Genomic DNA, 144179 nt, shown 5'->3' with positions numbered 1-144179 from the left:
GGTGGTGAAGGCTGTCTTCTCCCGGTCTTCCTCAGCAACAGAGACTTGCCAGTACCCGCTAGTGAGATCCAATGTAGAGAAGTAATTGGCAGATTTTAGTGCAGCCAGGGATTCCTATATATGGGGCAAAGGGTATGCATCTTTATGTGTTATTCGATTCATTTGTCTATAATCTACACAAATCCTCATGCTACCGTCCTTTTTCCTGACCAGGTCCACGGGAGCTGCCCAGGGGCTACAGCTATCCCTTATTACTCCTGCCTTTTTCATGTCATGCAACATTTCCTTGGCTTTTTGGTAATGTGCTGGTGGTATGGGTCTGTAACGTTCTTTAATGGGTGGATGGTTACCGGTGGGTATGTGGTGTTGTACCCCTTTAACTCTTCCAAAATCAAGTGGGTGTTTACTAAACACTTGTTCATATTCCTGAACCACTCTGTAGACACCGTGTTTTTGATGGACAGGAGTGGCGTCAGTTCCAACATGGAGCTGTTGACACCAATCCTCCAGCTGAGCTTCGGAGTCATTGTCCTCCACTGTATCTGGTGGGGTCAAGGATTCCACTGTGTGTATGGCATCATTATTCACAGTATACAATCTGGCAACAGTGGCGTATCTTGGCAATTTGACTTCCTCCTCCCCACAATTTAGAAGATGTACAGGTACTCTCCCATTGCGTACATCAACTACCCCTCTAGCAGTTAGGAGTGTAGGTCTGTGCTCTGAGCTAATGGGCTCCACTACCGTCTGGTAGTTCTGTCCCTTGAGACCTATTGCTGCCCTACACCAAGTCAGCATTTCACTCATTGGGGGAATCACAATGGGAATCGGGTCTGTCACCCGTACATTACCAATCTCACCACCTGTTAGCTTTACCTATTGATGGTACAGGAGGGCTTGAATTTCTTTCTGGAGCACCTTTCTCTGCCCTGGTTTGGCAGTGTCAGCAATCTGTTGGAGTAAACACAACACTTCTCCCAGTTACCAACAATATTTGTACCAAGCATCATATACGGATTGGTATCACCAGGGTTAGATTCCATGACAATTAGTCCTTGGTCCTTTAGTTCCACTCTCCCCACCTCACTGTCACATCCTTGACCTCTACTAGGTTAAGAGGAAGGCGTTAGAGGCATACACAGAGAGGTTCGGGGCTGGCGGATGGAGTTCATCTATGGACCAGTACCTTTTGTAGAGGACATCAGGTATGATGGTTACCTGTGAGCCGGTGTCCAGTAATGCAGTTGTTGCTATGCTGTCCAGCACGATGGACAGGAAAGGCCTTCCTCCTACAAACCGGTCGTACCAGCTTGATGGGCCTGGTTGATCTACTCCTGGGTGTCGGCCCTTGGCCCCAGGGTTTGCCTGTTTAAAGGACAGTTCCGCGCGGTGTGGCCTGCCTTGTGGCAACGGTAGCAGATGAATTCTCCTGGAGGGCGACGTTGGTCGTTGGTCCTCCCACGGGGTGGCATTGTCCTCCTTCTTCTCCTCATCCAGGGGGCATCCTCAGGACTGTCGGCGAGTAGGATCCTTCCCTCCAACTCGGGCTCCGCCTGTAGCTGCAGGGCGCTCAGGACAGTGGTCAGGGTTTTACTTAGCTGACGCACTTCAGAGCGCAGGCTGTCCAGCTCGCTAGGGGGCACTGTTTGCATTTTTGTTTCAGCCGTTAATGAAGGAGCAGTGGGTGCTGCGGGCACTGGGGTGGCCCCACCCTGGTAACGCTGGATAGCAGTATCTGATGGTTCCAGGGGCTGCAGACCCTTAATAGCCATGTCCTTCAGGGCGTCAAAGGTGGCATTTGGATGATCTAAGGCCCACCACCGGTCGGTTCTGCTCTCCTCCTGGGACCTCAACTCCTGGATGAACTGTTGTTTCAGCATTTTGTCCTCACCATGTATGCTGGCTGGATTAACCTGTTTCAGGGCCCGCGGGGCTTCCTGTAAGCGCCAGGCATAGTCCTGGATACTGTCCTCAGGTTTCTGGGTACAGTGGTAGAACCTCATCCGGAGATCTGTCTCAGTGCGGTTTTCAAACACAGTTTGCAGTCTCTTAAAGATAATGGATACTGATTCCTGGTCTGCGGCTGGCCAGGTTTCAACTTCCCGCTCTGCGGCACCAGTCAATTGTCCCAGCACAACAGCGGCTCTCTGCTTACCAGTCATTGAGTACATATCCAGTACACCGCATATTTTCCTTTTGAATTCAGACAGGGTGTCTGGTTTGCCGTCATACTGGGGAAGCCATTTCGCTCCAGGGATATATGGCAGGGCCATGGGTATCAACGGAGTCACGACCCCTGCTGGTGGGGCGGCCGCTCTGGCCTGAGCAGCACTGGGCGCAAGTTGAGCATCGAGAGCGTTAACTGGTGCTCCAGCGTCTTGCTAGTCGTAGGCCACGGTTGCGCCCCCCTAGTAAACCGTAGCCTGACTCCTGTTTCTTTAATCTGGTAGGCCGCAGCTCAGCAGACGACGGTCTCCTTCTAGTACCTGACGCTTCCTGGTGCTGCGTCAGAGCGCGAGACGGGGCTTGAGCTTCGCGCCCTTCCAGCAGTCACGCCTCTCTGGTTTCCGCGGTTACGCCCCTCTTCTTCCCGCACGGCGATCTTCACCACAGTTAAAACACAGTTCAAATACGGCACACAGTACCTGGTGGCAGCAGGCACGAAATCCTGTTCGTGACACCAGGAAAGAGAGATGTGTCACCCAGGGGGAATATACGGGACTCGGTACCTGGGCCTTTTACCTTGTTTAGGAGGTCACGGCAGTCGGCTCCGGGGCCAGTACTCTGGGTCTCTCTTTAAAAAGGGATTTTAGTGTAGTTTGTCTCGTGACGCCACCTGTGGTTTCCGGTAATGGTTATCGGCGCTGCTGCAGACCTCCGGGGGTGATGGGATGGCAGCTGGGATGTTCCTGCTCCCCACAGGCGGAGCGGGCCCCCGGGGCAGTGTAGGTGCAGATGGTGGTGATGCTGGGGCTTGTAGTGCAGGAGAGATGGCGCAGCAGGAGTAACTGACAGAGACAGGGGATTCACTTTAGTACCTTTACTGGTGCGGATGTCAGGTACAGTCCAGGGTACTCGGTAGGAAGGGTGCACTTCAGGACTTCTCCCCAGTGAGCCGGGTATAAGGCCTCCTGGTCCGTGTCTCCCTCTCTCTAAGCTACTGGCCAGCCTGCAACTGGGCCTAGCTTCTGTGTCGTGCTGTTCCTTCACCTGTCGCTTGGTAGTAGGACCTTTTTCTGGCAACCACTATTCCTGGACGCCGGGGCCTTCGTGGTTCCTAGTCATGTCAAGGGTTTAGCTTCAGGTCGACCAGGGACTTGTAGTCCTCCTGGTATGCCGGTGATCCCTACTGGGTATAAAGGACCCTGTAGGCACGGACCCGGTGTCCGGTTTGTGTCTTGGGGTGAGCCTATGATGCTCCTCTGCCCCCTCAACTCCTCTCTCCTCTCCTCTTTGCCTCCGGCCACACTCGGGGCCCTCAATCCAGCAGCAGACGTGCCTCGTCTTCACTGCTCTCAGTGGCAGCACACTCTCTGAACAACTAACTGTACTACCTGGCTCCACCCTCCATATATATATATATCCCTAACGGGCTCCCTCTGGTGGTATGAGGTGGAAGGGTGGATGTGTTTGTTTGTAATGAAGGCCTCTTGTGGAGAAGTCCATCCATGCACCCTTTTGGGTCCTGTGGTACCTGTGAACAGCAGGGTGCAACATATGAACTCCTCAGTGTGGTAATGTCATGTGATCTGGTGGCAGCACATAGAAACCTATGAACTCCTCAGGCAGTGAGGTAATGTCATGTGATCTGGTGGCAGCACATAGAAACCTATGAACTCCTCAGGCAGTGCTGTAATGTCATGTGATCTGGTGGCAGCACATAGAAGCCTATGAACTCCTCAGGCAGTGTGGTAATGTCATGTGATCTGGTGGCAGCACATAGAAACCTATGAACCCCTCAGGCAGTGTGGTAATGTCATGAGATCTGGTGGCAGCACATAGAAAGCTATGAACTCCTCAGGCAGTGTGGCAATGTCATGTGATCTGGCGGCAGCACATAGAAACCTATGAACTCCTCAGGCAGTGTGGCAATGTCATGTGAGCTGGTGGCAGCACATAGAAACCTATGAACTCCTCAGGCCGTGTGGCAATGTCATGTGAGCTGGTGGCAGCACATAGAAACCTATGAACTCCTCAGGCAGTGTGGCAATGTCATGTGAGCTGGTGGCAGCACATAGAAACCTATGAACTCCTCAGGCAGTGTGGTAATGTCATGTGAGCTGGTGGCAGCACATAGAAACCTATGAACTCCTCAGGCAGTGTGGCAATGTCATGTGAGCTGGTGGCAGCACACAGAAACCTATGAACTCCTCAGGCAGTGTGGTAATGTCATGTGATCTGGTGGCAGCACATAGAAACCTATGAACTCCTCAAGCCGTGTGGCAATGTCATGTGATCTGGTGGCAGCACATAGTGACGCGCCCCCTGGGCCGTGGGAATACCCGGAGCCAGGCATTGTAGATGCTGGGGGTTGTAGTCACTGTGGCGGCGACCCGGTCCGTGACCAAGGGCGGTCAAACCAGGGTAGTCTATGTGCACTAATATCAATGTCCGACTACGCCACCTGTGGATTGCGGTTCTTGGTAACCGCCGCTGTGGCGCAGTCCGCTGAAGCTGGTGGTATGTGCAGCCAGGTGATGTAACTCCCCACAGGTAGAGTGTAGCTTCAGGGCAGCATGAATGGAGAATGGTGGTGATGGTGCAAGGTGTCACGGTGCAAGAATAATCACAAAGTCCACATGATGCAGTCCCAGATCCTTTACTCACGGTTTAAGCAGTTCCAGTTACAGGGCCAGTGTAAGAGCCCACAGCGTCCTGTGCTCACGCAGTAAGGGGCTCGGTCGACCCTCAGGTATCTCTGGAGCATTTAGCAGGACCCCCTTCTGTGTGTCCTCTCTGGCCTCTCTCCTTGTACCTCACACCTAGCGGCACCTCTGTCCAGTGTCCTCGGGCCTTGGCGGGCGACGTGTGTTCCGTCCCCTGGCCCTATGTGGCTACTTTCCTAGTGGCTGGTGTGGACGGCCTGCTGTACTTGAAGTGCTGCAGCCTCCGGTTCCCAGTTGAGCCCTGTAGTCTCTGCTGGTTGAGGGACCCGGTTCCCTTCTTCTGGCCTGACCCTCCTACCTCCCGGTAGCGGCGGGCGTACGGGTGGCTTGCTGCACGGCCCATACCCCTAGGGTCCCTTCTCTCCTCATCCTGGAGCCATCCTGCTCCCTTTGCCTCTCCTTCAGGCTCAGGCCTCCTGACTAGGCCCGCCTGTGGAGCAGAGCTCTGCAGAGCCTCTGCTCCTGCCACTTTCACTCTCCACCACTAACTACTCACTCTCTCACTGAACCAAGATAGTTCCTTACTTTTATATCTCCTACTCAGTGCTCCCAGGATATACGTTCTCCACCATCCACTACATAGTTCCCCCTCTCTAAGTGGTTCCTCCCCACTCCAGCCAGGGATCAGGGACACTTGTGCTCTCCTGTGGGAGCATTATCGCCATGTCCCCCGGAAATGTGGTGCAGTGGATGCAGGTGTTAGGATCCTGAGCCATACTCCTTCCTTACCTGAGAGTGAGATACCACACCTCTGGATGAGATGCAATACCTCTGTGGCGACCGAACCCTCAGGGGTGCCACAATAGAAACCTATGAACTCCTCAGGCAGTGTGGCAATGTCATGTGAGCTGGAGGCAGCACATAGAAACCTATGAACTCCTCAGGCAGTGTGGTAATGTCATGTGAGCTGGTGGCAGCACATAGAGACCTATGAACTCCTCAGGCAGTGTGGCAATGTCATGTGAGCTGGTGGCAGCACATAGAAACCTATGAACTCCTCAGGCAGTGTGGCAATATCATGTGAGCTGGTGGCAGCACATAGAAACCTATGAACTCCTCAGGCAGTGTGGTAATGTCATGTGAGCTGGTGGCAGCACATAGAGACCTATGAACTCCTCAGGCAGTGTGGCAATGTCATGTGATCTGGTGGCAGCACATAGAAACCTATAAACTCCTCAGGCAGTGTGGCAATGTCATGTGAGCAAACCTATGAACTCCTCAGGCAGTGTGGTAATGGCATGTGAGCTGGTGGCAGCACATAGAGACCTATGAACTCCTCAGGCAGTGTGGTAATGTCATGTGAGTTGGTGGCAGCACATAGAAACTTATGAACTCCTGGTGGCAGCACATAGAAACCTATGAACTCCTCAGGCAGTGTGGCAATGTCATGTGAGCAAACCTATGAACTCCTCAGGCAGTGTGGTAATGGCATGTGAGCTGGTGGCAGCACATAGAGACCTATGAACTCCTCAGGCAGTGTGGTAATGTCATGTGAGCTGGTGGCAGCACATAGAAACCTATGAACTCCTGGTGGCAGCACATAGAAACCTATGAACTCCTCAGGCAGTGTGGCAATGTCATGTGATCTGGTGGCAGTGTGGCACCCCAGGGGTCTGGTTTCCACAGTAATAGCAATATTACGTCTGAGAGCAGGTGGGAGGTCTCCTGGCCAGGAATCCTATGCACGCCACACCTCCTGCCCAGTCCTGGGAGGGGAAGAACTTCCCCTATATAAGACTGGGGCTGAGGCAGGGTTAGAAAAAAAAAAGGAGAGAAAGAGGAGAAGAGGAGTCCCAGACAGAGACATAGTCTGGTCTGGAGAGGAGCAGCTATAGGAAAGAAAGATCAGGAGCTCAGTGGGAGCAGTGCTAAAAGGAGTCAGGGGCTGGAAGCTGTAGAGCTCGCCCTGATTGAAGAGTTCTCACCGGACCCGGAGTCCGAGGCTGTGGGGACTAATCCTTACCCAGCAGCAGAAACCGACCGGCAGGGGATTTCAGGTCCTCTGGCCAAGAAATCCGAAGGCACGGTCACACGCAAGGGACCAGCACCGCCGTCGTGGAGCGGAAGCTACCAGAAGGCCCCGAGTCACCGGCCATACGGGTGAGCACCACACGGTACACTCAGGGACGTGGGCTACTTTTACCCGCCTCTAGCAAGGTAGCCAGAAGAGTACAATTAGTTGGGGAGGCCTACAACTCCGCCTGGCCAGGGGAGATCCCATCTGCTCACGGACTGACCAGGCCCCGATCGCTAGCCAGTACTCCGGGAGGGTCTACCTTTGTCATCAGTAAAGACCCTGAACTACACCGCACCGTCTCTGAGTGGTTCCTGCTACCTGCATGCTATTCTGCTACCCCCTTCAAACACGTCGGCTGCCCTGAGGCCATACCCCTCCCGTTGGGGGTTATACCATCTACGCTGCACAATCGTACCACCGGCCTCAGCGGTCTGCCCTGCAGCGGCGGCCTCATAGCCGCATTCAACGGGTGGCGTAGTCGAACACCGTACCACCTTCTGCTAAACTCTGCCACTCAGCTTGACTCCCTGGGCACGGACCGGGTCACCGCCACGAGACTACTACCCCTATCAGATCCGGCTCCAGGTAGGCTCCCGCGTGGGCAACGCTGCGCGACTCAGGCCCAGGGGCACGTCAACTTTGGCGTAGTCGGCAGGATTCCGTGCCCGCAACCACCGGGTACTGCGTGCCTGAAAGAAGACTGTTAAACTTACCTGTGGTGAAGATTCCCGCCATCCGGCGCCATCTTCTGCCTTCTTCCCGCCATCCGTGGAGTTTTCCCGCCGTTGGACGCCATCTTGAAGACGCCGCGCGGGAAGAAGAGGGGCGTGGACTCTGAAAGCGCGCGAGAACTGAAGCCCCGCCTCACGTCCGGACGTTGCGTAAGGTCCTGGAAGGAGCCCAGCAGACGCCGACGTCACAGGAGCGCGACGGAAGGTCCTCAACCCTGACGATCCACTGCGGTCCACTAGGGGGGAGGAGGATGTCGGATACGGAGGAGAGCTTCACTGCCACCGCCAGCGCCACCGCTGCAGCGGTCATGCCTTTCACCATGCCCTATATCCCGGGGGCAGCCTGGCTACCCCAGTACTCAGGGGAGTCACATACCCTAAATGACTTCAGAGAAAAGCTGGATAGCCTCTTCCAGGTGTACCCCCTCACAGAGGAGCAAAAAGTGAGCATCCTGGTGGCTCAATTAACAGGGGCAGCCCAAAGGGAGGTAAAGTCCTGGCCACTTGGGAGGAGGAGGACTGTCGCAGAGATACTAGCCCGGCTGAAGGACACCTTTGATACCCGTACCTCAGCCGAGATCAAGCTTAGATTCTACGGGTGCAAGCAGCGAGCACATGAGAATATAAGGGACTATGCACTAAACCTACAAGAGGCCCTGAGAGCCATTAAGCAGGCTGACCCTGACGGCGTGGGAAACGAAGACAAGTTGTTGACTGAACAATTTATAGAGGGTCTACATTGCAATGCCCACCGAACCCAGTTGCGGGCAATGGCCTTACAGGACCCTCATCTGGACTTTGCACAGTTCAAGGACAGAGCCATCCGGGTGCTCCGAGAACCGGCACCAGGTGGCGCTGTGACCCACAGACGCCCTACTACCACTTACCACCAGGAGATGGCGCCCTTGTCGACAGGGCCTGTGGGGGCTGATGCGCAGGCTTTAAACAATGACTCGGCTACAGACCTGCACCATCAGGTCCAAGAGCTAACTAAAAGCGTTGCTGCGCTAACCCGAACTGTGCAGTCTTTACAGGTTTCTACTCCAGGGAAGATCCAGCTGGCATCCGGACCGGAGGATATCCCGTGGCGACGACCAAGGAGGACCCCACCGGCCAGAGGAAGACCCAGCGACCGATACAACGAGGACGGACAACCCATCTGCCGCCGCTGCAATCAACCCGGACATATGGCAAGGTACTGTCCTTTAAACTCACACAACCTGGGGTAGAGGGCCAACCCCTAGGAATAAGATCACCAGGCCCATCGAACTGGCGTGACAAATATGTGGGAGGACGTCCAGTCTTGCCTGTGGTACTGGATGGCATTCCTATGAGTGCCCTGCTGGACACCGGGTCACAGGTCACCACCATCCCGTACGTGCTCTTCAAGCAGTACTGGAATGACTCGGATATAACTCGCTACCCTGACGACGACTTGAGTATCATCGCCAGCAATGGTCAGCCCGTGCCACAGATCGGATTTAAAGAGGTGACCATTAAAATCGGTAAAGTCGAACTGGCAGCACAGGGACTGATCATTGTAGACATTGACAAGCGCGAGAGTCACCCAAAGATAACTCTAGGAACTAATGTGATTGAAAATTGTCTTGCAGAGGTGATTTTCATTTTACAGCAGGTTGCCAAGAACGCCAGCTCCGGCCAGCAGCGAGTGCTCCAAAAAGAGATCCGGGCACTGATGCGGCGGCAACAGGTGGAACTCTCCGGTGGTGAGATAGGAAGCGTGAGAATGTGTGACCCTTTCCCTATTGCCATGCCCCCGAAAAGTGAAATGATGATTTGGTGCCGGGCAGCTATTGGTCTGAGAGGTAGAGATTACCAGGCAATGGTAGAACCAGTCTACTCAGACAGTAGGCCCACCATTTTGACGGCACGGGGGGTGGTTGATGTACGCCATGGGAGGGTGCCCGTTCGCATAATAAATATCGGGAAGAGGGAAGTATACCTGCCCCGGTATGCCACGCTAGCCAAATTGTATACCATCGACCAAAATTCTGTACAGTCAGTGGAACCCTTGCCTCCATCTCACCCAGAGGAAGGTAACGGCTCTAAGAAACCAATGGAGGACTGGTGTCAGCAACTACATTTGGGAACTGACTCCACTCCCTCACACCAGAAACAGGGAGTCTATCGGGTGGTTCAAGAGTACGAGAGAGTGTTTAGTAAACACCCGTTAGACTTCGGGCGAGTAAAGGGGGTAGAACACCACATCCCCACGGGAGACCATCCTCCCATAAAGGAGAGATACCGACCCGTACCCCCTGCACACTACCAACACGCCAAGGGGATGCTTAGAGACATGAAGGAGGCTGGAGTAATCAGGGATAGCTGTAGCCCCTGGGCAGCTCCACTAGTCTTGGTTAAAAAGAAGGACAACACCATGAGAATGTGTGTAGATTACCGGAAAATCAACCGTATCACACACAAAGATGCGTACCCCTTACCAAGGATAGAGGAGTCTTTGGCTGCTTTAAAATCTGCTAACTTCTTCTCCACTTTGGATCTCACTAGCGGGTACTGGCAGGTTCCTGTAGCAGAGGCGGACCAGGAGAAGACCGCATTCACCACCCCGATGGGACTTAGCGAGTTTACCTGCATGCCGTTCGGACTCTGCAACGCACCAGGAACCTTCCAACGATTGATGGAATGCTGTCTGGGACACCGAAACTTCGAGACGGTCCTGTTATACCTGGACGATGTCATCGTCTACTCCAAGACCTACAAGGACCACCTGAAACACCTGGCAGAAGTGTTCGAAGTCCTGGCAAACTACGGCCTAAAGGTGAAACCCTCCAAGTGTCACCTCCTGAAACCAAAGGTGCAGTACCTGGGACACGTGGTGAGTGCTGACGGAGTGGCTCCCGACCCTGATAAGATCACCGCAATTAAGGAATGGCCAAGCCCCTCCAGCGTAAAGGAAGTGCGGCAGTTCCTCGGGTTGGTAGGCTACTACCGAAGATTCATTCCCGGTTTCACCAAAAAGGCAGCTCCTATGCAGGACCTCCTGATAGGCCAGTCCAGGAAGGCCAAGAACCAGAAGCCACCCTTCAGATGGGAGAAGCTGGAAGAAGAGTCCTTCCGCCAGCTGAAGATGGCCCTCACGGGGAATGAAATCCTGGCGTACCCTGATTACAGCCAGCCCTTTATCCTCTACACCGACGCAAGTAACGTCGGGCTAGGAGCCGTACTGTCCCAGATCCAGCAGGGGAAAGAACGGGTAATTGCTTACGCCAGCCGAAAACTGCGACCCACCGAAAGAAACCCTGAGAATTACAGCTCATTCAAGCTAGAGTTCCTGGCAGTGGTGTGGGCAGTCACCGAACGCTTTAGGCACTACCTTGCCTCTTCCCGGTTCACCGTGTACACGGATAACAACCCGTTGACACACCTGGATACGGCAAGACTCGGTGCCCTGGAGCAGAGATGGATGGCCCGCCTGTCCAACTATGAGTTCACGATCAAATACCGGGCAGGACGCTCCAATACCAACGCGGATGCCTTGTCCAGAATGCCAAACCTACCGGACGTAGGGGAAGATCCAGAGGAACTGGAAGAAGTTGAACTCCCCGCGTTCCACCGTCATGGGACTATCCAGTATTCCCACCGTGTAAGGGGTAAGCAATCTGCTACGTTCAACCCCTTACCTCATTACAACTGGGCGGAAACGCAAGACAGTGACCCCGCCGTCCGACTGGTGAAGGAGATGCTGACTCAGCCAGATGCCCGCCTTGACCCAGACGCTCCGGAGGAGGCCAAGCAACTGTGGGTTGAGAAGAGTCGACTGTTCCTTTACAAGGGGAAGTTGTGCCGCAGAATGGTTAACTCCCGGACGCATGAACTGATCTGGCAAGTAGTGGTGCCAAGAAGAGACGCGGCTATGGTACTGGAGGCATACCACAACGGAGCTGGGCACTTCGGATGGAAGAAGCTGGAGTTCCTGCTGCGCGGGCGGTTCCATTGGGTAGGCATGAGAGGAACCATCGAGAGGTGGTGCAGAGACTGTGGCCCATGCAACCTAAGAAGGAAGGACCGTGCTAGCCAGAAGACTCCCCTGCAGTCCATCGTCACCAAGCAGCCGTTGGAACTGGTAGCCTTGGATCATGTAAAACTGACCCCCAGCAGAAGTGGCTACGTCTATGCGTTAACCATCGTGGATCACTACTCCCGGTTCTTGGTTGTCGTCCCCGTCAAGGACTTAACGGCTCAAACAGCAGCTAGAGCCTTCCAGCAGCACTTCTGCTGTCCACACGGATACCCAGAGCAGGTGCTGACGGACCAGGGACCTGCCTTTGAAGCGGAGGTCTTCCAGTAGTTCTGCACTCTGTATGGCTGCCGGAAGATAAGAACAACACCCTATCATCCACAAACCAATGGACTCTGCGAGAAAATGAACCAGGTGGTGATAGACCTTTTGAAAACATTGCCCCTGGAAGAACGCAGTCTGTGGCCTGAGAAACTGCCTGATCTGGTGGACCTATACAACCACATCCCTGTAGGTTCTACCAACTGTACCCCGGCTTACCTAATGAGAGCAAGACCTGGTAAGCTGCCTGTTGACCTGGATATGGGAGTCCTGACACCCGAGGACACTTCACCAGAAGCAGACTGGGACACAGAGAGGCAGCAGCAGTACCGGAAAGTACAGGAGAGCGTGGAGCGAAGTCTCTGTCAAGCTAGAGAAAGACAGGAGAAGACTTACAACCAGTATGCTCCCGCTGTTCCCCTGGTACCTGGAGAGCAGGTCTTGAAGAGGAAGAGACGGCTCCACAAGTTGGACGACCAGTGGGAGAAGGACCCGTACACCGTACTGCCCTCAAGCCATGAGAACCCGAAAGTCTGCACAATCAGTAAGGATGGAGGAGAAACCACAGCCATTGTATCCCGAGATCACCTGAAGAAGTGTCCCGAACAGCTACGGAACCCTGAAGAAGAACAGGAAGACCCTCGACCCGCAGAGGAAAGGGAAGATATGGTCAGTACTGTGCTCGGAGACTTCCCTCGGTCTTGGACTCAAGTCAATGGCGCTGTTGTGGTAACCGTCCTCACCTTCCTCCAACCAGCATCTCAAGTACCTACGGAGAAACAGGTAGAGCTGGAAGAGCAGCCGGTCCAGGAGGCAGAAGACCCCACACAAGCAGACCAGGAGAATCGACCCTCTGCTTATAGTGAGCCTGCCGTGCCCCTAGTGAGCCAAAGAACCCGTAGACAGCTGCCCAGCTTACCTTTGACAGCTCCTACACCCTGTAGCTTAGGACCGGTCAGTAAGCTCCGTAGGTCTACTAGGGCCACTAGAGGCCAGTTGCCAGTACGTTGGAGGATCTAAAGTGTTCAGACTGTTTTATTGGTATTTACCTGTTTATTGTTGCTTGTGAATAATTGTGTATTTCTAGTTATTTTATAGGTGTCGGTTATGGATTATCCGGAATCCTTTGTACATATGTTTGGAGCGTAACCCAGGAACGGACTAAAGACTGTTAAAGACTCGGGGCAGGACAGACCCCTACCTGGTTACGGCTCCCTGTTCTTTGGTGGAATGGACACCCTTGTTTTCTTCAAAAACTGCACCTGGTTGCGGACACGCCGTGACCATCCTAATGTGTTTTTCTTTATTGTACTGTTTCTGTTTATAACTTGTTATGTTTACAAAAGTATGTTTAGTCCCGGAGTACTAAATTTCACTAGGGGGGAATGTGGCACCCCAGGGGTCTGGTTTCCACAGTAATAGCAATATTACGTCTGAGAGCAGGTGGGAGGTCTCCTGGCCAGGAATCCTATGCATGCCACACCTCCTGCCCAGTCCTGGGAGGGGAAGAACTTCCCCTATATAAGACTGGGGCTGAGGCAGGGTTAGAAAAAAAAAAGGAGAGAAAGAGGAGAAGAGGAGTCCCAGACAGAGACATAGTCTGGTCTGGAGAGGAGCAGCTATAGGAAAGAAAGATCAGGAGCTCAGTGGGAGCAGTGCTAAAAGGAGTCAGGGGCTGGAAGCTGTAGAGCTCGCCCTGATTGAAGAGTTCTCACCGGACCCGGAGTCCGAGGCTGTGGGGACTAATCCTTACCCAGCAGCAGAAACCGACCGGCAGGGGATTTCAGGTCCTCTGGCCAAGAAACCCGAAGGCACGGTCACACGCAAGGGACCAGCACCGCCGTCGTGGAGCGGAAGCTACCAGAAGGCCCCGAGTCACCGGCCATACGGGTGAGCACCACACGGTACACTCAGGGACGTGGGCTACTTTTACCCGCCTCTAGCAAGGTAGCCAGAAGAGTACAATTAGTTGGGGAGGCCTACAACTCCGCCTGGCCAGGGGAGATCCCATCTGCTCACGGACTGACCAGGCCCCGATCGCTAGCCAGTACTCCGGGAGGGTCTACCTTTGTCATCAGTAAAGACCCTGAACTACACCGCACCGTCTCTGAGTGGTTCCTGCTACCTGCATGCTATTCTGCTACCCCCTTCAAACACGTCGGCTGCCCTGAGGCCATACCCCTCCCGTTGGGGGTTATACCATCTACGCTGCACAATCGTACCACCGGCCTCAGCGGTCTGCCCTGCAGCGGCGGCCTCATAGCCGCATTCAACGGGTGGCGTAGTCGAACACCGTACCATCTTCTGCTAAACTCTGCCACTCAGCTTGACTCCCTGGGCACGGACCGGGTCACCGCCACGAGACTACTACCCCTATCAGATCCGGCTCCGGGTAGGCTCCCGCTGGCGCAACGCTGCGCGACTCAGGCCCAGGGGCGCGTCAGCAGCACATAGAGACCTATGAACTCCTCTGGCAGTGTGGCAATGTCATGTGAGCTGGTGGCAGCACATAGAGACCTATGAACTCCTTAGGCAGTGTTGCAATGTCATGTGAGCAGGTGGCAACACATAGAAACCTATGAACTCCTCAGGCAGTATGGCAATGTCATGTGAGCAGGTGGCAGCACATAGAAACCTATGAACTTCTCAGGCAGTGTGGCAATGTCATGTGAGCAGGTGGCAGCACATAGAAACCTATGAACTCCTCACGCAGTGTGGCAATGTCATGTGATCTGGTGGCAGCACATAGAAACCTATGAACTCCTCAGGCAGTGTGGCAATGTTATGTGAGCTGGTGGCAGCACATAGAACCCTATGAACTCCTCAGGCAGTGTGGCAATGTCATGTGAGCTGGTGGCAGCACATAGAAACCTATGAACTCCTCAGGCAGTATGGCAATGTCATGTGATCTGGTGGCAGCACATAGAAACCTTTGAACTCCTCAGACAGTGTAACAATGTCATGTGATCTGGTGGCAGCACATAGAAACCTTTTAACGTCTCAGGCCGTGTGGTAATGTCATGAGATCTGGTGGCAGCACATAGAAACCTATGAACTCCTCAGGCAGTGTGGCAATGTCATGTGATCTGGTGGCAGCACATAGAGACCTATGAACTCCTATGGCAGTGTGGCAATGTCATGTGAGCTGGTGGCAACACATAGAGACCTATGAACTCCTATGGCAGTGTGGCAATGTCATGTGAGCTGGTGGCAACACATAGAGACCTATGAACTCCTCAGGCAGTGTGGCAATGTCATGTGAGGTGGTGGCAGCACATAGAAACCTATGAACTCCTCAGGCAGTGTGGCAATATCATGTGAGCAGGTGGCAGCACATAGAGACCTATGAACTCCTATGGCAGTGTGGCAATGTCATGTGAGCTGGTGGCAACACATAGAGACCTATGAACTCCTATGGCAGTGTGGCAATGTCATGTGAGCTGGTGGCAACACATAGAGACCTATGAACTCCTCAGGCAGTGTGGCAATGTCATGTGAGGTGGTGGCAGCACATAGAAACCTATGAACTCCTCAGGCAGTGTGGCAATATCATGTGAGCAGGTGGCAGCACGTAGAAACCTATGAACTCCTCAGGCAGTGTGGCAATGTCATGTGATCTGGTGGCAGCACATAGAAACCTATGAACTCCTCAGGCAGTGTGGCAATGTCATGTGATCTGGTGGCAGCACATAGAAACCTATGAACTTCTCAGGCAGTGTGGCAATGTCATGTGATCTGGTGGCAGCACATAGAGACCTATGAACTCCTATGGCAGTGTGGCAATATCATGTGAGCTGGTGGCAACACATAGAGACCTATGAACTTCTTAGGCAGTGTGGCAATGTCATGTGAGCTGGTGGCAGCACATAGAGACCTATGAACTCCTCAGGCAGTGTGGCAATGTCATGTGAGGTGGTGGCAGCACATAGAAACCTATGAACTCCTCAGGCAGTGTGGCAATGTCATGTGAGCAGGTGGCAGCACATAGAAACCTATGAACTCCTCAGGCAGTGTGGCAATGTCATGTGATCTGGTGGCAGCACATAGAAACCTATGAACTCCTCAGGCAGTGTGGTAATGTCATGTGATCTGGTGGCAGCACATAGAAACCTATGAACTCCTCAGGCAGTGTGGCAATGTCATGTGATCTGGTGGCAGCACATAGAAACCTATGAACTCCTCAGGCAGTGTGGCAATATCATGTGAGCTGGTGGCAGCACATAGAAACCTATGAACTCCACAGGCAGTGTGGCAATGTCATGTGAGCTGGTGGCAGCACATAGAAACCTATGAACTCCTCAGGCAATGTGGCAATGTCATGTGAGCTGGTGGCAGCACATAGAAACCTATGAACTCCTCAGGCAGTGTGGCAATGTCATGTGATCTGGTGGCAGCACATAGAGACCTATGAACTCCTCAGGCAGTGTGGTAATGTCATGTGATCTGGTGGCAGCACATAGAAACCTATGAACTCCTCAGGCAGTGTGGCAATGTTATGTGAGCTGGTGGCAGCACATAGAAACCTATGAACTCCTCAGGCAGTGTGGCAATGTTATGTGAGCTGGTGGCAGCACATAGAAACCTATGAACTCCTCAGGCAGTGTGGCAATGTCATGTGATCTGGTGGCAGCACATAGAAACCTGTGAACTCCTCAGGCAGTGTGGCAATGTCATGTGATCTGGTGGCAGCACATAGAGACCTATGAACTCCGCTGGCAGTGTGGCAATGTCATGTGATCTGGTGGCAGCACATAGAGACCTATGAACTCCTATGGCAGTGTGGCAATGTCATGTGAGCTGGTGGCAACACATAGAGACCTATGAACTCCTTAGGCAGTGTGGCAATGTCATGTGAGCTAGTGGCAGCACATAGAGACCTATGAACTCCTCAGGCAGTGTGGTAATGTCATATGAGGTGGTGGCAGCACATAGAGACCTATGAACTCCTATGGCAGTGTGGCAATGTCATGTGAGCTAGTGGCAGCACATAGAGACCTATGAACTCCTATGGCAGTGTGGCAATGTCATGTGAGCTGGTGGCAACACATACTGACCTATGAACTCCTTAGGCAGTGTGGCAATGTCATGTGAGCTAGTGGCAGCACATAGAGACCTATGAACTCCTCAGGCAGTGTGGCAATGTCATGTGAGGTGGTGGCAGCACATGGAAACCTATGAACTCCTCAGGCAGTGTGGCAATGTCATGTGAGCAGGTGGCAGCACATAGAAACCTATGAACTCCTCAGGCAGTGTGGCAATGTCATGTGATCTGGTGGCAGCACATAGAAAACTTTGAACTTCTCAGGCAGTGTGGCAATATCATGTGATCTGGTGGCAGCACATAGAGACCTATGAACTCCGCTGGCAGTGTGGCAATGTCATGTGATCTGGTGGCAGCACATAGAGACCTATGAACTCCTATGGCAGTGTGGCAATGTCATGTGAGCTGGTGGCAACACATAGACACCTATGAACTCCTTAGGCAGTGTGGCAATGTCATGTGAGCTGGTGGCAGCACATAGAGACCTATGAACTCCTCAGGCAGTGTGGCAATGTCATGTGAGGTGGTGGCAGCACATAGAAACCTATGAACTCCTCAGGCAGTGTGGCAATGTCATGTGAGCAGGTGGCAGCACACAGAAACCCATGAACTCCTCAGGCAGTGTGGCAATGTCATGTGATCTGGTGGCAGCACATAGAAACCTATGAACTCCTCAGGCAGTGTGGCAATGTTATGTGAGCTGGTGGCAGCACATAGAAACCTATGAACTCCTCAGGCAGTGTGGCAATGTTATGTGAGCTGGTGGCAGCACATAGAAACCTATGAACTCCTCAGGCAGTGTGGCAATGTCATGTGATCTGGTGGCAGCACATGGAAACCTGTGAACTCCTCAGGCAGTGTGGCAATGTCATGTGAGCTGGTGGCAGCACATAGAAACCTGTGAACTCCTCAGGCAGTGTGGCAATGTCATGTGAGCTGGTGGCAGCACATAGAGACCTATGAACTCCTCAGACAGTGTGGTAATGTCATGTGAGCTGGTGGCAGCACATAGAAACCTATGAACTCCTCAGGCAGTGTGGCAATGGCATGTGAGCTGGTGGCAGCACATAGAAACCTATGAACTCCTCAGGCCGTGTGGTAATGTCATGTAATCTGGTGGCAGCACATAGAAACCTATGAAGTCCTCAGGCAGTGTGGCAATGTCATGTGATGTGGTGGCAGCACATACAAACCTATGAACTCCTCAGGCCGTGTGGTAATGTCATGTGATCTGGTGGCAGCACATAGAAACCTATGAAGTCCTCAGGCAGTGTGGCAATGTCATGTGAGCTGGTGGCAGCACATAGAAACCTATGAACTCCTCAGGCAGTGTGGCAATGTCATGTGATCTGGTGGCAGCACATAGAAACCTATGAACTCCTCAGGCAGTGTGGCAATGTCATGTGAGCTGGTGGCAGCACATAGAAACCTATGAACTACTCAGGCAGTGTGGCCATGTCATGTGAGCTGGTGGCAGCACATAGAAACCTATGAACTCCTCAGGCAGTGTGGTAATATCATGTGAGCTGGTGGCAGCACATAGAGACCTATGAACTCCGCTGGCAGTGTGGCAATGTCATGTGATCTGGTGGCAGCACATAGAGACCTATGAACTCCTATGGCAGTGTGGCAATGTCATGTGAGCTGGTGGCAACACATAGAGACCTATGAACTCCTTAGGCAGTGTGGCAATGTCATGTGAGCTGGTGGCAGCACATAGAGACCTATGAACTCCTCAGGCAATGTGGCAATGTCATGTGAGGTGGTGGCAGCACATAGAAACCTATGAACTCCTCAGGCAGTGTGGCAATGTCATGTGAGCAGGTGGCAGCACACAGAAACCTATGAACTCCTCAGGCAGTGTGGCAATGTCATGTGATCTGGTGGCAGCACATAGAAACCTATGAACTCCTCAGGCAGTGTGGCAATGTTATGTGAGCTGGTGGCAGCACATAGAAACCTATGAACTCCTCAGGCAGTGTGGCAATGTTATGTGAGCTGGTGGCAGCACATAGAGACCTATGAACTCCTCAGGCAGTGTGGCAATGTCATGTGATCTGGTGGCAGCACATAGAAACCTATGAACTCCTCAGGCAGTGTGGCAATGTCATGCGAGCTGGTGGCAGCACATAGAAACCTGTGAACTCCTCAGGCAGTGTGGCAATGTCATCTGAGCTGGTGGCAGCACATAGAAACCTGTGAACTCCTCAGGCAGTGTGGCAATGTCATGTGAGCTGGTGGCAGCACATAGAAACCTATGAACTCCTCAGGCAGTGTGGCAATGTCATGTGAGCTGGTGGCAGCACATAGAAACCTATGAACTCCTCAGGCCGTGTGGTAATGTCATGTGATCTGGTGGCAGCACATAGAAACCTATGAAGTCCTCAGGCAGTGTGGCAATGTCATGTGATGTGGTGGCAGCACATAGAAACCTATGAACTCCTCAGGCCGTGTGGTAATGTCATGTGATCTGGTGGCAGCACATAGAAACCTATGAAGTCCTCAGGCAGTGTGGCAATGTCATGTGAGCTGGTGGCAGCACATAGAAACCTATGAACTCCTCAGGCAGTGTGGCAATGTCATGTGATCTGGTGGCAGCACATAGAAACCTATGAACTCCTCAGGCAGTGTGGCAATGTCATGTGAGCTGGTGGCAGCACATAGAAACCTATGAACTACTCAGGCAGTGTGGCCATGTCATGTGAGCTGGTGGCAGCACATAGAAACCTATGAACTCCTCAGGCAGTGTGGCAATGTCATGTGATCTGGTGGTAGCACATAGAAACATATGAACTCCTCAGGCAGTGTGGTAATGTCATGTGAGCTGATGGCAGCACATAGAAACCTATGAACTCCTCAGGCAGTGTGGCAATGTCATGTGATGTGGTGGCAGCACATAGAAACCTATGAACTCCTCAGGCAGTGTGGCAATGTCATGTGAGTTGGTGGCAGCACATAGAAACCTATGAACTCCTCAGGCAGTGTGGCAATGTCATGTGAGCTGGTGGCAGCACATAGAAACCTATGAACTCGTCAGGCGGGGTGGCAATGTCATGTGAGCTGGTGGCAGCACGTAGAAACCTATGAATTCCTCAGGCAGTGTGGCAATGTAATGTGAGCTTGTGGCAGCACATAGAAACCTATGAACTCCTCAGGCAGTGTGGCAATGTCATGTGAGCTGGTGGCAGCACATAGAAACCTATGAACTCCTCAGGCAGTGTGGCAATGTCATGCTATCTGGTGGCAGCACATAGAAACCTATGAACTCCTCAGGCAGTGTGGCAATGTCATGTGATGTGGTGGCAGCACATAGAAACATATGAACTCCTCAGGCAGTGTGATAATGTCATGTGAGCTGATGGCAGCACATAGAAACCTATGAACTCCTGAGGCAGTGTGGCAATGTCATGTGATGTGGTGGCAGCACATAGAAACCTATGAACTCCTCAGGCAGTGTGGCAATGTCATGTGAGCTGGTGGCAGCACATAGAAACCTATGAACTCCTCAGGTAGTGTGGCAATGTCATGTGATGTGGTGGCAGCACATAGAAACCTTTTAACTTCTCAGGCCGTGTGGTAATGTCATGTGATCTGGTGGCAGCACATAGAAACCTATGAACTCCTCAGGCAGTGTGGCAATGTCATGTGATCTGGTGGCAGCACATAGAGACCTATGAACTCCTATGGCAGTGTGGCAATGTCATGTGAGCTGGTGGCAACACATAGAGACCTATGAACTCCTTAGGCAGTATGGCAATGTCATGTGAGCTGGTGGCAGCACATAGAGACCTATGAACTCCTCAAGCAGTGTGGCAATGTCATGTGAGGTGGTGGCAGCACATAGAAACCTATGAACTCCTCAGGCAGTGTGGCAATGTCATGTGAGCAGGTGGCAGCACATAGAAACCTATGAACTCCTCAGGCAGTGTGGCAATGTCATGTGATCTGGTGGCAGCACATAGAAACCTATGAACTCCTAAGGCAGTGTGGCAATGTCATGTGATCTGGTGGCAGCACATAGAAACCTATGAACTTCTCAGGCAGTGTGGCAATGTCATGTGATCTGGTGGCAGCACATAGAGACCTATGAACTCCTATGGCAGTGTGGCAATATCATGTGAGCTGGTGGCAACACATAGAGACCTATGAACTCCTTAGGCAGTGTGGCAATGTCATGTGAGCTGGTGGCAGCACATAGAGACCTATGAACTCCTCAGGCAGTGTGGCAATGTCATGTGAGGTGGTGGCAGCACATAGAAACCTATGAACTCCTCAGGCAGTGTGGCAATGTCATGTGAGCAGGTGGCAGCACATAGAAACCTATGAACTCCTCAGGCAGTGTGGCAATGTCATGTGATCTGGTGGCAGCACATAGAAACCTATGAACTCCTCAGGCAGTGTGGTAATGTCATGTGATCTGGTGGCAGCACATAGAAACCTATGAACTCCTCAGGCAGTGTGGCAATGTCATGTGATCTGGTGGCAGCACATAGAAACCTATGAACTCCTCAGGCAGTGTGGCAATATTATGTGAGCTGGTGGCAGCACATAGAAACCTATGAACTCCACAGGCAGTGTGGCAATGTCATGTGAGCTGGTGGCAGCACATAGAAACCTATGAACACCTCAGGCAATGTGGCAATGTCATGTGAGCTGGTGGCAGAACATAGAAACCTATGAACTCCTCAGGCAGTGTGGCAATGTCATGTGATCTGGTGGCAGCACATAGAGACCTATGAACTCCTCAGGCAGTGTGGTAATGTCATGTAATCTGGTGGCAGCACATAGAAACCTATGAACTCCTCAGGCAGTGTGGCAATGTTATGTGAGCTGGTGGCAGCACATAGAAACCTATGAACTCCTCAGGCAGTGTGGCAATGTTATGTGAGCTGGTGGCAGCACATAGAAACCTATGAACTCCTCAGGCAGTGTGGCAATGTCATGTGATCTGGTGGCAGCACATAGAAACCTGTGAACTCCTCAGGCAGTGTGGCAATGTCATGTGATCTGGTGGCAGCACATAGAGACCTATGAACTCCGCTGGCAGTGTGGCAATGTCATGTGATCTGGTGGCAGCACATAGAGACCTATGAACTCCTATGGCAGTGTGGCAATGTCATGTGAGCTGGTGGCAACACATAGAGACCTATGAACTCCTTAGGCAGTGTGGCAATGTCATGTGAGCTAGAGGCAGCACATAGAAACCTATGAACTCCTCAGGTCGTGTGGCAATGTCATGTGATCTGGTGGCAGCACATAGAAACCTATGAACTCCTCAGGCAGTGTGGTAATGTCATGTGATCTGGTGGCAGCACATAGAAACCTATGAACTCCTCAGGTCGTGTGGCAATGTCATGTGATGTGGTGGCAGCACATAGAAACCTATGAACTCCTCAGGCAGTGTGGCAATGTCATGTGAGCTGGTGGCAGCACATAGAAACCTATGAACTCCTCAGGCAGTGTGGAAATGTCATGTGATCTGGTGGCAGCACATAGAAACCTATGAACTCCTCAGGCAGTGTGGCAATGTCATGTGATGTGGTGGCAGCACATAGAAATCTATGAACTCCTCAGGCAGTGCGGCAATGTCATGTGAGCTGGTGGCAGCACATAGAAACCTATGAACTCCTCAGGCAGTGTGGCAATGTCATGTGATCTGGTGGCAGCACATAGAAACCTATGAACTCCTCAGGCAGTGTGGCAATGTCATGCGAGCTGGTGGCAGCACATAGAAATCTATGAACTCCTCAGGCAGTGGGGCAATGTCATGTGAGCTGGTGGCAGCACATAGAAACCTATGAATTCCTCAGGCAGTGTGGCAATGTCATGTGAGCTGATGGCAGCACATAGAAACCTATGAACTCCTCTGGCAGTGTGGCAATGTCATGTGAGCTGGTGGCAGCACATAGAGACCTATGAACTCCTCAGGCAGTGTGGCAATGTCATGTGAGCTGGTGGCAGCACATAGAAACCTATGAACTCCTCAGGCAGTGTGGTAATGTCATGTGAGCTGGTGGCAGCACATAGAAACTTATGAACTCCTCAGGCAGTGTGGCAACGTCATGTGAGCAGGCGGCAACACATAGAAACCTATGAACTCCTCAGGCAGTGTGGCAATGTCATGTGATGTGGTGGCAGCACATAGAAACCTATGAACTCCTCAGGCAGTGTGGCACTGTCATGTGATGTGGTGGCAGCACATAGAAACCTATGAACTCCTCAGGCAGTGTGGCAATGTCATGTGATGTGGTGGCAGCACATAGAAACTTATGAACTCCTCAGGCAGTGTGGTAATGTCATGTGATGTGGTGGCAGCACATAGAAACCTATGAACTCCTCAGGCAGTGTGGCAATGTCATGTGAGCTGGTGGCAGCACATAGAAACCTATGAACTCCTCAGGCAGTGTGGTAATGTCATGTGATGTGGTGGCAGCACATAGAAACCTATGAACTCCTCAGGCAGTGTGGCAATGTCATGTGATCTGGTGGCAGCACATAGAAACCTATGAACTCCTCAGGCAGTGTGGCAATGTCATGTGATCTGGTGGCAGCAGATAGAAACATATGAACTCCTCAGGCAGTGTGGTAATGTCATGTGAGCTGATGGCAGCACATAGAAACCTATGAACTCCTCAGGCAGTGTGGCAATGTCATGTGATGTGGTGGCAGCACATAGAAACCTATGAACTCCTCAGGCAGTGTGGCAATGTCATGTGAGCTGGTGGCAGCACATAGAAACCTATGAACTCCTCAGGCAGTGTGGTAATGTCATGTGATCTGGTGGCAGAACATAGAAACCTATGAACTCCTCAGGCAGTGTGGCAATGTCATGTGATGTGGTGGCAGCACATAGAAACCTACGAACTCCTCAGGCAGTGTGGCAATGTCATGTGAGCTGGTGGCAGCACATAGAAACCTATGAACTCCTCAGGCAGTGTGGCAATGTCATGTGATCTGGTGGCAGCACATAGAAACCTATGAACTCCTTAGGCAGTGTGGTAATGTCATGTGATGTGGTGGCAGCACATAGAAACCTATGAACTCCTCAGGCAGTGTGGCAATGTCATTTGATCTGGTGGCAGCACATAGAAACCTATTAACTCCTCAGGCAGTGTGGCAATGTCATGTGATCTGGTGGCAGCACATAGAAACATATGAACTCCTCAGGCAGTGTGGTAATGTCATGTGAGCTGATGGCAGCACATAGAAACCTATGAACTCCTCAGTCAGTGTGGCAATGTCATATGATGTGTTGGCAGCACATAGAAACCTATGAACTCCTCAGGCAGTGTGGCAATGTCATGTGAGCTGGTGGCAGCACATAGAAACCTATGAACTCCTCAGGCAGTGTGGCAATGTCATGTGAGCTGGTGGCAGCACATAGAAACCTATGAACTCCTCAGGCAGGGTGGCAATGTAATGTGAGCTGGTGGCAGCACATAGAAACCTATGAACTCCTCAGGCAGTGTGGCAATGTCATGTGAGCTGGTGGCAGCACATAGAAACCTATGAACTCCTCAGGCAGTGTGGCAATGTCATGTGAGCTGGTGGCAGCACATAGAAACCTATGAACTCCTCAGGCAGGGTGGCAATGTAATGTGAGATGGTGGCAGCACATAGAAACCTATGAACTCCTCAGGCAGTGTGGCAATGTCATGTGAGCTGGTGGCAGCACATAGAAACCTATGAACTCCTCTGGCAGTGTGGCAATGTCGTGTGAGCTGGTGGCAGCACATAGAAACCTATGAACTACTCAGGCAGTGTGGCCATGTCATGTGAGCTGGTGGCAGCACATAGAAACCTATGAACTCCTCAGGCAGTGTGGTAATATCATGTGAGCTGGTGGCAGCACATAGAGACCTATGAACTCCTCAGGCAGTGTGGCAATGTCATGTGAGCTGGTGGCAGCACATAGAGACCTATGAACTCCTCTGGCAGTGTGGCAATGTCATGTGAGCTGGTGGCAGCACATAGAAATCTATGAACTCCTCAGGCAGTGTGGCAATGTCATGTGATCTGGTGGCAGCACATAGAAACCTATGAATTCCTCAGGCAGTGTGGCAATGTTATGTGAGCTGGTGGCAGCACATAGAAACCTATGAACTCCTCAGGCAGTGTGGCAATGTCATGTGATCAGGTGGCAGCACATAGAAACCTATGAATTCCTCAGGCAGTGTGGCAATGTCATGTGATTTGGTGGCAGCACATAGAAACCTATGAACTCCTCAGGCAGTGTGGCAATGTCATGTGATGTGGTGGCAGCACATAGAAACCTATGAACTCCTCAGGCAGTGTGGCAATGTCATGTGAGCTGGTGGCAGCACATAGAAACCTATGAACTCCTCAGGCAGTGTGGCAATGTCATGTGAGTTGGTGGCAGCACATAGAAACCTATGAACTCCTCAGGCAGTGTGGCAATGTCATGTGAGCTGGTGGCAGCACATAGAAACCTATGAATTCCTCAGGCAGTGTGGCAATGTCATGTGAGCTGGTGGCAGCACATAGAAACCTATGAACTCCTCAGGCAGTGTGGCAATGTCATGTGAGCAGGTGTCAGCACATAGAAACCTATGAACTCCTCTGGCAGTGTGGCAATGTCATGTGAGCTGGTGGCAACACATAGAGACCTATGAACTCCTTAGGCAGTGTGGCAATGTCGTGTGAGCTGGTGGCAGCACATAGAGACCTATGAACTCCTCAGGCAGTGTGGCAATGTCATGTGAGCTGGTGGCAGCACATAGAAACCTATGAACTCCTCAGGCAGTGTGGCAATGTCATGTGAGCAGGCGGCAGCACATAGAAACCTATGAACTCCTCAGGCAGTGTGGCAATGTCATGTGATCTGGTGGCAGCACATAGAAACCTATGAACTCCTCAGGCAGTGTGGCAATGTTATGTGAGCTGGTGGCAGCACATAGAAACCTATGAACTCCTCAGGCAGTGTGGCAATGTTATGTGAACTGGTGGCAGCACATAGAGACCTAAGAACTCCTCAGGCAGTGTGGCAATGTCATGTGAGCTGGTGGCAGCACATAGAAACCTATGAACTCCTCAGGCAGTGTGGTAATGTTATGTGAGCTGGTGGCAGCACATAGAGACCTAAGAACTCCTCAGGCAGTGTGGCAATGTCATGTGACCTGGTGGCAGCACATAGAAACCTATGAACTCCTCAGGCAGTGTGGTAATGTTATGTGAGCTGGTGGCAGCACATAGAAACCTATGAACTCCTCAGGCAGTGTGGCAATGTCATGTGATGTGGTGGCAGCACATAGAAACCTATGAACTCCTCAGGCAGTGTGGCAATGTCATCTGAGCTGGTGGCAGCACATAGAGACCTATGAACTCCTCAGGCAGTGTGGCAATGTCATGTGATCTGGTGGCAGCACATAGAAACCTATGAACTCCTCAGGCAGTGTGGTAATGTCATGTGAGCTGGTGGCAGCACATAGAGACCTAAGAACTCCTCAGGCAGTGTAGCAATGTCATGTGAGCTGGTAGCAGCACATAGAAACCTATGAACTCCTCAGGCAGTGTGGTAATGTCATGTGAGCTGGTGGCAGCACATAGAGACCTATGAACTCCTCAGGCAGTGTGGCAATGTCATGTGATCTGGTGGCAGCACATAGAAACCTATGAACTCCTCAGGCAGTGTGGCAATGTCATGTGATGTGGTGGCAGCACATAGAAACCTATGAACTCCTCAGGCAGTGTGGCAATGTCATCTGAGCTGGTGGCAGCACATAGAGACCTATGAACTCCTCAGGCAGTGTGGCAATGTCATGTGATCTGGTGGCAGCACATAGAAACCTATGAACTCCTCAGGCAGTGTGGTAATGCCATGTGAGCTGGTGGCAGCACATAGAAACCTATGAACTCCTCCGGCAGTGTGGCAATGTCATGTGATCTGGTGGCAGCACATAGAAACCTATGAACTCCTCAGGCAGTGTGGCAATGTCATGTGATCTGGTGGCAGCACACAGAAACCTATGAACTCCTCAGGCAGTGTGGCAATGTCATGTGATCTGGTGGCAGCACATAGAAGCCTATGAACTCCTCAGGCCGTGTGGCAATGTCATGTGATCTGGTGGCAGCACATAGAAACCTATGAACTCCTCAGGTAGTGTGGCAATGTCATCTGATCTGGTGGTAGCACATAGAAACATATGAACTCCTCAGGCAGTGTGGTAATGTCATGTGAGCTGATGGCAGCACATAGAAACCTATGAACTCCTCAGGCAGTGTGGCAATGTCATGTGATGTGGTGGCAGCACATAGAAACCTATGAACTCCTCAGGCAGTGTGGCAATGTCATGTGAGTTGGTGGCAGCACATAGAAACCTATGAACTCCTCAGGCAGTGTGGCAATGTCATGTGAGCTGGTGGCAGCACATAGAAACCTATGAACTCGTCAGGCAGGGTGGCAATGTCATGTGAGCTGGTGGCAGCACGTAGAAACCTATGAATTCCTCAGGCAGTGTGGCAATGTCATGCTATCTGGTGGCAGCACATAGAAACCTATGAACTCCTCAGGCAGTGTGGCAATGTCATGTGATGTGGTGGCAGCACATAGAAACATATGAACTCCTCAGGCATTGTGGTAATGTCATGTGAGCTGATGGCAGCACATAGAAACCTATGAACTCCTGAGGCAGTGTGGCAATGTCATGTGATGTGGTGGCAGCACATAGAAACCTATGAACTCCTCAGGCAGTGTGGCAATGTCATGTGAGCTGGTGGCAGCACATAGAAACCTATGAACTCCTCAGGTAGTGTGGCAATGTCATGTGATGTGGTGGCAGCACATAGAAACCTTTTAACTTCTCAGGCCGTGTGGTAATATCATGTGATCTGGTGGCAGCACATAGAAACCTATGAACTCCTCAGGCAGTGTGGCAATGTCATGTGATCTCGTGGCAGCACATAGAGACCTATGAACTCCTATGGCACTGTGGCAATGTCATGTGAGCTGGTGGCAACACATAGAGACCTATGAACTCCTTAGGCAGTATGGCAATGTCATGTGAGCTGGTGGCAGCACATAGAGACCTATGAACTCCTCAAGCAGTGTGGCAATGTCATGTGAGGTGGTGGCAGCACATAGAAACCTATGAACTCCTCAGGCAGTGTGGCAATGTCATGTGAGCAGGTGGCAGCACATAGAAACCTATGAACTCCCCAGGCAGTGTGGCAATGTCATGTGATCTGGTGGCAGCACATAGAAACCTATGAACTCCTCAGGCAGTGTGCAATGTCATGTGATCTGGTGGCAGCACATAGAAACCTATGAACTTCTCAGGCAGTGTGGCAATGTCATGTGATCTGGTGGCAGCACATAGAGACCTATGAACTCCTATGGCAGTGTGGCAATATCATGTGAGCTGGTGGCAACACATAGAGACCTATGAACTCCTTAGGCAGTGTGGCAATGTCATGTGAGCTGGTGGCAGCACATAGAGACCTATGAACTCCTCAGGCAGTGTGGCAATGTCATGTGAGGTGGTGGCAGCACATAGAAACCTATGAACTCCTCAGGCAGTGTGGCAATGTCATGTGAGCAGGTGGCAGCACATAGAAACCTATGAACTCCTCAGGCAGTGTGGCAATGTCATGTGATCTGGTGGCAGCACATAGAAACCTATGAACTCCTCAGGCAGTGTGGTAATGTCATGTGATCTGGTGGCAGCACATAGAAACCTATGAACTCCTCAGGCAGTGTGGCAATGTCATGTGATCTGGTGGCAGCACATAGAAACCTATGAACTCCTCAGGCAGTGTGGCAATATCATGTGAGCTGGTGGCAGCACATAGAAACCTATGAACTCCACAGGCAGTGTGGCAATGTCATGTGAGCTGGTGGCAGCACATAGAAACCTATGAACTCCTCAGGCAATGTGGCAATGTCATGTGAGCTGGTGGCAGCACATAGAAACCTATGAACTCCTCAGGCAGTGTGGCAATGTCATGTGATCTGGTGGCAGCACATAGAGACCTATGAACTCCTCAGGCAGTGTGGTAATGTCATGTGATCTGGTGGCAGCACATAGAAACCTATGAACTCCTCAGGCAGTGTGGCAATGTTATGTGAGCTGGTGGCAGCACATAGAAACCTATGAACTCCTCAGGCAGTGTGGCAATGTTATGTGAACTGGTGGCAGCACATAGAAACCTATGAACTCCTCAGGCAGTGTGGCAATGTCATGTGATCTGGTGGCAGCACATAGAAACCTGTGAACTCCTCAGGCAGTGTGGCAATGTCATGTGATCTGGTGGCAGCACATAGAGACCTATGAACTCCGCTGGCAGTGTGGCAATGTCATGTGATCTGGTGGCAGCACATAGAGACCTATGAACTCCTATGGCAGTGTGGCAATGTCATGTGAGCTGGTGGCAACAAATAGAGACCTATGAACTCCTGAGGCAGTGTGGCAATGTCATGTGAGATAGAGGCAGCACATAGAGACCTATGAACTCCTCAGGCAGTGTGGTAATGTCATGTGAGATAGAGGCAGCACATAGAGACCTATGAACTCCTCAGGCAGTGTGGCAATGTCATGTGAGCTGGTGGCAGCACATAGAGACCTATGAACTCCTATGGCAGTGTGGCAATGTCATGTGAGCTGGTGGCAGCACATAGAGACCTATGAACTCCTATGGCAGTGTGGCAATGTCATGTGAGCTGGTGGCAACACATAGAGACCTATGAACTCCTTAGGCAGTGTGGCAATGTCATGTGAGCTAGTGGCAGCACATAGAGACCTATGAACTACTCAGGCAGTGTGGCAATGTCATGTGAGGTGGTGGCAGCACATGGAAACCTATGAACTCCTCAGGCAGTGTGGCAATGTCATGTGAGCAGGTGGCAGCACATAGAAACCTATGAACTCCTCAGGCACTGTGGCAATGTCATGTGATCTGGTGGCAGCACATAGAAAACTTTGAACTTCTCAGGCAGTGTGGCAATATCATGTGATCTGGTGGCAGCACATAGAGACCTATGAACTCCGCTGGCAGTGTGGCAATGTCATGTGATCTGGTGGCAGCACATAGAGACCTATGAACTCCTATGGCAGTGTGGCAATGTCATGTGAGCTGGTGGCAACACATAGAGACCTATGAACTCCTTAGGCAGTGTGGCAATGTCATGTGAGCTGGTGGCAGCACATAGAGACCTTTGAACTCCTCAGGCAGTGTGGCAATGTCATGTGAGGTGGTGGCAGCACATAGAAACCTATGAACTCCTCAGGCAGTGTGGCAATGTCAAGTGAGCAGGTGGCAGCACACAGAAACCTATGAACTCCTCAGGCAGTGTGGCAATGTCATGTTATCTGGTGGCAGCACATAGAAACCTATGAACTCCTCAGGCAGTGTGGCAATGTTATGTGAGCTGGTGGCAGCACATAGAAACCTATGAACTCCTCAGGCAGTGTGGCAATGTTATGTGAGCTCGTGGCAGCACATAGAAACCTATGAACTCCTCAGGCAGTGTGGCAATGTCATGTGATCTGGTGGCAGCACATAGAAACCTGTGAACTCCTCAGGCAGTGTGGCAATGTCATGTGAGCTGGTGGAAGCACATAGAAACCTGTGAACTCCTCAGGCAGTGTGGCAATGTCATGTGAGCTGGTGGCAGCACATAGAAACCTATGAACTCCTCAGGCAGTGTGGCAATGTCATGTGAGCTGGTGGCAGCACATAGAAACCTATGAACTCCTCAGGCAGTGTGGCAATGTCATGTGATCTGGTGGCAGCACATAGAAACCTATGAACTCCTCAGGCAGTGTGGCAATGTTATGTGAGCTGGTGGCAGCACATAGAAACCTATGAACTCCTCAGGCAGTGTGGCAATGTCATGTGATGTGGTGGCAGCACATAGAAACCTATGAACTCCTCAGGCAGTGTGGTAATGTTATGTGAGCTGGTGGCAGCACATAGAGACCTAAGAACTCCTCAGGCAGTGTGGCAATGTCATGTGACCTGGTGGCAGCACATAGAAACCTATGAACTCCTCAGGCAGTGTGGTAATGTTATGTGAGCTGGTGGCAGCACATAGAAACCTATGAACTCCTCAGGCAGTGTGGCAATGTCATGTGATGTGGTGGCAGCACATAGAAACCTATGAACTCCTCAGGCAGTGTGGCAATGTCATCTGAGCTGGTGGCAGCACATAGAGACCTATGAACTCCTCAGGCAGTGTGGCAATGTCATGTGATCTGGTGGCAGCACATAGAAACCTATGAACTCCTCAGGCAGTGTGGTAATGTCATGTGAGCTGGTGGCAGCACATAGAGACCTAAGAACTCCTCAGGCAGTGTGGCAATGTCATGTGAGCTGGTAGCAGCACATAGAAACCTATGAACTCCTCAGGCAGTGTGGTAATGTCATGTGAGCTGGTGGCAGCACATAGAGACCTATGAACTCCTCAGGCAGTGTGGCAATGTCATGTGATCTGGTGGCAGCACATAGAAACCTATGAACTCCTCAGGCAGTGTGGCAATGTCATGTGATGTGGTGGCAGCACATAGAAACCTATGAACTCCTCAGGCAGTGTGGCAATGTCATCTGAGCTGGTGGCAGCACATAGAGACCTATGAACTCCTCAGGCAGTGTGGCAATGTCATGTGATCTGGTGGCAGCACATAGAAACCTATGAACTCCTCAGGCAGTGTGGTAATGCCATGTGAGCTGGTGGCAGCACATAGAAACCTATGAACTCCTCAGGCAGTGTGGCAATGTCATGTGATCTGGTGGCAGCACATAGAAACCTATGAACTCCTCAGGCAGTGTGGCAATGTCATGTGATCTGGTGGCAGCACATAGAAACCTATGAACTCCTCAGGCAGTGTGGCAATGTCATGTGATCTGGTGGCAGAACATAGAAACCTATGAACTCCTCAGGCCGTGTGGCAATGTCATGTGATCTGGTGGCAGCACATAGAAACCTATGAACTCCTCAGGCAGTGTGGTAATGTCATGTGAGCTGATGGCAGCACATAGAAACCTATGAACTCCTCAGGCAGTGTGGCAATGTCATGTGATCTGGTGGCAGAACATAGAAACCTATGAGCTCCTCAGGCAGTGTGGCAATGTCATGTGATCTGGTGGTAGCACATAGAAACATATGAACTCCTCAGGCAGTGTGGTAATGTCATGTGAGCTGATGACAGCACATAGAAACCTATGAAATCCTCAGGCAGTGTGGCAATGTCATGTGATGTGGTGGCAGCACATAGAAACCTATGAACTCCTCAGGCAGTGTGGCAATGTCATGTGAGTTGGTGGCAGCACATAGAAACCTATGAACTCCTCAGGCAGTGTGGCAATGTCATGTGAGCTGGTGGCAGCACATAGAAACCTATGAACTCGTCAGGCAGGGTGGCAATGTCATGTGAGCTGGTGGCAGCACGTAGAAATCTATGAATTCCTCAGGCAGTGTGACAATGTAATGTGAGCTTGTGGCAGCACATAGAAACCTATGAACTCCTCAGGCAGTGTGGCAATGTCATGTGAGCTGGTGGCAGCACATAGAAACCTATGAACTCCTCAGGCAGTGTGGCAATGTCATGTTATCTGGTGGCAGCACATAGAAACCTATGAACTCCTCAGGCAGTGTGGCAATGTCATGTGATGTGGTGGCAGCACATAGAAACATATGAACTCCTCAGGCAGTGTGGTAATGTCATGTGAGCTGATGGCAGCACATAGAAACCTATGAACTCCTCAGGCAGTGTGGCAATGTCATGTGATGTGGTGGCAGCACATAGAAACCTATGAACTCCTCAGGCAGTGTGGCAATGTCATGTGAGCTGGTGGCAGCACATAGAAACCTATGAACTCCTCAGGTAGTGTGGCAATGTCATGTGATGTGGTGGCAGCACATAGAAACCTATGAACTCCTCAGGCAGTGTGGCAATGTTATGTGAGCTGGTGGCAGCACATAGAAACCTATGAACTCCTCAGGCAGTGTGGCAATGTTATGTGAACTGGTGGCAGCACATAGAGACCTAAGAACTCCTCAGGCAGTGTGGCAATGTCATGTGAGCTGGTGGCAGCACATAGAAACCTATGAACTCCTCAGGCAGTGTGGTAATGTTATGTGAGCTGGTGGCAGCACATAGAGACCTAAGAACTCCTCAGGCAGTGTGGCAATGTCATGTGACCTGGTGGCAGCACATAGAAACCTATGAACTCCTCAGGCAGTGTGGTAATGTTATGTGAGCTGGTGGCAGCACATAGAAACCTATGAACTCCTCAGGCAGTGTGGCAATGTCATGTGATGTGGTGGCAGCACATAGAAACCTATGAACTCCTCAGGCAGTGTGGCAATGTCATCTGAGCTGGTGGCAGCACATAGAGACCTATGAACTCCTCAGGCAGTGTGGCAATGTCATGTGATCTGGTGGCAGCACATAGAAACCTATGAACTCCTCAGGCAGTGTGGTAATGTCATGTGAGCTGGTGGCAGCACATAGAGACCTAAGAACTCCTCAGGCAGTGTGGCAATGTCATGTGAGCTGGTAGCAGCACATAGAAACCTATGAACTCCTCAGGCAGTGTGGTAATGTCATGTGAGCTGGTGGCAGCACATAGAGACCTATGAACTCCTCAGGCAGTGTGGCAATGTCATGTGATCTGGTGGCAGCACATAGAAACCTATGAACTCCTCAGGCAGTGTGGCAATGTCATGTGATGTGGTGGCAGCACATAGAAACCTATGAACTCCTCAGGCAGTGTGGCAATGTCATCTGAGCTGGTGGCAGCACATAGAGACCTATGAACTCCTCAGGCAGTGTGGCAATGTCATGTGATCTGGTGGCAGCACATAGAAACCTATGAACTCCTCAGGCAGTGTGGTAATGCCATGTGAGCTGGTGGCAGCACATAGAAACCTATGAACTCCTCCGGCAGTGTGGCAATGTCATGTGATCTGGTGGCAGCACATAGAAACCTATGAACTCCTCAGGCAGTGTGGCAATGTCATGTGATCTGGTGGCAGCACACAGAAACCTATGAACTCCTCAGGCAGTGTGGCAATGTCATGTGATCTGGTGGCAGCACATAGAAGCCTATGAACTCCTCAGGCCGTGTGGCAATGTCATGTGATCTGGTGGCAGCACATAGAAACCTATGAACTCCTCAGGTAGTGTGGCAATGTCATCTGATCTGGTGGTAGCACATAGAAACATATGAACTTCTCAGGCAGTGTGGTAATGTCATGTGAGCTGATGGCAGCACATAGAAACCTATGAACTCCTCAGGCAGTGTGGCAATGTCATGTGATGTGGTGGCAGCACATAGAAACCTATGAACTCCTCAGGCAGTGTGGCAATGTCATGTGAGTTGGTGGCAGCACATAGAAACCTATGAACTCCTCAGGCAGTGTGGCAATGTCATGTGAGCTGGTGGCAGCACATAGAAACCTATGAACTCGTCAGGCAGGGTGGCAATGTCATGTGAGCTGGTGGCAGCACGTAGAAACCTATGAATTCCTCAGGCAGTGTGGCAATGTCATGCTATCTGGTGGCAGCACATAGAAACCTATGAACTCCTCAGGCAGTGTGGCAATGTCATGTGATGTGGTGGCAGCACATAGAAACATATGAACTCCTCAGGCATTGTGGTAATGTCATGTGAGCTGATGGCAGCACATAGAAACCTATGAACTCCTGAGGCAGTGTGGCAATGTCATGTGATGTGGTGGCAGCACATAGAAACCTATGAACTCCTCAGGCAGTGTGGCAATGTCATGTGAGCTGGTGGCAGCACATAGAAACCTATGAACTCCTCAGGTAGTGTGGCAATGTCATGTGATGTGGTGGCAGCACATAGAAACCTTTTAACTTCTCAGGCCGTGTGGTAATATCATGTGATCTGGTGGCAGCACATAGAAACCTATGAACTCCTCAGGCAGTGTGGCAATGTCATGTGATCTCGTGGCAGCACATAGAGACCTATGAACTCCTATGGCACTGTGGCAATGTCATGTGAGCTGGTGGCAACACATAGAGACCTATGAACTCCTTAGGCAGTATGGCAATGTCATGTGAGCTGGTGGCAGCACATAGAGACCTATGAACTCCTCAAGCAGTGTGGCAATGTCATGTGAGGTGGTGGCAGCACATAGAAACCTATGAACTCCTCAGGCAGTGTGGCAATGTCATGTGAGCAGGTGGCAGCACATAGAAACCTATGAACTCCCCAGGCAGTGTGGCAATGTCATGTGATCTGGTGGCAGCACATAGAAACCTATGAACTCCTCAGGCAGTGTGGCAATGTCATGTGATCTGGTGGCAGCACATAGAAACCTATGAACTTCTCAGGCAGTGTGGCAATGTCATGTGATCTGGTGGCAGCACATAGAGACCTATGAACTCCTATGGCAGTGTGGCAATATCATGTGAGCTGGTGGCAACACATAGAGACCTATGAACTCCTTAGGCAGTGTGGCAATGTCATGTGAGCTGGTGGCAGCACATAGAGACCTATGAACTCCTCAGGCAGTGTGGCAATGTCATGTGAGGTGGTGGCAGCACATAGAAACCTATGAACTCCTCAGGCAGTGTGGCAATGTCATGTGAGCAGGTGGCAGCACATAGAAACCTATGAACTCCTCAGGCAGTGTGGCAATGTCATGTGATCTGGTGGCAGCACATAGAAACCTATGAACTCCTCAGGCAGTGTGGTAATGTCATGTGATCTGGTGGCAGCACATAGAAACCTATGAACTCCTCAGGCAGTGTGGCAATGTCATGTGATCTGGTGGCAGCACATAGAAACCTATGAACTCCTCAGGCAGTGTGGCAATATCATGTGAGCTGGTGGCAGCACATAGAAACCTATGAACTCCACAGGCAGTGTGGCAATGTCATGTGAGCTGGTGGCAGCACATAGAAACCTATGAACTCCTCAGGCAATGTGGCAATGTCATGTGAGCTGGTGGCAGCACATAGAAACCTATGAACTCCTCAGGCAGTGTGGCAATGTCATGTGATCTGGTGGCAGCACATAGAGACCTATGAACTCCTCAGGCAGTGTGGTAATGTCATGTGATCTGGTGGCAGCACATAGAAACCTATGAACTCCTCAGGCAGTGTGGCAATGTTATGTGAGCTGGTGGCAGCACATAGAAACCTATGAACTCCTCAGGCAGTGTGGCAATGTTATGTGAACTGGTGGCAGCACATAGAAACCTATGAACTCCTCAGGCAGTGTGGCAATGTCATGTGATCTGGTGGCAGCACATAGAAACCTGTGAACTCCTCAGGCAGTGTGGCAATGTCATGTGATCTGGTGGCAGCACATAGAGACCTATGAACTCCGCTGGCAGTGTGGCAATGTCATGTGATCTGGTGGCAGCACATAGAGACCTATGAACTCCTATGGCAGTGTGGCAATGTCATGTGAGCTGGTGGCAACAAATAGAGACCTATGAACTCCTGAGGCAGTGTGGCAATGTCATGTGAGATAGAGGCAGCACATAGAGACCTATGAACTCCTCAGGCAGTGTGGTAATGTCATGTGAGATAGAGGCAGCACATAGAGACCTATGAACTCCTCAGGCAGTGTGGCAATGTCATGTGAGCTGGTGGCAGCACATAGAGACCTATGAACTCCTATGGCAGTGTGGCAATGTCATGTGAGCTGGTGGCAGCACATAGAGACCTATGAACTCCTATGGCAGTGTGGCAATGTCATGTGAGCTGGTGGCAACACATAGAGACCTATGAACTCCTTAGGCAGTGTGGCAATGTCATGTGAGCTAGTGGCAGCACATAGAGACCTATGAACTCCTCAGGCAGTGTGGCAATGTCATGTGAGGTGGTGGCAGCACATGGAAACCTATGAACTCCTCAGGCAGTGTGGCAATGTCATGTGAGCAGGTGGCAGCACATAGAAATCTATGAACTCCTCAGGCACTGTGGCAATGTCATGTGATCTGGTGGCAGCACATAGAAAACTTTGAACTTCTCAGGCAGTGTGGCAATATCATGTGATCTGGTGGCAGCACATAGAGACCTATGAACTCCGCTGGCAGTGTGGCAATGTCATGTGATCTGGTGGCAGCACATAGAGACCTATGAACTCCTATGGCAGTGTGGCAATGTCATGTGAGCTGGTGGCAACACATAGAGACCTATGAACTCCTTAGGCAGTGTGGCAATGTCATGTGAGCTGGTGGCAGCACATAGAGACCTTTGAACTCCTCAGGCAGTGTGGCAATGTCATGTGAGGTGGTGGCAGCACATAGAAACCTATGAACTCCTCAGGCAGTGTGGCAATGTCAAGTGAGCAGGTGGCAGCACACAGAAACCTATGAACTCCTCAGGCAGTGTGGCAATGTCATGTTATCTGGTGGCAGCACATAGAAACCTATGAACTCCTCAGGCAGTGTGGCAATGTTATGTGAGCTGGTGGCAGCACATAGAAACCTATGAACTCCTCAGGCAGTGTGGCAATGTTATGTGAGCTCGTGGCAGCACATAGAAACCTATGAACTCCTCAGGCAGTGTGGCAATGTCATGTGATCTGGTGGCAGCACATAGAAACCTGTGAACTCCTCAGGCAGTGTGGCAATGTCATGTGAGCTGGTGGCAGCACATAGAAACCTATGAACTCCTCAGGCAGTGTGGCAATGTTATGTGAGCTCGTGGCAGCACATAGAAACCTATGAACTCCTCAGGCAGTGTGGCAATGTCATGTGATCTGGTGGCAGCACATAGAAACCTGTGAACTCCTCAGGCAGTGTGGCAATGTCATGTGACCTGGTGGCAGCACATAGAAACCTATGAACTCCTCAGGCAGTGTGGTAATGTTATGTGAGCTGGTGGCAGCACATAGAAACCTATGAACTCCTCAGGCAGTGTGGCAATGTCATGTGATGTGGTGGCAGCACATAGAAACCTATGAACTCCTCAGGCAGTGTGGCAATGTCATCTGAGCTGGTGGCAGCACATAGAGACCTATGAACTCCTCAGGCAGTGTGGCAATGTCATGTGATCTGGTGGCAGCACATAGAAACCTATGAACTCCTCAGGCAGTGTGGCAATGTCATGTGATCTGGTGGCAGAACATAGAAACCTATGAACTCCTCAGGCCGTGTGGCAATGTCATGTGATCTGGTGGCAGCACATAGAAACCTATGAACTCCTCAGGCAGTGTGGTAATGTCATGTGAGCTGATGGCAGCACATAGAAACCTATGAACTCCTCAGGCAGTGTGGCAATGTCATGTGATCTGGTGGCAGAACATAGAAACCTATGAGCTCCTCAGGCAGTGTGGCAATGTCATGTGATCTGGTGGTAGCACATAGAAACATATGAACTCCTCAGGCAGTGTGGTAATGTCATGTGAGCTGATGACAGCACATAGAAACCTATGAAATCCTCAGGCAGTGTGGCAATGTCATGTGATGTGGTGGCAGCACATAGAAACCTATGAACTCCTCAGGCAGTGTGGCAATGTCATGTGAGTTGGTGGCAGCACATAGAAACCTATGAACTCCTCAGGCAGTGTGGCAATGTCATGTGAGCTGGTGGCAGCACATAGAAACCTATGAACTCGTCAGGCAGGGTGGCAATGTCATGTGAGCTGGTGGCAGCACGTAGAAATCTATGAATTCCTCAGGCAGTGTGGCAATGTCATGTGAGCTGGTGGCAGCACGTAGAAATCTATGAATTCCTCAGGCAGTGTGGCAATGTCATGTGAGCTGGTGGCAGCACGTAGAAATCTATGAATTCCTCAGGCAGTGTGACAATGTAATGTGAGCTTGTGGCAGCACATAGAAACCTATGAACTCCTCAGGCAGTGTGGCAATGTCATGTGAGCTGGTGGCAGCACATAGAAACCTATGAACTCCTCAGGCAGTGTGGCAATGTCATGTTATCTGGTGGCAGCACATAGAAACCTATGAACTCCTCAGGCAGTGTGGCAATGTCATGTGATGTGGTGGCAGCACATAGAAACATATGAACTCCTCAGGCAGTGTGGTAATGTCATGTGAGCTGATGGCAGCACATAGAAACCTATGAACTCCTCAGGCAGTGTGGCAATGTCATGTGATGTGGTGGCAGCACATAGAAACCTATGAACTCCTCAGGCAGTGTGGCAATGTCATGTGAGCTGGTGGCAGCACATAGAAACCTATGAACTCCTCAGGTAGTGTGGCAATGTCATGTGATGTGGTGGCAGCACATAGAAACCTATGAACTCCTCAGGCAGTGTGGCAATGTTATGTGAGCTGGTGGCAGCACATAGAAACCTATGAACTCCTCAGGCAGTGTGGCAATGTTATGTGAACTGGTGGCAGCACATAGAGACCTAAGAACTCCTCAGGCAGTGTGGCAATGTCATGTGAGCTGGTGGCAGCACATAGAAACCTATGAACTCCTCAGGCAGTGTGGTAATGTTATGTGAGCTGGTGGCAGCACATAGAGACCTAAGAACTCCTCAGGCAGTGTGGCAATGTCATGTGACCTGGTGGCAGCACATAGAAACCTATGAACTCCTCAGGCAGTGTGGTAATGTTATGTGAGCTGGTGGCAGCACATAGAAACCTATGAACTCCTCAGGTAGTGTGGCAATGTCATGTGATGTGGTGGCAGCACATAGAAACCTATGAACTCCTCAGGCAGTGTGGCAATGTCATCTGAGCTGGTGGCAGCACATAGAGACCTATGAACTCCTCAGGCAGTGTGGCAATGTCATGTGATCTGGTGGCAGCACATAGAAACCTATGAACTCCTCAGGCAGTGTGGTAATGTCATGTGAGCTGGTGGCAGCACATAGAGACCTAAGAACTCCTCAGGCAGTGTGGCAATGTCATGTGAGCTGGTAGCAGCACATAGAAACCTATGAACTCCTCAGGCAGTGTGGTAATGTCATGTGAGCTGGTGGCAGCACATAGAGACCTATGAACTCCTCAGGCAGTGTGGCAATGTCATGTGATCTGGTGGCAGCACATAGAAACCTATGAACTCCTCAGGCAGTGTGGCAATGTCATGTGATGTGGTGGCAGCACATAGAAACCTATGAACTCCTCAGGCAGTGTGGCAATGTCATCTGAGCTGGTGGCAGCACATAGAGACCTATGAACTCCTCAGGCAGTGTGGCAATGTCATGTGATCTGGTGGCAGCACATAGAAACCTATGAACTCCTCAGGCAGTGTGGTAATGCCATGTGAGCTGGTGGCAGCACATAGAAACCTATGAACTCCTCCGGCAGTGTGGCAATGTCATGTGATCTGGTGGCAGCACATAGAAACCTATGAACTCCTCAGGCAGTGTGGCAATGTCATGTGATCTGGTGGCAGCACACAGAAACCTATGAACTCCTCAGGCAGTGTGGCAATGTCATGTGATCTGGTGGCAGCACATAGAAGCCTATGAACTCCTCAGGCCGTGTGGCAATGTCATGTGATCTGGTGGCAGCACATAGAAACCTATGAACTCCTCAGGTAGTGTGGCAATGTCATCTGATCTGGTGGTAGCACATAGAAACATATGAACTCCTCAGGCAGTGTGGTAATGTCATGTGAGCTGATGGCAGCACATAGAAACCTATGAACTCCTCAGGCAGTGTGGCAATGTCATGTGATGTGGTGGCAGCACATAGAAACCTATGAACTCCTCAGGCAGTGTGGCAATGTCATGTGAGTTGGTGGCAGCACATAGAAACCTATGAACTCCTCAGGCAGTGTGGCAATGTCATGTGAGCTGGTGGCAGCACATAGAAACCTATGAACTCGTCAGGCAGGGTGGCAATGTCATGTGAGCTGGTGGCAGCACGTAGAAACCTATGAATTCCTCAGGCAGTGTGGCAATGTCATGCTATCTGGTGGCAGCACATAGAAACCTATGAACTCCTCAGGCAGTGTGGCAATGTCATGTGATGTGGTGGCAGCACATAGAAACATATGAACTCCTCAGGCATTGTGGTAATGTCATGTGAGCTGATGGCAGCACATAGAAACCTATGAACTCCTGAGGCAGTGTGGCAATGTCATGTGATGTGGTGGCAGCACATAGAAACCTATGAACTCCTCAGGCAGTGTGGCAATGTCATGTGAGCTGGTGGCAGCACATAGAAACCTATGAACTCCTCAGGTAGTGTGGCAATGTCATGTGATGTGGTGGCAGCACATAGAAACCTTTTAACTTCTCAGGCCGTGTGGTAATATCATGTGATCTGGTGGCAGCACATAGAAACCTATGAACTCCTCAGGCAGTGTGGCAATGTCATGTGATCTCGTGGCAGCACATAGAGACCTATGAACTCCTATGGCACTGTGGCAATGTCATGTGAGCTGGTGGCAACACATAGAGACCTATGAACTCCTTAGGCAGTATGGCAATGTCATGTGAGCTGGTGGCAGCACATAGAGACCTATGAACTCCTCAAGCAGTGTGGCAATGTCATGTGAGGTGGTGGCAGCACATAGAAACCTATGAACTCCTCAGGCAGTGTGGCAATGTCATGTGAGCAGGTGGCAGCACATAGAAACCTATGAACTCCCCAGGCAGTGTGGCAATGTCATGTGATCTGGTGGCAGCACATAGAAACCTATGAACTCCTCAGGCAGTGTGGCAATGTCATGTGATCTGGTGGCAGCACATAGAAACCTATGAACTTCTCAGGCAGTGTGGCAATGTCATGTGATCTGGTGGCAGCACATAGAGACCTATGAACTCCTATGGCAGTGTGGCAATATCATGTGAGCTGGTGGCAACACATAGAGACCTATGAACTCCTTAGGCAGTGTGGCAATGTCATGTGAGCTGGTGGCAGCACATAGAGACCTATGAACTCCTCAGGCAGTGTGGCAATGTCATGTGAGGTGGTGGCAGCACATAGAAACCTATGAACTCCTCAGGCAGTGTGGCAATGTCATGTGAGCAGGTGGCAGCACATAGAAACCTATGAACTCCTCAGGCAGTGTGGCAATGTCATGTGATCTGGTGGCAGCACATAGAAACCTATGAACTCCTCAGGCAGTGTGGTAATGTCATGTGATCTGGTGGCAGCACATAGAAACCTATGAACTCCTCAGGCAGTGTGGCAATGTCATGTGATCTGGTGGCAGCACATAGAAACCTATGAACTCCTCAGGCAGTGTGGCAATATCATGTGAGCTGGTGGCAGCACATAGAAACCTATGAACTCCACAGGCAGTGTGGCAATGTCATGTGAGCTGGTGGCAGCACATAGAAACCTATGAACTCCTCAGGCAATGTGGCAATGTCATGTGAGCTGGTGGCAGCACATAGAAACCTATGAACTCCTCAGGCAGTGTGGCAATGTCATGTGATCTGGTGGCAGCACATAGAGACCTATGAACTCCTCAGGCAGTGTGGTAATGTCATGTGATCTGGTGGCAGCACATAGAAACCTATGAACTCCTCAGGCAGTGTGGCAATGTTATGTGAGCTGGTGGCAGCACATAGAAACCTATGAACTCCTCAGGCAGTGTGGCAATGTTATGTGAACTGGTGGCAGCACATAGAAACCTATGAACTCCTCAGGCAGTGTGGCAATGTCATGTGATCTGGTGGCAGCACATAGAAACCTGTGAACTCCTCAGGCAGTGTGGCAATGTCATGTGATCTGGTGGCAGCACATAGAGACCTATGAACTCCGCTGGCAGTGTGGCAATGTCATGTGATCTGGTGGCAGCACATAGAGACCTATGAACTCCTATGGCAGTGTGGCAATGTCATGTGAGCTGGTGGCAACAAATAGAGACCTATGAACTCCTGAGGCAGTGTGGCAATGTCATGTGAGATAGAGGCAGCACATAGAGACCTATGAACTCCTCAGGCAGTGTGGTAATGTCATGTGAGATAGAGGCAGCACATAGAGACCTATGAACTCCTCAGGCAGTGTGGCAATGTCATGTGAGCTGGTGGCAGCACATAGAGACCTATGAACTCCTAAGGCAGTGTGGCAATGTCATGTGAGCTGGTGGCAGCACATAGAGACCTATGAACTCCTATGGCAGTGTGGCAATGTCATGTGAGCTGGTGGCAACACATAGAGACCTATGAACTCCTTAGGCAGTGTGGCAATGTCATGTGAGCTAGTGGCAGCACATAGAGACCTATGAACTCCTCAGGCAGTGTGGCAATGTCATGTGAGGTGGTGGCAGCACATGGAAACCTATGAACTCCTCAGGCAGTGTGGCAATGTCATGTGAGCAGGTGGCAGCACATAGAAACCTATGAACTCCTCAGGCACTGTGGCAATGTCATGTGATCTGGTGGCAGCACATAGAAAACTTTGAACTTCTCAGGCAGTGTGGCAATATCATGTGATCTGGTGGCAGCACATAGAGACCTATGAACTCCGCTGGCAGTGTGGCAATGTCATGTGATCTGGTGGCAGCACATAGAGACCTATGAACTCCTATGGCAGTGTGGCAATGTCATGTGAGCTGGTGGCAACACATAGAGACCTATGAACTCCTTAGGCAGTGTGGCAATGTCATGTGAGCTGGTGGCAGCACATAGAGACCTTTGAACTCCTCAGGCAGTGTGGCAATGTCATGTGAGGTGGTGGCAGCACATAGAAACCTATGAACTCCTCAGGCAGTGTGGCAATGTCAAGTGAGCAGGTGGCAGCACACAGAAACCTATGAACTCCTCAGGCAGTGTGGCAATGTCATGTTATCTGGTGGCAGCACATAGAAACCTATGAACTCCTCAGGCAGTGTGGCAATGTTATGTGAGCTGGTGGCAGCACATAGAAACCTATGAACTCCTCAGGCAGTGTGGCAATGTTATGTGAGCTCGTGGCAGCACATAGAAACCTATGAACTCCTCAGGCAGTGTGGCAATGTCATGTGATCTGGTGGCAGCACATAGAAACCTGTGAACTCCTCAGGCAGTGTGGCAATGTCATGTGAGCTGGTGGAAGCACATAGAAACCTGTGAACTCCTCAGGCAGTGTGGCAATGTCATGTGAGCTGGTGGCAGCACATAGAAACCTATGAACTCCTCAGGCAGTGTGGCAATGTCATGTGAGCTGGTGGCAGCACATAGAAACCTATGAACTCCTCAGGCAGTGTGGCAATGTCATGTGATCTGGTGGCAGCACATAGAAACCTATGAACTCCTCAGGCAGTGTGGCAATGTTATGTGAGCTGGTGGCAGCACATAGAAACCTATGAACTCCTCAGGCAGTGTGGCAATGTCATGTGATCTGGTGGCAGCACATAGAAACCTATGAACTCCTCAGGCAGTGTGGTAATGTCATGTGAGCTGGTGGCAGCACATAGAGACCTAAGAACTCCTCAGGCAGTGTGGCAATGTCATGTGAGCTGGTAGCAGCACATAGAAACCTATGAACTCCTCAGGCAGTGTGGTAATGTCATGTGAGCTGGTGGCAGCACATAGAGACCTATGAACTCCTCAGGCAGTGTGGCAATGTCATGTGATCTGGTGGCAGCACATAGAAACCTATGAACTCCTCAGGCAGTGTGGCAATGTCATGTGATGTGGTGGCAGCACATAGAAACCTATGAACTCCTCAGGCAGTGTGGCAATGTCATCTGAGCTGGTGGCAGCACATAGAGACCTATGAACTCCTCAGGCAGTGTGGCAATGTCATGTGATCTGGTGGCAGCACATAGAAACCTATGAACTCCTCAGGCAGTGTGGTAATGCCATGTGAGCTGGTGGCAGCACATAGAAACCTATGAACTCCTCAGGCAGTGTGGCAATGTCATGTGATCTGGTGGCAGCACATAGAAACCTATGAACTCCTCAGGCAGTGTGGCAATGTCATGTGATCTGGTGGCAGCACATAGAAACCTATGAACTCCTCAGGCAGTGTGGCAATGTCATGTGATCTGGTGGCAGAACATAGAAACCTATGAACTCCTCAGGCCGTGTGGCAATGTCATGTGATCTGGTGGCAGCACATAGAAACCTATGAACTCCTCAGGCAGTGTGGTAATGTCATGTGAGCTGATGGCAGCACATAGAAACCTATGAACTCCTCAGGCAGTGTGGCAATGTCATGTGATCTGGTGGCAGAACATAGAAACCTATGAGCTCCTCAGGCAGTGTGGCAATGTCATGTGATCTGGTGGTAGCACATAGAAACATATGAACTCCTCAGGCAGTGTGGTAATGTCATGTGAGCTGATGACAGCACATAGAAACCTATGAAATCCTCAGGCAGTGTGGCAATGTCATGTGATGTGGTGGCAGCACATAGAAACCTATGAACTCCTCAGGCAGTGTGGCAATGTCATGTGAGTTGGTGGCAGCACATAGAAACCTATGAACTCCTCAGGCAGTGTGGCAATGTCATGTGAGCTGGTGGCAGCACATAGAAACCTATGAACTCGTCAGGCAGGGTGGCAATGTCATGTGAGCTGGTGGCAGCACGTAGAAATCTATGAATTCCTCAGGCAGTGTGACAATGTAATGTGAGCTTGTGGCAGCACATAGAAACCTATGAACTCCTCAGGCAGTGTGGCAATGTCATGTGAGCTGGTGGCAGCACATAGAAACCTATGAACTCCTCAGGCAGTGTGGCAATGTCATGTTATCTGGTGGCAGCACATAGAAACCTATGAACTCCTCAGGCAGTGTGGCAATGTCATGTGATGTGGTGGCAGCACATAGAAACATATGAACTCCTCAGGCAGTGTGGTAATGTCATGTGAGCTGATGGCAGCACATAGAAACCTATGAACTCCTCAGGCAGTGTGGCAATGTCATGTGATGTGGTGGCAGCACATAGAAACCTATGAACTCCTCAGGCAGTGTGGCAATGTCATGTGAGCTGGTGGCAGCACATAGAAACCTATGAACTCCTCAGGTAGTGTGGCAATGTCATGTGATGTGGTGGCAGCACATAGAAACCTATGAACTCCTCAGGCAGGGTGGCAATGTCATGTGAGCTGGTGGCAGCACATAGAAACCTATGAATTCCTCAGGCAGTGTGGCAATGTAATGTGAGCTGGTGGCAGCACATAGAAACCTATGAACTCCTCAGGCAGTGTGGCAATGTCATGTGAGCTGGTGGCAGCACATAGAAACCTATGAACTCCTCAGGCAGTGTGGTAATGTCATGTGAGCGGGTGGCAGCACATAGAAACCTATGAACTCCTCAGGCAGTGTGGCAATGTCATGTGAGCTGGTGGCAGCACATAGAAACCTATGAACTCCTCAGGCAGTGTGGCAATGTCATGTGATCTGGTGGCAGCACATAAAAACCTATGAACTCCTCAGGCCGTGTGGCAATGTCATGTGATCTGGTGGCAGCACATAGAAACCTATGAACTCCTCAGGCAGTGTGGCAATGTCATGTGATCTGGTGGCAGCACATAGAAACATATGAACTCCTCAGGCAGTGTGGTAATGTCATGTGAGCTGATGGCAGCACATAGAAACCTATGAACTCCTCAGGCAGTGTGGCAATGTCATGTGAGCTGGTGGCAGCACATAGAAACCTATGAACTCCTCAGGCAGTGTGGCAATGTCATGTGAGCTGGTGGCAGCACATAGAAACCTATGAACTCCTCAGGCAGTGTGGCAATGTCATGTGATCTGGTGGCAGCACATAGAAACCTATGAACTCCTGAGGCAGTGTGGCAATGTAATGTGAGCTGGTGGCAGCACATAGAAACCTATGAACTCCTCAGGCAGTGTGGCAATGTCATGTGAGCTGATGGCAGCACATAGAAACCTATGAACTCGTCAGGCAGGGTGGCAATGTCATGTGAGCTGGTGGCAGCACATAGAAACCTATGAATTCCTCAGGCAGTGTGGCAATGTAATGTGAGCTGGTGGCAGCACATAGAAACCTATGAACTCCTCAAGCAGTGTGGCAATGTCATGTGAGCTGGTGGCAGCACATAGAAACCTATGAACTCCTCAGGCAGTGTGTCAATGTCATGTGATCTGGGGGCAGCACATAGAAACCTATGAACTCCTCAGGCAGTGTGGCAATGTTATGTGATCTGGTGGCAGCACATAGAAACATATGAACTCCTCAGGCAGTGTGGCAATGTCATGTGAGCTGATGGCAGCACATAGAAACCTATGAACTCCTCAGGCAGTGTGGCAATGTCATGTGAGCTGGTGGCAGCACATAGAAACCTATGAACTCCTCAGGCAGTGTGGCAATGTCATGTGAGCTGATGGCAGCACATAGAAACCTATGAATTCCTTAGGCAGTGTGGCAATGTCGTGTGAGCTGGTGGCAGCACATAGAGACCTATGAACTCCTCAGGCAGTGTGGCAATGTCATGTGAGCTGGTGGCAGCACATAGAAACATATGAACTCCTCAGGCAGTGTGGTAATGTCATGTGATCTGGTGGCAGCACATAGAGACCTATGAACTCCTCAGGCAGTGTGGCAATGTCATGTGAGCAGGCGGCAGCACATAGAAACCTATGAACTCCTCAGGCAGTGTGGCAATGTCATGTGATCTGGTGGCAGCACATAGAAACCTATGAACTCCTCAGGCAGTGTGGCAATGTCATGTGAGCTGGTGGCTGCACATAGAGACCTAAGAACTCCTCAGGCAGTGTGGCAATGTCATGTGATCTGGTGGCAGCACATAGAGACCTATGAACTCCTCAGGCAGTGTGGCAATGTCATGTGAGCTCGTGGCAGCACATAGAAACCTATGAGCTCCTCAGGCAGTGTTGCAATGTCATGTGAGCTGGTGGTAGCACATAGAGACCTAAGAACTCCTCAGGCAGTGTGGCAATGTCATGTGAACTGGTGGCAGCAAATAGACACCTATGAACTCCTCAGGCAGTGTGGTAATGTTATGTGAGCTGGTGGCAGCACATAGAAACCTATGAACTCCTCAGGCAGTGTGGTAATGTCATGTGATCTGGTGGCAGCACATAGAGACCTATGAACTCCTCAGGCAGTGTGGTAATGTCATGTGATCTGGTGGCAGAACATAGAAACCTATGAACTCCTCAGGCAGTGTGGCAATGTCATGTGATGTGGTGGCAGCACATGGAAACCTATGAACTCCTCAGGCAGTGTGGCAATGTCATGTGATCTGGTGGCAGCACATAGAAACCTATGAACTCCTCAGGCAGTGTGATAATGTCATGTGAGCTGGTGGCAGCACATAGAAACCTATGAACTCCTCAAGCAGTGTGGCAATGTCATGTGATCTGGTGGCAGCACATAGAAACCTATGAACTCCTCAGGCAGTGTGGCAATGTCATGTGAGCTGGTGGCAGCACATAGAAACCTATTGACTCATCAGGCAGTTTGGTAATGTCATGTGATCTGGTGGCAGCACATAGAAACCTATGAACTCCTCAGGTCGTGTGGCAATGTCATGTGATGTGGTGGCAGCACATAGAAGCCTATGAACTCCTCAGGCAGTGTGGCAATGTCATGTGAGCTGGTGGCAGCACATAGAAACCTATGAACTCCTCAGGCAGTGTGGCAATGTCATGTGATCTGGTGGCAGCACATAGAAATCTATGAACTCCTCAGGCAGTGTGGCAATGTCATGTGAGCTGGTGGCAGCACTTAGAAACCTATGAACTCCTCAGGCAGTGTGGCAATGTCATGTGATCTGGTGGCAGCACATAGAAACCTATGAACTCCTCAGGCAGTGTGGCAATGTCATGCGAGCTGGTGGCAGCACATAGAAACCTATGAACTCCTCAGGTCGTGTGGCAATGTCATGTGATCTGGTGGCAGCACATAGAAACCTATGAACTCCTCAGGCAGTGTGGTAATGTCATGTGATCTGGTGGCAGCACATAGAAACCTATGAACTCCTCAGGTCGTGTGGCAATGTCATGTGATGTGGTGGCAGCACATAGAAACCTATGAACTCCTCAGGCAGTGTGGCAATGTCATGTGAGCTGGTGGCAGCACATAGAAACCTATGAACTCCTCAGGCAGTGTGGCAATGTCATGTGATGTGGTGGCAGCACATAGAAATCTATGAACTCCTCAGGCAGTGTGGCAATGTCATGTGAGCTGGTGGCAGCACATAGAAACCTATAAACTCCTCAGGCAGTGTGGCAATGTCATGTGATCTGGTGGCAGCACATAGAAACCTATGAACTCCTCAGGCAGTGTGGCAATGTCATGTGATCTGGTGGCAGCACATAGAAACCTATGAACTCCTCAGGCAGTGTGGCAATGTCATGCGAGCTGGTGGCAGCTCATAGAAACCTATGAACTCCTCTGGCAGTGTGGCAATGTCATGTGAGCTGGTGGCAGCACATAGAGACCTATGAACTCCTCAGGCAGTGTGGCAATGTCATGTGAGCTGGTGGCAGCACATAGAAACCTATGAACTCCTCAGGCAGTGTGGTAATGTCATGTGAGCTGGTGGCAGCACATAGAAACATATGAACTCCTCAGGCAGTGTGGCAACGTCATGTGAGCAGGCGGCAACACATAGAAACCTATGAACTCCTCAGGCAGTGTGGCAATGTCATGTGATCTGGTGGCAGCACATAGAAACCTATGAACTCCTCAGGCAGTGTGGTAATGTCATGTGATCTGGTGGCAGAACATAGAAACCTATGAACTCCTCAGGCAGTGTGGCACTGTCATGTGATGTGGTGGCAGCACATAGAAACCTATGAACTCCTCAGGCAGTGTGGCAATGTCATGTGATGTGGTGGCAGCACATAGAAACCTATGAACTCCTCAGGCAATGTGGTAATGTCATGTGATGTGGTGGCAGCACATGGAAACCTATGAACTCCTCAGGCAGTGTGGCAATGTCATGTGAGCTGGTGGCAGCACATAGAAACCTATGAACTCCTCAGGCAGTGTGGCAATGTCATGTGATCTGGTGGCAGCACATAGAAACCTATGAACTCCTCAGGCAGTGTGGTAATGTCATGTGATGTGGTGGCAGCACATAGAAACCTATGAACTCCTCAGGCAGTGTGGCAATGTCATGTGATCTGGTGGCAGCACATAGAAACCTATGAACTCCTCAGGCAGTGTGGCAATGTCATCCGAGCTGGTGGCAGCACATAGAAACCTATGAACTCCTCAGGCAGTGTGGCAATGTCATGTGAGCTGGTGGCAGCACATAGAAACCTATGAATTCCTCAGGCAGTGTGGCAATGTCATGTGAGCTGATGGCAGCACATAGAAACCTATGAACTCCTCTGGCAGTGTGGCAATGTCATGTGAGCTGGTGGCAGCACAATTGAGCCCTACCCTAAATGACACATGGAGTTCTCCCAACTGACCCTAAACTAGATCTCTCAATTGGACTCTGTCATGGGGGGTCTGGTCAGGCTTGTTTAAAGGAGTGTATTTCTCCATATCTTCCTTACTGGTATCATCATGTAACAGAGATGTGGTTTCTTGATTCTAAAAAGGTCCCGGAGGTTGGGACAGCATTGTTTATAGCTTTCCTGTACAAGGGGACTATGCAGCATACCATGTCATTCCTGCGCAATTCACTATGTCACAGTAATCAAATCGATACGTCTGGATTTTTGCGTGAGTATCTACCCAGAATGTGGTAGCTGTCCACCCTGGGACAGACAGTAAGCATATGGAAAGGATATAGAAGAAGGTAGTCATCTTTTATAGGCTCGTTCTGTCTCTCTTGCAGTGGGAGGCGTGAATCCAGGTGCTCTTGCCCTCAAGCTTCAGAGCTGTAGGAGTAGTCAGGATCACAGTGTAGGGGCCCTCAAATCTGGGTTGGAGACAGTCTCTCCGGACAAACTTCTTTACGTACACCAGGTCGCCTGGGGTGAAATCATGTACCGCATCACCTGTGGATTCTGGGAGAGAAGCAGACACTGCAGAGCGGGTGTTAGTCAATTCTTTAGACAGAGCAATCACAAATTTTACTACTCTATCATGTGTTTCAGACAACTCTTGGGGCCTAATTTCTCCTATTTTAGGTGGGGTCCCAAACAAAATTTCATAGGGAGTTAGCCCATGTTTAGCTTGTGGGGTGTGTCTGATATGATACAATACTATAGGGAGTAGGTCGGGCCAGGGGAGGGGATGATCTTGGGTCATTTTCAAGAGCTGGGTCTTGAGTGTGGAATTCATCCTTTCCACTTTGCCTGAACTGGCAGGATGGTATGGAGTGTGGAGGCCCAAATCTGTTCCCAACATGTTCCAAAGTTCTTTGTAGATATTTGCTGTGAAAGCTGGTCCTTGATCCGATTCTATGACTTGGGGAACTCCAAATCTGCAGGCAATTTCAGTGATCAGTTTCTTGGCTGTGACTTTAGCAGTCATGTTGACAACCGGGTAGGCCTCGGGCCAGGCTGAGAACATATTCACGGCTACCAAAACGTACTCATATTTCCCTACTTTAGGCATTTGGATATGGTCAACTTGTATTCTCTGCCAAGGGTAGTCTGGTTTAGCCAGGTGTTGGAGAGGGACCCATGCCGTACACGTTGGGTTGCAGGTAGCGCAGACAGAGCAGGATTTTGAGTATGCAGTCACAGTGGAAGAGATTCCGGGTGCAAAGTACAGTTTCTTGATATATACCAAGGCTTGATTCTTTCCTCTGTGTGTAGGCCCGTGAGCCCATGCTGCCACGGCTGAGTACATGCGCCTGGGCAAGCAAGGTTTTCCGTCCACTTGATAAAGAGCTGAGTCGATCTTTAAATCTTTGCGACCTGCCAGCACGGCTCCTGCCGCTTTCCATTGCTTGACTTCTTCAGTGGGGGTCTTCCTTTGTTCCTCACACAATTTTTCTTCAGGCATCCTGACCCCCCTGGATTCCACTCGTGTCTCCGCTGGACTTGTATGGTCTTCCGCCGGCTGTTCTTTGGCCCTTGCTCTAGTGAGCGCCACAGCTACGGTTTGCAGGGTCTCCCCCATCTCTTCTTCCTTTTCCTGCCACTTTGATGACACATTCTCCACTGCTGCAGTCTTGGCTGCTTGGTCAGCTAGGTGGTTGCCCCTGACTTCCCTGGAATCTAGTCTTCCATGAGCCTTGACCTTGATAACAGCAACCTGAATGGGTAGTTCCAGGGCCTTCATTAGGGCCTTAATCCATGAGGCATGTTTCACTGGTGTACCTGAAGCTGTGATGAATCCTCTAGACTTCCACAAGAGTCCAAAATCATTGCAAATTCCATGTCCATACCTAGAATCGGTATATATGTTTGCCGTTGTTCCAGCTGCCAGGTGGCAGGCTTCTGTGAGAGCTACAAGTTCAGCTTCTTATGCAGACATGTATGGTGGTAGAGCTTCAGCCTTGAGGACTGTTAGGTCTGTTGTGACAGCATATCCCGTGTGGAACTTCCCTTGAGGGTCTGCGAAACGGGATCCATCAGTCCATAGATGCAAGGCAGGGTGTGCGAGCGGATGTGCCACCATATTCTCTGGAGCAGAAGTCTCTTCCTGCAAAATTTTTATACAATCATGAGGTTCCACCAATGGACCTTCACCCTGTTCATCTTCCCCCCTAGAAGGTGGAAGCAAAGTGGCAGGGTTGATAGTCAGACATCTGGTAAATGTTATATTGGAGGGCAACAATAGGGAACACTGCAGCCGCAGGTGTCTTTGGTTGGTTAGATGTTTCGGAGATGTTTGTTGCAGAACAGCCGAGAGATCATGGCCAGCCTGTATAACTAGATCATGTCCAAGGACGATATCAGCTGACTTATCAAGGAGGATGTGAGCAGCGTGGACCGCCTTAAGGCACGTGGGGGCAGTTCGAGCGACAGGGTCCAGGCGGGCTGAGTAGTAGCCTAAAGGCCGATACTTATGATCATAGCGTTGTGCTAGAACTCCAGAGGCATGACCTTCCGATTCAGAGACAAAGAGGTGAAATGGCTGAGTATAGTCTGGTAAGCCCAAGGCCGGGGCAGAGACAACAGCCTGTTTAAGGCGGTCAAAACATAGTCTGCGTTGGTGAGAGACACGTGGATCTTCAGCATGAAGCCAGACGGAGCCTTCGTCCTTAAGACAGTCATACAGGGGTTGCATAAGCTTTGAGGCATCCGGGATCCATTGCCTGCAGTAAGTGATGAGGCCAAGGAAAGTCTGCATAGCGGAGTAGGTGGTTGGGAAGGTGATATCCATGATGGCTTGTTTTCTTTCTTCAGTCAGATGTCTAGCACCTTGTGATATACAATGTCCGAGGAAAATGACCTTGGGCAGACACCATTGGACTTTGCCTTTCGAGACCTTACAGTTAGCTGAGTGAAGAAACCAGAGAAGGGATGTTGACATCTCTGGCAAATTTTCTTCAGTGCCGCAGAGTAAAAGATCATCCACATATTGTAGAAGAGTGACCTGAGGGTTATCTTGAATCCATGGCTCCAGAATAGACTTCATAGAATGAATGAATTGGTTAGGAGAGTTCTGGGCTCCTTGTGGAGTCCTGGTCCATGTAAGCTGTGCTCCTTGAAAGGTAATGCAAAAAGAAACCACGAATCTTCATGCAAGGGTATACTGAAGAAGGCGTTGGCCAGATCTAACACCGTAAACAAGGTGGCCGTTGGAGGCACCTGAGACAAGAGGGTGTTTGGGTTGGGTACCACCGGAGTTTCTAAAATGGTAGCTGCATTGACGGCTCTGAGATCCTGAAACAACCGGTATCTTGGAGGCTCTCCCGGAGCGGTTTTCTTTTTTTTTTACAGGAAAGAGGGGTGTATTGCATGGTGATACACATCTGACAAGGACTCCTGACTCCAGGAGGGAAGCGATTTGGGTACCCAAGCTTTGTTCTTGTGCCGCCTTGAGGGGGTATTGTGGCAACCGTGGGTACCTGTGTCCAGGCTTGAGGTGTACTTGGACCGGGGGAACCTGCAGGAGGCCAACGTCCTCTGGCCCGCTGGACCACAGAGAGTGAGGGAACTGTGAGGAAGAAATGACAGATGTGGCCGCCCCAGTGTCCACTAGGAACTTCAATGGTTGATGGTCCAACTGTAAAGTGACGGTCCCACAGGCGGCCGTGGGGTGCGTAGCCGGGAAAGTGGACACTGGTTGACCGGGCCGTCATTGGCGTGGGTGAGATGGTTCACGGGAAGGTCCATGATTGCGTGGACCGTCATGAAACGAGCGGTCATGGTATTGTCTGCGGGTTGGACAGTCTCTGAGAATGTGATTAGGGCTACCACATTCCCAACACAGTATGCGTCCTTCAGAATCACGAGATTATCTCTTGTCTCTAGGTGGCCCCCTGTCATTTCTTCTGTCTTGTTTTCTATATGTGGGAGGAGTATCATCACCTGTGCCTTTAACCATTACCCACTTGATTCCATGTTGGTTGCCAGGGGGTGGGTAGCTTTCTTGAGCTTGATATACCATGGCAGGAGCGGCTTTCTTCTTTGGCTTAGTATCCTTCTCCATTTTTTAGCATGGCTTTTTGGAAAGCTTTGACAATGTCCACCGCGTCGTTAAAAGAAGAAGAACGGATCTCGGGGCGTACCCTCAGAACCTCATCTCTGAGGGCGTCTTGTAGGCCATCTACTAGGGCCTGAACCAACAGGACGGCCTGCGTCTTGACGTGAGGACTGTATCCGAGATTCTCAAAATGCATGCTGAGTCTTGCAGCATATCTTTCCACAGATTCATCAGGGTCTTATTGAACATCTTGTACAGACCCAGCTTGATCTGACAAGCGATCCTGAGCCCAGGCTTTTAACTGTTTCATGTATTCTAGGCCGGATTCATATGTACTAAGGGATCCTGCTTTTGTGGAATCCATGGCCTTTTGAAAGCTCTCCGTTTTCGGCTAAGTGAGCCTGGCATTCTGTAGCCAGAGTGGAACCAGCAGCAAGGGCAATTTTACGAGCCAATCCTCCAGCATGGCTCATACGGGTGTTTGCAGGGTTGACTATGGCCCCCACCAGATGTGTAAGGATGTCACCATAGCCTATTGACAGAGTGACAGGGCGTCCTGATGGGTCTACTAGATTCCGGGAGTGGCAGGGGTCCCAGACTTCTGAGGGGCTGGGGGGTGGTGTTCTTTCAGCTGTTGCTTGGAGCAAGGGCCGGAGTATGGGTAATGGATGTGGGGTGGAGGATGCCATAGGAGATGACGCGCCCCCTGGGACATATTCCTTTTTGAGGGGAATACCCGGCACCGGATCAGATGGGGGGTTGTAGTCTCCGAGCGGCTGTGACCCGGCCCGTGCCCAGGGCGTCAAACTCAGTGTTATGTGGCAGTCCTACAGATGTTATTAAGAGTTCTTTTGTGTCGACTACGCCACCCGTTGTGATGCGGTCACTCTGGCCGCCGCTGCAGCAGGGTCCGCTGAGGCTGATGGTGGGTGCGCAGCTTGGTGAGATAACCCCCAACGGGAGGGGTATAGCCTCAGGGGGGACAGGTGCAGAGGATGGGGGTTGTGGTGGTGCAGTGCAGACGGCAATGAAGACAGAGTCGGGTTGTGCAGTTAAGGGTGTTTACTTACTGCAGATGTTGTACTGGTCACTCCAGCTTCGAGTGACCACCCGAGCCGTGCTGCGTCCACCAGGTCCTGGATCCAGCCAACCCCCAAACAAGTCCGGAGCGTGGCCCTGAGCTCTCCTTCTGTCCCGTTCTCTGGCCGTCCCCACCAGTGATCCACCTAGGTCCAGCTCCCTCGGGCCTTCTGTTGGGACACCCTTGGCCTTGGGTTCCCTGACCCTTCATGTGCTGTGCCTTCGGGGTGGATGTGATGGGTGGCCGTGGCAGATGCTGCCCACGGCCTCCGGTCTCTGGCTAGGGTGTGTTTTCTGCCCCCGCAAGTTTGGGATCCGGTACCCTGTGCCGACTCTTCACCCGGGGATTTAATTTGGGTTCTTGGAGTCCTCTTTTCTGTTTCCCCCTCTGGGTCTCTCTTCTCCTCTCTCACTCTGGGTCTCTCTTCTCCTCTGCTTGCTGACTTGTTCTCTGCATCTGACCCTGATCTTAGTTGGTGCCCTCCTTTTATACACCCTCTATGTGTGAGCTCAGGTGACCAGCACCCAATGAGCTCCTATCTTTACCCAGGCTGCTCCCCCTATCTGCCCCTACACTACTTGGGATGTACCACCCCCCTCCCACTCCAGCCAGGAACAGACTCGGTCGTACCTGCACATTTCTAAGTGGGAGTACCGTCGGTCTGCTCCTCGGAAATGGGATGTGTGTAGTGCATGCAGCCTACCGAGCTCAGTTCCACACTCCATCCTTACCCGGGAGTGGAATATCACACCTCTGGGTTGAGGTGCAATACCCCTGTAGCAGCCGAATCCTCAGGGTGCTACATTCCCCCCTGGTAAATCACAGCACGTCCTCGGGCTGTAAGACATAACACCAAAAACATACATTTTTTTTTTTTTTTTCATAAACATATAAAACAACATATATTAGCAAATAAAACATTCTCGTCGCCTCTGGCTCCTCCTCCGGTCACTGTGCAACGTGTGACCGGGTAAAGTGCGACAGTTTCTCTAGAAAACTGGTTTTCCTATAAAACCGGTAGGGGGCGCTTTAGGAAGCGCAACTATTTACAGGGGAAGTTGGCCGCTCTCAGTCCTCGGCCAGGTAAAGGGAAGGGAATGGCTGCTCACAGTCCTCAGCCTGGTATGGATACGGAATAACGGGTAAACAGTTCACTCATGCTGGTCCCAACGGGGACTATATATGTAGCAACAGTTTCTTTGGTACCCGGTCGGGTAACTATTTACATCTACTGCTCTGCCGCACTCAACGGCGTCTTCCTCCTGCTCTTTGCTTGTAGCTGGTTGTAACTTCAGACCCGTCCGGGCACGTATGCTGGGCAACAGGTCCTCACCCAGGTGCGGTACTTTAGGTGTTATGGGCGCGGTGGTATTAGCGCCCGGGTTGCCCGGGCCTTGCGGCCAGGCCTGGGGTATCTGGAAGGTGAAGGGCACCGTAAGGACGGCGGCGCCCTGGGCTACCTGGCCTTGCGGCCAGGCCGGAGGCTCCGCGGAGGTAGGGGGCGCTGTTGGTGATGCGGCGCCCGGGGGTACTAGGCCTTGCGACCAGGCTGGTGGTATTTCCTGCTTTGTCACGCTCCGGGTCGAGGCGCGTGACGTCACAGGGGTCGCTGCGGCGGCTTCCGGTCGGGGCTTAGTCCATAGCGGTGACATGGCGGCTACGGGCACAGCAGGGGGACTTTCGGGCTCTGCGACGGGGAGCTGGGGCAGGTGGGCGGTTTCCCGGCTTGGGGTATAGGCGTCCCCTTTACCTGCCTCCATGCGTTCGGCTCCCTTCTCGGCGCCGTCTCCGGCCTTGGGTCCTCCCGCGCCATCCTCAGAGGCGGTCTGTCTCCTCATCTTGGCTGGCGTGCTCCGGGTCTTGATTTGCTGGACCATCTCTCGGCTCCACTCCGCCAATGTCTCTCGCTGTACCCGGGCCATCCTCCGTGCGAGGCCCTCCAGGGCAGTCTGTGCACACTCCCGGTCTCGGGGGAGCTGTGCAAGGACCTCCACTAGGCCTAGTGGGGTCGTGGTTTCTAGCAGGCTCCTGACCAACGGGTCGGTGCTGCTCTGCTCTTCTTCCAGCAGGCTCCTGGCCAGCGGGCCGGTGCTGCTATGCTCTCCTTCCTCGGTCTCTAGCAGACTCCTGGCCAGCGGGCCGGTGCTGTTCTGCTTTCTCTCCATCTCCGGGCAAGCTCCTCCGATATTCTTCTCCAGGCTTCTTGCCTCCGGGTGCGCTCGCTCCAGACTCCTCGTTAGACTTCTTGTCTCCGGGTGCGCTCGCTCCAGACTGCTCCAGGCGGCACCCATCTTCGTTCTTTTCTTTCGTCTCCTCCCACTTCGAGGGCGGTCCCGGGGCAACTCGGTGACTGTCAGCTCCAGGGGTAGTTCTTTCACGCTGACAGACACCTCCAGCATCACAGTCTCTGTTGGTGGGGGCGGTTTCCACTTTTGGCGCCATTTTCTGTCCTGGCCCACGATGGGAGGCGGCCTCTTGCCCTCCTTTGGCACGCCCATAATGGCGTCCGCTGCTCTTCCAAGGCGGGAAATCTTCGGATTTGGCGGGAAGCGTCGCCCAGTGGCGGGAAACTCTGCAGATGGCGGGAACAAGCTGGAAATGGCGGACAATCGGCGGGAAACGACCTGTGATGGGGTCCGATGGCGTGGACCCTCCGGAACCGGCGGGAGACTTCTTTCTGAGGTAAACTTGCACTTTTCTTCAGGCACGCAGTACCCGGGTGTTGCGGGCACGTAATCCTGCCGACTACGCCAAAGTTGACGCGCCCCCTGGGACATATTCCTTTTTGAGGGGAATACCCGGCACCGGATCAGATGGGGGGTTGTAGTCTCCGAGCGGCTGTGACCCGGCCCGTGCCCAGGGCGTCAAACTCAGTGTTATGTGGCAGTCCTACAGATGTTATTAAGAGTTCTTTTGTGTCGACTACGCCACCCGTTGTGATGCGGTCACTGTGGCCGCCGCTGCAGCAGGGTCCGCTGAGGCTGATGGTGGGTGCGCAGCTTGGTGAGATAACCCCCAACGGGAGGGGTATAGCCTCAGGGGGGGACAGGTGCAGAGGATGGGGGTTGTGGTGGTGCAGTGCAGACGGCAATGAAGACAGAGTCGGGTTGTGCAGTTAAGGGTGTTTACTTACTGCAGATGTTGTACTGGTCACTCCAGCTTCGAGTGACCACCCGAGCCGTGCTGCGTCCACCAGCTCCTGGATCCAGCCAACCCCCAAACAAGTCCGGAGCGTGGCCCTGAGCTCTCCTTCTGTCCCGTTCTCTGGCCGTCCCCACCAGTGATCCACCTAGGTCCAGCTCCCTCGGGCCTTCTGTTGGGACACCCTTGGCCTTGGGTTCCCTGACCCTTCATGTGGTGTGCCTTCGGGGTGGATGTGATGGGTGGCCGTGGCAGATGCTGCCCACGGCCTCCGGTCTCTGGCTAGGGTGTGTTTTCTGCCCCCGCCAGTTTGGGATCCGGTACCCTGTGCCGACTCTTCACCCGGGGATTTAATTTGGGTTCTTGGAGTCCTCTTTTCTGTTTCCCCCTCTGGGTCTCTCTTCTCCTCTCTCACTCTGGGTCTCTCTTCTCCTCTGCTTGCTGACTTGTTCTCTGCATCTGACCCTGATCTTAGTTGGTGCCCTCCTTTTATACACCCTCTATGTGTGAGCTCAGGTGACCAGCACCCAATGAGCTCCTATCTTTACCCAGGCTGCTCCCCCTATCTGCCCCTACACTACTTGGGATGTACCACCCCCCTCCCACTCCAGCCAGGAACAGACTCGGTCGTACCTGCACATTTCTAAGTGGGAGTACCGTCGGTCTGCTCCTCGGAAATGGGATGTGTGTAGTGCATGCAGCCTACCGAGCTCAGTTCCACACTCCATCCTTACCCGGGAGTGGAATATCACACCTCTGGGTTGAGGTGCAATACCCCTGTAGCAGCCGAATCCTCAGGGTGCTACAGAGACGTATGGGATAAAAGGGGGAGGGGCTGGAGTATCTTGAGCCCATCCCTCATCTGGCTCCTTATCGTCTTGAGTAACAGTATGTTGGCGGAGGGAGAGCAGTCTGGCCTGAAATTCTGAGGAGTTGAGGAGGATATCCCCAGGATTATGGGCGACCCCTATGGGGAACAGAGGGAGCGCCTCAGCATCGTGGACTGGAGCAGAGGGTATCACATTAGTTTCAGATGGGTGCTCTGGGACTGCGGGCTTTTCCACCCGTGCTGGCGGCTGGTAATAAGCACCGGACAGATCTAGTAGTGGATATAGGCCGGATTGGGGCTTTCCGGGCCTCCCACAACAAGTAAAAGGTGTAGTAAGATGGCCGTTGGAGGGAGGAGTTGGAGTGGGAGTGGGATTGTTCTTGGGGGCAGGAAAAGGTGTCGTAAGATGGCCGTTGGAGGGAGGAGTTGGAGTGGGAGTGGGATTGTTCTTGGAGGCAGGCTGGGCATCGTGCCATGGGCAGCCCGCCCCACAGACACAGCAGAACTCCGCCCAGGGCGGGTTCTGCTCTCCACACATACGACACGTCCATCCTTCCGATGATTTGGCGTCGGCGCCATTATAGGGTGGTGGCTGAGGGCTCGGTGTAGTGACAGGCATCAACGGGGTTACGGCCAATTTAGGGTCACATAACAAATCACATTCTGCAGCTTTCATGTATCCGAACAAAGGCTCGGCATTCTCTGTTCCCCCCGCACCATCTACTCTAAGATGTGTCTGAGCCTGGTGCAGGTGTCCTTCATCACTCAACTTCCCTTATTTTGTATAACGCATTCCTTCTACACTGAAGGCTGAAGTCTGCCCGTACTGGGTAGTCATATCATTTAATACAAATTCCTAACATTCTTAACAGCCTCCTTGCTTTCCCGTGACTCTACTAATTGGATGACTCCCACTGCACCATCCGGCATCTTGCCAGGTCTTTCAGATTTGAACATGCGCAACATTTTCTTATAGAATGCAATGATCTGTCGCGACTCAGATCACTGGTGCAGTCCACAGGTCGCCACCCCTCAGTGTAGAGCACACCTCAATACACTGATGAGATAGAGAGACACCTCAATCTATCTCCTTTCCTAACCTTGAATGGCGACTTTACAGTGCGACTCACCACGTCACCCTGATTACAGGTCACCACCCGTCAGTGTAGAGCACACCTCAATACACTGATGAGATAGAGAGACACCTCAATCTATCTCCTTTCCTAACCGTCAGTGTAGACCACACCTCAATACACTGATGAGATAGAGAGACACCTCAATCTATCTCCTTTCCTAACCGTCAGTGTAGAGCACACCTCAATACACTGATGAGATAGAGAGACACCTCAATCTATCTCCTTTCCTAACCTTGACTTTACAGCAGTCTCTGTGGTAGACGAAGAGCACTCCTCAATTCGTCACAGATTCTTTCTTCCTTACACTACAATTCAGGGATGGCTTGGAATCGACTATCAGTCACGGGAGGCAACTATCTAAGAAAAGTACAGTGACCGGGGGAGGAGGAGGTGGTGTGCACACGAGAACGCGCAGGCATGCGACGTCACTCGGTCTCACAGTTGCTGGTACGGGAAGTGGCGCGGGACGCCCAAGGTCTCACCACTCGACCGGTCACCCACCCAGATCCAAACTGATAATCCCACAGGAACCGCTGCGGCTGACACACAGGCAAGTGAGACATATAAAATAAATCTCGACTTACCGTGTTCGATGGAGGTTGATCAGGCCTCAAATTCAGCCGCCGCGGTCACCACCAGGGAAGTCAGCAATATGGGTCCGGGAGGGCGGCGTACCGCTAGCCACGCCCCACGTTGGGCGCCATTTGTCGGGGTCGTAGCGACATTCCACTCGTCCTCCAGTCACTCCAAATTAAGGCTATGAGCATGGGTCAACCATTCAAAGAATGAGTCAGACAACAAGCTGGTTCAAACTCAGAGCATGCTCAGAAGGCTACTGGCAAGCCACGATCTCAGCAATGTTCTGTCTTTATTTCCGCATGCACAAACCTAAATACACTACATAATGGGGAGGGGAAAGGGAGTGTTCGGGGCGGGGTAAGCCATAAATGGATTGTTCGGGGCGGGGTAAGCCATAAATGTCTAGTATCCAGCCACTCCTGATTGGTCCACGACTCCTTAACTCAGTCTCTGGGCAGACAACAGTCAGTTGATGTTTTGGTTTCATTTCTCTGAAACAGGTGCTTGGCTGATACTGGCACCATCTTAGCATAAGTTTCGATCTAAGTAACACGTAGCAAGGAAAGCTTATTGTTATAAGACACAAAATGGTGGTTAGTACATAAGCAAAGCGTATAAAAGTATAAAAGTGGAAAAATATATATTCTTTCTTACCCTGACAGTGGTAATGTCATGTGAGCTGGTGGCAGCACATAGAGACCTAAGAACTCCTCAGGCAGTGTGGCAATGTCATGTGAACTGGTGGCAGCACATAGAAACCTATGAACTCCTCAGGCAGTGTGGTAATGTTATGTGAGCTGGTGGCAGCACATAGAAACCTATGAACTCCTCAGGCAGTGTGGCAATGTCATGTGATCTGGTGGCAGCACATAGAAACCTATGAACTCCTCAGGCAGCGTGGTAATGTCATGTGATCTGGTGGCAGAACATAGAAACCTATGAACTCCTCAGGCAGTGTGGCAATGTCATGTGATGTGGTGGCAGCACATAGAAACCTATGAACTCCTCAGGCAGTGTGGCAATGTCATGTGAGCTGGTGGCAGCACATAGAAACCTATGAACTCCTCAGGCAGTGTGGCAATGTCATGTGATCTGTTGGCAGCACATAGAAACCTATGAACTCCTCAGGCAGTGTGGTAATGTCATGTGATGTGGTGGCAGCACATAGAAACCTATGAACTCCTCAGGCAGTGTGGCAATGTCATGTGATCTGGTGGCAGCACCTAGAAACCTATGAACTCCTCAGGCAGTGTGGTAATGTCATGTGAGCCGGTGGCAGCACATAGAAACCTATGAACTCCTCAGGCAGTGTGGCAATGTCATGTGATCTGGTGGCAGCACATAGAAACCTATGAACTCCTCAGGCAGTGTGGTAATGTCATGTGAGCTGGTGGCAGCACATAGAAACCTATGAACTCCTGAGGCAGTGTGGCAATGTCATGTGAGCTGGTGGCAGCACATAGAAACCTATTGACTCATCAGGCAGTGTGGTAATGTCATGTGATCTGGTGGCAGCACATAGAAACCTATGAACTCCTCAGGTCGTGTGGCAATGTCATGTGATGTGGTGGCAGCACATAGAAACCTATGAACTCCTCAGGCAGTGTGGCAATGTCATGTGAGCTGGTGGCAGCACATAGAAACCTATGAACTCCTCAGGCAGTGTGGAAATGTCATGTGATCTGGTGGCAGCTCATAGAAACCTATGAACTCCTCATGCAGTGTGGCAATGTCATGTGATGTGGTGGCAGCACATAGAAATCTATGAACTCCTCAGGCAGTGTGGCAATGTCATGGGAGCTGGTGGCAGCACATAGAAACCTATGAACTCCTCAGGCAGTGTGGCAATGTCATGTGATCTGGTGGCAGCACATAGAAACCTATGAACTCCTCAGGCAGTGTGGCAATGTCATGCGAGCTGGTGGCAGCACATAGAAACCTATGAACTCCTCAGGCAGTGTGGCAATGTCATGTGAGCTGGTGGCAGCACATAGAAACCTATGAACTCCTCTGGCAGTGTGGCAATGTCATGTGAGCTGGTGGCAGCACATAGAGACCTATGAACTCCTTAGGCAGTGTGGCAATGTCGTGTGAGCTGGTGGCAGCATATAGAGACCTATGAACTCCTCAGGCAGTGTGGCAATGTCATGTGAGCTGGTGGCAGCACATAGAAACATATGAACTCCTCAGGCAGTGTGCCAATGTCATGTGAGCAGGCGGCAGCACATAGAAACCTATGAACTCCTCAGGCAGTGTGGCAATGTCATGTGATCTGGTGGCAGGACATAGAAACCTATGAACTCTTCAGGCAGTGTGGTAATGTCATGTGATCTGGTGCCAGAACATAGAAACCTATGAACTCCTCAGGCAGTGTGGCAATGTCATGTGATGTGGTGGCAGCACATAGAAACCTATGAACTCCTCAGGCAGTGTGGCAATGTCATGTGAGCTGGTGGCAGCACATAAAAACCTATGAACTCCTCAGGCAGTGTGGCAATGTCATGTGATCTGGTGGCAGCACATAGAAACCTATGAACTCCTCAGGCAGTGTGGTAATGTCATGTGAGCTGGTGGCAGCACATAGAAACCTATGAACTCCTCAGGCAGTGTGGCAATGTCATGTGAGCAGGTGGCAGCACATAGAAACCTATGAACTCCTCAGGCAGTGTGGTAATGTCATGTGAGCTGGTGGCATCACATAGAAACCTATTGACTCATCAGGCAGTGTGGTAATGTCATGTGATCTGGTGGCAGCACATAGAAACCTATGAACTCCTCAGGCAGTGTGGCAATGTCATGTGAGCTGTTGGCAGCACATAGAAACCTATGAACTCCTCAGGCAGTGTGGCAATGTCATGTGATCTGGTGGCAGCACATAGAGACCTATGAACTCCTCAGGCAGTGTGGTAATGTCATGTGATCTGGTGGCAGCACATAGAAACCTATGAACTCCTCAGGCAGTGTGGTAATGTCATGTGAGCTGGTGGCAGCACATAGAAACCTATGAACTCCTCAGGCAGTGTGGTAATGTCATGTGATCTGGTGGCAGCACATAGAAACCTATGAACTCCTCAGGCAGTGTGGCAATGTCATGTGATCTGTTGGCAGCACATAGAGACCTATGAACTTCTCAGGCAGTGTGGTAATGTCATGTGATCTGGTGGCAGCACATAGAAACCTATGAACTCCTCAGGCAGTGTGGCAATGTCATGTGATCTGCTGGCAGCACATAGAGACCTATGAACTCCTCAGGCAGTGTGGTAATGTCATGTGATCTGGTGGCAGCACATAGAAACCTATGAACTCCTCAGGCAGTGTGGCAATGTCATGTGAGCTGGTGGCAGCACATAGAAACCTATGAACTCCTCAGGCAGTGTGGCAATGTCATGTGATCTGGTGGCAGCACATAGAGACCTATGAACTCCTCAGGCAGTGTGGTAATGTCATGTGATCTGGTGGCAGCACATAGAAACCTATGAACCGCTTAGGCAGTGTGGTAATGTCATGTTAGCTGGTGGCAGCACATAGAAACCTATGAACTCCTCAGGCAGTGTGGTAATGTCATGTGATCTGGTGGCAGCACATAGAAACCTATGAACTCCTCAGGCAGTGTGGCAATGTCATGCGAGCTGGTGGCAGCACATAGAAACCTATGAACTCCTCAGGCAGTGTGGCAATGTCATGTGAGCTGGTGGCAGCACATAGAAACCTATGAACTCCTCTGGCAGTGTGGCAATGTCATGTGAGCTGGTGGCAGCACATAGAGACCTATGAACTCCTTAGGCAGTGTGGCAATGTCGTGTGAGCTGGTGGCAGCATATAGAGACCTATGAACTCCTCAGGCAGTGTGGCAATGTCATGTGAGCTGGTGGCAGCACATAGAAACATATGAACTCCTCAGGCAGTGTGCCAATGTCATGTGAGCAGGCGGCAGCACATAGAAACCTATGAACTCCTCAGGCAGTGTGGCAATGTCATGTGATCTGGTGGCAGCACATAGAAACCTATGAACTCTTCAGGCAGTGTGGTAATGTCATGTGATCTGGTGCCAGAACATAGAAACCTATGAACTCCTCAGGCAGTGTGGCAATGTCATGTGATGTGGTGGCAGCACATAGAAACCTATGAACTCCTCAGGCAGTGTGGCAATGTCATGTGAGCTGGTGGCAGCACATAAAAACCTATGAACTCCTCAGGCAGTGTGGCAATGTCATGTGATCTGGTGGCAGCACATAGAAACCTATGAACTCCTCAGGCAGTGTGGTAATGTCATGTGAGCTGGTGGCAGCACATAGAAACCTATGAACTCCTCAGGCAGTGTGGCAATGTCATGTGAGCAGGTGGCAGCACATAGAAACCTATGAACTCCTCAGGCAGTGTGGTAATGTCATGTGAGCTGGTGGCATCACATAGAAACCTATTGACTCATCAGGCAGTGTGGTAATGTCATGTGATCTGGTGGCAGCACATAGAAACCTATGAACTCCTCAGGCAGTGTGGCAATGTCATGTGAGCTGTTGGCAGCACATAGAAACCTATGAACTCCTCAGGCAGTGTGGCAATGTCATGTGATCTGGTGGCAGCACATAGAGACCTATGAACTCCTCAGGCAGTGTGGTAATGTCATGTGATCTGGTGGCAGCACATAGAAACCTATGAACTCCTCAGGCAGTGTGGTAATGTCATGTGAGCTGGTGGCAGCACATAGAAACCTATGAACTCCTCAGGCAGTGTGGTAATGTCATGTGATCTGGTGGCAGCACATAGAAACCTATGAACTCCTCAGGCAGTGTGGCAATGTCATGTGATCTGTTGGCAGCACATAGAGACCTATGAACTTCTCAGGCAGTGTGGTAATGTCATGTGATCTGGTGGCAGCACATAGAAACCTATGAACTCCTCAGGCAGTGTGGCAATGTCATGTGATCTGCTGGCAGCACATAGAGACCTATGAACTCCTCAGGCAGTGTGGTAATGTCATGTGATCTGGTGGCAGCACATAGAAACCTATGAACTCCTCAGGCAGTGTGGCAATGTCATGTGAGCTGGTGGCAGCACATAGAAACCTATGAACTCCTCAGGCAGTGTGGCAATGTCATGTGATCTGGTGGCAGCACATAGAGACCTATGAACTCCTCAGGCAGTGTGGTAATGTCATGTGATCTGGTGGCAGCACATAGAAACCTATGAACCGCTTAGGCAGTGTGGTAATGTCATGTTAGCTGGTGGCAGCACATAGAAACCTATGAACTCCTCAGGCAGTGTGGTAATGTCATGTGATCTGGTGGCAGCACATAGAAACCTATGAACTCCTCAGGCAGTGTGGTAATGTCATGTGAGCTGGTGGCAGCACATAGAAACCTATGAACTCCTCAGGTAGTGTGGCAATGTCATGTGATCTGGTGGCAGCACATAGAGACCTATGAACTCCTCAGGCAGTGTGGTAATGTCATGTGATCTGGTGGCAGCACATAGAAACCTATGAACTCCTCAGGCAGTGTGGTAATGTCATGTGAGCTGGTGGCAGCACATAGAAACCTATGAACTCCTCAGGCAGTGTGGTAATGTCATGTGAGCTGGTGGCAGCACATAGAAACCTATGAACTCCTCAGGCAGTGTGGCAATGTCATGTGATCTGGTGGCAGCACATAGAGACATATGAACTCCTCAGGCAGTGTGGCAATGTCATGTGATCTGGTGGCAGCACATAGAAACCTATGAACTCCTCAGGCAGTGTGGTAATGTCATGTGATCTGGTGGCAGCACATAGAAACCTATGAACTCCTCAGGCAGTGTGGCAATGTCATGTGATCTGGTGGCAACACATAGAGACCTATGAACTCCTCAGACAGTGTGGTAATGTCATGTGATCTGGTGGCAGCACATAGAAACCTATGAACTCCTCAGGCAGTGTGGTAATGTCATGTGAGCTGGTGGCAGCACATAGAGACCTATGAACTCCTCAGGCAGTGTGGTAATGTCATGTGATCTGGTGGCAGCACATAGAAACCTATGAACTCCTCAGGCAGTGTGGCAATGTCATGTGATCTGGTGGCAGCACATAGAGACCTATGAACTCCTCAGGCAGTGTGGTAATGTCATGTGAGCTGGTGGCAGCACATAGAAACCTATGAACTCCTCAGGCAGTGTGGCAATGTCATGTGATCTGGTGGCAGCACATAGAGACCTATGAACTCCTCAGGCAGTGTGGTAATGTCATGTGATCTGGTGGCAGCACATAGAAGAATATGAACTCCTCAGGCAGTGTGGCAATGTCATGTGAGCTGGTGGCAGCACATAGAAACCTATGAACTCCTCAGGCAGTGTGGCAATGTCATGTGATCTGGTGGCAGCACATAGAAACCTATGAACTCCTCAGGCAGTGTGGCAATGTCATGTGAGCTGGTGGCAGCACATAGAAACCTATGAACTCCTCAGGCAGTGTGGCAATGTCATGTGATCTGCTGGCAGCACATAGAGACCTATGAACTCCTCAGGCAGTGTGGTAATGTCATGTGTTCTGGTGGCAGCACATAGAAACCTATGAACTCCTCAGGCAGTGTGGCAATATCATGTGAGCTGGTGGCAGCACATAGAAACCTATGAACTCCTCAGGCAGTGTGGCAATGTCATGTGATCTGGTGGCAGCACATAGAGACCTATGAACTCCTCAGGCAGTGTGGTAATGTCATGTGATCTGGTGGCAGCACATAGAAACCTATGAACTCCTCAGGCAGTGTGGTAATGTCATGTGAGCTGGTGGCAGCACATAGAAACCTATGAACTCCTCAGGCAGTGTGGTAATGTCATGTGATCTGGTGGCAGCACATAGAAACCTATGAACTCCTCAGGCAGTGTGGTAATTTCATGTGATCTGGTTGCAGCACATAGAAACCTATGAACTCCTCAGGCAGTGTGGTAATGTCATGTGATCCGGTGACAGCACATAGAAACCTATGAACTCCTCAGGCAGTGTGGTAATGTCATGTGAGCTGGTGGCAGCACATAGAAACCTATGAACTCCTCAGGCAGTGTGGCAATGTCATGTGATCTGGTGGCAGCACATAGAGACCTATGAACTCCTCAGGCAGTGTGGTAATGTCATGTGATCTGGTGGCAGCACATAGAAACCTATGAATTCCTCAGGCAGTGTGGTAATGTCATGTGAGCTGGTGGCAGCACATAGAAACCTATGAACTCCTCAGGCAGTGTGGTAATGTCATGTGAGCTGGTGGCAGCACATAGAAACCTATGAACTCCTCAGGCAGTGTGGCAATGTCATGTGATCTGGTGGCAGCACATAGAGACCAATGAACTCCTCAGGCAGTGTGGCAATGTCATGTGATCTGGTGGCAGCACATAGAAACCTATGAACTCCTCAGGCAGTGTGGTAATGTCATGTGAGCTGGTGGCAGCACATAGAAACCTATGAACTCCTCAGGCAGTGTGGCAATGTCATGTGATCTGGTGGCAGCACATAGAGACCTATGAACTCCTCAGGCAGTGTGGTAATGTCATGTGATCTGGTGGCAGCACATAGAAACCTATGAACTCCTCAGGCAGTGTGGTAATGTCATGTGAGCTGGTGGCAGCACATAGAGACCTATGAACTCCTCAGGCGTGTGGTAATGTCATGTGATCTGGTGGCAGCACATAGAAATCTATGAACTCCTCAGGCAGTGTGGCAATGTCATGTGATCTGGTGGCAGCACATAGAGACCTATGAACTCCTCAGGCAGTGTGGTAATGTCATGTGAGCTGGTGGCAGCACATAGAAACCTATGAACTCCTCAGGCAGTGTGGCAATGTCATGTGATCTGGTGGCAGCACATAGAGACCTATGAACTCCTCAGGCAGTGTGGTAATGTCATGTGATCTGGTGGCAGCACATAGAAACCTATGAACTCCTCAGGCAGTGTGGCAATGTCATGTGAGCTGGTGGCAGCACATAGAAACCTATGAACTCCTCAGGCAGTGTGGCAATGTCATGTGATCTGGTGGCAGCACATAGAAACCTATGAACTCCTCAGGCAGTGTGGCAATGTCATGTGAGCTGGTGGCAGCACATAGAAACCTATGAACTCCTCAGGCAGTGTGGCAATGTCATGTGATCTGGTGGCAGCACATAGAAACCTATGAACTCCTCAGGAAGTGTGGCAATGTCATGTGAGCTGGTGGCAGCACATAGAGACCTATGAACTCCTCAGGCCGTGTGGCAATGTCATGTGATCTGGTGGCAGCACATAGAAACCTATGAACTCCTCAGGCCGTGTGGCAATGTCATGTGATCTGGTGGCAGCACATAGAAACCTATGAACTCCTCAGGCAGTGTGGCAATGTCATGTGAGCTGGTGGCAGCACATAGAAACCTATGAACTCCTCAGGCAGTGTGGCAATGTCATGTGATCTGGTGGCAGCACATAGAAACCTATGAACTCCTCAGGCAGTGTGGCAATGTCATGTGAGCTGGTGGCAGCACATAGAGACCTATGAACTCCTCAGGCAGTGTGGTAATGTCATGTGATCTGGTGGCAGCACATAGAAACCTATGAACTCCTCAGGCCGTGTGGCAATGTCATGTGATCTGGTGGCAGCACATAGAAACCTATGAACTCCTCAGGCAGTGTGGCAATGTCATGTGAGCTGGTGGCAGCACATAGAAACCTATGAACTCCTCAGGCAGTGTGGCAATGTCATGTGATCTGGTGGCAGCACATAGAAACCTATGAACTCCTCAGGCAGTGTGGCAATGTCATGTGAGCTGGTGGCAGCACATAGAGACCTATGAACTCCTCAGGCAGTGTGGTAATGTCATGTGATCTGGTGGCAGCACATAGAAACCTATGAACTCCTCAGGCAGTGTGGTAATGTCCTGTGAGCTGGTGGCAGCACATAGAAACCTATGAACTCCTCAGGCAGTGTGGTAATGTCATGTGATCTGGTGGCAGCACATAGAAACCTAAGAACTACTCAGGCAGTGTGGCAATGTCATGTGATCTGGTGGCAGCACATAGAGACCTATGAACTCCTCAGGCAGTGTGGTAATGTCATGTGAGCTGGTGGCAGCACATAGAAACCTATGAACTCCTCAGGCAGTGTGGCAATGTCATATGATCTGGTGGCAGCTCATAGAGACCTATGAACTCCTCAGGCAGTGTGGTAATGTCATATGATCTGGTGGCAGCACATAGAAACCTATGAACTCCTCAGGCAGTGTGGTAATGTCATGTGATCTGGTGGCAGCACATAGAAACCTATGAACTCCTCAGGCAGTGTGGTAATGTCATGTGAGCTGGTGGCAGCACATAGAAACCTATAAACTCCTCAGGCAGTGTGGCAATGTCATGTGATCTGGTGGCAGCACATAGAGACCTATGAACTCCTCAGGCAGTGTGGTAATGTCATGTGATCTGGTGGCAGCACATAGAAACCTATGAACTCCTCAGGCAGTGTGGTAATGTCATGTGAGCTGGTGGCAGCACATAGAAACCTATGAACTCCTCAGGCAGTGTGGTAATGTCATGTGAGCTGGTGGCAGCACATAGAAACCTATGAACTCCTCAGGCAGTGTGGCAATGTCATGTGATCTGGTGGCAGCACATAGAGATCTATGAACTCCTCAGGCAGTGTGGCAATGTCATGTGATCTGGTGGCAGCACATAGAAACCTACGAACTCCTCAGGCAGTGTGGTAATGTCATGTGATCTGGTGGCAGCACATAGAAACCTATGAACTCCTCAGGCAGTGTGGTAATGTCATGTGAGCTGGTGGCAGCACATAGAAACCTATGAACTCCTCAGGCAGTGTGGCAATGTCATGTGATCTGGTGGCAGCACATAGAGACCTATGAACTCCTCAGGCAGTGTGGTAATGTCATGTGATCTGGTGGCAGCACATAGAAACCTATGAACTCCTCAGGCAGTGTGGTAATGTCATGTGAGCTGGTGGCAGCACATAGAGACCTATGAACTCCTCAGGCAGTGTGGTACTGTCATGTGATCTGGTGGCAGCACATAGAAACCTATGAACTCCTCAGGCAGTGTGGCAATATCATGTGATCTGGTGGCAGCACATAGAGACCTATGAACTCCTCAGGCAGTGTGGTAATGTCATGTGAGCTGGTGGCAGCACATAGAAACCTATGAACTCCTCAGGCAGTGTGGCAATGTCATGTGATCTGGTGGCAGCACATAGAGACCTATGAACTCCTCAGGCAGTGTGGTAATGTCATGTGATCTGGTGGCAGCACATAGAAACCTATGAACTCCTCAGGCAGTGTGGCAATGTCATGTGAGCTGGTGGCAGCACATAGAAACCTATGAACTCCTCAGGCAGTGTGGCAATGTCATGTGATCTGGTGGCAGCACATAGAAACCTATGAACTCCTCAGGCAGTGTGGCAATGTCATGTGAGCTGGTGGCAGCACATAGAAACCTAGGAACTCCTCAGGCAGTGTGGCAATGTCATGTGATCTGGTGGCAGCACATAGAAACCTATGAACTCCTCAGGCAGTGTGGCAATGTCATGTGAGCTGGTGGCAGCACATAGAGACCTATGAACTCCTCAGGCAGTGTGGCAATGTCATGTGATCTGGTGGCAGCACATAGAAACCTATGAACTCCTCAGGCCGTGTGGCAATGTCATGTGATCTGGTGGCAGCACATAGAAACCTATGAACTTCTCAGGCAGTGTGGCACTGTCATGTGAGCTGGTGGCAGCACATAGAAACCTATGAACTCCTCAGGCAGTGTGGCAATGTCATGTGATCTGGTGGCAGCACATAGAAACCTATGAACTCCTCAGGCAGTGTGGCAATGTCATGTGAGCTGGTGGCAGCACATAGAGACCTATGAACTCCTCAGGCAGTGTGGTAATGTCATGTGATCTGGTGGCAGCACATAGAAACCTATGAACTCCTCAGGCAGTGTGGTAATGTCATGTGAGCTGGTGGCACCAAATAGAAACCTATGAACTCCTCAGGCAGTGTGGTAATGTCATGTGATCTGGTGGCAGCACATAGAAACCTAAGAACTCCTCAGGCAGTGTGGCAATGTCATGTGATCTGGTGGCAGCACATAGAGACCTATGCACTCCTCAGGCAGTGTGGTAATGTCATGTGAGCTGGTGGCAGCACATAGAAACCTATGAACTCCTCAGGCAGTGTGGCAATGTCATGTGATCTGGTGGCAGCACATAGAGACCTATGAACTCCTCAGGCATTGTGGTAATGTCATGTGATCTGGTGGCAGCACATAGAAACCTATGAACTCCTCAGGCAGTGTGGCAATGTCATGTGAGCTGGTGGCAGCACATAGAAACCTATGAACTCCTCAGGCCGTGTGGCAATGTCATGTGATCTGGTGGCAGCACATAGAAACCTATGAACTCCTCAGGCAGTGTGGCACTGTCATGTGAGCTGGTGGCAGCACACAGAAACCTATGAACTCCTCAGGCAGTGTGGCAGTGTCATGTGATCTGGTGGCAGCACATAGAAACCTATGAACTCCTCAGGCAGTGTGGCAATGTTATGTGAGCTAGTGGCAGCACATAGAGACCTATGAACTCCTCAGGCAGTGTGGTAATGTCATGTGATCTGGTGGCAGCACATAGAAACCTATGAACTCCTCAGGCAGTGTGGTAATGTCATGTGAGCTGGTGGCACCACATAGAAACCTATGAACTCCTCAGGCAGTGTGGTAATGTCATGTGATCTGGTGGCAGCACATAGAAACCTAAGAACTCCTCAGGCAGTGTGGCAATGTCATGTGATCTGGTGGCAGCACATAGAGACCTATGAACTCCTCAGGCAGTGTGGTAATGTCATGTGAGCTGGTGGCAGCACATAGAAACCTATGAACTCCTCAGGCAGTGTGGCAATGTCATGTGATCTGCTGGCAGCACATAGAGACCTATGAACTCCTCAGGCAGTGTGGTAATGTCATGTGATCTGGTGGCAGCACATAGAAACCTATGAACTCCTCAGGCAGTGTGGTAATGTCATGTGAGCTGGTGGCAGCACATAGAAACCTATGAACTCCTCAGGCAGTGTGGTAATGTCATGTGATCTGGTGGCAGCACATAGAAACCTAAGAACTCCTCAGGTAGTGTGGCAATGTCATGTGATCTGGTGGCAGCACATAGAGACCTATGCACTCCTCAGGCAGTGTGGTAATGTCATGTGAGCTGGTGGCAGCACATAGAAACCTATGAACTCCTCAGGCAGTGTGGCAATGTCATGTGATCTGGTGGCAGCACATAGAGACCTATGAACTCCTCAGGCATTGTGGTAATGTCATGTGATCTGGTGGCAGCACATAGAAACCTATGAACTCCTCAGGCAGTGTGGCAATGTCATGTGAGCTGGTGGCAGCACATAGAAACCTATGAACTCCTCAGGCCGTGTGGCAATGTCATGTGATCTGGTGGCAGCACATAGAAACCTATGAACTCCTCAGGCAGTGTGGCACTGTCATGTGAGCTGGTGGCAGCACACAGAAACCTATGAACTCCTCAGGCAGTGTGGCAGTGTCATGTGATCTGGTGGCAGCACATAGAAACCTATGAACTCCTCAGGCAGTGTGGCAATGTTATGTGAGCTAGTGGCAGCACATAGAGACCTATGAACTCCTCAGGCAGTGTGGTAATGTCATGTGATCTGGTGGCAGCACATAGAAACCTATGAACTCCTCAGGCAGTGTGGTAATGTCATGTGAGCTGGTGGCACCACATAGAAACCTATGAACTCCTCAGGCAGTGTGGTAATGTCATGTGATCTGGTGGCAGCACATAGAAACCTAAGAACTCCTCAGGCAGTGTGGCAATGTCATGTGATCTGGTGGCAGCACATAGAGACCTATGAACTCCTCAGGCAGTGTGGTAATGTCATGTGAGCTGGTGGCAGCACATAGAAACCTATGAACTCCTCAGGCAGTGTGGCAATGTCATGTGATCTGCTGGCAGCACATAGAGACCTATGAACTCCTCAGGCAGTGTGGTAATGTCATGTGATCTGGTGGCAGCACATAGAAACCTATGAACTCCTCAGGCAGTGTGGTAATGTCATGTGAGCTGGTGGCAGCACATAGAAACCTATGAACTCCTCAGGCAGTGTGGCAATGTCATGTGATCTGGTGACAGCACATAGAGACCTATGAACTCCTCAGGCAGTGTGGTAATGTCATGTGATCTGGTGGCAGCACATAGAAACCTATGAACTCCTCAGGCAGTGTGGTAATGTCATGTGAGCTGGTGGCAGCACATAGAAACCTATGAACTTCTCAGGCAGTGTGGTAATGTCATGTGATCTGGTGGCAGCACATAGAAACCTATGAACTCCTCAGGCAGTGTGGTAATTTCATGTGATCTGGTTGCAGCACATAGAAACCTATGAACTCCTCAGGCAGTGTGGTAATGTCATGTGATCTGGTGGCAGCACATAGAAACCTATGAACTCCTCAGGCAGTGTGGTAATGTCATGTGAGCTGGTGGCAGCACATAGAAACCTATGAACTCCTCAGGCAGTGTGGCAATGTCATGTGATCTGGTGGCAGCACATAGAGACCTATGAACTCCTCAGGCAGTGTGGTAATGTCATGTGATCTGGTGGCAGCACATAGAAACCTATGAACTCCTCAGGCAGTGTGGTAATGTCATGTGAGCTGGTGGCAGCACATAGAAACCTATGAACTCCTCAGGCAGTGTGGTAATGTCATGTGAGCTGGTGGCAGCACATAGAAACCTATGAACTCCTCAGGCAGTGTGGCAATGTCATGTGATCTGGTGGCAGCACATAGAGACCTATGAATCCTCAGGCAGTGTGGCAATGTCATGTGATCTGGTGGCAGCACATAGAAACCTATGAACTCCTCAGGCAGTGTGGTAATGTCATGTGATCTGGTGGCAGCACATAGAAACCTATGAACTCCTCAGGCAGTGTGGTAATGTCATGTGAGCTGGTGGCAGCACATAGAAACCTATGAACTCCTCAGGCAGTGTGGCAATGTCATGTGATCTGGTGGCAGCACATAGAGACCTATGAACTCCTCAGGCAGTGTGGTAATGTCATGTGATCTGGTGGCAGCACATAGAAACCTATGAACTCCTCAGGCAGTGTGGCAATGTCATGTGATCTGGTGGCAGCACATAGAGACCTATGAACTCCTCAGGCAGTGTGGTAATGTCATGTGAGCTGGTGGCAGCACATAGAAACCTATGAACTCCTCAGGCAGTGTGGCAATGTCATGTGATCTGGTGGCAGCACATAGAGACCTATGAACTCCTCAGGCAGTGTGGCAATGTCATGTGATCTGGTGGCAGCACATAGAAACCTATGAACTCCTCAGGCAGTGTGGCAATGTCATGTGAGCTGGTGGCAGCACATAGAAAGCTATGAACTCCTCAGGCAGTGTGGCAATGTCATGTGATCTGGTGGCAGCACATAGAAACCTATGAACTCCTCAGGCAGTGTGGCAATGTCATGTGAGCTGGTGGCAGCACATAGAAACCTATGAACTCCTCAGGCAGTGTGGCAATGTCATGTGATCTGGTGGCAGCACATAGAAACCTATGAACTCCTCAGGCAGTGTGGCAATGTCATGTGAGCTGGTGGCAGCACATAGAGACCTATGAACTCCTCAGGCCGTGTGGCAATGTCATGTGATCTGGTGGCAGCACATAGAAACCTATGAACTCCTCAGGCCGTGTGGCAATGTCATGTGATCTGGTGGCACCACATAGAAACCTATGAACTCCTCAGGCAGTGTGGTAATGTCATGTGATCTGGTGGCAGCACATAGAAACCTATGAACTCCTCAGGCAGTGTGGTAATGTCATGTGAGCTGGTGGCAGCACATAGAAACCTATGAACTCCTCACGCAGTGTGGTAATGTCATGTGATCTGGTGGCAGCACATAGAAACCTAAGAACTACTCAGGCAGTGTGGCAATGTCATGTGATCTGGTGGCAGCACATAGAGACCTATGAACTCCTCAGGCAGTGTGGTAATGTCATGTGAGCTGGTGGCAGCACATAGAAACCTATGAACTCCTCAGGCAGTGTGACAATGTCATGTGATCTGGTGGCAGCTCATAGAGACCTATGAACTCCTCAGGCAGTGTGGTAATGTCATGTGATCTGGTGGCAGCACATAGAAACCTATGAACTCCTCAGGCAGTGTGGTAATGTCATGTGATCTGGTGGCAGCACATAGAAACCTATGAACTCCTCAGGCAGTGTGGTAATGTCATGTGAGCTGGTGGCAGCACATAGAAACCTATAAACTGCTCAGGCAGTGTGGCAATGTCATGTGATCTGGTGGCAGCACATAGAGACCTATGAACTCCTCAGGCAGTGTGGTAATGTCATGTGATCTGGTGGCAGCACATAGAAACCTATGAACTCCTCAGGCAGTGTGGTAATGTCATGTGAGCTGGTGGCAGCACATAGAAACCTATGAACTCCTCAGGCAGTGTGGCAATGTCATGTGATCTGGTGGCAGCACATAGAGACCTATGAACTCCTCAGGCAGTGTGGAAAAGTCATGTGATCTGGTGGCAGCACATAGAAACCTACGAACTCCTCAGGCAGTGTGGTAATGTCATGTGATCTGGTGGCAGCACATAGAAACCTATGAACTCCTCAGGCAGTGTGGTAATGTCATGTGAGCTGGTGGCAGCACATAGAAACCTATGAACTCCTCAGGCAGTGTGGCAATGTCATGTGATCTGGTGGCAGCACATAGAGACCTATGAACTCCTCAGGCAGTGTGGTAATGTCATGTGATCTGGTGGCAGCACATAGAAACCTATGAACTCCTCAGGCAGTGTGGTAATGTCATGTGAGCTGGTGGCAGCACATAGAGACCTATGAACTCCTCAGGCAGTGTGGTAATGTCATGTGATCTGGTGGCAGCACATAGAAACCTATGAACTCCTCAGGCAGTGTGGCAATATCATGTGATCTGGTGGCAGCATGTAGTGCCGGCGTCCCTGCCCTCTGCTAGGCAGGGACGCTGCTCCTCTCACTGCTCTGCTCCGTGCCCAGCATCCTCCCCCCGCTCTGCTGTCAGCGCGCGCTCCGTCCCGGCGTCCTCCTCCTGCTCTGCTCTCAGCGCGCGCTCCTTCCCGGCCCCTGTGCTTAGGGCGCGCGCGCGCTCCCCTCCTCTTAAAGGGGCCGCGCGCGCCGCCCTAAAGAGTCCCCGGCCAATGGCCGGAGGACTTCATCATATATAAGGCACCTCCTCCAAAATGGAGGTGCCCGAGCAATGTTGTTTGCACCTGTGTCTCACCTGTGCTTCAGCCCTCAGGTCCCGTTGCCAGTTACCTGCCAGTTACCTGCCAGTTACCTGCCTGATTCCTGCCAGTTACCTGCCTGATTCCTGCCTGAATACTTGTTACCTGTCTGCCAGTCTGAGGTCCGACGGTCTGCCTTACTACTCCTGTCAGTCTGTCTAAGGACCAGCCTGCCCGCTCACCTGGGAGCGCATATCAGCTACCTGCCTGCTTGCCTGAGGTCCGACGGTCTGCTTTACTACTCCGGTCAGTCTGTCTATGGACCAGCTTGCCCGCTCACCTGGGAGCGCTTCTCCGTTACCTGCCTGCTTGCCAGCCCGGAGGCTCCGTTGTCACGTGCTGTGACCACCAGCTATCTCAGAGACTCTTGCCCGCTCACCTGGGAGCGCATCTCCGTTACCTGCCTGCTTGCCAGCCCGGAGGTCCCGTTGTCACGTGCGGTGACCACCAGCTATTCCAGAGACTCTTGCCCGCTCACCTGGGAGCGCTTCTCCGTTACCTGCCTGCCTGCCAGCCCGGAGGCTCCGCCGTCACGTGCCGTGACCACCTGCTATTCCAGAGACTCTCGCTTGCTCACCTGGGAGCACCCATCTACCATCTGCCTGCTAGCCTACCCGGAGGCTCTGCCATCACAGGTCGTACCTACCCCTTACCCAGAGACTGCCCTGATCACTTGCCGTATCTCCCTGTCCGTTCACCCAGAGACTGCCCTGATCACTTGCCGTATCTCCCTGTCCATTCATCCAGAGACTGCCACCCGCTCCCTTACAAGGGCCGCCCCCTTGTATAGTAGCTCAGAGGTTCCGCCTCCCGGACCCGTTACAGTTTGCTCGGGCCATGGAACCCGGTGGCACCCAAGCTCCCTCGCTCACGGACCTGTGTCATGAACTATCCCGTCAAAGGTCCCAACAGGAGTCCATCCTGGGTCACCTGCGGAATGTCAATACTCGCCTGGACACTCTGACTGCACCACCTGCAGCCACTGCCAGTACCATGACTCGCAACCCGGCAGCTCCGCTACCCACTAATACCATGGTAACCTATCCCGGACCCCGGCTGTCTGCACCTCCTCGCTTCGGAGGTGACTCCGCCCAGGCTCGGGGCTTCATAAATCAGTGCACCCTGCACTTTGAACTTTTGTCCCATCAGTTTAATTCCGACCGGGCCAAAATTGCCTTTATCATGTCCCATCTCACCGGGGAGGCCCTGGCCTGGCTAAATCCTCTATGGGAGAGAGGAGACCCCCTGGTGTCCAACTTGCCTGCTTTTCTCTCAGCTTTCCGGAAAGTCTTCGACGAACCCGGACGGAAGACCTCATCCGCATCCTCTCTGCTACGCCTCCGTCAGGAGGGTCTCACCGTGGGCCAATATGCCATACGGTTCCGCACCCTTGCCTCGGAGCTGGCCTGGGATAACGACGCTCTGGTATCCGTCTTCTGGGAGGGTCTGTCCGGTCGTATTAAAGATGAACTTGCTGGTCGGGACATTCCTACCTCTCTCGATGATCTAATAACCCTTGCCACCCGGATTGACCTACGGTTCCAGGAGCGTGCCAAAGAGGTCACCCGTGAGAGAAGGATTCCACGTTTAGCTCCTACTTTCCAGAAACCCGTCATTCCCTCCGTTTCTCCCCAGGTACACTCTCCTGAGCCTATGCAGGTCGACCAGACCAAGATGGTCAAAACCCGTCAGGACTCACGCCGTGCCGAGGGGAGCTGCTTCTACTGTGGCAGTAAGGAGCACCGGATCCGTGCCTGCCCGGAGAGGTCGGGAAACGCCTGTGTCTAGGTTCGCTCAGAGAGGTCCACCTAGACAAGAATAAATCCTCTCCATCCCTGCTGTTGTCTGTTTCGATCATCTACGGGGAGAACCGTTATTTCGAACTAGCCCAACTTGACTCTGGAGCAGCCGGGAACCTTATTTCACAGTCCCTGGTTGAGAAATACCGCATCCCCACCAAACCTCTGGCTGTACCCTTGTCTGTCGCTGCCGTGGATGGGGGCCTCTTACCTCGCCCCATTCAACTCATCACCGAATCCATTACCCTGCAGGTGGGAATGCTGCATTCTGAAAGTATCTCCTTTCATGTTCTGCCTGGACTCTCTCACGCCCTCTTGCTAGGTCTGCCCTGGCTCCAGAGACATGCACCCGTGCTAGACTGGCAAACCGGAGAGGTCCTTCGCTGGGGACAAGACTGTCATAAAACCTGCCTGGTTCCCGTCCATCCCGTCCGTCCCTCTCCTACCCCAGCTAATCTACCTGGACTTCCGATTCCTTATTGGTCTTATGCAGATGTCTTTAATAAAAAGGAGGCAGAGACATTACCACCACATAGACCATACGACTGTCCCATCGATCTGCTACCCGGTACTACTCCTCCCCGTGGGCGTATCTATCCTTTATCCGCTGCTGAGACCCGGTCAATGTCCGAATATATTGAGGAGAATCTGGCCAGAGGATTCATCCGGAAATCTACCTCCCCGGCGGGAGCAGGCTTCTTTTTCGTCAAAAAGAAGGACGGCTCTCTCCGTCCCTGTATAGACTATAGAGGCCTAAACCTGATCACGGTGAAGAATAAGTACCCCCTTCCGCTCATTCCAGAATTATTTGATCGTCTGAGGGGGGCTAGGATCTTCACCAAACTGGACCTTCGTGGGGCGTACAACCTGGTTCGTATTCGTCAGGGGGATGAATGGAAGACGGCATTCAACACCCGGGACGGCCACTATGAATACCTGGTAATGCCCTTTGGTCTCTGTAACGCTCCTGCCGTCTTTCAAGAGTTGGTCAATGACATCTTCCGGGACCTTCTCTACTCCTGCGTAGTGGTGTACCTGGACGACATCTTGGTCTTCTCTCCGGATCTCCAGACTCACCGGAGGGACGTTCGTCAGGTCCTGCTCAGGCTAAGGCAGAACCATCTCTACGCTAAATTTGAGAAGTGCCTCTTTGAGCAGACCTCGCTTCCGTTTCTGGGCTACATTATCTCTCAGACCGGCCTACAAATGGATCCTGAGAAACTGTCTGCCATCGAGAAATGGCCCCGACCGGAGGGGTTGAAGGCCATTCAGCGATTCCTGGGCTTCGCCAACTACTACCGCCTCTTCATACCACACTTCTCTTCCCGGACAGCCCCAATTTCTGCGCTCACCCGTAAAGGTACTAATCCCAAAGAGTGGCCACCCGAAGCAGAGGAGGCCTTTCTTTCCCTTAAACAGGCCTTCTCTTCCGCCCCGGTGCTGCATCGCCCAGATGGCAACAAGCAGTTCTTCCTGGAAGTTGACGCCTCCTCCTCTGGAGCCGGAGCGGTACTTACTCAAAAATCATCTTCCGGGAGGATGGTAACTTGTGGCTTCTTCTCAAAACTCTTCTCCTCCTCTGAGCGCAACTATTCCATAGGAGACCGAGAGTTATTGGCCATCAAACTGGCATTGGAGGAGTGGCGTTACCTGCTCGAGGGGGCTCTTCATCCGGTAATAATTTACACTGACCACAAGAACTTGGCTTACCTCCAGCATGCCCAGAGACTTAACCCGCGCCAAGCCCGGTGGTCCTTGTTTTTTGCTCGTTTTGATTTTGTCCTTCATTTTCGCCCGGCTGACAAAAACGTCAAGGCGGACGCCTTGTCTCGATCCTTTCTGGTGTCTGATCTCGAGGAGGATCCGAAACACATCATCGATCCCGCCAGAGTAATGCAGGTGGCTCCCGTGAGTCTAAATCGTCTTCCTCCTGGTAAGACGTTCGTACCAGTACCTGATCGGGAGAAGATCCTACACTGGGGTCATTCGTCTAAACTAGCTGGCCACGCCGGTCAGAAAAAGACCCTCCAGCTTATTACCCGGCACTACTGGTGGCCTAACCTGCACAAGGATGTAATTGACTTTGTTTCTGCCTGTGTGTCCTGCGCCCGCAACAAAGTTCCGAGACACCTGCCGGCCGGCCGCCTCCTACCTCTGCCAGTACCTGCTGCCCCCTGGCAGCATATAGCGATGGACTTCATTACTGATCTGCCCGTCTCTGCCGGTTGTACGGTCATTTGGGTGGTCGCTGACCGCTTTTCCAAGATGGCTCACTTCATTCCACTGCCAGGTCTTCCGTCTGCACCCGAGCTGGCTAAAGACTTTATTCGCCACATCTTCCGTCTTCATGGCCTGCCCCGTCACATCGTGTCGGATCGAGGAGTACAGTTCACTTCCCGTTTCTGGAGAGCCACTTGTAAATTGCTGGACGTCACCCTGGACTTCTCCTCCGCTTACCACCCACAGTCTAATGGTCAAGTGGAGCGGATCAATCAGAACCTGACCAGTTACCTTCGGCACTTCGTTAATGCCCACCATTCTGACTGGGTGGATCTCCTGCCATGGGCCGAATTCTCGTACAACAATCACGAGAGCGAGTCTTCCTCCAAATCCCCGTTTTTTGTAGTCTACGGTCAGCATCCTCGGATCCCGTTTCCCGTCTCCACCTCGGTGGACAATCCGGCTGCGGAATCTCTTGTTAACAAATTTTCCTCCATATGGGAGAGTACCCGGTCCGCACTCCTTCTGTCATCCGAGCGTATGAAAAGACACGCTGACAAAAAACGTCTGGACCCTCCTCAATTCCGCCCTGGGGATAAAGTCTGGCTCTCGTCCAAATATGTCCGGCTCAAGATCCCTTCCTATAAGTTAGGGCCTCGGTTCATCGGCCCACTGGAGGTCATCAGTCAGATCAACCCGGTGGCCTATAAATTGAAACTCCCGGCCAACTTACGGATCCCTAACTCCTTCCATGTATCTCTCCTCAAACCTGTGGTGCTTAACTCTTTTTCCAAGTCTACAGGTACGCCTCCTGCTCCGGTTTCTGCTGAGGACGAGTTTGAGGTAGAGAACATTCTTGCCACCAAAAGGGTAAGAGGAAAGACCTTTTTCCTGGTAGATTGGAAGGGGTTTGGTCCTGAGGAGAGAACGTGGGAGCCCCGGGAGAACATCCATGCCCCTCTCATCCTAGCTAAATTTCTGTCTGGCCTAAAAAAGGGGGGGCCTAAAGGGGGGGGTACTGTAGTGCCGGCGTCCCTGCCCTCTGCTAGGCAGGGACGCTGCTCCTCTCACCGCTCTGCTCCGTGCCCAGCATCCTCCCCCCGCTCTGCTGTCAGCGCGCGCTCCGTCCCGGCGTCCTCCTCCTGCTCTGCTCTCAGCGCGCGCTCCTTCCCGGCCCCTGTGCTTAGGGCGCGCGCGCGCGCGCTCCCCTCCTCTTAAAGGGGCCGCGCGCGCCGCCCTAAAGAGTCCCCGGCCAATGGCCGGAGGACTTCATCATATATAAGGCACCTCCTCCAAAATGGAGGTGCCCGAGCAATGTTGTTTGCACCTGTGTCTCACCTGTGCTTCAGCCCTCAGGTCCCGTTGCCAGTTACCTGCCAGTTACCTGCCAGTTACCTGCCTGATTCCTGCCAGTTACCTGCCTGATTCCTGCCTGAATACTTGTTACCTGTCTGCCAGTCTGAGGTCCGACGGTCTGCCTTACTACTCCTGTCAGTCTGTCTAAGGACCAGCCTGCCCGCTCACCTGGGAGCGCATATCAGCTACCTGCCTGCTTGCCTGAGGTCCGACGGTCTGCTTTACTACTCCGGTCAGTCTGTCTATGGACCAGCTTGCCCGCTCACCTGGGAGCGCTTCTCCGTTACCTGCCTGCTTGCCAGCCCGGAGGCTCCGTTGTCACGTGCTGTGACCACCAGCTATCTCAGAGACTCTTGCCCGCTCACCTGGGAGCGCATCTCCGTTACCTGCCTGCTTGCCAGCCCGGAGGTCCCGTTGTCACGTGCGGTGACCACCAGCTATTCCAGAGACTCTTGCCCGCTCACCTGGGAGCGCTTCTCCGTTACCTGCCTGCCTGCCAGCCCGGAGGCTCCGCCGTCACGTGCCGTGACCACCTGCTATTCCAGAGACTCTCGCTTGCTCACCTGGGAGCACCCATCTACCATCTGCCTGCTAGCCTACCCGGAGGCTCTGCCATCACAGGTCGTACCTACCCCTTACCCAGAGACTGCCCTGATCACTTGCCGTATCTCCCTGTCCGTTCACCCAGAGACTGCCCTGATCACTTGCCGTATCTCCCTGTCCATTCATCCAGAGACTGCCACCCGCTCCCTTACAAGGGCCGCCCCCTTGTATAGTAGCTCAGAGGTTCCGCCTCCCGGACCCGTTACACAGCACATAGAGACCTATGAACTCCTCAGGCAGTGTGGTAAAGTCATGTGAGCTGGTGGCAGCACATAGAAACCTATGAACTCCTCAGGCAGTGTGGCAATGTCATGTGATCTGGTGGCAGCACATAGAGACCTATGAACTCCTCAGGCAGTGTGGTAATGTCATGTGATCTGGTGGCAGCACATAGAAACCTATGAACTCCTCAGGCAGTGTGGCAATGTCATGTGAGCTGGTGGCAGCACATAGAAACCTATGAACTCCTCAGGCAGTGTGGCAATGTCATGTGATCTGGTGGCAGCACATAGAAACCTATGAACTCCTCAGGCAGTGTGGCAATGTCATGTGAGCTGGTGGCAGCACATAGAAACCTATGAACTCCTCAGGCAGTGTGGCAATGTCATGTGATCTGGTGGCAGCACATAGAAACCTATGAACTCCTCAGGCAGTGTGGCAATGTCATGTGAGCTGGTGGCAGCACATAGAGACCTATGAACTCCTCAGGCCGTGTGGCAATGTCATGTGATCTGGTGGCAGCACATAGAAACCTATGAACTCCTCAGGCCGTGTGGCAATGTCATGTGCTCTGGTGGCAGCACATAGAAACCTATGAACTCCTCAGGCAGTGTGGCACTGTCATGTGAGCTGGTGGCAGCACATAGAAACCTATGAACTCCTCAGGCAGTGTGGCAATGTCATGTGATCTGGTGGCAGCACATAGAAACCTATGAACTCCTCAGGCAGTGTGGCAATGTGATGTGAGCTGGTGGCAGCACATAGAGACCTATGAACTCCTCAGGCAGTGTGGTAATGTCATGTGATCTGGTGGCAGCACATAGAAACCTATGAACTCCTCAGGCAGTGTGGTAATGTCATGTGAGCTGGTGGCACCACATAGAAACCTATGAACTCCTCAGGCAGTGTGGTAATGTCATGTGATCTGGTGGCAGCACATAGAAACCTAAGAACTCCTCAGGCAGTGTGGCAATGTCATGTGATCTGGTGGCAGCACATAGAGACCTATGAACTCCTCAGGCAGTGTGGTAATGTCATGTGAGCTGGTGGCAGCACATAGAAACCTATGAACTCCTCAGGCAGTGTGGCAATGTCATGTGATCTGGTGGCAGCACATAGAGACCTATGAACTCCTCAGGCCGTGTGGCAATGTCATGTGATCTGGTGGCAGCACATAGAAACCTATGAACTCCTCAGGCAGTGTGGTAATGTCATGTGAGCTGGTGGCAGCACATAGAAACCTATGAACTCCTCAGGCAGTGTGGCAATGTCATGTGATCTGGTGGCAGCACATAGAGACCTATGAACTCCTCAGGCAGTGTGGTAATGTCATGTGATCTGGTGGCAGCACATAGAAACCTATGAACTCCTCAGGCAGTGTGGCAATGTCATGTGAGCTGGTGGCAGCACATAGAAACCTATGAACTCCTCAGGCAGTGTGGCAATGTCATGTGATCTGGTGGCAGCAAATAGAAACCTATGAACTCCTCAGGCAGTGTGGCAATGTCATGTGAGCTGGTGGCAGCACATGGAAACCTATGAACTCCTCAGGCAGTGTGGCAATGTCATGTGATCTGGTGGCAGCACATAGAAACCTATGAACTCCTCAGGCAGTGTGGCAATGTCATGTGAGCTGGTGGCAGCACATAGAGACCTATGAACTCCTCAGGCCGTGTGGCAATGTCATGTGATCTGGTGGCAGCACATAGAAACCTATGAACTCCTCAGGCCGTGTGGCAATGTCATGTGATCTGGTGGCAGCACATAGAAACCTATGAACTCCTCAGGCAGTGTGGCACTGTCATGTGAGCTGGTGGCAGCACATAGAAACCTATGAACTCCTCAGGCAGTGTGGCAATGTCATGTGATCTGGTGGCAGCACATAGAAACCTATGAACTCCTCAGGCAGTGTGGCAATGTCATGTGAGCTGGTGGCAGCACATAGAGACCTATGAACTCCTCAGGCAGTGTGGTAATGTCATGTGATCTGGTGGCAGCACATAGAAACCTATGAACTCCTCAGGCAGTGTGGTAATGTCATGTGAGCTGGTGGCACCACATAGAAACCTATGAACTCCTCAGGCAGTGTGGTAATGTCATGTGATCTGGTGGCAGCACATAGAAACCTAAGAACTCCTCAGGCAGTGTGGCAATGTCATGTGAGCTGGTGGCAGCACATAGAAACCTATGAACTCCTCAGGCAGTGTGGCAATGTCATGTGATCTGGTGGCAGCACATAGAGACCTATGAACTCCTCAGGCAGTGTGGTAATGTCATGTGAGCTGGTGGCAGCACATAGAAACCTATGAACTCCTCAGGCAGTGTGGCAATGTCATGTGATCTGGTGGCAGCACATAGAGACCTATGAACTCCTCAGGCAGTGTGGTAATGTCATGTGATCTGGTGGCAGCACATAGAAACTTATGAACTCCTCAGGCAGTGTGGCAATGTCATGTGATCTGGTGGTAGCACATAGAAACCTATGAACTCCTCAGGCAGTGTGGCAATGTCATGTGAGCTGGTGGCAGCACATAGAAACCTATGAACTCCTCAGGCAGTGTGGCAATGTCATGTGATCTGGTGGCAGCACATAGAAACCTATGAACTTCTCAGGCAGTGTGGCAATGTCATGTGAGCTGGTGGCAGCACATAGAGACCTATGAACTCCTCAGGCCGTGTGGCAATGTCATGTGATCTGGTGGCAGCACATAGAAACCTATGAACTCCTCAGGCCGTGTGGCAATGTCATGTGATCTGGTGGCAGCACATAGAAACCTATGAACTCCTCAGGCAGTGTGGCACTGTCGTGTGAGCTGGTGGCAGCACATAGAAACCTATGAACTCCTCAGGCAGTGTGGCAATGTCATGTGATCTGGTGGCAGCACATAGAAACCTATGAACTCCTCAGGCAGTGTGGCAATGTCATGTGAGCTGGTGGCAGCACATAGAGACCTATGAACTCCTCAGGCAGTGTGGTAATGTCATGTGATCTGGTGGCAGCACATAGAAACCTATGAACTCCTCAGGCAGTGTGGTAATGTCATGTGAGCTGGTGGCACCACATAGAAACCTATGAACTCCTCAGGCAGTGTGGTAATGTCATGTGATCTGGTGGCACCACATAGAAACCTAAGAACTCCTCAGGCAGTGTGGCAATGTCATGTGATCTGGTGGCAGCACATAGAGACCTATGAACTCCTCAGGCAGTGTGGTAATGTCATGTGAGCTGGTGGCAGCACATACAAACCTATGAACTCCTCAGGCAGTGTGGCAATGTCATGTGATCTGGTGGCAGCTCATAGAGACCTATGAACTCCTCAGGCAGTGTGGTAATGTCATGTGATCTGGTGGCAGCACATAGAAACCTATGAACTCCTCAGGCAGTGTGGTAATGTCATGTGATCTGGTGGCAGCACATAGAAACCTATGAACTCCTCAGGCAGTGTGGTAATGTCATGTGATCTGGTGGCAGCACATAGAAACCTATGAACTCCTCAGGCAGTGTGGCAATGTCATGTGATCTGGTGGCAGCACATAGAGACCTATGAACTCCTCAGGCAGTGTAGCAATGTCATGTGATCTGGTGGCAGCACATAGAAACCTATGAACTCCTCAGGCAGTGTGGTAATGTCATGTGATCTGGTGGCAGCACATAGAAACCTATGAACTCCTCAGGCAGTGTGGCAATGTCATGTGATCTGGTGGCAGCACATAGAGACCTATGAACTCCTCAGGCAGTGTGGCAATGTCATGAGAGCTGGTGGCAGCACATAGAAACCTATGAACTCCTCAGGCAGTGTGGCAATGTTATGTGAGCTGGTGGCAGCACATAGAAACCTATGAACTCCTCAGGCAGTGTGGCAATGTCATGTGATCTGGTAGCAGCACATAGAGACCTATGAACTCCTCAGGCAGTGTGGTAATGTCATGTGATCTGGTGGCAGCACATAGAAACCTATGAACTCCTCAGGCAGTGTGGTAATGTCATGTGATCTGGTGGCAGCACATAGAAACCTATGAACTCCTCAGGCAGTGTGGTAATGTCATGTGAGCTGGTGGCAGCACATAGAGACCTATGAACTCCTCAGGCAGTGTGGTAATGTCATGTGAGCTGGTGGCAGCACATAGAAACCTATGAACTCCTCAGGCAGTGTGGCAATGTCATGTGATCTGGTGGCAGCGCATAGAGACCTATGAACTCCTCAGGCAGTGTGGCAATGTCATGTGATCTGGTGGCAGCACATAGAAACCTATGAACTCCTCAGGCAGTATGGCAATGTTATGTGAGCTGGTGGCAGCACATAGAAACCTATGAACTCCTCAGGCAGTGTGGCAATGTCATGTGATCTGGTAGCAGCACATAGAGACCTATGAACTCCTCAGGCAGTGTGGTAATGTCATGTGATCTGGTGGCAGCACATAGAAACCTATGAACTCCTCAGGCAGTGTGGTAATGTCATGTGAGCTGGTGGCAGCACATAGAGACCTATGAACTCCTCAGGCAGTGTGGTAATGTCATGTGATCTGGTGGCAGCACATAGAAACCTATGAACTCCTCAGGCAGTGTGGCAATGTCATGTGATCTGGTGGCAGCACATAGAGACTTATGAACTCCTCAGGCAGTGTGGCAATGTCATGTGATCTGGTGGCAGCACATAGAAACCTATGAACTCCTCAGGCAGTGTGGTAATGTCATGTGAGCTGGTGGCAGCACATAGAAACCTATGAACTCCTCAGGCAGTGTGGTAATGTCATGTGAGCTGGTGGCAGCACATAGAGACCTATGAACTCCTCAGGCAGTGTGGTAATGTCATGTGAGCTGGTGGCAGCACATAGAAACCTATGAACTCCTCAGGCAGTGTGGCAATGTCATGTGATCTGGTGGCAGCACATAGAGACCTATGAACTCCTCAGGCAGTGTGGCAATGTCATGTGATCTGGTGGCAGCACATAGAAACCTATGAACTCCTCAGGCAGTGTGGCAATGTTATGTGAGCTGGTGGCAGCACATAGAAACCTATGAACTCCTCAGGCAGTGTGGCAATGTCATGTGATCTGGTAGCAGCACATAGAGACCTATGAACTCCTCAGGCAGTGTGGTAATGTCATGTGATCTGGTGGCAGCACATAGAAACCTATGAACTCCTCAGGTAGTGTGGTAATGTCATGTGAGCTGGTGGCAGCACATAGAGACCTATGAACTCCTCAGGCAGTGTGGTAATGTCATGTGATCTGGTGGCAGCACATAGAAACATATGAACTCCTCAGGCAGTGTGGCAATGTCATGTGATCTGGTGGCAGCACATAGAGACTTATGAACTCCTCAGGCAGTGTGGCAATGTCATGTGATCTGGTGGCAGCACATAGAAACCTATGAACTCCTCAGGCAGTGTGGTAATGTCATCTGAGCTGGTGGCAGCACATAGAAACCTATGAACTCCTCAGGCAGTGTGGTAATGTCATGTGATCTGGTGGCAGCACATAGAAACCTATGAACTCCTCAGGCAGTGTGGCAATGTCATGTGATCTGGTGGCAGCACATAGAAATCGATGAACTCCTCAGGCAGTGTGGCAATGTCATGTGATGTGGTGGCAGCACATAGAAATCTATGAACTCCTCAGGCAGTGTGGCAATGTCATGTGAGCTGGTGGCAGCACATAGAGACCTATGAACTCCTCAGGCAGTGTGGTAATGTCATGTGAGCTGGTGGCAGCACATAGAAACCTATGAACTCCTCAGGCAGTGTGGCAATGTCATGTGATCTGGTGGCAGCACATAGAGACCTATGAACTCCTCAGGCAGTGTGGTAATGTCATGTGATCTGGTGGCAGCGCATAGAGACCTATGAACTCCTCAGGCAGTGTGGCAATGTCATGTGATCTGGTGGCAGCACATAGAAACCTATGAACTCCTCAGGCAGTGTGGCAATGTTATGTGAGCTGGTGGCAGCACATAGAAACCTATGAACTCCTCAGGCAGTGTGGCAATGTCATGTGATCTGGTGGCAGCGCATAGAGACCTATGAACTCCTCAGGCAGTGTGGCAATGTCATGTGATCTGGTGGCAGCACATAGAAACCTATGAACTCCTCAGGCAGTGTGGCAATGTTATGTGAGCTGGTGGCAGCACATAGAAACCTATGAACTCCTCAGGCAGTGTGGTAATGTCATGTGATCTGGTGGCAGCACATAGAAACCTATGAACTCCTCAGGCAGTGTGGTAATGTCATGTGAGCTGGTGGCAGCACATAGAGACCTATGAACTCCTCAGGCAGTGTGGTAATGTCATGTGATCTGGTGGCAGCACATAGAAACCTATGAACTCCTCAGGCAGTGTGGCAATGTCATGTGATCTGGTGGCAGCACATAGAGACTTATGAACTCCTCAGGCAGTGTGGCAATGTCATGTGATCTGGTGGCAGCACATAGAAACCTATGAACTCCTCAGGCAGTGTGGCAATGTCATGTGATCTGGTGGCAGCACATAGAAACCTATGAACTCCTCAGGCAGTGTGGTAATGTCATGTGAGCTGGTGGCAGCACATAGAGACCTATGAACTCCTCAGGCAGTGTGGTAATGTCATGTGATCTGGTGGCAGCACATAGAAACCTATGAACTCCTCAGGCAGTGTGGCAATGTCATGTGATCTGGTGGCAGCACATAGAGACTTATGAACTCCTCAGGCAGTGTGGTAATGTCATGTGATCTGGTGGCAGCACATAGAAACCTATGAACTCCTCAGGCAGTGTGGCAATGTCATGTGATCTGGTGGCAGCACATAGAAACCTATGAACTCCTCAGGCAGTGTGGTAATGTCATGTGAGCTGGTGGCAGCACATAGAGACCTATGAACTCCTCAGGCAGTGTGGTAATGTCATGTGATCTGGTGGCAGCACATAGAAACCTATGAACTCCTCAGGCAGTGTGGCAATGTCATGTGATCTGGTGGCAGCACATAGAGACTTATGAACTCCTCAGGCAGTGTGGCAATGTCATGTGATCTGGTGGCAGCACATAGAAACCTATGAACTCCTCAGGCAGTGTGGCAATGTCATGTGATGTGGTGGCAGCACATAGAAATCTATGAACTCCTCAGGCAGTGTGGCAATGTCATGTGAGCTGGTGGCAGCACATAGAGACCTATGAACTCCTCAGGCAGTGTGGTAATGTCATGTGAGCTGGTGGCAGCACATAGAAACCTATGAACTCCTCAGGCAGTGTGGCAATGTCATGTGATCTGGTGGCAGCACATAGAGACCTATGAACTCCTCAGGCAGTGTGGTAATGTCATGTGAGCTGGTGGCAGCACATAGAAACCTATGAACTCCTCAGGCAGTGTGGTAATGTCATGTGATCTGGTGGCAGCACATAGAAACCTATGAACTCCTCAGGCAGTGTGGCAATGTCATGTGATCTGGTGGCAGCACATAGAAATCTATGAACTCCTCAGGCAGTGTGGCAATGTCATGTGATGTGGTGGCAGCACATAGAAATCTATGAACTCCTCAGGCAGTGTGGCAATGTCATGTGAGCTGGTGGCAGCACATAGAGACCTATGAACTCCTCAGGCAGTGTGGTAATGTCATGTGAGCGGGTGGCAGCACATAGAAACCTATGAACTCCTCAGGCAGTGTGGCAATGTCATGTGATCTGGTGGCAGTGGGCTGCACAGCACACTTTCCCTACTATCACTTATCATAGACTAGTGTTTCTTAGTTCCAGCTTCTTGCTGCCCACTAGTGGCCGCAGGTATAATCGCCAGTCAGTACGTGTCGCTGAGCTGCAGAAGGAAGGGCTGCTAATTGAACCCAGCACAGTAATTCAGGAGCAGCCCTGTGGAGAACATCATGCCGGCTGTGGATAAGCTGCTGTTGGAGGAGGCTTTGCAGGACAGCCCACAAGTAAGAGCGGGTGAGGGGAGCAGATTGCTGGGTGATGCTCATGCAATACGGTGCAAGTCTATCAAATACGATAATAAGGGGCAGGCTGACGGCAGCAGAGGCTGTGGCGCCGTACACCAGGAAGGAAGCCGGGCTCTACCCGGATGCTGGGTTTGTTGTGTCTGTGCATCCCTCCACGCAGGAACTGGTCACATGACTGCTGTGGACGTGGGTTGTAATGCCCTGTTGCTGTGTAATGTTTCCCTGCTGGTACTCTCTGTGCCAGGCTGCTGTGAGGCCTGTGGGAGGAGAGAGACCGGGTTGTGTACTATGGCACAGATGCTGCCTGTGTCTTCTATGGCTGCTCCAGTGCACAATCCACTTCACTAAGTGCTTTCATACCCCCTTCACTACTGCCACCAGTCCTCTGCTGTCTAGTATGTTGGTATTGCTGATATGACTGGTAACTCATTAGATGACAATATCCTCAGAACCCCAGGACTCCTGGCATCTAGTGAGTTACCAATGTCCTCAGAACCCCAGGTATCCTGGCATCTAGTGAGTTACCAGTGTCCTCAGAGCCCCAGGTCTCCTGGCATCTAGTGAGTTACCAATGTCCTCAGAATCCCAGGACTCCTGGCATCTAGTGAGTTACCAATGTTCTCAGAACCCCAGGTCTCCTGACATCTAGTAAGTTACCAATGTCCTCAGAACCCTAGGTCTCCTGGCATCTAGTGAGTTACCAATGTCCTCAGAACCCTAGGTCTCCTGGCATCTAGTGAGTTACCAATGTCCTCAGAATCCCAGGACTCCTGGCATCTAGTGAGTTACCAATGTCCTCAGAACCCCAGGTCTCCTGGCATCTAGTGAGTTACCAATGTCCTCAGAACCCCAGGTCTCCTGGCATCTAGTGAGTTACCAATGTCCTCAGAACCCCAGGTCTCCTGGCATCTAGTGAGTTACCAATGTCCTCAGAATCCCAGGACCCCTGGCATCTAGTGAGTTACCAATGTCTTCAGAACCACAGGTCCCCTGGCATCTAGTGAGTTACCAATGTTCTCAGAACCCCAGGTCTCCTGGCATCTAGTGAGTTACCAATGTCCTCAGAATCCCAGGACCCCTGGCATCTAGTGAGTTACCAATGTCCTCAGAACCACAGGTCTCCTGGCATCTAGTGAGTTACCAATGTCCTCAGAATCCCAGGACCCCTGGCATCTAGTGAGTTACCAATGTCCTCAGAACCACAGGTCTCCTGGCATCTAGTGAGTTACCAATGTCCTCAGAATCCCAGGACTCCTGGCATCTAGTGAGTTACCAATGTCCTCAGAATCCCAGGTCTCCTGGCATCTAGTGAGTTACCAATGTCCTCAGAATCCCAGGTCTCCTGGCATCTAGTGAGTTACCAATGTCCTCAGAACCCCAGGTCTCCTGGCATCTAGTGAGTGACCAATGTTCTCAGAACCCCAGGTCTCCTGGCATCTAGTGAGTGACCAATGTTCTCAGAACCCCAGGTCTCCTGGCATCTAGTGAGTGACCAATGTTCTCAGAACCCCAGGTCTCCTGGCATCTAGTGAGTTACCAATGTTCTCAGAACCCCAGGTCTCCTGGCATCTAGTGAGTTACCAATGTCCTCAGAACCCCAGGTCTCCTGGCATCTAGTGAGTTACCAATGTCCTCAGAACCCCAGGTCTCCTGGCATCTAGTGAGTTACCAATGTCCTCAGAACCCCAGGTCTCCTGGCATTTAGTGAGTTACCAATGTCCTCAGAACCCCGGGTCTCCTGGCATCTAGTGAGTTACCAATGTTCCCAGAACCCCATCTAATGGTTTGCTGTCTAATAATACCCGTGGTATCCAATGGGTTAATAGCATTCTCTCTATGTACTAGGTAAATAACATTTGTGTCATGTCTCAGGCTGCCCCCCCTCCCCCATTACAGTGTTTACCCCCTTTAAACTGCTATAGAGAATAGAATTATAATATGAAGGTACTAAGCGCATAAATTGGCCTGTTCGTATGTGCTGAACTGCCATGAAGAGGTGATCTTTCTGTGGAGGGACTGCGGCTGTTTCTCTCAGACATGTCTGTCGGAACAGTTGCCCACACTTGGAGGTAGCGACTCCCTCCTTAGTTGGCAGAGTGCTCCTCAGTCTATGGCCAGTTTCACATGAGCGTATACACAGTTCATATACAGATCACAATGCCCAGAGTGGCCGCAGATCTCCCGATTTGAGCTTACAAGCTTATAGACGCATATTAGGCTGTAAGTTCGGGGTCAGGAGACCTACTGACAGACCGAGCTTTGATGACCGTATACGGATTAAGAAATAGGCTCGTGCATGTGAACCCGGCCTAAGGCAGTTTTTAGTTCAAATTGGTTTCTGCCTGCCCTTTAAAGAAGCACTCCCACTGTTTTTTTATGTATGTAATGTGTGAGTGTATTAATATACTGAACTACCGCTGCTCTCTCCAGGATCCAGCACCGTTCTTCTCTCTTCAGACTTCCTCAGGTCACACTGCGCTCAGTTTGACCCAGAAGTGGCTTTTACAATGTAAGTCAATGGAGCGTCAGAATGAGGGTCCATAGCTTTTCATTATAATTAGAATTCCAGCTCATGTATAGAGTGAGCCAGCTAGTTGCATTTGCGGTGACATCACTCAGAAGAACGGTGCTGGACACAGAAGAGAGCAGCTGTGAGTATATTAATACACTCACACTACATTACATGCACATTTACACACATTTAATGAATAAAAAACTTAGTGGGAGTGTTTCTTTAAATTTGGAGGCTCTTGACCTGGGAGAGACATGCCTAATGGAAATGGTTAGAACCCCATCAAAGAAAGGTCGCCTTGTCGCGGCTGGCGTGGACACATGAATTGGACCTTCATTTTAAGTACCTTCATTTTATAAGTATATTCTCTATAGCAGTAATGCAGCTTACATTTCACATATGCCATATTTGCATACATATTGGCAGATAGTGGGCTGCGGTTGGTGTATAATACAGTAACAGCAGTTTGCACCTGTTCACCCTTCATTTTGTTAGGAGGTGCTGGTCAGTTTTTTTGTTTCATTATGATATACAGAAGATATTGATAATCATATTACTTTTGAGGAATAAAAATAAGACAATTTTTTTAACCATGTGGTTTAAAGGGAGTATGTCACCCTTCCCCTTCACCTCCAAAAAAAAAAACACCCCTCAAATTCAAGACTTAGCCCCCTATAAAAATTATACTTGTACTGAAGATTTTACAATGTTGTTTTATATACTAACAGTTATTAGATATGCAAATGAGGGGGCTTTGGTGCACCCTTGGTGTGGCCGAGGTCTCAGTGCACTGTTCCACCCCTTCAGTTACTATCTTCCACACCTCCTCTTAGGGCAGAGACACACTGCCGTATTTCTTGTGTGAGGATTGCATCATAAACCTCGTACTGGCCAGCACCTCTCCTGACCTGACCTTGACAGCTGCATAGAAATCCATCACGCTGTCATGTTCAGGGCAGGAGAGGTGTCCGTGGATGCGATCATCGCAGGAGTTATAAGGCAGTCTGTCCCTGCCCTTATGGTGATTTACAGCATTTGCCTTGAAGTGCTACCTGATCAAAATCTCAAGCCCTGCTTGACTGCAACTGCAGCATCCAAGAGCACACAGTGTCAGTGTGTGCTAGTGTGTTTTCATCCCTCCCCTTTGTGTACCAGCTGCACACAGGATCACAAAGCAACTGATGCTGCTGACAGTAGAGAGAAATGAAAAAGTGCATAACGTCAGATTATGCATGTGTTCTCATCTCCTTTCACTGTCTGCATCAACCGCCTGCTATGTGATCCTGTGTGCAGATAGCACCCACTATACACAGGAGAAGGAGATGATGGTGTGCGCACACTGACACTGCTGGAGCCAAGCACATTATTATTATTATTATTATTTATTATTATAGCGCCATTTATTCCATGGCGCTTTACATGTGATAGGGATATACATAACAAAAGCATTTACATAATCTTAACAAAACGAGTCAGCGACTGGTACAGGAGGAGCGAGGACCCTGCCCGCGAGGGCTCACAGTCTACGAGGGATGGGTGAGGATACAGTAGGTGAGGGTAGAGCTGGTCGTGCAGTGGTGTTTACTGCAGGTTGTAGGCTTGTCGGAAGAGGTGGGTCTTCAGGTTCCTTTTGAAGGTTTCCACGGTCGGCGAGAGTCTGATATGTTGGGGTAGAGAGTTCCAGAGTAGGGGGGAAGCACGGGAGAAATCTTGTATACGAGTGTGGGAGGAGGAGATAAGAGGGGAGTAGAGCAGGAGATCTTGTGAGGATCGGAGGTTGCGTGCAGGTAAGTACCGGGAGACTAGGTCACAGATGTATGGGGGAGACAGGTTGTGGATGGCTTTGTATGCCATGGTTAGAGTTTTGAACTGAATTCTCTGGGCAATAGGGAGCCAGTGAAGAGATTGACAGAGAGGAGAGGCCGGGGAATAGCGGGGGGACAGGTGGATTAGTCGAGCAGCAGAGTTTAGGATAGATTGGAGAGGTGCAAGAGTGTTGGAAGGGATGCCACGGAGCAGGAGGTTGCAGTAGTCGAGGCGGGATATGATGAGGGCATGCACTAGTGTTTTTGCAGAGTCTTTGCTGAGGAATGCACGGATCCGGGAGATGTTTTTGAGTTGGAGTCGGCAGGAGGTGGAAAGGGCTTGAATATGTGGCTTGAAGGAGAGATCAGAGTCCAGGGTTACCCCAAGGCAGCGAGCTTGTGGGACTGGGGAGAGTGAACAGCCATTGACGTTGATGGATAGGTCGGATGGGGGATGTGAATGAGAGGGTGGAAAGATGATGAACTCTGTTTTATCCATGTTGAGTTTTAGAAACCTGTCGGAGAAGAAGGATGAGATGGCGGACAGACATTGTGGGATTCTGGTTAGTAGGGAGGAGATATCGGGTCCAGAGAGGTAGATCTGTGTGTCGTCAGCATAGAGGTGATACTGAAAGCCGTGAGACTCTATGAGCTGTCCCAGGCCGAAGGTGTAGATGGAGAAGAGCAGGGGTCCTAGAACTGAACCTTGGGGGACACCGACAGATAGGGGGCGAGATGAGGAGGTGGTGCGTGAGTGGGAGACGCTGAATGTCCTGTCTGTTAAGTATGAGGAGATCCAAGATAGAGCCAAGTCCGTGATGCCAAGAGATGAGAGAATCTGGAGTAAGAGGGAATGGTCCACTGTGTCAAAGGCAGATGACAGGTCCAGAAGGAGGAGGATGGAGTAGTGTCGCTTGGATTTGGCATTTAGTAGGTCGTTGGTGACTTTGGTCAGGGCAGTTTCAGTCGAGTGATGCGGTCGGAAGCCAGATTGTAGACGGTCGAAGAGGGAGCAGGAGGAGAGGTGGGAGGACAGTTCAAGGTGGACATGTTGTTCTAGAAGTTTTGAGGCAAAGGGGAGAAGTGATATGGGGCGGTAGCTGGTCAGAGAGGAAGGGTCAAGGGAGGGCTTTTTGAGGATGGGTGTGATTGCGGCATGTTTGAAACATGAGGGGAAGACTCCGGTTGTTAGTGATAGATTGAAGAGGTGGGTTAGGGTTGGGATGAAGACTGAGGTGAGGTTAGTGATGAGGTGGGATGGGATTGGGTCAAGTTCGCAGGTGGTGAGGTGTGATTTGGAGAGTAAAGAGGAGACTTGACCTTCTGTAATGGTGGAGAAGTGGGGTTTGGAGGAGGATGGTTGAGTAGATATGAGGAGGGGTTGTGTGGACTTTAGGCCAAAGTTTTGTCTGATGGTGTCAATCTTCTGTTTGAAGAATGAGGCAAAGTCGTCGGCTGAGATGAGAGAAGAGGGAGGAGGTGCTGGGGGACGAAGGAGAGAGTTGAAAGTGTTAAATAGCTGTTTAGGGTTGTGAGATAGGGAGGATATGAGAGATGAGAAGTAGGTTTGTTTTGCTGTAGTGAGTGCGGACTTGAAATTAGTGAGGGATTGCTTGAATGCGATGAAGTGCTCGATGGAGTGAGACCTTTTCCATCTCCGCTCCGCAACCCTGGAGGCCCGGCGCAGTTCTTTGGTAAGTTTAGTGTGCCAGGGTTGCCTGTTGAATGTGCGAGGTGTGGTGTGTGTGAGAGGGGCGATCGAGTCTAGAGCTGCAGCTATTGTGGTGTTATATGAAGCAGCAGCAACGTCTGCATCGTGCAAGGAATTTATGTCTGTGAGAGGAAGGAGGGATTCAGAGAGAGAGTGTAGGTCAAGGTGTTTGAGATTTCTGCGAGGGTGTGTGAGTTTGTGGAGTGGGGATTGTGCACCCGGAGAGGAGAGGGTAGAGAATGTGAGGAGGTTATGGTCAGAGAGAGGGAGTGGTGAGTTAGAGAGGTTAGATAGGGAACAGAGGCGGGTGAAGATGAGGTCCAGTGTGTGGCCATCTTTGTGGGTGGGTGTGGAAGACCATTGAGTGAGTCCAAAGGAGGAGGTGAGGGATAGGAGCTTAGAGACAGACGAGTGGGGAGTGTCAATGGGGATGTTGAAGTCACCCATTATGATAGTGGGGATGTCAGTGGAAAGGAAGTGAAGCAGCCAGGTAGTGAAATGGTCTAAGAAGGTGGTGGCTTGCCCTGGGGGTCGGTAAACGACGGCCAGTTGGAGGTTGGAGGGGGAATAGATGCGCACACAGTGCACCTCAAAAGAGGGGAGTGTAACGGAGGGTGGCAGTGGGATTTTGGTGAAAGCGCAGAGTTCCGATAGGAGGAAACCTACGCCTCCACCATGTTTGCCATTGGGGCGGGGGGTGTGGGAAAGGTGGAATCCGCCATATGAAAGGGCAGCTGGGGAGGCTGTGTCAGAGGGGGTGAGCCAGGTTTCAGTGAAGCACATACACCTGTCTCAGTGTTAGTGTGTTCTTATCTCCCCCCTACTGCCTTTGTGATCCTGCGGCCGCTACACACAGGAGAGCGATAAGAATGCACCTGCCATCTGCACTCACTGACTTTGTGTTTGCTCTTGATCAGTGCGTGCAGTGATGATTATTTAGAACAGCCAGCATTCCAAAGCAAGTTCTGTCAATCACCATTACGGGATGTGGGGATGATGGAAACTAAGATTGTAGAACAATGCACAGAGCCCTTGGCCATGCAAAGCTTTTTATAAAACTAGAAATTAGTAAAATCTAAAGTACAAGTATGATTTTGTTAGGGGCCAAGTCTCCTATATGAATGTCTAAATAGTTCAGCTTGGTGTGGGGGGAGGTGACACTCTCTTTAAATAATATTAAAGGGCGCATCCTTCAATAGGAACAGAGCTTCAGTGCCAAAGAATGGCCACTAAATAGTGTATGGAGCTGTTATGATCCAGATCTGTACACTGTATACTTCCGCAGGACCTGCTAACAGCAGATCAGTGGGGGCACCTGTGCTTCTTAGTCTGATAGAATAGGTCATCATAATTGTAATCTTGGACAACTCCTTACGTTTAGTAAATGAGTGGGCAATACATTACATGTGTTTGGTTGTTGTTTTTCTTAAACGTTAGCTTACAAAATGAAAAAAGCTTGGGGGAAAATGTTTTGCTTTGTTATTGTTATGAATCGTGGTTCTGTGCTCCCACCTGGGAATGGAGTCGGAGTTACTACGCGTGCAGGGAAGCTGTCCCAATTTTATGGAGCATCACACACTGGTGTTGTGGGACGCCGTATCTCTCACTGATCTCTCTGCCCAGGGAAGATGGGAAGCTGTCTTCCCCGGTTTCCAGGCAACACAGGACGCTGTCTTGTCTGGTACTAAGCAATGGTGGGATTTTGTCCAGTCTTCTGTTGAAGCTAGCAGGGAGTGGCTGTCTGGGGATGATTGAGAGGTAATAAACACCTGATCATTAGGTGGACTATATAATCCTGCTCCCTACTCAGTCCTTTGCTGTTTATTGCAGTTCCTATGTGCTTGGTGGTGAGTGGTGCTAGTATTAGTCTTGCTATCTTTTCAGGGGTTTTCTCATTTTCTCTTCTGGGGTTCTTTTAGAGGTACTCACATGGTTCATGACTAGGTGCCAGCTGCGTCACCAGATGCCTGCTGTCCGGCGACAGTGGGCCTGGGAAGGGCTCTGCCAAAGTTCCCTTTCCATTTACTGGGAGCTGGATGAAAAGTATTCCCAGCCCTCAAGGGATCGTCTAGCTGGACAGCTTGTGCTAAGTGCATCTGTGGCTGTGACTTTGCTGGTTTGGTGCCAGTCTTGCTGAGTCCCTCTGCGAAGCGCATGCAGCAATACAACTATGCATAAAATACCATATTTATATTTATGAATGGCGCCCTGATAATGAGCTTGTCCTGTCTATCAGCGTTGGATGCTCACCTATGCCTGTTCATTCTCCTTTTGATTTGCATTATTTAATTTGTCTGAAATTTACCTATAAAAGATGTGCCATCTGGTCTTGCGGCTTTGCCAGCATAACCACTGGGGTCAGAGCTTGAGCTAAACCTGGCGCTGGTTCAAAGGAGGAGGTTTATGATTAGAAGCCTTATTAGCTGGTAACTATGCAATTTGTTATGTAATTGGTGGGAATAGAACATTGCAAATGTAGTGGTATTCAATCATACATTGAGCCAGATTAGTTTCTTTTCAGAAATAAATTGTATCTTTCTTTACCCTTGCTCTACAAATTAATAAGACAAATGAAGCCCACCATGAATGCCAGCCTGTATGCTGACTGTGACATAGCATGCCCAGCCTGGCGAAGCAACAAGTGTTTCCCCTCTTTGCGTAAACAATTGCTGCCGTTCATAAAGAATTTCTCTTAATGCAATTAGATGAGAAAATAATGGAATCATTTCTGTTAGTTTTATTTTGCATAAAATTTAAATTTGTAGAGTTGACAACAAAAAAACATTTCAATTTATAAGTATGTAAAATACCAGAAATAAATACTTGGCAGGCTTTATCTAGTACAGAAGCTACAGAGCCCATACACTGAAAATCCATTAATTTTCCCTGTAACCAAAATATTGATACAGGGGGTTGGTGGGTTAGCCAGTAGTGGTGAGCGAACGTGCTCGGATAAGGGGTTAACTGAGCATACTTGGGTGTTATCTGAGTATCTTCATTGTGCTGGTATATTATGTCCGAGTCCCTGCATCTGCATGATTTGAGGCTGTTAGACAGCCTTAACACATGTGAGGATTCCCTAACAAACAGGCAACCCCTGCATGTGTTGAGGTTGTCTAACAGCCGCTAATCATGCAGACGCAGGGACTCAAACATAATATACGAGCACGCTAAAGATACTCGGAAAACACCTGAGCATGCTTGGTTAACCCCTTATCTGAGCACGTTCGCTCATCACTAGTAGCCAGTATTCATATAGTGGTGACCATTATTATAGTCTGCCAAACAATCTGACCTTTTTCACACTTGTGCATTTTGGATAAAAAAAAATGTTTTCATTAAAATAACCTTGGCAAAGGTTGTTTTTTTTTTGTTTGTTTTCTTTCATTATCCAGCTTGTTCCCATAGATCTCTATAAGTACATTTTTAGCCTAGATATATAATAGTTGTTTTTTTTTATTTGTATTTTACATTACAGAAAACAGCAATAAAATTGTTATTCCTTTAACAATTAATTCGGATGAAGAATGAACAATTCAGAGCGAATACAATGGAACAAATTATAAAGTAACTCAAAATATTAGATGGATATTCTGAAAGGGAATCAAAATATCAGGGATATCATTACTTGTATGTATCAGCAAAATCGGGACACATATATTTTTTTATATACACTTTTCCAATGGAAGATTTGCTACATTTTGTGCTCTCTAACAGTAAATTCCTCTATATATGGGGAAGACTCCTTCTAGTGTTCAGAGATTCAAAACATTTTGTATTATATACTTATAAGGCAGTTTTTTATTAAGATTTCATGGTAGAATCCTCAGCTGGTTTGGATGATTAATATTCCAGTGGTTTTGAATCATATGATTAAACAGCCGTCATTGAAGGTAGTTCTGGCCAAATTGGCAGGACCTCAGAGTTAAACGTTGTGCTCTAATTTTTCCCCTTTGTTTCTTAGAAATAATTTTTTAATTTATCTTTTTTTTCCAAGACTTCATTCACACGGACCATATATTTAGAATTAGGCACTGATTGTGCCTGATTTGTTACTTGAGTAAATTAAAGGGGTTTTCTCATAAGACATTAATATGAGAGTTGTGCTACCCATCAATCTACCATATTTCTGCAGAGAATCCTCAACACCTCAACAGTGAGACGATATTACCTGTTGTGGCCATTCAGTCCTGAGTCTGCTAATAGGGCATATACACAAGCCCTTCTAATAGGAACCTTTCAGAAACTTCATCCACCCCTCCATATCATTAATTTGAATGTGTAGTCCTTTAAAAGATAAGCTAGTTGATCTCTTCATGACCGTAAAATGAGAAATCGCGCTTTGAAGTTTAGTCTGGAAGTGTATTAGGGATGACGATGCACTAACCGCTCCTTTAGCTTTCGCATTATTCCTAAACTAGCAGCACCCACAATCCCCAGGCTGATTGGTTCTGGTACACTGGCCACTGAGCTGTCAATCAATCAGGGGAAGGTGCAGCTAATTCAGGAATATGGCAGAGGCTAAGAGGATGTAAGTACATCATAAAGCTCCATCGTACTCCCAGATTGAACTTCAAAACCTGATTTCTCGCTGGCGAAGCTGCACTTTAGGGTGATGAGAGCCTTAACTGGCTTATATTATAAAGGGCTACACAGTCAAACTAATTGTTTGGAGAGGTAAAAGTCTCTGACTAGTTTCCTTTAAGCGGCTAGCTTCTTTGTCATGTTTGTTGCGATTTTAATGGTTTATACTATAATACATTAATATATGTCTAATTGCTAATTCTAAGGGAGGGATGCAACATACAGTGCTGATATAGAGAGGCTGGACCGAAAATGTGAGTGGCAGTATATAGTAGACCGGAGGATGTCTGCGCAATCAAAGACCACACCCTTGAATTTGTTTCAATATTTCTGCTAAAGTCGGATTTCTCTTGACAACAGGCAGTGTACAGGTCAGAAAGAAGGGAAACTCCAAGTAGCCGGTCTCCTCAGATCAAAAAAATATTATTTAATAATGTATACCGTTTATATTATGAAATCTGCTTCTCTTCCGCTCTGCTCTGTTGACAAGGGTGTAACTTCCGATTTCATGTTGATTGACAGCCGGCTCCCCACTGCATAACTGCGAGAAGCCGGCTGTCTATAATGATGACTGTCAGCATGATGCTCTTAAGGCATTTCATCATGGATTATTGCATATTTACTATTATATGTAACTTACCTTTACACCAATTGGGTATTATCCTGCCTATATGTTTCTCATCATTTTCTGTATATACTAAGTGCATTTACATTGCTCCATTCAAGCCATATAGAAGTGATACCTCTTTTAGCTATTATTGGGCATATTACTCATTTGGATGATTCATATATGGACGGGTCTGGGCATCATTTCTAGGGTATTTATTACTTTAGTTTATATGGTATAATTTATGTTCCCTTGCCCCCCTTAACTGTATCTATTGATATTGAATTTTTATATGCATATTCTCTATTCAGGATGCATTAGTATCTTTTGGCATGATTTTAGATGAAATCATCCACCTTTTTACAGGGTTCTTATCATATATATTTCAATGTTGTAACTAATAAAGATAATTGTATATTATTTATGATGTATGCATTTATTTCTGTAGGTCTTTGAACATTCTACAAAAATAAAAATACATTTCACAAATAGTGTTGCTGTAAGGTAGACATATGGGAAATGTTATTTATTAACTGTTTTGTGTGTTATGACTATTTGGATTGAAGATATAAGCATTCAAAGTTTACTTTTTTCTTTTATATCAAATTTCTGATATTTTCACAAATAAACACAAAGCATATCGACCTAAATTTATTACTATATTAATGTGTCTTTAAATAGCAATAACTCTGGAATGTTTCAGTGATTTTGAGATTATTTTTTTAAAGTGACACTTCAAATTTGAAAAATTTGGCCTGGTCACTAAGTGGTTAAAGGGAACCTGACAGCTGATTCATGCTGCCTAAACCTTGACGTTATGATAGTGTAGCAACTCACTCAGGAAAGTAGGTAATACACTAAAAACTGCAACTGACCCTGCCGTTTCCTGTACAGACTAGAAATCCTGACCCCGCAGTCTCTAGTGGTTCCTGCATGAGCTGAGACAGCGCTAACAACATACTAGACGGTGGCAACTCGGACCTATGCTGCCTGAAAGGCTGTCGAGCGCTTCATGTTCCTTCTAAAGAATCGGAGGGCAAAGCAGAGTGCAAATTACCTACAGAAAGGAAAGTGTGCTGAAATAGAGATCCCAGAGTGAGTAAAACAAACCAAGAAATACAAAATAAATTAAGTACATACTGCTAGAGAATATGTCACCTACTTCCTAAAAAGAAAATAGATGCAGAGTAAAGAACATAAACAGAAGAGAGAGAAACCCTAGCTGGTCTTTCAGTGACTGACTTAAACTACAGCAGTATGGTTGGACATCCAAATGAGGCTATAACCACCCAGAAATACCAGCAGGGGGAAATTATATAAAGCCGCAGCCGAGAGGGGATAGGCCAGACAAATGAGTAAATGAAAACACCTGTTACCCTAAAAAGACTGAAGCAAGGATAACAGAAACTAAACACCCGGACACAAGGTGTGTCTGCTGTGGCTCTGCAGACAGAGAAGCCGACCACAAAGCACAGTCTCAAGGGTTTGAACCCAGACACATGACACATGGGCAGCATGATTTGGAGACCAGCTCCCTTATTGTTTCATGTCTGTTTCCCAACATTGTCAATCTAGGGAATCAAGGTGAGAAGCCGCCAGTTCCAGCCTCTTGGACTTGTCATCCAAGTTGCATCTTCCGTGGTCAGTTTTAAAATTATGTTTTCTGTAAAAAAAAAAAAAAAAAAAAAAGAGATCTAGTTCATGATACCCATTGTTTGGGCAGAATCAGCTGTCAGGTTCCCTGTTTTTTTTTTTAGAATGGTAATTATTTTTTTAAATAACCTACCCAAAACCCTGAGTAATCTTGTACATTTATCGTGGACTAGTTCTGACTTACAAAAAAAAGACCTAATTGTTATTACATAGATATTAGACTTACCAGTTTCATATACTTTTTTTTTTCTTATTTTATACTTTGGCTATTTTGACAGACCCGCTCCCTTCTGAGTGTTTTTGAAGAAGATGCCGGAACACTAACAGATTATACAAATCAGCTGCTTCAGACTATGCAGAGAGTTTATGGTGCTCAGGTGAGTTAAGAAGAAAGCCTAGCCTGCTCGCCGGTTTACATGTTTGTTTGTGTTCATCAATTGAGCTTCCAGGTTGTATTAGCCTGTATGTTTCTTAGCGTGGACAAAAATTTTCATATGATTTGACATCACACAAACATCAATGTATTTTGCACATTTTTTTTTAAATTGTTTTAAACTAAACGTGTAGCAGGGTAGATCAGAAAAGTAACATTTTTAACTTTTTCTTTTTTTTTGTTTCTTATCTTGAGCCTAATAAGCTTTATTTATAATTATGAAAAAAAATTCCCCCCCTACCTGAAAAGCACTGTGATGAACATATGTTTAATGGAATAAAGTATAGTACATGTCATTGTTTGAGGTTGATAGCATTATGAATGGCTAGAATCCAAACGTAGAGTTCCAAACCCTTCGATAGCAAAAAATGAATTCTGCATTTCCAAATTTATGATGTTTAGAGGTTTTATAAAGTTGTGATGTTTTGCCAACATAGACCTTTGCAAAAAAAAAAAAAATTACCACCGGGAGGCAGAATAATTATTGAAGAGATGAATGTGCTATACTGTAGTATAGCAGCAGCTGCTAGTGAGCACGATGTGCATCCTACTCACGAGTTTTGGTTACATAGCCATAACTTCAGAAATCTTGGGGTGTAGAGGTAATTTTCTGTATATGTAAAAAGAACATATATCGAACAATACAATAGAAAAAATGTGAATGTGTCCAGAAATGTAAAAACTAAAAATCCCACAAAAATACATTAAAAAAACAATCTCTTATATGACAAAGATGATGGAGTGTTCAATTAGAGGTCTTGGAATATAATGATGAAAACATTTCTTGGTGTTAAGAACTGGCGGATACCTGTCAGCATGTCATCAGCGCCTCTCTATACAAAAGTGAGGTGTGGGAGATCCACTTTAAGTTTTGGCCTAATTTGTGTAAATTAGTAGCCTTGGCTTGTTTAGCCAGTGGTCCACTTTGTATGGTTTGGAGACAATGGGTAATGCCTAGCTGCTTGTAAGATCAGAAATGAGACTTGTCCGGGTTGCTATAATTCTAATTATCTTTAATTACGGGTACAGTATGTGTGGTTACATAATAGAAAGGCATTCAGTTCTTTCATACCCAATGTGCATTAGCTTAATTTATTTAGATCCTCATTTCTAAAATAATTACTTCTGTTGTGATCATAATATACTTGACAGATATATAATATGGTATTTTAGTTTACCTCTATGGAAATCCTGTCTATGAAATACTAGATTGGAACACTGAGGCACTTAGGAGTGATTTCTAAAGCTATACATGCCAACATGTTCTGGCAAAGACATTGCCTGGTCTGGCAACTGTGTTTCAGACTGTTGTGAAAACCAGATATTGCACCTCACTGACATAATTTTGCATTTTCTCTCATTTTGTTAATAAGTAAAATTACATTTTCCATAATATTGACATCAGAATAAATGTGTTTTTTTTTCTTTAATGTCAATGTAAAATCATGGTATTACATAATAAAATAAGTTGTATTATGTAATGATCATTCTTCTGATCATTGTATTAACATAAGTCTTTCTTTTCTGTTTGAAGAATGAAATGTGTTTGGCTACCCAACAGCTCTCCAGCCAACTCCTAGCATATGAAAAACAGGTACTGTGTTCTTATTTATAAATCACAGCTGCCAGATCACTAGTTGGTGTTGGCCTTCATTACACATTGGGTCTTCCTCTTCTTAAGACCCTAGGATGTTGTAAGATCATAAGATTTATAAAGGCAGCATGGTGGCTCAGTGGTTAGCACTGTTGATTTGCAGCACTGGGGTCCTGGGTTCAAATCCCACCAAGGACAACATCTGCAAGGAGTTTGTATGTTCTCCCCATGTTTGCGTGGGTTTCCTCCGGGTTCTCCGGTTTCCTTCCACACTCCAAAGTCATACTGATAGGGAATGTAGATTGTGAGCTCCAACAGGGCAGTACCGATAATGTATGTAAAGCGCTGCATAATGCACTATATAAGAAAAGCATTATAAATAGCATAGAATTTATGCAGCTCAGAAATACTTTCTGTAGTTGACTGATGGTGATTTTGTCAACATTGAGTTGTTGTAAGTGCTTGCCACAGTTTTGGGGGAATAGAAACCAGTATGCTGATGACACAGCTACTAGTTTGTGCAAAAGCCTTTAAATTTTGATTTTTCAGGTCTTGATATTTTTCAGCCTTTTTTCCATTTTTTTTTTATTTTTTCAGATCTACATAGTCTTTTTCTCGATGATGGTTAAGGGAGATTTCCGGTGTTATCTACAAGTCTCCATTCATTCTGTTGTGAATCCTCACATTGCACTCACTGTGCGGTGTGAGGATTCTCTGGTGCTGGGAGCAGGCGGTCATGTGACTGCAAGTATGCCATTTGCATACTTCCAGCCACATTCCAACTAGACTGTATCCGGCCTTGCTCAATACACTTGCATTGAGCGATGCAATGCCCATCTAGTCGGCACGTGTCCGCATGTATGCAAATCACATGTGAGAAATGTCTTTCCCCACAATGGCTTACCATCCTCTCATCCTCTACGGATAAGTTATTCATATTTTCATGGTTTTGCTTGATTCTTAAGGGAACAATTTAGATAATAAAAATTAAAAGTGTTCATTACTTTTAAGTGTACAGTACAAGCAAGTATTTGTATCCTGATGGGCACATTCAATGCTTTTTTTAAACAGTTGTCTCAATATAGCCCTTCAAGTCACACCATTCCCCAGCCTCTCGGCCTCCTTCTTTGTTGGGGAAAGATACGCTACTGATGATTGACAGTTTGGATCAGCAGCATAGTACCACTTCTGGCCCCAACTGTCCCTCCTCCAATGCTGCAAGCAATGGCAGCTTTGTCTCTGTAGCCTCAGAGGAGCTCAGAGGCACCAAAGCTGTGATGATCCAGCCATCCGGCCAGCTTCAGAGCCACAATTGCAAAGTCTATTTCAGAGAACTTGTGAGCGCTGAGTTTCTTGTCTTGGAGACCAACCACTGCTGATAGATTTCAGAGGTGGGTGGTTACCTTAGAATTTCACAATAAAAATTATTCTTGAGAAAGAAGAGGATTTTTAAAAAGATATAAATTGCAAAGTTTCTTCATTTTACACAAACTTTGCAATTTTGCCAATTTATCATGTAGTGAGTGAATGCCCCTTTAACACATACCCACAAGGCAAAGAAACCTATATCAGTATTTGTATCAGAAGTGTTCCTGTCCTTGATTCTGTGATACCAATCACGTTCCTGGTCTTTGTTTTCTTCATTTCTTTCTAGAATTTTGCCCTGGGGAAAGGAGATGAAGAAGTCATATCAACTCTACAGTGTTTTGCAAATGTAGTAAATGAGGTCAGTGCTATTTCATTCCTTCTGTTTGATCAAATGGCATTAGTTATACAGTATGATTTTTGAAGGTAATTGTTAAATTTGTTTACTATGTTTACACTGGAGAAAATTCCTACTAAAGCTGCTGCAGAACATCTTATACGTGATAATCTGCACATCACCACTTCATGCTTGTTCTCGTCAGCAAATAACTTTTTACCACACCTCCTCAAATACCTTTTACCAGGTTTACCTTGTAGGCAGGATTATTTGCCTTGGAACTAGTTGTACCTAGTATTTAAAGCTGTGGGTGATTCCATACATCACTCATAAAAATAGAAGTCCTTTTAATCACAGAAGTGTTACTCTAGGCCCCTAAGGTCTATGATAGGCTTTTATTGCATGTTATTGTTCATGCTTGTGATTTCTAGGACAAGTGCTAATAATTGTTCGCAGCAAAATGATTCATGACTAGTAGATGTGAAAATGCTTTTTGCGCCTCAGCTGGAGATAAAAAGCTCAAAAGTAGTTTTGTACAGCTTCTAGTTAGATGTTTGATATTTAAAGGAAATCTATGAGTGAAATACACAGTTTTGTTTGTATAGCAGCTGGGAGTAAGTCTTTGTTAGATAAGAAAACACAGTTGTTCACAGATGAACAAAAATAGAACATATAAAGTCTGTCCCAAGAAGTAGGGTAAATGTTGACTTCCGGTGTTATGACTGGCCATAAAGGGAACCTGTTACGTTGTACATGTAGCCTTATCCGATAGTCTAATTTTTTATTAATTGAAATCACTGACATTCTGGGCTGCAAATGATTAAGTAACTCTGCCCACTGAATGAGCAAGGATTTCAAGGAATAAAATACAAGTTAGGCTGTATTCACACATGTAAAATGTCCATGTGCTGCCCGATTTTTGAATCCAACAGCACATGAACCCATTGAGTAACGTTAATCTATCCAGGCCTCCATTAAAACGACAGATCCAAGAAGGAGATCCCTGAAATTTAGAGAGTGGTCTATTCTGATCTGATTTTGAGTATCAGAATAGGACATACTCAAATGGGTCTGTGTGCTGTCTGAAAAAATATCAACACACCACTGCACTACTTCATGGATGAGTGAGTGCAGCCTTATGCTGAAGGGTTTCGATACCAAATTGTTCAGCTTCTCTTCCTCTATAACATGCTGCCTGTGAATTGCACAGCCTTTCCAAGCTAACAGGGAATGTATCAACAAAAATTATCAATTTATTGAATCGAGGTTTTATGATAAAAAATAAAAAAAAAATCCTTTCAGATTTTACTTTGGCCTTTGAGCCTCTTAGGCTGCACTTCCTATTCTGTAGAGATAATGTTTCCATAGTTCTCTCTTTATCATCACAGATATGATTACTTTCATATAGGTTATCTATTTATAAATAAAAAGAATGAACTATTTATGTTGGGTAATGATCACAGCTCATCTTCTCCCCGTGTTTGCATGATGAACTCTGCACAGATCACAGAGTATGCTTAGAAAACTCTCCATAGATGTAAGTGAGTCATGTCAAAACACCAGTTTCCTATAGCCATGTAGCTGCATTAAAAAGAGCAAAGCAGCAACTCAAGCACCATTGCCACCCCCATACTCGAATACAGAAAATATAGATACATATTTAGATTCTATAGATAAATAGGTTCCTTATTTTCTAAATAAAGATCTAAAAGTATGCACAGCTTGTTATGGGTCACCAAAATGAGAATCCATAGTTGGAAGATTATAGTTGCCAACTGACCCTGGGACATTTGTAGGGTCTCTTGATCACCTGTTGGCTTATAGTATAGGAGTTTGATTTAAATGTATGCATGCAGACTCCTGTATTAATAACAAACCATTTGAGTCTGACCTTGGGGTACAATTCTGCAGTCACTCCATGTGACTGCAGACCTGTGAATCCTTACAGCGCATGCACTAGTATGCGATTTGCATACTCCTGGTCACATTCCGACTAGACGCGTTCAGCCTTGCTCAATTTATTTGTATTGACCATACTTTTCAGATAGCGAAGTCCAGTTTGAGGAAAAAAGAATTGGCATCTCCAGTAAAAGAATTCTTCACTGTATTAAATTTCCATTAAAAGATCGTCATAACAGGACAGCTTTTCAAATGTTGACATGTTTCAACTCTAACTTTAAAGCTCACCTGTCAGCAGGATTGTGCTCAGTAAACTACATACACTGCCAGGTGGGAGCCGTTACACTGAGTAAAATGATACCTTGGTTGATGAAATCTGTCCTGTGGTTCTTGTGTAATCTTTACTTTCAGTTTGGAGATAATGATGTGCTCGCGCTTCGGGGCGGCCTGTGCGGTGGGCTCTATCTGGTGCTCTGCTTACATATTCATCTGTATGCTCTTATGACAGCTCACTGATAGTTCACTGACCTGCCTCCTATTTTACCAAGCCCCACACTACTAGATGCATTATGTAAAATAGGAGGCAGGTCAGTGAATGCACAGTCAGCTGTCATAAGAGCATACAGATGAATATGTAAGCAGAGCACCAGATAGAGCGCCCCCACACAGGCCGCCCCGAAGCACGAGCATATCATTACATCGACAGGTTTGGCCAATGGTCTAATGTGTATGGGGGTGCCAGCTAACTGATGGTTCGAAGAGATGTCAATAGTGCATGTCTGATTTCAGACTGCCGATTGCATTGTTCTCCGTGAGATAAGCTGCTACCATAAAGAATAAGGGAGTGATGGCTGTTAGCCGAACGATTGGCCGACGCATCATTTGGCCAACAGCCATCTGTGTAGGGCCAGCTTAAGGTTTCGTCCATTTCACTGTTCATCCTTTGTCTTTTGTCCTGTCTTGCAGTATTTATTATTATTAAAGGGATTTTCCCACAAACAAATGTTCACTTTAATCAATAGATATTGGAATAATAATAAGTTCCACAATTGGATGTGTTTAAATAAAATGTTCCTGTGCTGAGATAATCTTATAAATGTTCCCCTGCTGTGTACTGTGTAATGGCTGTGCCTGACTGTACAGGAACATGGTCTGATCATACCACATCTCCTGGCCAGGGGAGGAAGCAAGAGTATATAGTAATTTACAACATGGGATCATAAATGATTCTTTATGTGAGGTAACACATTGTTTAAAAGCAGGCAGGGAAATGTGTTACCTCACAAAAAAGAATCAACTGTGGTCCCAAGATGTAATGTATGTATACCATATTTTGTGTCCTCCCCTGGCCAGGAGCTGTGGTATGATCAGACCATGTTCCTGTATGGTCAGACACAGCCATTACACAGTACACAGTAGGAGCACATTTATAAGATTATCTCAGCACAGAAACATTTTATTTAAACACATCCAATTGTGGAGGTTATTATTATTCCAAGATCTTTTGATTAAAATCAATTTTTGTTTGTGGGAAAACCCCTTAAATTAGTTTACTGTTGATTTATATAAATCCAACAACAACAGACAGCTAGCTTAGTACATGGGATGAATGGCCTTCCATATGATGGTATGTTGGAAGAGTTGAGATTGTTTAGCTTAGAAAAAAAGACATTTGAGGGGAGATTCTCATCTATATGTATAAATACATATGTGGTCAATACAAAGGACTTGCACATGACTTATTCCTTCCAAATACCTTACAAAGGACCAGGGGACACTAATTACAGGTAGACGAAAGGTGATTCTAGCAGCTTAATAGGAAAGGGTTCTTTACAGTTAGAGCAGTCAGACTGTGGAATGCTCTACCACAAGAGGTAGTGATGGCCGACACTATAACAGCCTTCAAGAAAGGGCTGGAAGCTTTTATCACAACAAATGGCATTGTGGGTTCCTAATAATCTAACGATAGAGAATGTGTAAAACTGATGGAGCAAGGTTGAACTTGACAGACAGGTGTCTTTTTTTCAATGTGTATAACTACTGTATGTAGCATATTCCTCAGTGCTGTACACAAATTGTTAGCACTCATCAGGTATTGAGGCTTTCAGCCTTAAAGGGAAGCTATCATCAAAAAATTACCTATTGCTTAAATTAAATAGTGGTAAATGTATGTATTTTTTAATTTTGTCAATGTAGCTTTTTTTCCCCCACTTTACAATCTTTATTAAAAAATGAAATCTAGAAATTTTGCAGTTTTTTTACACTATCCACTTGATCATTTTGTAGTTTAACTTTTTGTTGCTTCCTGAAACAATACATGTACATGGCAACAATGAACAGACCTTATCTTTTTTATGGAAGCATCTAAAGAGCCTGTGCAAAGGTTATTGTGAAGGGAGGGGAAGCAGGGTCAGCTGTGACATCACCTATTGTGAATGTGGATCCTGTGTTATCAGCAGTGTCTATAGAGAGGAGTTACGTCATTGTAAACCTGTCTCTGATATGGAGCCTTGCTGAAAACTCTAGTAGAAGTCTAAAAAATCACCATTGGCCAGAGTGAAAATTACAAGATTACTAGTTTTAGTTTTTCAATAAAGATTGTGATCTGAAAAAATATTGCCAAAAATGAAAAAAAAACGACATGTAACTCAAAAACCTAATTTAAAAAATAGATCATTTTGTGATCACTTCCATTTAAAGAGGTTGTCCACTACTATTTTGAATGCCCCAATGTATTTAATGGTGGATATAATTTTTTTTGTACATACCTTCTGCTGTGCGTTGTGCCTGTGAGCGGCGCTATTGATGACCGCTCATCAGGCATCACATGACCCCGGCTGCAGCCGGCTCTGACATTCGCTGATGTCATGTCAAGTTCCAGCTGCAGCCGGGCGTGACCCAGTGACCCGCTCCCCCTGATTGATGGGCTGTGGCCAGGGTTTCACCGTGCGCTTTCCTAATGAATGCAGAGAAGAGTACAGTAAAGAGGGGGCCATATATTAGGAATGAAGAAGCACAGGGACAAAAAACAGTGCCAGATTCAGGGGAACAGCATCATTTATACCAGATAAAAATTACATACTCATGGCTAATGCTAGGTTAAGATTACCTTTCTATCTGTTTTTTTAAATGTATGACCTCTTAACTTCCCTTTTGTTTTACAAACAAGAATTTACATTATTCCCTTACTGTGAAACCTAATTCATACATTGTTCTCCCTGTTTAGTGTTTTTAATCTTCGAGTCTAAACCATGGTTATGTCTCTTTCAGTTTAGGACTCACTCTCATTGTGTTATTTTTTGTCCTTGCAGAAGTTCTGTTGAATGTTTTAGATGATATTTTGGGTCTTTTTAGTGAACAGGCAGAAAACAGCATCCACTTTGTCTTTTCTCTAAGGATATATTCACATCATGTTTTACAGTTTCCATTGTAAGGACTATTTATTTTTTGTACTATGGGCCTAAGAACGAACAGGAAGGTGGTAGTTGCTACCTACCTGCCTGTTGTTGCCAGCGCCGATCTCCACCGGCACTGAGTGGTCATCCGGGCTTCCGCTGACATCACATTGACAGAACAGCGGCTTCTCTTCTCCTCTGCTGTGTTGATGGAGCGTAAAAATTTATGTTATGCTGATTGACAGCCAGCTCCTCGCTGCCTAACTTTGGGGGCTAAACAGAGAGGAAAGCATGATATGAACAGGGCATTACTTGGTAACATTCCTATGTTTATATGACAGTGGAGCCTTCAAAACAGGACCTCTATCAGACTCCATTTGACAGTTAAAACAGCAGGCAAAGGAAAATTAGAGATGGTGTGAATTTATTTGCAGGACCCAGTCCAGCGGCCATGTCTGTAATTTGTGTCTGTCTCACAAGAGCCCTGCAAACTGCCTCTTACCTGACGGAATCACCGACTCCTCTTATGGTTAGCCGGGCATAGCGCAACATCATTGCTGCAGCAAAACGCTATGTGACTTCACGCCAGGCTGGCTAATTCAAAGAAAAGCCACAGATGCTGGCAGGTAGGAGGTGGTTTGCTGTACTCCCATCTGAAAACCACAGATTACTGATATGGCAGATGGACCGGGTCCTGCGAATTGACTCACATCATCTCTACTGAGATGAAATCCGAGGGATTGGAATCTTTTTCTTAAAAAAACTTAGCTTGTATGTTTTCCTTTAAAAAAACACTTTGCAACCTTTCGGCCACATGCGACCTTTACCAAGCAAGGTACCGGAATGGATAAAATTACAGCCAATATAGATGGTAGTACATTGCAAGTATTTATACATCATTGGAAATGGGCTCCTCTTAGCCCATCATCATTGCAACTGTCAAACTATCTGGAGAGAAGAGAAGCAAAAATTAAAAGCAGTATAAAACCATCTATGTATACATACTCTAAAAAAAATGTTGAGAGTCTGGTTCATCAGCACATGGCACACCCACGTCTTTGTCACAATAGATTGCTGAGAAACCATTAGATTACCCATACACCCATTCAATCACTATGAACCTATACATAAGCCACACAATAAAATAATATGCCGATGACCGACCCGACTAGAACATATATGCAGCATGTGTCAATGACAGGGCACCTCAACCTTCACTCCTGCCATGGCTTGTGCAGGAAATCGCATTGTATTTGTTATAAGTTTATGCCAAGAGCAATAAGATGACCTGTGCGGACTACAAAAGCCCCAATTATGTGACCGCCGACCACAGACAGCACTACCCCCAGCGCAACTAGATAACATGCAAGCTCCTGAAGTTGCGTTCACATGACTGCTAATGCAGCCTCAAGGTGATCCGCGCAAATTCCTAAAACTACAATCACGTGACCGCTGATGTAAGTACGGCAGACTTCTGACCGCAGAGCCCGAGGAGATACACACCCACCCAAAAGTGGTCCTCATTCAAATACTAACGAAAGCAGAAATCAAGCTATTCGGGAAAGTATGGACGTTGTCCCATTGGCCGTGTTTTGTCTTTTACTCTCACTTTGCTTTATAAAGACTGAAATGTATCAATACGTATGATGTTTTAATAGCTTCTTTTTGTATTTTACAGATGCGGCAATACTAAATATACTTTTTTTTTTAAATATATATTATTTTTAATTGAATAAGGAGGGTGATTCAGTTTTTTTTTCAATATATATTTTTTTTATTACCTTACTTTGTAGCCCCTAAGGGGACTTGAACCTGCGATAACCTAATCAGTTACACTATATATTGCAGTTTCATGCTATTGTGAAAATCACAGGCTGGTCTTCACAGGAGTACTGTCATGGCATGCCCCCGACTGCAATGGCAACTCATTGGCACCCCTAGATCATGTCGTGGGGCATGTGGAAAGGCGCCCATCTCGGTTTGCATGCTTTTAATGCTTCTGTCAGTGAATGGTAGCGACTCCGCTCACTGCTATTTTAGACAGTTGATGGCTGTATAAAACAACTATCATCTGCTAGTAATGCAGGCGCATTTCCTGAGCCGAAATTAAAGACAGGCACCTGACATATGACATAGGGTTAAGAGGTTAATATTTCCCTTTTATTGATAATATAGTCCTATAGTTATTAGTATGCCTCGATTGCTGATAAAGGGCGATGATGGTAGAGAAGTATCTTTCCACAATGCTGACCTCAAACTCATCTGAAAGAATAATTAGTAATAATGTAAGGATCTTTTTAAACACCTGTATAGATTTGACAATGACCTTGCATGTACTTTTGTGTTTATTGACTGCTTGTTACTGGGAACTTCTTTGCAGACGTAATGTCTTCATAACCGCAACTTTGTTCTGTTTATTTGGAATCACAGCCTATAATAGAGATCTAGTATTTGAAGGTGTTTTTTCTTCACTAGAGATTTAGAACTGGTACATGGGTCATAATACAACTGATAATGAGTGTTTGAGGCAGCATGTTGGGTCAATATCATGGATTGGTAAGTTACATGTATGGTGCCCATTTGCCAGTCACACTCACATTGTGCAGTGCCACTTGATCAATCCTTTTGTATTAACTTTCCAACTAATCCTTTCATACTGAGAATTGTACTCAAGGTGAAAATTGCTATCAGACAAGACCGTGCTTTTTTTCTGATTTGCTTAGCTTTTTCTTCTACATACAATCTGACAATAAGCCAAGTTTTTAGTTGCCCTAAGATGTGTCATGCCTACCTGTTGGAGTACGACACACACTGTATACACAATGGTAGTTTTGACTGCTTACATCCGTGCAGCCAAAACAAACTTCATGGATTCCCTTCAGACTGCATGGTTTTCCTTGAAAGTCTTCTACTAATCGTATGCAGATCCCATGATGAAACTATAACATCTATCAACCTGCATCATCCTGAAAGTCCATAATACATTATATTGTCCATTGTGCTCTAGATTGAGTGATGTCAACCAGTGGCCACTGCTGGCAAGTTTTTTTGGGGCTGCCTCATAAGCACATTGCTAAAATAGTATTACAATGTCAAACTCCCTCTAGCGTTTTCCTCTAACACCTTCCTGAACCATTTTTAAAATGATTTATGTCACTGTGATTGTGCTGATATATTGCTCCTGCCCGAGGAATCTCCAGAGACATAATGTGAATATCAGTAGACTGATTTTGGCATATTTACATGGCTCATATCTGGGCTGAACAATCACCTATATGGCTCTGTTCATATCCGAGTCAGTAATAAGAAAATATCCCAAAAGCACATAATTATAGATAGGAGAGGGACTAGAGGCTAGTGTCCCCCCATATAACAATAATCTCGCATAGTAATTCGGTGGAGTACTCCAAACAGTATAATCAAAGAAAAGGGAAGAACTGGAGTAACCAGAAACCACCAGAGTAGATCAGATTAAAAACATAATATTTATTGAAGACAATTTCATAAAAACAGATAGCAAACAATATAATAAGATGTCATTTATAAGGAGAAAAAACAGACAGAGAAATACCAGGTCAATCCAGAGTAAAAAGCAATGTATTGGTATTAAACCATTGAGTCCAATAACTATGTGTAACAGTAAGCACAATGGCCATAAACACAGAGAGGAGCAGAGGATTAGTTGCTGTGATGCTTGCCCATAGTGTGGGAGGAAGAGACTCGGTGGGACCCTGTCAGCACAGCCCTGACGTGCATTTCGCGTACAGCTTTCTCAAGGGGAAGTGTACCGATGGTTGTATCCTGTCTGCTATAAATGCGGTGTCCACAGGTGCCAAATCAAGTATGGCGCATGCGCGCTGCTGCTTCCGTCTCAAGCGTACTTCTGCCCACTGCCATCATAGCGGCGCACTAATATGGGTCAATAGTTCCAGTGACGTCATATTTACGCACGCGTCGCATGTTACATAGCTGGACGGAGTGCTGTGGCGATGAAGCACATTGTGCATACGCATGTTAGCAGCCATTTTTAAGGAGGCGACCATGTTTGCTACCATACATGGATCAACTAGAGCAGGGGTCCTCAAACTTTTTAAACACGGGGCCAGTTCACTGTCTCTCAGACCATTGGAGGGCCGGAATATAGTTGTTGTTTTTTAAAAAACTATGAACAAATTCCTATGCACACTGCACATATCTTATTTTGACGTAAAAAAAACAATACAGGAACAAATACAATATTTGAAATGAAGAACAAGTAAAGTTAGATAAACCGGTATTTCAATAGGCAGGTAAATGTCCCCAATAGGCAGGTAAATGTCCCCAATAGGCAGGTAAATGTCCCCAATAGGCAGCATAGGTCCTCAATGGGGAGGTAAATGTCCCCAATAGGCAGGTAAATGTCCCCAATAGGCAGCATAGGTCCCCAATAGGCAGGTAAATGTCCCCAATAGGCAGCATAGGTCCCCAATAGGCAGGTAAATGTCCCCAATAGGCAGCATAGGTCCTCAATGGGCAGGTAAATGTCCCCAATAGGCAGCATAGGTCCTCAATGGGCAGGTAAATGTCCCCAACAGGCAGCATAGGTCCTCAATGGGCAGGCTATTTACCCCTTATAACGCCCCATGCAGGCTGTTCCCCCCCTTATAATGCCCCATGCAGCATGTCACTCCCCCATATAATGCCCCATGCAGGCTGTCACCCCCCCCCCATATAATGCCCCATGCAGCATGTCACCCCCCCATATAATGCCCCATGCAGGATATCACTCCCCTGTCGTTATAATGCCCCATGCAGGATATCACTCCCCTGTCGTTATAATGCCCCATGCAGGATATCACTCCCCTGTCGTTATAATGCCCCATGCAGGATATCACTCCCCTGTCGTTATAATGCCCCATTCATGATGTCACCCCCCCCCCCCATATAATGCCCCATGCAGCATGTCACCACCCCCATATAATGCCCCATGCAGGATGTCACCCCTAATATTATGTCCCATGCCTCCATACATTAAAAAAAAAATGCAATACTCACATCCCTCCTCCTCACCTGCTGCCGCTGCTCAGGTCTGTACTCCAGCGTCGCCCCGCTCTGCGCTCCCTGTGATGGCTCAGGGGTGGGCGCGGTGTAAAGACGTCACCGCACCCTCTGACCTGACACGTCACAGGGAGCGCGCACCAGGAAGACAGCAGATCTGCGGAGGCACGGGGAGAGGTGATTATCCGGCTGCCGGGGCCCTGAATGAGCGGGGGGAAGGGCGGGCGCTGGCACAGCTCTCCTCTGCCCACAGCTCGGCGGGCCGGATAAAAATCCTCCGTGGGCCGCATGTGGCCCGCGGGCCGTAGTTTGAGGACCCCTGAACTAGAGGGAGATATCAAATATTAAATACAGAAGCGTGCATGCGCCATACCTGATTTGATACCTGTGGACACCGCATTTATAGCAGACAGGATACAATCATCGGTACACCTCCCCTTGAGAAAGCTGTAAGCGAAACTCGCGTCAGGGCTGTGCTGACAAGATCCCACCGAGTCTCTTCCTCCCACACTATGGGCAAGCATCACAGCAAATAATCCTCTGCTTCTCTCTGTATTTATGGCCATTGTGCTTACTGTTACACATAGTGATTGAACTCATTGGTTTAGTATATAACAACACATTGCTTTTTACTCTGGATTGACCTGGTATTTCTCTATCTGTTTTTCCTCCTTATCTATGACATCTTATTATATGGTTTGCTATCTGTTTTTATGTTTCTTTGATCATATCAGAGTTAGTACGTACTTACAACGTATGCAAAAGGAAATAATTCTGCCACATACATTGATGAACAGTTATATAGAACCTAAAGGAACTGACAGATAACAAGAATGTTCATTTGGCATTCACTCTGCTGTTACATGTTGCCAACTTTTCATATTATTTTTTAAATATTTTATAGGAAAAGTAGTGCATTGTACTTTCCTATACAATGGACACCTCAAAAATAGTTTATATTGCAGTATACTTTTGTTTTTAACATGGAGGAGGTCTTTAGACAATGTATGCCACACATATATGCATAAACATAGGAAGATTTTACAGCATATATGCCTTATTTAAAGCACCACTCCAGCGTTTTTTGTTTTTTTTTTCCATCGCTGGAGTGGTGCTGAAAATCCAAGTCCCCTGCCCCCGTCTGATACTCTCCTTCGGCATTTTCATATGTTTTTGCTGCTGCTCCTGTCCGTCTCCTGCAGTTTGTGACCTGCCGGCTGCTCCAGTGTTTCATAAAGCGAACTGGAGGTCACTAATCAATGTAAGTCTATGAGATCCTCATTCTGGCTCTCATAGACTTGGATTGAGAGCTTGTGATGTAACTTCTGACTTCTGGCTAGTCAGAAGCTGCGATCACAAGATGGTGCCGCAAAACGGTGAAGACGCCGGAGGATGAGTATACTACCAGGGGCAGGGGACTTGCAATAAAAGCACCACTCCAGCACTGAAAAAAAAATGAAAAAAAAACACTGTAGTGGTGCTTTCGTGGTAAACATAAGCCTAACCTAAAGAGACCAATTATACATTTTAACTTCAATTGTAGCTAATTATCAGGACATTTATGTAAGCAAATTATCCCCACATGTGGCTTGTGGGCCCATGAGGTGTGGCGCACGGCTGTCTGCTAGCTTAATTTTTTATTCTTTGTAATTGTGGCAAAGAGGAAAATTACTTTTTCATTATTTTTTTTTTTATTATATTACATTATTTTCATGATTGTTTCATTATTTTAATTATAATTTTTCTTTTTTTTTGTAATTGTGAAAAAACTGAAAACTAATTTTTATTTTAATCACCATTTTGGATTTCAATATTGTCTTTATCATTTTATTCTTTGTAATTGTGGCAAAGATACATATTTTTATGTTATTACCAAAAGCCTGATGAAAAAATGGTAAATTATAAAAACACCCCCAAGACTGGTCATGTAAATATAACCTTAGGCCTGAACAGGCTTTTAGCCTTTGGATGCATTGGTGCTGCCTAATATGTCCTGATACAAGAAAGGACATGACTTTAAAGGGGTTGGTCACTACTTTGAAAGTCCCTTTCATGTGAACGAACTGCCATAGATGAGCTCTTTTGTAAATATCTCGCTTTCCCAAATTCTTCTGTAACCTCTGTTCTCTCCTGGTCACATGATCTCTGACTCAGAATACTCAAACTTCCTGTGATGTCATGTCAGATTTCTCCCTGACTTCCTGGCTTTGTAATCTGACGTGACATCATAGTCATATGGCTTTCATGCCCTGTGAGTGAGTGAATGGGGCTGTCATAGATCTCTCTCTCCCCTTCCATCCTATTACAATAGAACATGATTAGTTAGTGAGAGGGAGTAGGGGATAGTCTTTATTACCAGGGCTGGTGTTCTGGTGCTTTGTTACTTCCACTGTATCAGTGACTTGCCTGCAGCAGTGTCCTGGACAGAACATTCTGATGAGGCTGTGTGTGGACTGCTGGGGAGGAGTGGGATGGGATTAGGCAGTGTTATAGGTGGTATGGTCACTGCTGGTTTGTAGCCCAGCACAAGGGCTGATGGGAAATGTAGTCAGAAGGCAGCTGATGATTCTGAAGAGGAAGTGATTGCTTTGACAGCAGAGCAGATGCCAGTGCATAGGAAGTGAATCAGAAGGTACAAAACAACATGAAAATTAGCAGAAAAGGTATAGTTGAATTTCTAGGGGCATTATCCTTTTGGTATTTATAGCAAAACCAGTATCTGAGTTAGGGTAGTGAACAACCTGTTTAAAAGGAAATTTCCATCTCCAAGATCATATCCCAATATGTAGTAATAGTAGGTATAATAATTATGTTAGCAAATACCTGCACTTAGAAATGTAGTATAGTTCTTCTGATAAGCTATGTTGCTTACCCCATATGCAGGGCTTTGCAGTAGCTTAGGTATCCATGGTTACGACCACTCATATAGTGACAGTGAGTTAGTGGTTGTAACTATGGACACCTAAGCTACTGCAATGCCCTACATTTCTAATTGGAGGTATTTGCTAATATTATTATTATCATTACACCTACTACATATTGGGATAGGATGTTGGAGATGGGAATACCTCTTTCAGTGTGTTATTTTCAGTACTTAATGACTAAAGGTAAGTGTACTGCCTGAAACATATTAGTGACATTTTTTTCTTGTATTTTATGAATAGGACATCTTTAGTTTTGTTTTGTTTTTATCAGATGCTAGGTCTGTTCTTGTTAAGGGGATATAGGTACTACAGATCTTTCAGTGTAATTACAATTTACTTTCAGCAATGGACAGCAGATTGCACCACATATTTTTTTCTTGTTTTTTCCAGCTCAATGTGCTTCATACAGAACTAGCAAAGCAGCTGGCAGACAGAATGGTGCTGCCATTGATACAGTTCCGTGAAAAGGACCTCACAGGTAAATTACTTATTTTTCATATCAAGAAAAGGTTTAGTCCTTAACAGAAATTAAATTTAATTTCCTAAATAAAATGAGGCTAAAAAAGAACTCTGTGAATTTGGTTTGCTTCTTTTTTTCCTTTTTTTTTTTTTATTACTTTTATTTTTAGTACTTCTTTAGTACAGATGACTGAGGATATTGCGCTTGTTAATAAATATTGGTTTTGTATTTTGTTAATGCGCTTCTGCTGAGGTTTCTTTGCCTGAACCAACGGTTTCCCCAGTGAGTCTATGGTGGAATTCATATGGCTGTGCATTGTGTTAAAGTAGAATTGCGAGGATGCCATGAAGCCTGTCCAGTTTGCCTGTATGTGTCACTTGGCCCAAATCCATCCACCCAATTTCACGTGATGGAGCCCGCTGAAAATTTTTTTTCTCCACGTGGACACGCAGTTCGTTTGTGTGACTTGTCCTGTTGACTACAATGATTTTGTGTGCAGTATGTTGTGGACTGGAAAACGACATGGACAAAAATAAATGTTGTTTTCTGAATTTAGCCTAATAGTTTAACCACTCACAACAAAGTCCGATGTAGATAAGGCCTACATCAAGTGTCAATGTGCCATTGCAGTAGAAAAGTCTCTTTGACGTGCAATCCTACAACAAAGGGCCTGATTTATTGATTTTGGTGCTTACAGAGGTTAACATGTTTTTTAAAAAGTGGTGTGCTTTTGTATTCTAGAAATATCACCACTTTGTCCTTTTCACTGTGTCTGGTGTTTCAAGTCAGCTTTCTGAAAGTTCAAGATCTATACATATAATAAAACTGCAGTTTTTAGTTTACAACATATGTTTATTGCTTAGGTTTTTAAATTAATTTCTTTTTTTATTATTTTGTTTTACAGAAGTAAGCACATTAAAAGATCTTTTTCTTCTTGCTAGCAATGGTATGTCTGTTTTCAAATACAGATATTATTTTATTAAATTATTCTGATATTGGTCCCATGACATTCACTCATGCTTTACAGAAATATTTGTTCTTTAAATGTTTGATTTGGTTCTTTTTAGAGCATGACCTGTCAATGGCTAAGTACAGCAGGCTGCCCAAAAAGAGAGAGAATGAAAAAGTAAGCAATAAGTTGTTAAAGTAGATAATCATGATTTAAATGTATGAAAAAAGACAATTGTTTTGAGTCCTATTTCTCAGTGACATCCAGAATGATCTTATGTGGTCCAAATCCACAGTTTATATTCAGACAAAATGTAGTTGTTGGCAACTGGAAAATGCTGGTATTTTATACAGGAAAAATATACATCTTTATACCGTGTTAGCCAGTAGATAAAAAAATATTTAGATTTGAGAGTCCTGTGGTCCAGTGGTTGATACCTTTTTAATGGCTAACTGAAAAGATGGACCAGACGTAAATCACAAGACAATAAAACTTTCACACTCCTTATCTATGAACTGGTCCAGTATTTACGGCCACAAATGTTTATCCCTCTCCCATATTGATGGTTCTGCTTCACGTCACTTGTCTCATCTATTGCATTATTTCTGTGTCTGGTTGTGTATAAATATGTGACTCTTCAGATTTCATGATATACTATGCCTGATGAAGAGACCTGAGTAGTCTGGAAAGCTTTCAATTTGTTACCATCTTTTCAGTTCACCATTAAAAGGTATCAACCACTGAGGACTCTCAAATCTAAATATTTTGGTATTTAATAGTAATACATTACACATATAACTTCATACATAATGATATGTCTCACATGGCCACTTATAATATTTGATTACTTACTTTTTTTAGCTTAAAATTATTTTTACAATTGGGTTTCATTAAAAATTTTGCACCATTTGCCCTCTCTATCCTTTGTGTTGCTCTGTCTATTCCTAACTGCAGAATGGGTTAACTTTGGACTGTCCAAATGTATTCCCTAATGCATTCAATCAGAGTGTTTCGAACTTTTGTATCTATCTTTTTTTTTTTTTTGGACCTCCTTTCAGCGTATTAATGGCCACAGACCGCATCAAGGCTGCATCAAGGCTGAATGTATAGGGACACAGAGACCTTGTAAACGCAAAACTGTGCAAAACTTTTCAATGAAATTGAATTGGAAAAATGATTTTAAGTAAACAAAAAAAATCCAAAGGTGTACATCCCCTTCAAATTTAATTTGTCAACTTTATCTAGCTTGGCTATATACTGGGAATGACCCATCACAAAATTTTTATATACATACATACAGTGCCTTGTGAAAGTATTTGGCCCCATTGAACTTTTCTACCTTTTGCCACATTTCTGGCTTCAAACATAAAAAATTCTAATTTTTTTGGGAAGAATCAACAACAAGTGGGACACAATTGAGAAGTGGAACGAAATTTATTGGATATTTTAAACTTTTTTTAAAAAATTAAAAACTGAAAAGTGGGACGTGCAATATTATTCGGCCCCCTTGAGTTAATACTTTGTAGCGCCACCTTTTGCTGCGATTACAGCTGCAAGTCGCTTGGGGTATGTCTCTATCAGTTTTGCACATCGAGAGGCTGAAATTCTTGCCCATTCTTCCTTGCAAAACAGCTCGAGCTCAGTGAGGTTGGATGGAGGACATTTGTGAACAGCAGTTTTCAGCTCTTTCCACAGATTCTCGATTGGATTCAGGTCTGGACTTTGACTTGGCCATTCTAACACCTGGATACGTTTATTTTTGAACCATTCCATTGTAGATTTTGCTTTATGTTTGGGATCATTGTCTTGTTGGAAGATAAATCTCCGTCCCAGTCTCAGGTCTTTTGCAGACTCCAACAGGTTTTCTTCCAGAATGGTCCTGTATTTGGTTCTGTCCATCTTCCCATCAATTTTAACCATCTTCCCTGTCCCTGCTGAAGAAAAGCAGGCCCAAACCGTGATGCTGCCACCACCATGTTTGACAGTGGGATGGTGTTTTGAGGGTGATGAGCTGTGTTGCTTTTACGCCAAACATATCATTTTGCATTGTGGCCAAAAAGTTCGATTTTGGTTTCATCTGACCAGAGCACCTTATTCCACATGTTTGGTGTGTCTCCCAGGTGGCTTGTGGCAAACTTCAAACGAGACTTTTTATGGATATCTTTGAGAAATGGCTTTCTTCTTGCCACTCTTCCATAAAGGCCAGATTTGTGCAGTGTACGACTGATTGTTGTCCTATTGACAGACTCTCCCACCTCAGCTGTAGTACATCCAGAGTGATCATGGGCCTTTTGGCTGTATCCTCTGATCAGTCTTCTCCTTGTTCGAGATGAAAGTTTAGAGGGACTGCCGGGTCTTGGTAGATTTGCAGTGGTCTGATACTCCTTCCATTTCAATATGATCGCTTGCACAGTGCTCCTTGAGATGTTTAAAACTTGGGAAATGTTTTTGTATCCACATCTGGCTTTAAACTTCGACACAACAGTATCTCGGACCTGCCTGGTGTGTTCCTTGGTCTTCATGATGCTTTCTGCACTTGAAACAGAACCCTGAGACTATCACAGAGCAAGTGCATTTATATGGAGACTTGATTACACACAGGTGGATTCTATTTATTATTACCAGTCATTTAGGACAACATTGGATCATTCAGAGATCCTCACTGAACTTCTGGAGTGAGTTTGCTGCACTGAAAGTAAAGGGGCTGAATAATATTGCACGCCCCACTTTTCAGTTTTGAATTTGTTAAAAAAGTTTAAAATATCCAATAAATTTCGTTCCACTTCACGATTGTGTCCCACTTGTTGTTGATTCTTCCCCAAAAAATTAGAATTTTATATCTTTATGTTTGAAGCCCAAAATGTGGCAAAAAGTAGAAAAGTTCAAGGGGGCCAAATACTTTCACAAGGCACTGTACATACACTAGAGCTTCTAAATGTTGTGGCTAAAACAGTTGATTGCTTAAAAGGAAACAAGCTAATATACCCTTATAATGTATGGTACGTAAGGTTTCACAACTCTTCCTCGTAGTCATGCAAGTATATACACCTCCAGGCAGATTATAAATGTTAATGAACTTCTGTTCATGGAAGGGAAGGGAATGACTGTATATATTTCTTAAGTTGTAAGACTTCGCTAATTCATTTTTTAAAGCTAAAAGCGGAGATCGCAAAAGAAGTTGCTGGAGCTAGAAGAAAGCAACACCTGTCGTCATTGCAGTACTACTGTGCCTTAAATGCTCTTCAGTATAGGAAGAGGACGGCAATGCTGGATCCTATTCTGGGGTACACACAAGGACAGGTGATAATTACAGCCTTACCTTTTTTAACAGGTTTATTTAAAATGATTATGGCGTTAAAACCTAACATATTTCAATATTTTTCAGATTGCTTTTTTGAAAAAGGGCTATGAAATGTTTTCCCAAAAAATGGATGGTTTCTTATCTTCCGTGTCCTGCATGATTCAGCGGTAAGTATGGAGAACATTTAATAATACCATCTTGGTAAGTTTCTAAGCAAGCGTTTGTTGGATTAACCTCTCTCAATATAGCATGGTGTAATGTATCTTATGGCCAGCAGAACATAACCTACCTATCAGTTTCCTTACATGCTTCCAACATGGAACTGGCTGAATATCGACTGTCTGGAAAGCCTTTTAATTGTTTTGTTTCATCTGTCTGTACCTGTATTATATTACTGGAATTCTGTCAACTATCGACCATTGAGGACTGCCATCTATTCTTTTAGAATACAAGGAGAGTTGGATGCTGAAGCAGAGGCTATGAGGATTACACAACAAGAGCTACTTTCTGGTAGTGATGCCTTATATACACCAGATTGTGACGTGTCATCCCCAGTTATCAACCGAAACCTGCTCCAAAAGGCTGGCTATCTAAACATGAGAAGGTAAAATTGTGTTGCTTAAAGGAGTATTTCCATTTCATAAAAGGATAGCATACTATTCTGAGCCGTATTACAAAAAATTTGTAAACATCATTTTAAAAAGTATCTAAAACAAAATAGTAAACAGATACACTTTTATTTTATTTTGACATGTATCATGATTTTTTTTTCACCTGCCTAACTTAGAACATATTGGTAAAAGAAACACCTTTTACTTTTGATCATTGTACTGTATATATGGCATTTTAAGAAGTGTATATAGTTAGCAGTCTATTATTTTTATTCCTTTCAGTAAAACTGGTTTGGTTACCACAACATGGGACAGACTGTATTTCTTTACGCAAGGGGGAAACCTAATGTGTCAGCACCGTGGTGAAGTGGCTGGGGGTCTGATTCAGGACCTAGACAACTGTTCAGTCATGGCTGTGGATTGTGAAGACAGACGATATTGCTTTCAAATCACTGCTCCCAATGGCAAACTGTAAGTGGTTTAATTCTTTTATACACCCATTGGCTGTTTATGACCTTATATGATATCACCTGTATAATAGACCTTACACAATTAACAATACCTGGTAACTATTAAAGAGTTTTTTGCACATTCAGCATGGCTTTTCAGGGTCCCCTTTTTGGGGTCCATTAAGGGGGTCACAGCGGTCAGACACCACCAGAGAGATGTTACCTATCCTAGGGATAGGTGATAACTTTCAATTCTGGGGTTAATCCTTTAAGTGAACGTGTGCTGCTGCTCACACTATTAAGTAAAGTTATTTAGGTGAATTTCCATTTTTTTTATCTTTTATGTACATTTATACAGTGGGTACGGAAAGTATTCAGACCCCTTTAAATTTTTCACTCTTTATTTCATTGCAGTCATTTGGTAATTTCTAAAAAGTTCATTTTTTTCTCATTAAAGTACACTTTGCACCCCATCATGACTAAAAAAAACAGAAATGTAGATATTTTTGCAAATTCATTAAAAAAGAAAAACTGAAATATCACATGGTCATAAGTATTCAGACCCTTTTCTCATACACTCATATTTAAGCACATGCTGTCCATTTCCTTGTGATCCTCCTTGAGATGGTTCTACTCATTCATTGGAGTTCAGCTATGTTTAATTAAACTGATAGGGCTTGATTTGGAAAGCCACACACCCGTCTATATAAGACCTCACAGCTCACAGTGCATGTCAGACTAAATGAGAATCATGAGCTCAAAGGAACTGCCCAAGGAACTCAGAGACAGAATTGTGACAAGGCACAGATCTGACCAAGGTTACAAAAGAATATCTGCAGTACTCAAGGTTCCTAAGAGCACATTGGCCTCCATAATCCTTAAATGGAAGAAGTTTGGGACCACCAGAAGTCTTCCTAGACCTGGCCGTCCAGCCAAACTGAGCAATCGTGGGAGAAGAGCCTTGGTGAGAGAGGTAAAGAAGAACCCCAAGATCACTGTGGCTGAGCTCCAGAGATGCAGTAGGGATATGGGAGAAAGTTCCACAAAGTCAACTATCACTGCAGCCCTCCACCAGTCGGGCATTTATGGCAGAGTGGCCCAACGGAAGCCTCTCCTCAGTGCAAGACATATGAAAGCCCGCATAGCGTTTGGTCAAAAACACATGAAGGACTCCCAGACTATGAGAAATAAGATTCTCGGGTCTGATGAGACGAAGATAGAACTTTTTGGTGATAATTCTAAGCGGTATGTGTGGAGAAAACCAGGCACTGCTCATCACCTGCCCAATACAATCCCAACAGTGAAACATAGTGGTGGCAGCATTATGCTATGGGGGTGTTTTTCAGGTGCAGGGACCGGACAACTGGTTGCAATTGAAGGAAACATGAATGCGGCCAAGTATAGAGATATCCTGGATGAAAACCTCTTCCAGAGTGCTCTGGACCTCCGACTTGGCCGAAGGTTTATCTTCCAACAAGACAATGACCCTAAGCACACTGCTAAACTAACAAAGGAGTGGCTTCAGAACAACTCCGTGACCATTCTTGACTGGCCCAGACAGAGCCCTGACCTAAACCCAATTGAGCATCTCTGGAGAGACCTGAAAATGGCTGTCCACCAACGTTCACCATCCAACCTGACGGAACTGGAGAGGATCTGCAAGGAAGAAATGGTAGAGGACCCCCAAATGCAGGTGTGAAAAACTTGTTGCATCATTCCCAAGAAGACTCATGGCTGTACTAGCTCAAAAGGGTGCTTCTACTCAATACTGAGCAAAGGGTCTGAATACTTATGACCACGTGATATTTCAGTTTATCTTTTTTAATAAATTTGCAAAAAATTCTACATTCCTGTTTTTTTCAGTAAAGATGGGGTGCAGAGTGTACTTTAATGAGAAAAAAATGAACTTTTTAGAATTTACCAAATGGCTGCAATGAAACAAAGAGTGAAAAATTTAAAGGGGTCTGAATACTTTCCGTACCCACTTTATGTAACTTTCATGATGAGGATCTTTATATTTGCTGCTTTCTATTCAGTAGTTAGAAAATCTTTAAACAGGACCTGTCACCAGGTCAGCTGGTTACTAGTGATAAGTGAGTATGCTCGCTTAACCCTTTAACCAAGCATACTCGGGTGCTTACTGAGTATCTTCGGCGTGCTCGTATATAATATTCGAGTCCCTACATCTGCATGATTTACAGCTGTAGGACAGCCTGAATGCCTGAGGATTCCCTAACAAACAAGCAATCCCTGCATGTGTTCAGGCTGTCTTACAGCTGTAAATCATGCAGACGCAGAGACTCGAGCACGGCGAAGATTCTCAGTAAGCACCCAAGCATGCTCGGTTAAAGGGTTAAACGAGCATGCTCGCTCATCAATACTGGCTACTCTTTGATCTTATTTTATTCCTGCTCACCTGGGTATTCCGTTTTTTTGCACCATTTGGTCCTGGAGATAAGCGCACCTTGCAGTTTACTTGCTCTTGGAGATATCTGTATTAGTGGTCAAATATAGCACAACTTACACTTATAACGCAGAAACGTATCACCAAATTTTAACAACCCAAAAATTTTGACAAAAAAAATTCCAGAAATACTAATCTTGTACATTTTATGTTAGACTGATATGCTATCAAAGACGTGGAAACTGTGTTTATTGAACTGTTATTATAACAAACTCCCTTGTTCTCTTCTTATGTTTTCCGTTTTTAAATATTGTGGGTTTTTTAGCAATTGAAACATATTTTAACTTTTACTGCATTTTCTAGGAGTCTCATTCTCCAAGCAGAAGGAAAACGGGAATATGAAGAGGTAACCATTTATAGACTCCATTTCCTTAATATAGTAGCTAAAGTGAAATTATCTGTATTTTATTAGGGAGCATAAAATGCTTCTTAAAGGGGTTGTCCATTTTCAGGATAGGTGGAAAAGAGAAACCAAGCATGTTGGTTGGACATGATTTGTCTTTCATGAACCCATGCTTGTTGATAGTCATTATATTATATTCTTTGCAATATATTTTTTTCAGGTCATCTCTTTTAATGCTCTTAAAAATGTTGCACACCACTAATGTGAGACTTACCGGATTGTTTCCTGAATCCACCTTCTTACCTTTCTTGAATATCAGTATCACGTCAGCCATCCTCCAAACTTGTGGCACCTGTCACCAGGAATCTGTGTTGTCTGGATGGATTGCCAATATTTCAATATTTCCTTCCTGCTCTGTAGCTGTGAGCACTTCGCATTTATCCTCTCCTGCTCTGTTCATCCAGATCAGTTCCAGTTTAGGACAGAGAAAAAAATGTTAGCTACTAAGAGGCACAGATTTCTCCCACTGAAATTGGGCATGATTAGCGGTCTGCCTGATTTTTATTAAAAAGAATGAATTAAAAAAAAACAGTATGAGACCTCTGATTGTGAAATATTTACTTCCATAAAAGTACTTATTTTTTTCTTCCTTTTCTGGTTTTAGTGGATTTCTGCAATCAACAATATTTCGAGGCAGATCTACTTATCTGATAATCCAGAGGTAGCTTTATGTATTAGCAAGTAGTTTGAAAATTTTACATGAAGGTATATGTTTAATAAATGTCTTTTATTTCCTATAGGCTGTAGCTATAAAACTTAATCAGACTGCACAACAGGCTGTAACTCCCATCACTAGTTTTGATAAAAAGCTTGAAAACATACCACAAAGGTACTTATCCAATATAATACTGATGTTACTGTTAATGCTACAGAACATTATCTTGAAATATAAAATTAAATTCTTGTTTATGAATTCATGGAAACAGTGAAAGCGTTATGCAGACTGCATCACAAAATGAATCTTTGCCTGAGCCTTCCTCCAAGCAACCAGAGCCTGAACAGTTAATAGCTCCTGGGACCCCGATACAGTTTGACATTGTTCTACCGGCCACTGAATTCCAGGACCAGAATAGAGGCAACAGGTAAGTCATACTGATCCAGCTATTCTAGTAGGATATAAAGTCAATAGAATTAATAATCCTTTGATAAATATTATTTTCAGACGTACAAATCCATTTGGGGAATCTGATGATAAACTTGACGGTTCTACAGATGAAGGTGACACTCTGAATCTTGCTGTAATAATTTTGTTATGATTCTATAGGGCCAATGTTAACATTTTTGTCTTATTTTATGGATTTCAGGTTCACTTTTGCAGCAAATGTTTGTAGTTCGCTTTTTAGGCTCCATGGCAGTAAAAACAGACCATACTAACCAGGTTATCTTCGAAGCGATGAGACAGGTCTTGGCCGCACGGGCCATCCATAATATATTTCGAATGACAGAATCCCACTTGATGGCAACCAGCAAAAGCATAAGGTATATTTTTTACTGATTTTCCAAACAGAAAAATCCGCAGAAAAGACAAATTACTTTCTTTTGTATATGGCATAAAATTATAGATTGCATGTTCACAGGGGTTTTCAGTATATTTAATAGCAAGAATAGCACAGTTAGCAGTACTATTCTATCAAAATGACTGAATCCTGAAAGAAACATGAACATAGTTGAGTCTTTTTTTTTCTCATTTTATTGTTGGCCTTCCTAGGCTAGCAGGCAACGTACAATTCTAAATCAATATATTTTGAAACTTTTGCTCAAAATGTATTTTCTTTTATGTGTTCCATATTTTTCGAATATTTATTTTTGGATTTAGCATTTCTTTTACTTTTCAGATTAATAGATCCTCAAACACAAGTTATAAGAACAAGTGTAAGTACTTTTTTTTATTTGTAATACCGGTTATGCTAATTGCCACATTTTTGTATAAATCTTTCTATTGTTTGGCTCATTATTCAATCTAGGTCCTTTTTCATAAAGGCATGCTATATTCCTATTCATGATGAGCTTACAGAAATGAGTTCTGTTTTATCCCAATGGTTTAAGAATAACTTACAGATCACAGTAGACAACATTCTGTGTCGTCTTTGAAGTATTTCTTTGTGCAGCAATATCCCACTCTTTTCCGCATAAAGTCATACAGGCAACTGAAGGAAATAATGAGCTTATACTGTATTTGAATAGCATCCATTCTCCAAAGTTGACACTTTGTTTATCCAAATCACATTGTGGCTGCTGAATGTGCCAGTCCTAAAAATTAACCCAATATTATCCAGCAGGTGCTCCTCACATGGCAGGACAGATGTTTATGGGAGACCATTGTTACTACTAGTCAAGGGTAAATTGCTCAGTTGCACTAAAGGGAACCTGTCACCAGCTTTTTGCTGCCTAATCTGAGAGCTGCGTGTTGTAGAGGTGAAGAACTTTATTACAGCGATGTGTCACTTACTGGGCTTCTTTTGCTGTAGTTTTGATTAAAATTAGTGTTTTATCAGTGGGAGATTATCGCTGGAGGAATAGTAAACCTGCTGCTGTGTAGTCCTCCATATTCATGGGCTCTTTAGAACTCCACCCCCACCACTGATTGGCTGCTTTCTGCCTATGCACATTGTACTCAGAAAGCTACCAATCAATGGTGTGGGCTGGGTTACATATAGCTCATCGTTCAGAGAATTGATAGATCTGTAGCTGATAAAACAGTGATTTTATCAAAACTGCAACAAGCAGCCCAATAAGTGACAGAGAGGAAATATGGCACTCCTGGTCAGAAGTAGGTGCCCAGATAGGATCCCAATCCGTAATACTAAAGTAGTAAGAAAAATCTGGCACTCTGAGGCTCCATGCTCCAGCTACGGACGTCTCTTATACACACAGCGCTGTCTCCTCTATATCTTCGCCCATACCCTGTAGCCTGATACACATGTGTATGTTTGATAAAGGCCTCCATTGACAGAAACGTCACGAATGATACACCATATATATTAGGACCACTTTAATAAATGTTTCACTTTTTTCACCATACTCACCTCAGAGGGCCGAAATTTTTCTTACTAGCCCTGTAAGTGGTACATCTCTGGAATCAATGTCTCTGCCCTTATATTGTGCTGCTCTCAATTGGGGTGTAAAACCTGGTGACAGATTCCCATTAAAGGGGTTTTCCAAACTTATGAAAATTTCCAAACCACATGTAATACCGTAATAAAATAACCATTAATTCACCTTTCAATTCCCATGCCATTCTAGGACTGCTGCTCTGGGAGCCCCGCTGGGCCTGTATTTAATTCACGTGACTATGGTGGCCAATCGCTAGCCTCAGCTGTGATATTGGCAGTGGAAGCCAGTGAATGGCTGCAGTGATCATGTGAATGGTTAATGGCACATGCTTCAGAAAAAGCAGAGACCACTGGAGTAACTGGAATAGCAGAGGATTGGAAAGGTGAACTATGGTTCTTTTATTATGTTATTATACTACCTGCTGTAAGGCAAGAGAAAGAATAAAGAAATAGAGTAGAGTTCAGAAAGGAGGACAGACAATTATTTAGTTAGGAATGCAAGCATTTACAAAAAGACATTTTCCAGAGTGCTGAAATGTTCTATGAAACATACATTGCTATTCTGAAAAATAAATGCATGCATGCATTCATGACCTGGGAGATTTGAAAATCAATTTTTATGTTTTTAAAGGGTAAAATATTATTTTAACATTACTTTTTTTCTGCTTCATCAGTTTGACCTTGAAAACATAACACAATTTGCTGCTCATCTAGAGAACAAGCGTTTGGTGGGATTTATTGTTAGTACCCCTGAAGCATCTGGAATCGAATCCTTGAGTGCCTATATCCTGGAAAGTAACACAGAGGGTGAAAAGGTCTGTTCATGCATTGTATTATTTTTTTTCTTTATTTTGTTTAACTTAGTACAATTACATTTTGGAATGCAAGAAATAACACACACATATCAAAGGGACAACCAGTCGCCTGGAATGATAAGGCATTGTAAATTCTGCACACAAAAGGTTGACAGCACCCCCAAGGAAGCCAACGCGAAACGCGCATTGGGGCTACTGCGGTGGTGTCCCATACTGGTATACTATGGGTAAGAGCCTGTTCTGAGACTGCTGTGATCCATGTTATGTAGGATTTAATGATTTGTACTGAATAAGGACATAACATTGGCTATGAGTGAATACTCTGAGCACTAGCCCTTTAAATTGAATACTTTAATTACATGTGCTCTCCCCAAACCAGGCTTTTATATAACTGTAGGTACCATACATTGTAACACCTGATCTGAGCTGCTGATCATGAATAACTTTAATGTATGTGGATAATTGCCTATGTATTGTAGTTTGATTTAATAAAATGGAGATCTTTTATGGACATTATACGTCGGTTTTTCTGTCTTATAAGCTAAAAGATGTATAAAAATATTTAAACTATATTGACACATTCATGAGCAAGGTTAAAACCAAATGAATCAGAAAATAGAAGAAGCGACACTCAGCAAGAGGCAATGCCATAAAAATATGATCTATAGGTATAAAGCTGAACTAGAAGTGGCTATATGCAACACTTGTATGATCAGCAAATAAATATTTATAGCCAGAAAAGGATCATGTATACCAAATTAGTGGAGAATAACACTAGTATAAAAGTATAAACAGATGGCTAGTCAAAATACAATAATTTGGTCAACTTAAAGGGAATCTGTCAGCAGATTTTTGCTATGTAATCTGAAAGCACCATAATACAGAAGAAGAGACCCTGATTAGAGGGATGTGTCACTTATTAGGCCGTGTTTTGCTGTTTCAGTACAATCATTTTATCAGCAGTAGATTATCACTGCAGGCCAACTAGCTTGGTACTTCCTAGTATAACCACGCTCCCAGCACTGATTAGCAGCTTTCTGTCATTGTACAATGTGCAATGGAAGCTGTGGTGTGGTCGGGATTATACACAGCTCAACAGCTGAGCTCAGCTAGATCTGCAGCAGAGAAAACTGACTATCATAACTGCTGCACAGAGTAAACTAAGTGATACGTCGCTGGCATCAGGGTCTCTGTCCCTACCCAATGCTACTGTCAGATTACAGTGGATTAAAGTGAATCTGTGAGCAGATTTTCCTATGAAATCTGAGAGCAGCATGATGTAGAGAGAGAGCCTGATTCCAGAAATGTATCACTTACTGTAATGCTTGGTGCAGTTTTGGTAGAATCCCTGTTCTCTCTATTGTAGATGTAGCAGTTGTGTGCAGGCACTAATAGAGATTGAGTGGCCTCGGATAATAAATATTGAATATAGAATCAATAGGTTAGAGCCCGACTAAATGACCCCTCTCTAACAGGTGGTTGCTAAAATGTAACTTTTATTACTTTAAATTATAGTATAACAAATAATGAGATGAGGTTAAAATAAGTTCATATTTGCCCTTATTAAAGATTATTTATATTGTATGGAGCAAATGATGGCACGCTTATATCACATTCCTTGATGATGCAGTTTTATCGGTGAAACATGTTGGGGGAAGACGTGCTGCATGTTTGCATTTTATCTATTCATCATTTGCCCAGTGTACATTGGTGGTAACCCGGGTGCTATCCTCATATAGAGAAGTAAGCGGCTGCTATTCAATACAATATAAATCTCCAATAAGTGCAAATATGAACTTATTTTAACCTCAACTCATTATTTGTTCATTTTATTTTAATTAATAAAATTAAAATTTTAGTGACTTGTTAGAGAGGGGCATTTAATGGGGCTTTGCCCTATTTGTTGTAGATGTAGCAGTGGTCAGAATGCTGAGCTGTGTATAACCCCGCCCATACCCCTGATTGACAGTTTTCTGTGTACACTGTGCACTGTCAGCAAGCTGCCAATCAGTGTCGGGGACAGGGTTACACAGATTAGCTGGACTGGCTTGCATGTGAGACATAGATCTTTAGTGATAAATTCCTGCTGATGATAAAACACTGATTGTATTGTAACTACAGCACACAGTCTAATAAGTGACACATTCCTGGAATCAGTCTCTCTGCCCCTAGATTATGCCTTCTCTCAGATTACATAGCAAAGATCTACTGATATATTCCCTTTTATACTATGTGTGTACAGTATGTATGTATACTATCGACTTTGTCCGGATACACATCAGAATATAGGATGCTTCTCACTAACCCCCCCCCCCACCCCCTATAGTTTTTTTTAAAAAATGTTCAACATTCAGATGTAAAAACGAAACCAGATCTTATGTTGTGGCATCATACGGTGTCCCTGCACCAGTATAGAGGTTTCATAATGTGTGGAAGGTCGAGAGGATCAGTTCTGCCAATATTTGAATTTAGCAAATCATGTGAATTTAACAGGGAAATTCAATGTCAAATAAATGTGATTCTAATTGAATGTTTGTGCTCTGGGGCCTTTCTAGACTTCACAGCTTAATAAATATAGAATGTAAAAAAATGAATACTCACCTGTCCTGCAGTCTGCCAGCTAGTCCACCCGTGTGTCATCTTTTCACCTTCCCCATACCGCGCTTTTGTCTTAGGCCTTCTGACATCTGTGATGGGGCTTCCAGCACCACTGTTGTGACGTCACAACTTTCAAGTCCTGGGGCTCTGATTAGGCCTTGGGCGACAAAGGTCACAACGTTGTGACTGCACGGTGCCCTGGAAGCCTTGGCATAGAGTGAAGTAGGCCCAAGAGGATGCGCACTATGTGAGAAGCTGAAAAGAAGAGCCATGGAGGAACAGACAGCAGGCCGCAAGACAGGTGAGCAGTAAAGTAAGTAGTAGGGTTTTTTTTAGCACTTACTGACCCTCTACAATTCCGCAAAATGGTGGCCACAGCTGATCACCATTTTGCTAAAGTCTTGCAGGGCACATATCTAAAGATCTGTATTCATCTGTCACTCTAGCATTAGTGTGGACATGCTAATGGGTTTCACTAGGAGCAATATTTCTGTGTGGACGCATATAAAGGACTGGACTTGGCGTAGAATAAAAATTACTGTTACATGCGCTGCAGTATGTAGCCCTCTTTACTAACCTTCAAAGTTGGCAGGTATGATGATATTAGTTTTACTTTTTGTGATTGACATGCTTCTCAGACCTCAACCCTATACAACAACCTTGGATGTGTCCTGTGGATCCATGCATTTTGTTGTGGCTAATTTTGCTATTACCAGCATCTTATTAGATCTGAAACCTACATATTGGCTCAGTTTGCGTGTTTGATCAAAACTCTGTGAAGTGCTTTCATTGTACATAGAAGATGAAATTTATAATGAAGTGCGGTATAATGTAGAGCATCATTTTACAATTGTTTGGTAGCCTTTTTATGTCATTTCCTTTTTCTCCAAAGCTGCAATTTTACCTACTCAAGTCCAAAGTAGTGCTCTGACAACCCTTCATTTCTTCCCTACATAGATCTGTTTTGCCATCAGCCTAGGAAAAGAAATTGCTGCTGCGGAGAAGGCAAGTGGTTGATAACCCATAGTTTATGAAATGTTCACGAGAGATAATATCCACATTCATCCATCACCTAATGCTCTGTGATATTGAAGGGGGCATTTTAGGAAAGTGACTGAGCTAGTAGAGTTGAGTTTAGTATTATAGGTCACTGTTGAGCTCAAGAAACGAATAAAATATCCCTCAAAATCATTATGACATGTCTTTATATATAATGGAGAGAGACCGGACATAAAAATCTGCACATTAACTGACGCTTATTCCTTTTTCAACCTGAACTACTTCATTCTTTAGAAATCAGAGGTGATTGTTGACATTTTTGTGTCACGTTACAATAGGTGTGACAAAAGTGCCATTAATGAAACTTTTAATCCCCTTCAAAGAGGTTGTCTGTGACTTTAAATCTTTAGGATATGCAAGATCAAATGGGCTCCTGGGGGTCACTAGAGCACCCCAGCCCTTCTATTCTTTTCCAGGCTCAGCACTTTATATAAAGTTAACACTTCACCTGGTTTTGTATCTCAGCCCAGTTAAGTGAACAGGACTCCGCTTCAATACTTGGCAAGCTACAGACTTGTACAGCACTAGAGCCTGCAACACTTACTGAAGCACTGAGACCCCCCTTCATTTGGTGAGGGGGCTCGGAGGGCAGACTCCCAACTGACTATGTATTAGTCCCAGACAATCCATTTGAAGAAGACTTGTCATTTCTCCTGACATGTCTCATAATTCTGTGTTGTGCCGTTTCTATGCTCTTTCTTGTAGAAAGGTTATGATTAAATTGACAACTTGGCGATACCAGGAGGTGGGTCCCTACACTCGTCTTACACTAGTAGCACCCATTAGACAATATCAGTGTCCAGAATCACATAATCAATTGAGAATATCCAGTTCTAAATAAAAAATAAAATAAAAAAAAGATGCTCCAGAATTTTGTAGTACCTAAAGGTAATCTTTAAAGTTTATTGGGGTTGTCTGGCCTTTAGGGTTCAAGTCTGCAGTGTCTCTAAGTGACTTTCAGAGTTCTGAATCCTCACAGCGCGTGCACTGTGTGCTGTGGGGATTTTCCGGCGCCTGGAGCGGACGGTCATGTGCATACTTCCGACTAGACGTGTCCAGTCTCACTCAGTACACTTGCATTGAATGAGGGTGCACACATCCAGTTGGCTTGTAACCGAATGTATACAAATCATATATTTGCAGTCACGCACCCACCGCTCCCGGAACCTGCACAGGAGAATCCTCAGAGCTCACAATGTAAGGATTAACAAGTCTGCAGTTTCATAATGTGACTGCAAACTTGTATCCTAAGGCCAGTCAACCCCTTTCAAAATGCCTTACCTCTGATAGTAAAATCATGTGTTTTTTTCACCCGATAGCTTTCTAGTATGAAAAGTCGGAAATAGTTTACAAGGTAGCCAGCGATCCTCTGACATTGTGGTGCTAATGAGCTACAGTGTATATGTAGTATACAAGTGACCTATTTTGTACAGTTACCAACACTGCACTTACTACACAGAAGCTTGCATCATTGTAGTCTGTTAACCACAAGGCCATGGTTGCCTTAAGAATTAATGCCGTGTTCTGCCCCTTTGCAGGATCCAGAAGCACTCGCACAACTCATGTCCTCTGTTCCACTATCCAACGATGGCAAGTTTGTCCTTCTGCATGACAAGTCGGAGGATGATCCTGATAGTGCGTCATGCACTGAAGGACTGGAATCTGAAGCATAACATAACTGACCTTTCATGTTTGCCCATTTACAAAGACTTTAAAGTCAGTGTCTGACTGGTGAAGTAATGAGGTAGTTCTATTGGTGGTTGTTTCCTTACAATTTAATGATGTGCACTTACACTTAATGGTAGATTGTACTCGAAATGTTAATTGTCTACAAATTCTTTATTGCAGTAAAAATTGTCTGCAAATTCTTTACTGCAGTAAAACTTTGGTACCTATGGGTTCAATAATGAACTAGATCACAGTAATCTTTAGATCATTGCAACTTAAAAGAGTATTCTCATATTGTGAAATTGGTATAGACAACATGAAAGTAAGCAAGTTTGTAACTGGTTTGATTTTTCTTTCTGCTGTTTATTCTCTTGATGTAAGTGCTTTTATCTTGCATAGCTCACAACCACCAGAGGCTGGCCAGTGTGCATAGTAGTTACATTCCAGGCTGAGGAGTTAACTCCTGAGAACCCAGCTACCTCTCTTTAGCCCATTGATTTCTTTCTTCTTTTTTTTTTAATCAGGTAACTTTTATTGAAACAATTCTCAGAATTAACAGCAGAACAGTGAATAATAGGTTATTTACAGTACATACAAATGAATTGTAGAAGTATATATATACCCACTGTTCGCCTACATATTTGAACCATTTCCATTTACTTCCTCTAATCCCTGCTCGCCACTGAAATAACCCTTCCTCCCTTTTTGGTGCACACAATAAAACTCAGGACTGATCTAAATGTTGTAATTCCATCAAACGGGGATTATGCCAGATGGAAGTGTATTTAGAGCAGTCCTGCATTCCCAGTAACTTCTGGCAGGCCCACCAGGTTTTATATATGAGGAGCAAGGTGTGAAAGCATCCTGAAGTGACCTTAAAGTTATGAGATTCCAAAAGCTCTAGCTAATTCCCCTCCCCCCTTAAATATTGCAGCATTACTGTTCCTGCTTCTTGAATCCCATCCAGCACCCATCCTCTGAAGTGCTAGAATTGGGTATCTAAAAAATACCACCAGGTATGTGGCAATGCTAAACCTCCTTGATGTTTAGGTAACTGTAATTTGTCCTATTATTGGTATGCCTCTCTTCCAAACCAAATCTATAACTGTAGTTTAGCTATCCAAAGCGGGTAATTATGGCGTGCATATAGTATACAGGGCATGAGACGCATCTTGATAAGATTAGCTCTACCCAGAGCTGACAGTGGTTTCACCCGCAGATTCACTTTATTCCTGGCCTTAGTTACCAACGGGTTCAGATTGAAAGGGATATAATGATTAGTCTCTCTAGTAATGTAAATACTAAGGTGTTTAAATTTTTCTTTTGGAATGTCCAAAATACCTTTTAAAACCAGGGTATCGCCAGCATCCAGTGGGAGCAACACCGATTTTGACCAGATCATAGAATCATAGAATGGTAGAGTTGGAGGGGACCTCCTGGGTCATCTGGTCCAACCCCCTGCTCAAAGCAGGATTCACTAGATCATCTCAGACAGATGTCTGTCCAGCCTCTGTTTGAAGACGTCCATTGAAGGGGAACTCACCACCTCTCGTGGCAGCCTGTTCCACTCATTAATCACCCTAACTGTCAAAAAGTTTTTTCTAATATCTAATCTGTGTCTCCTCCCATTTAGTTTCATCCCATTGCTTCTAGTCTTTCCTTGTGCAAATGAGAATAAATATGATCCTTCTACAATGTGACAGCCCTTGACATATTTGTAGACAGCTATTAAGTCTCCTCTCAGTCTTCTTTTTTGCAAGCTAAACATTCCCAAATCCTGCAACCGTTCCTCATAGGACATGGTTTGCAGACCAGTCACCATTCTGGTCGCTCTTCTCTGAACTTGCTCCAGTTTGTCTATGTCTTTTTTAAAATGTGGTGCCCAAAACTGTACACAGATCATATTTAAACCCGAGAAGGTCCCAAAATCGTTATATTATTTCCATAATTGGAAGGGAGATAATTATTAACAAAGAGTAATAGGTCATCTGCATACAAAGCGATCCTCTCTTCTTCCTTACTTCTATATTTAAAACCTTCTAGCCCGGGAAGTCTTATAATGTGAGTTTTACTCTTGAATGGTGCATGAGCCACAGCAGGACCATGTTATGATCTATGTAAATCTAATCTGTGGTATAATACATAGGTAATTTTCACAGTAGAATATCTGCAATCAAATATTGGCCAGTTGGAGGAATCGTGATTAAATACAGTTGAAGTGAGAAGTTTATATACTACAATGTAGAAATCTGAAACTTGCTTAAACTATAGACCTGGAATTTGTGGTGGGGACATATGAGTGTTAATTACTCCAACTGTATATGCTTGATTAGAATTTAAATTGCTACTCAATAAATGAGATGAATATCAGTTGTCCATGACCTTACACACATACTGTATATGTGCATGCACAGAGAGGAAACACACTTATAGGGTTTATATTATAAATTCATCAATCTATTGACTCATTAAAAGCTATATCGACACCTTTCAGGGAAATTTTAATTTCATGTATTTGGTGCTAAGAGTCATTTTTTGCAACTGGGTTTCTTAAAAAGTTTTGATCCCATGCACTTCTGTAGCTTCCATGTTTTTTTGTGCTCAGACTGACTGTAATGAAAGCAACAGTATGCTCATTCTGATAGGGTTTTTCTATCTCTTACCTTATTTCTCACAAACTCCTTTAATCTATGTATGACTACCACCTCAAAGTTGAGCTGAACTTTGATGTAGTCGTTAATTAGCTTGGGTGTTCAAAAGAAAAAAAACAAGTTACAAATCCTGCCTTTAAAATGAGCATAGCGCTAATTTCACGGTTTCTGCAGCTTGCTACAAACAATGATAAGTAGAGGCTGTAGAAGGCAAGTGGTTAATAATTTGCAATATATAGCGGCACTCCTGGTTGCTAGAATGGTAAATTTAGACAATTGCAGCTACATGACCGCGGTTGCGGTTCCATTTTTCCAAAATTCCATATGTACATAATGTAGCTCTTATCTATTTTTCATGGCAGTAATGTAGTTCCAATTGTCTAAATTTACCATTCTAGCAAACTAGAGTGCAGTTCTATATTTTATATATAACTGTTGTCTTAGCTGGCACCTGTACACACTAGCTAGGAGGTGCTGGTCAGTTTTTCTATTAATTTGCAATGAAACCCTTAGCCAAAAATACTTGCATTTCAGTAAAAAAAAATAGCCCTCAAAGGTGTCCATATCATTTGAAGCTTTACACTATGAACAAAGATCATAACTAATTCATGGCCGACAAATGGGGTAAAACAGTCAGAAGTGTCTCTACTCTGCACTTTTTCTGGTGTTTGCTGATGTGCCAATTAATATATTAAGCCTAAATAAATCCACAAAATCAGGAAACTAACCAAAGAAACAACCTAGCAGATCTTGAATCAAACAAAATTGTTCGTAATCCCCTATTTCAGATGTATCTGTTCTCCTATAGGTGATAACTGCCAGATAACTGACAACTCCATATTTCTTTTCTCTACATGGGACTCTGCTTTCCTCTACCTTCCTACCTATTCTGTGCATGAGTTGTCTCATTAAAATGGCTAAATCAGCCACTTTATAGCATCCACATTGTAAATACAACACCCAGTCGCCCCTCAGACGATTTTCAGAGGTGCCTTTTTTTCTCAGAGGTGGCCCTCAAAAGCTTGAGCTGTTTATATTCAGCCTATAGAAAATACTGAAATATGCAAGCGAATGTTGTCACTATGTAGTCTATTCAGAAAGTCTAGAGATTACTTGCCCTATGGTTATACGTGATCTCTTTAGCCACAGTCATTGCATAAAGGTGACCATTACCAACACAACTGGATTTGTCACTGTGAATCGCTGCACTATAGGTATAGTAAGTAAATATTGAAGGAGTCTTATATACATGTTTTTTTCCGAAGAGGGCTCAAACAAATTAACCCAAAGACATTTGTTTTTTTTTCCAGTGTCTTATAAGCATAACCTCTTTTTTGAATGTATACAGGTTATTAACTATATTCCTGACATATAATTTCTTGTGTGTTACAGCGGTTGGAAGGATTTCTAATATGGCAGAAAACATATATTATGTGAACTTAAAATAAAAAAAAACCTAATTGTTATACATTTTTATTCATGTAGTTTCCAATCCCTGTGATCATTGGTATTATATGGGGTGGGCCATTAGTGTAGAATTGTTATGACTGGAGTTTTCAGTAGTAATAGTCTTTTATATCATGTGTTCTCGTTCTGTATCATCTTTTTATAACATTCCTCTATGTGTTTGTGGTTTGTTTGTACTATGCCTTTTTCTTTCTAAGGACTGGACATGAAGTCTATGCAAATGTTTACTAGCACTATTGTTTACAGAAAACTTACACTACTTCTAGAGGTAGGTGCAAAGCTGAGTAATCAACACTAAGCCGTCACTATGTCTCAATCAGCAAGGCAATTGGGGATTTCGTCATAATTTGTGCACTAAAATCTGAATATATTTGATTGCAATTCTATATCCATGACAAATAAAGCAATGTAACCTATTTTATATAGCTGTATCATGTGGTCATTATGTTGTTATTCATAATTTAACCCCTTCCCATTGCAGATATTTTTGGCTTTCCTGACAAGTGCCTCATTTTTCAAATCATGGCACATCTGTTTATATGGTAATAACTTTGAAATGGTATTTCTGATTCTAGCTTTTCCAGGCTTTTTTTGGCGACATATAGTAGTGCTACACTGACAAACTTTTTGGCCTTCATCTGCCATGGCAACCATTGGCACTCCGTGATTGGTTTTGCTAATGGGGTGAAAGCGAGAGCCCTCCTTTTTTTCTGCCACTTAGATGCCAAGGTCACTTTCTAGACATTGGCATTTGAAAAATGAAACAACCAGGATTGGTGCTGGCATCGAGATGACCGTTTCTTCCAAATTTCAGCTGTCCGTTAAGCCGAGTCCCGCACAGCTCTTATGCCATCACCATGACTTATATATGCATTATGGTCTGGATGGAGTTCCTGCAAATTGAAGTAAAAGCATG

The 144179-nt window shown here is 47.2% G+C and overlaps 1 protein-coding gene across 2 annotated transcripts; it reads left to right on the top strand.

The window, feature by feature from the left end:
- The first annotated feature begins 91201 nt into the window (after window positions 1-91201).
- Window positions 91202-143694, top strand: APPL2 (adaptor protein, phosphotyrosine interacting with PH domain and leucine zipper 2). Of its 2 annotated transcripts, none has more exons than XM_073651560.1 (21): window positions 91202-91448; window positions 104610-104708; window positions 106299-106358; window positions 108013-108084; window positions 121706-121793; window positions 122680-122721; window positions 122843-122901; window positions 125878-126024; window positions 126110-126192; window positions 126471-126629; window positions 126919-127107; window positions 129853-129895; window positions 130557-130613; window positions 130693-130781; window positions 130879-131034; window positions 131115-131170; window positions 131257-131431; window positions 131788-131824; window positions 133680-133820; window positions 137376-137423; window positions 139016-143694. In XM_073651560.1, exons 2-21 carry the CDS (start codon window positions 104685-104687, stop codon window positions 139148-139150), a joined length of 1860 nt encoding a protein of 619 aa, XP_073507661.1. In that variant the 5' UTR covers window positions 91202-91448; window positions 104610-104684; the 3' UTR covers window positions 139151-143694. The 2 variants fall into 2 exon arrangements, with proteins under 2 accessions (XP_073507661.1, XP_073507660.1); XM_073651559.1 differs by having other exon boundaries at window positions 91207-91438.
- The last annotated feature ends 485 nt before the right edge of the window (window positions 143695-144179 follow it).

The sequence above is a fragment of the Phyllobates terribilis genome, unplaced genomic scaffold (assembly GCF_046119375.1).
Source record: "Phyllobates terribilis strain yellow unplaced genomic scaffold, ASM4611937v1 Scaffold_11__3_contigs__length_659146591, whole genome shotgun sequence".
NCBI classification, from domain to species: domain Eukaryota; kingdom Metazoa; phylum Chordata; class Amphibia; order Anura; family Dendrobatidae; genus Phyllobates; species Phyllobates terribilis.
Note: the sequence above shows the minus strand (reverse complement) of the source record. Positions and strands in the feature narration are given on the sequence as shown.

Excerpts from the sequence above, each read along its gene's own strand:
- APPL2 (XM_073651559.1), top strand. The coding sequence starts at position 91,385 with ATGCCGGCTGTGGATAAGCTGCTGTTGGAGGAGGCTTTGCAGGACAGC. Across the intron at positions 127,108-129,852 it reads ACTGCTCCCAATGGCAAACT|GAGTCTCATTCTCCAAGCAG; the intron begins GTAAGTGGTTTA and ends TGCATTTTCTAG. Across the intron at positions 131,432-131,787 it reads GCAACCAGCAAAAGCATAAG|ATTAATAGATCCTCAAACAC; the intron begins GTATATTTTTTA and ends TTTACTTTTCAG.